Raw genomic sequence first — 139,704 nt, forward strand, 5'->3', positions numbered from 1 at the left:
AACCAATAACATAAACAGTCAATTGACACATATTTTGGGTGTTCTGTGTATTATATACCGCATTTCTACGATAAAGTGAGCTAGAGAAAAGAAAGTATTATATTACAAAAATCATAAAGAAGAGAAAATACATTTACAGTGCTGTCCTGGAAAAGATCTGTGGGCAAGTGGACCCATGCAGTTCAAAGCCGTGCTATTCAAGGGTCAGCTGTAGACCATTTTTGTTAAGCATTTTGATCACGAGAGTGTGAGGAATCCCAGCTTGGGAATCATTAACCATGAGTGATTTTCCTGCATTTTCCAAGGTGTTGGATACATCAAACCTTTTATTTTTATGGCACATATGTTTTAAACATGATACCATGAGTGCATGTTTGTTGTATAACATAGGGAAAATATAGGCAAACAAAAGGAAGAAAATTTTGCTTAACCTTACCACTCAGAGAAACATTGTGAACATTTTCGTATATTTCTGAGTATGTGTTTAGATTTATTCTATTGGCAGTATGTGTTTTAATGGCCATCGATATTCCATTCTTTTTTTTATACATATAAATATTTTAATGTTTATTTATTTTTGAAAGAGAGAGCCGTCAGCACAGAGCCTGACATGGGGCTCGAACTCATGAACTGTGAGATTGAATGGCAACTAAATAGAGTAAACGGTATGAATCCAGGAATAAAAATGAAAGACAGAAGGATGTCCGAAGTCCATTTCGATGAGTATCCTGGCCTTACTTGGGGTCCCTGGTGGCCCTCCATGTCCCTGCCATGGCCTCACCAATCTCTGTGCCTCTACCCTTGTTGCCCCTTCACTCCAGGGCTCTCTTCTTCTAAGGTACAGTTGGGACCATGGCCTTTTCGCTGGGCGTTCTTCACTCATTGTTGCTCCGCCAAGTCCAGAGCTGGCCTCACCCCTGCTTTACTAGCCTTTGCTCTGCCCCACTTCTCTCTCTTGGATGCTATCCTGCCAGCTGGGTGAGCTTGGAGAGAATTTAACCTTTGGAACTCTAGTTAATATTTGAGATCGAAATAGTAATGCCTGCCTCACAGAATAGTATTATGTAACATTAAAACATTAGGAAAAAGAGTCCAGTGGACTTTCCAGTAATCATTTACTCATTTACTTCAGAAATGCTCATTGAACACCCGCTGTGGGTCAGGCTGAACAGGACAGAAGTGCTCTCTGTGATTGGGGAGATTCTGCTCTGGGGAGGGGTGAGGGTCAGTGGATTGTGCAGGCAGTTCCCTACACAACCACTGAGTTCCAGTTGTGATAAGGCTAGTATGGGACTCTGATAGGCGGCCAATAAATGCCAGCCCTCCCCACCTCTATTCATTCTTTGTGATTCAGTTAGAGACACCACCATAAACTGCCTTTATGTGTCTTTTCATTGTTTAACTTGTCACAACAAACACAGTCTACTTTTATAACTTAAAGAGTCCAGTAAAATTTATAATGCCTAAATCCATGAAACTCTTTTAAAGAATGGGAAAATAGCAGCCCAGATATTACTTTCTTTTTGAAGTCTTTCTTGATAAGAAAGGCATAGGGGCTGTTCCCTCCCTCCTCACACCCCCCACCATGGTCGCTCCCACCTCCCTTACATGTGGACCTCCACTACCCCCACATTGCCCTGGAGGGCCAGGAGCCCCAGCGAGGACTGGTTTGGGGGGGCTGAGTGGCTGGCTATCCCCGGCGTCCAGCATGGTTCTGGCAGTCACAAGGAACTTCTCTTTGGATGATAGCCTGGACAAGGGTGGGGCAGAGCTGAGAAGTGGCTTTCCCAGGGGCACACAAGGTAGAGAGACTGAGGACTGCAGTAGCCTCTAGGTCAGATACAAAGGGGGCTTCAGAGGGGCGAGTGGATGAGGTGTCCTCAGAGGCAGGAGGACAGAGTGGCCAAGGCTCAAGGGAAGGATGAGAGGAAAGAGAAAGCGGCTCTGAGGTCCTATAGCCATGCCTGGGTTTACTCTAAGCCTTGCCACCCTCTGCTGTGTGTTGACCAGAGCCCCTGTGTGCTGCCTCTCTCTCTGATCCTCCTTATACCCATGACTCAAGGATGCCCTCCACCTTGGCAGCCTCCCCAGCTCAGGCCCTCTTCTCCCGTCATGCTGAATTAGGCAAAGTCTAACTTGGAGGCAAGAGCATTGGGCAAAACAAACATATCTATTGTCTTAAAAATAGCCAAGCAATCTTTTCAATCTTTCTCATTAATGTCAAATTCTAAAAGTCTTAGCCATTATTACACCTTTGACCTGAACTCATCCACCAGTGATTTGGTAGTGCTCTTCCCGAGATGATGGTCTGCAAAACCAAGGATCCAGAACTGTTGATGTGAATGACCCAACCTGACTAATTGTCCACTCCCCACTTACCCTGGATTCCAGTCCTTGTTCAGTTCCTGGACCCTCCCTATAATAGGGAGTGAAAATGGGGTATCTGGAATGGCAGAGGGTGGCCCTGCCCTGAAGGTTTCCATGGTCATTTCTGCCAGTGGCAAAGGTCCATCCTCACGAGAGGTGAGAAAGGCACAGTTCCAAGGCATCTTTGGGGAGGGAGGAGGAACTGACAGGAGGGACAAGAGGCTGCTTCTCCTGCCCTTTTGAGGAAGTCCCCTTATACAATCTTGTCGAATTCCTAAGACTCCCTAGCTTTATGGCATTATTGTCACAAAGATTCCTTCCATATTTGATCCTACTCATTTCATAGGCAGGACAAAGAGGAGACAGGATTATAGTCCCCCTTTATGTAGGAGAATAGAGTCTTACACATGTAATCACATGGTCTAAGTGGCGAAGAGATGTCAGAATGAGACCTCCAGTCCCAGGAGGCATTCCCAGCACTCTTACTATTAGACAACTATAGTTTATTGCATGGGCTGTGGGGCCAGGGAGGAGGAATGGCTCACCTGGGCTACAGGGTGGCCAGGTAAAAGTGATAGAGTGGCTAGCCCTTGAGTAAGTGTGTCTGGAGAGAAAGGACAGGCAGTGGGTGAATTATCCATGGCGATGTGCTTTAGCTCTCCTATTCTTCTTGGGTCTGTGAGAACTGTTAGGATAGAGTAGGGGGAGTCTCACATGTAAGAGATGGGGAAGAGATTTGTCAGACTAAGTATCAGCCAGATGACTTAAGGTGACTATGTGGTTTGCAAATCACAGAATGCGAGGAGCAAAAGAATGCGCATGGGGCATTTGTGTGCGTACAACTGTTCTTTCAAATTGATGCCAGAGTGCCCAACTAAATAAACATGTCCCAGAGTGCTTAGGGGAGAATGTGTAGGCAATTTTGGGCAAAATATACATATTTTTGGGGGGCAAACAGATTTGTCAAAATCCACAACCATACAACTACTAATCCAAGTCATAAATCACAATCAACATCCAGATCCTTATCTAGTGATACCTTTCCCTCTAGACAAACTAGTATATTCCAGAAAAGACAAAAGTTTTAGATAACCTTTGGTAAGGTGTCCAAATATATAGGTTCCCTGATACTTCTTATAAGTTGTCCTTCAGTATCATAGGTGGACCAGCTATCTGGAACAGATTGTCACTAAGATCGATTAGTGACAATTGTGAACAGATTGTCATACTCCTGCTGCCTCAGCACAGACAGATTTAGGCCTCACAGAAGGATCTACTCTGCACACAGGTACCCCTGATTTGTCCAAGAGTGCAGTTATCCCAGACAGAACCGTTACTAAAGAGGAGGGACTTTCTGCTTCCACATCAAAAACCACTGAATCCTTTACTACAAAGGATTATCACCAACAAACAACCACATCCTTTGCTGGGGGGTCCACATTCTACCCCCCCTCAGAGCTGTCCACACCAACATTTTCAACAACTCACACCTCCTACAGCACAGATAATGCAAGTCCTGCCTCCGAATCCAGCATCAGTGAGCTCTCTACCCTCACTGTGGTCACTGAACGAACAGACCCAACTCTCACAGGTGACACAACTGTCCACACCTCTGTGTCAGATTCATCTGAGACCGCAGTATCACCTGAGGTTTCTCATGTCACAGGCGCTGGGAGTTCTGTAGCTCCATGGAGTCCTGGAGAGGCATCCATCAGCCCAGCTGTCTCAGGACCAACCGCCACTGCCGTCACCCAGATATCCACAGACCACAGCACCATCTCTGATTCCTCTAAACCCACGGACTCATCTGTAACCACCTTTACCAGAGAATATGGAAGTCCTGAGCCCACCTCAAATCCCAGTGATGCCTTTTCTACTTCCAGTAGTTTTGGCCAAACCACCATGTTCTTTCCAGTGGCTTCCACAGTCTCCTCGACCCTCTCTGATTCATCAAATCCTACATTTTCACCAGACACCCCCCATACCACTGACAAGGAAAGTCCTTCATCCTCTCTGGGTCCAGGTCCATCACCCACCAGCACTCAGGTCTCTGGACAAACAGCCACGCCTTTCACTAAAGAGACAGCTGCCTACACACACATTTCAGATTTATCAACAACACCGGCTTCTGGTGAAACGTCCTACACCCAGGATGATGAAGGGACCACGTCCCGTTCGACTCCTGGCCTGCTGTCTTCCAACCCTGGGATTTCAGGACAGACAAACACAGGCCTGACCGAGGGGCCTTCTGTCTATACAGACACACCTAATGGGTCCAAACCTACCAGTACCTCGGACAGCACAGTTACCAAGGAGGATGGAAGTTCTGCTTCCACATCTGGGCCTGCTGAATCATTTACCACTTCTGGTGTTGATCCACACACAGGCACAACTTTACCTCCAAGATCCCCTCCTTACACCACCACCTCAGAGGTGTCTGCACCCACAGTTTCGACTCACTCTTCCTACAGCACGGATGAGGCAAGTGCTACTTCTCAGTCAAGCTCTAGTGATTTATTTACCACCAGTGTGCTCTCTGAACAATCAGCCAGGACTCTCACAGAGAAGCCAACTGTCCACACCATTTCTGATTCATCTGAATCAACAGCTTCTTCCTACAGCCTCAGAACCCCAGACCTTGGCAGTTCTGCAGCACCCTCGAGTCCTGGAGAATTCTCTTCCAGCCCAGTTGGCTCACGACTGACTGCATCTACAGTCACCCAGCCACCCACAGAGCACAGCACCGTGTCTGATTCTTCTCAACTTCCGGACTCATCAGCAACCACTTATACCAAGGATGAAGAAAGTCGTGTGTCTACATCAGGTCCCACTGAATCTTTAACCACAGGGTCTTCCTATAGTACAGGTTCTTCAACTCCGTCAGACCATGAAGGATTTCCCACCGCTTCCCTGACCACTGAACACAGCGCTACAACTTTTACTGGATTGCCCTCTGTCTTTACAACTATGCCTGATTTGTCTGAAACGGCCGTTTCATCTGGAACCTTCTATACCAGGGATGATGGAAGTGCAATGTCCCCTTCCAATTCTGGCCATCTGTCTAGCACCCTCTCTGCCTCAGCACACAAAACCACAGGCCTCGTGAAAGGATCCAGCATGGTTACAGGTACCACTCATTCGTCAGAACCTACAGTTATCTCAGAAAGCACTGTTACCAAAGAGGATGGGCTTTCTGCTTCCACATCAAAACCCACTGAATCCTTTACTACAAAGGATTATCACCAACAAACAACCACATCCTTTGCTGGGGGATCCACTTTCTACCCTCCCTCAGAGCTGTCCACACCAACATTTTCAACAACTCACACCTCCTACAGCACAGATAATGCAAGTCCTGCCTCCGAATCCAGCATCAGTGAGCTCTCTACCCTCACTGTGGTCACTGAACGAACAGACCCAACTCTCACAGGTGACACAACCGTCCACACCTCTGTGTCAGATTCATCTGAGACCGCAGTATCACCTGAGGTTTCTCATGTCACAGGCGCTGGGAGTTCTGTAGCTCCATGGAGTCCTGGAGAGGCATCCATCAGCCCAGCTGTCTCAGGACCAACCGCCACTGCCGTCACCCAGATATCCACAGACCACAGCACCATCTCTGATTCCTCTAAACCCACGGACTCATCTGTAACCACCTTTACCAGAGAATATGGAAGTCCTGAGCCCACCTCAAATCCCAGTGATGCCTTTTCTACTTCCAGTAGTTTTGGCCAAACCACCATGTTCTTTCCAGTGGCTTCCACAGTCTCCTCGACCCTCTCTGATTCATCAAATCCTACATTTTCACCAGACACCCCCCATACCACTGACAAGGAAAGTCCTTCATCCTCTCTGGGTCCAGGTCCATCACCCACCAGCACTCAGGTCTCTGGACAAACAGCCACGCCTTTCACTAAAGAGACAGCTGCCTACACACACATTTCAGATTTATCAACAACACCGGCTTCTGGTGAAACGTCCTACACCCAGGATGATGAAGGGACCACGTCCCGTTCGACTCCTGGCCTGCTGTCTTCCAACCCTGGGATTTCAGGACAGACAAACACAGGCCTGACCGAGGGGCCTTCTGTCTATACAGACACACCTAATGGGTCCAAACCTACCAGTACCTCGGACAGCACAGTTACCAAGGAGGATGGAAGTTCTGCTTCCACATCTGGGCCTGCTGAATCATTTACCACTTCTGGTGTTGATCCACACACAGGCACAACTTTACCTCCAAGATCCCCTCCTTACACCACCACCTCAGAGGTGTCTGCACCCACAGTTTCGACTCACTCTTCCTACAGCACGGATGAGGCAAGTGCTACTTCTCAGTCAAGTCCTAGTGATTTATTTACCACCAGTGTGCTCTCTGAACAATCAGCCAGGACTCTCACAGAGAAGCCAACTGTCCACACCATTTCTGATTCATCTGAATCAACAGCTTCTTCCTACAGCCTCAGAACCCCAGGCCTTGGCAGTTCTGCAGCACCCTCGAGTCCTGGAGAATTCTCTTCCAGCCCAGTTGGCTCACGACTGACTGCATCTACAGTCACCCAGCCACCCACAGAGCACAGCACCGTGTCTGATTCTTCTCAACTTCTGGACTCATCAGCAACCACTTATACCAAGGATGATGAAAGTCGTGTGTCTACAGCAGGTCCCACTGAATCTTTAACCACATCTCCTGGTTCTGGACCATCAGCCTCACCCACAGCTATGGAGTCTACTTTCTCCACAAGCATCTCAGAGTCGTCAAAATACACAGTGTCTTCCTATAGTACAGATTCTTCAACTCCATCAGACCATGAAGGATTTCCCACCGCTTCCCTGACCACTGGACACAGCGCTACAACTTTTACTGGATTGCCCTCTGTCTTTACAACTATGCCTGATTTGTCCAAAATGACCATTTCTTCTGAAACATCTTATACCAGTGGTGATGGAAGTGCTGTGTTCCCTTCCAGTCCTGCCCAGCCTTCTAGCATACTCTCTGCTTCAGCACAGACAACCACAGGCCTCATGGAGGGATCCAGCATGTATACAGGCACCCCTCATTCATCAAAATCTACAGTTATCTCGGACAGCACTGTTAGCAAGGAGGATGGACTTTCTGCTTCCACATCAAGAACTGCTGAATCCTTTACTACAAATGCTGATCACGGACAAATAACAACATCCTTTGTTATGGGGTCTGCTTTCTCCACCTCCCCCTCAGAGCTATCCACAACAATAGTTTCCACCCACTCTTCCTATCTCACAGATTCCGTTATACCCACAGATCCATTAACAACCATATTTACCAAGGATGATGGAAGTACTAGATCAACACTGAGTTCTAGTGAATTGTTTACCAGTTCTCAAAGTGATGTACAAACAACAGTGTCTTTTACTATGGAATCTGCCGTCTCCACAACTGTCTCCAATATGTCACATCCTACCGTTTCCCTCAGTACCTTCTTGACTACTGGCAAGGGAAGTTCTTCATCTCCTTTTGGTCCTAGTGCATCCTCTACATCCAGTCAGTCATCTGGACCAACAGCCACAACAGTCTCCTTTACAGAAGAGAGAACTCTCTACACAAACATTTCTGATATGTCCACACCAACCATTTCCTCCGAGACTACCTCTGTCCACGATGAAGGAAGTTCTACATCCTCCTCAAGTTCTAACATATCGTCTACCACCCCCACTGTCTCAGCAGAGACAACCACAGGCATCACAGTGAAATCCACTCTCTCTACAGGCACCCCCAATTTATCCAAATCTACAGATACTTTGGAGACTGTTGTTACCAAAGACAATGGTATTTCTTTTTCCTCATTAAATGTCATTGAATCCTCTACGACTTCTGGTGGTGATGCACACTCAAGCACATATTTTCCTCAAGGATCCACCTTCTATACAATCACCTCAGAGCTGCCCACACCATTATTTTCTACCCATCATTCTTACAGCACAGACAATGCAAGTCCTGCTTCTCCATCAATCCCCAGTGAACTCTCTACTCCCACTTGGATCTCTGAACAAAGTACTACAACTCTCACAGAGGAGCCAACAATCCATGCCACCATTTCAGAATCATCTGAATCAACAGTTTCTTTCTACAGCCCCCATCCCACAGGCACTAGGAGTTCTGCTACCCCATGGAGCCTTGGAGAGGCATCTACTAATCCAGCTGTCTCAGGAACAACTGCCAGTACGGTCCCCTTGAAATCCACAGGGCATAGCACAATCTTTGATTTTTCTCAACCCACAGACTCATCTGCAACCACTTTCAGCAAAGAGGATAGAAGTTCTATGTCCACATCTATCCCCGGCAAATCTTTTACCACCTCTGGTGGTGATGGACAAACAACTTTTCCTCCAGGATCCACATTCTATACAATAACCTCAAAGGTGTTGACACCAACATTTTCTTCCTACTCTTCCTATAGCACAGACAAAGCAAGTTCTGCTTCCCCATCAAGCCCCAGTGACCTCTCTAACCAGACTGTACTCTCTGAACAAACCACCATGACTCTTACAGAGGAGTCAACTGTCTACACCAGTGCTTCTGATTTGTCCCAATCTACTGTTTCCTCTGAAACCTCTTTTACCAGATTTGAAGGAAGTTCCTCTTCAGGTCCTGGCCAGCTCTCTACCACCTCTGGTGTCTCACAAGAGACATCCTCAAGCCTAAGTGATGGGTCTACTGTCTATACAGACACCCCTGATTTGTCCAAAACTACAGTAACCTCAGACACCACCCTTTCTAAAGAGAACATAAGTTCTGCTGCTACTTCAAATTCAGGCGAAACTTTTCTCACTACAGGTGGATATCAAGAAACACCCACATCCTTTACTATGGAATCAACTGTCTCCACAATCCTCTCAGATTTATCAAATCCAACAGTTCCACATGGTACCATCTATACTACTGAGAATGCAAGTTCTTCTTCCCCATCTGGTCCTGGTGAATTAATTTCCAGTCCTCTAGTCTCTGGGCAAACACCCACATCCCTTCCTGAAGCATCCACTGTCCACACAACCATGACTGATTTGTCTTACTCCACTGGTTCAGTGGTTACCTCCTCCACCAATGTCAATGGAAGTTTTACTTCCACATCAAGCCCCGGTGAATTATCCACTACCACCTTGGTCTCTGGACAAACAACCACACTTTTCACAGAAAAGCCAACCATCTACACCATTTCTGATTTGTTCAGTTCTACAGTTTCTGTTGACACCTCCTCTACCACTCCTAGTGGGGGTCCTGCACCCTCATCAGGTTCTGGCTTGTTGTCCTCCACTACCATCACAACCATCACTGAGGAATCGAGTGTCTTCACCACTACCACTTATTCCTCTAATACAATGGATTCATCTGATGCCCCCAATACCACTGAAGACCTTAGTGCATTATCTTCATCAAGGCCCATCCATTCCTTTTCACCCCCAGTCTCTGGACAAATGCTCACCACTTTGGGTGAGAATTTCACTCTTTTCATCACCAGCAGTGATTCTGCCAAACCAACGATTTCTACTTCAATCCCCTCTTCCACAGACAGCCCTAGTCCTGCATCCCCATCAGCTCTCACTTTCTCTTCTACAACTAGAGACATCTCCAGACCAACAGCCACCACCCTCAGAGGAGGATCTACTATTTTCCAAAGCAGCACAGGGTCACCAAACACAACAATATCATCTGACAGCTCCCAAACCACTACCTCTCATGCTTCTTCTTTAGCCTCAGCTCTTCCTAGCTTGTCCTCAAGGCCAGTCTCTGACTCTTCCTCAGCCGTTACAGCTTCCTCTGGTTTTTCTCCTCCTCTGTCCTCCACTTCACATGGCTCTACCTATGCTCCAGTCCTTGGGTTCAGTACGTCTTCAACTCTCCATCCCCTGTTCACTAGCAACCATACAACTGTGATGACGACCCAGTCTTCAGCTATGACACCAAGTAAGTCTTTTTGTACGTCACTCTGTGAACCTCTCCTGTCCATCTTCTCTCATCAACTAATCAGTTTTGACCTCGTTGTGGTCTTGTTTCATCCTTCCTGGGCCTTCTTGTTGTCAAAGCATGTCATCCACATGGGTGGATGTTGTCTTTTCTTTTTTCTTTTCTTTTCTTTTCTTTCCTTTTTCTTTTCTTTTCTTTTCTTTCCCTTTTCTTTTCTTTTCTTTTCTTTTCCTTGTAGGGCTCTTGCTTTCTTTGCTCATCTTCTTTCATTTCTTGTTTCCATCTTCCCCATTGTCCCTCCTCATTTCCCTCCCCCCCACCTCCCCTGGAGCTTAAGATGGTGGCAGTGGTTCTCATCCTCCTCTTTCAGTACAATGTCTAAATGATGGGACCTGGAATGGGAGATAGTATTTTTTGTCCCTTGGGCTTCCATGGTGACCGCTGTGAATTCTACCCCTTCACAGGCCAGTGCCAGAATGGGACCATCTGGAATGGAAAAGAGTGTGTCTGTGCCCAAGGCTTCTTCGGTTACCAATGCAAGTCCCTTGTGGACTCCTTCTTCCTAGGTAATAAACTTTTCTGAGACCTTCAGATTGTCCCCACATTCCTTAACCACTTAAATAGGAGGGTAACATTGAAAGGACTATCTCCTACCACTGCCTCATTGTGCAGGTAGAGGAGAAAATATGACCTTTGCCTGGGTCTAAATGCAGGTAGAGCATGGGCCTTCTGACTCCTCCTCCCGGGCTCTTTTCACTGGCCCATCTGCCCCTCTCATCGGGATGTTTCTATTCCAACCCTTTCTGGAGACTTCCACTTAGCTCTGTCTCTCTGGGTCATGATCCTGGCCACTAGTTCCTTGTAGTGTTCAGAGATAAGGGGCAAAAGTTTCAGTGACTCCTACTTGTCTCTTGAATTTCCATCCACCTGCCTACCCACTTTCTTTGCCTCCATGAGAACAGCAGGAGGAAATTAATCCCAGAAGACATTACTGAGAGGTTGCTGTCTCATGTATAATCTGATCTGTTCCCACAGAAATCCCAGAAATAATCAATGCCACTTTAGGTGTGACAGTGAAAGTGACTAACAAGAATTTCACAAAAGATCTGAATAACATATCCTCCCCAGAATACTGGAATTTCACTCAACTATTCAAGAGTCAGGTAAGAGTAGGGAAATCTCAGATCCTCCAAAGTGGATGTCCAATGTTATTGGGGATACAGGGGCTCATTCTGACTGACTTTGGAGTTTTTCAGCTCATAGATCCCTTCAGTCTTCCCAAGTCCTGAGAGGGGGGCCTCTGAGAGCCCCTTCCTTGAACACCACCTCACCCACATTCCTTTCCTTCTTTCCTATGGGTTAATCCATGGGTTCCCTGTGGGAAGGGGGCCCTGGGGATGCCTCTGAGACAGGGAACAGGGGCTGCTGCATCCCCCATTCGTGTATGAACTTGGCTGCCTCATTTCTTTCAGATGGATAAAGCTTACATGGGCAAAGACTTTCCCCAGTACAGAGGCGTGATCATTAGGAGACTGTTGTGAGTATGTGAGGGGTGCAGGAAGCCCCTTCTCTCTGCTCTCTTGTCTTCTCCTGTCTTGAATGAGTATCAGTACCTGGCTGGACCAGATAGGCCCCCAGCCCACGGGCAACACCAGAAGGCTCTGAGCCATTCATTTATACATTCATTCATCCTTCATCAATTCTGCAAACTTGTATTGAAAGCCTACGCTGTGTTAGGTGCAGGGAATACAGTGGTCCTGGTCTTCATGGAGTAAAGAGTGGCAGAACACAGCAAAATGGCTGTGCAATCTGGTTAGAGTTAATGGTAAGAGACACACAGGGTGCAATGGGAGAGGTCTCAAATACAAGCTGGGTGAGGTGGAGGGAAATCTTTCTGGAAGAAGTGACAGCTTTAAGCTGAGGCTTAAAGCATGAAGAGGAATGAGCCAGGTAAAGGGAATTGATGAAGGATGGCTCAGTCTCACCCAGAAGTGAGAAAGAGGAGGGCAGATTCCAGGAACATAAAGAATAGTTACTACTTGAGGGCAAAAGGGTCATGGTGGGAGAGGAGGTGGAAAGATGACCCATACCAAGTTACTTAGTCTTTAAGTATCAGCAGTTTTGGCCCACGTGGGAAAATATCTGATTGGCACTGCAGACAGCTCAGTCTGACTGCAGGACTGAGAATGGGTGGACAGGGGATGGAGATTAGAGTGGCCTGGATCAGAGAGGTGACAGTGCAGAAGAAAAATTGTCTAGTGTGAAAGATCTTTAAGAAGCAGGACCAGCAGATCATGAGGATTTGATGGGTGTTTGGAGAGGAGGAATAACACCAGATTTCTGGGCTGCTGGCAATGTAGAGTGCCCTTTGATGAGATAAGGAAGGTAAGGAGGAGGAGGATGGGGAAGAAGATGAAGAGTGGGCTATGTGGAGTCTCAAGTGCCTGGGACCCAGCCACATTGAGTGGTTGAGTAATGGAACAGTGTGTGGTGGATAGAAAGTGTCTGCAGCGGAGACACTGGTGTTGGTTTTCCTGGATAGAAGTTGCTGGAAGCCCTGGGACTGGATAGAAGTTGCTGGAAGCCCTGGGAGTAGACCAGATGGCCTGGGAATCATTATAGCATAGGAGTGAACATTTCCCAGGAAAGAATCATGAGAAGCACCAGCATCTAAGGGATAGACAGGAGAAGCAGAGCCCCCAAAGGAAAGTGGAAAGAAGGAGACAGAAGGGAAGGTGGGAAGGGAGCCTGGAAGGGGTCTTCTCCCAGCAAGGAAAGAGGGAGATCTATACTGTCAAATGCCCATGGGGTTCCATGCCTCAGCATCCTCTACTCCATCTTGACCTCCTGCCCAGTACCAGTGCTTGTTTCAGTCTCCATTTTGGCACAAGTTTTTGTTGTTTTAAGTACTCCTGGCTCCTGGTCCTGACTTCTCTGTCACAATGTCTGTGACTGGTGACAGACCTTGTCTCAAGATCTCTCAGTGCCCCATTGGCCTTCTAACAAGGAGCTTCTGGGTTGGAATCTTATATTTCTAAAGTGACCTCATGTTTCTTCATTTCTAAAAGCATGCTTGTTTGGTTTTCAAAATAAAATCCAACAGCCTCCATTTAAAAATTTTTTAATTTTAAGTATTTTTTACTGTGGTGAAATGCACATAACAAAAGGTGGCCATTAATCATTAAATTAATCATTTTAAGTGTATGGTTTAGTGTCATTAAGTACATTCACATTGTTGTGCAACCAGCATCATGGTCCATCTCCAGAACTTTTCCGTCTTCCCAAACTGAAACTCTGTACCCTTTATTTTATTTTTTTAAGTTTGTTTGTTTGTTTTGAAGGGGGGTAGAGAGAGAGAGAGAGAGAGAGAAAGAGAGAGAATCCCAAGCTGGCTCCACGCTATCAGCGCAGAGCCTGACTTGGGGCTGCATCCCACAAACCAAACCATGAGATCATGACCTGAGCCAAAATCAAGAGCCAGATGTCCAACTGACTGAGCCACACAGACATCCAACTCTGTACCTTTTAAACAATAACTCTCAATTCTCCCTCATCCCACCTCGGGCAACCTCCTTTCTACTTTCTGTCTCTATGAATTGGATTACTCTAGGGACTTCATATTAGTACTCATGTAAATACTCATACACTATTTGTCCTTTTGTGACTGGCTATTTCACTTAGCACAATGTCCTCAAGGTTCATCCATGTTGCAGCAGATGTCAAAAATTTCTTCTTTTGTAAGATTGAAAAACATTTCATAGTACTGTGTACCACATCTTGTTTATCCATTCATCCATCAATGGACAGTTCTTAGTTTGCTTCTTTTTAGCTATTGTGAATAATGCTGCTACAAACATGGGTGTATGAATATATCTTCAAATCCCTGCTTTCAATTTTTTGGGATAAATACCCAGAAGTGGAATTGCTGGGTCATATGGTAATTCCATTTTTAATTTTTTGAGGAGCTGCCATACTATTTTCCACAATGGCTGCACCATTTGATCCTCCCTCCAACAGTCACAATGGTTCAATTCCACCATGTCTTCACCCAAGAGCTTCCAGTTTTAAGAATGGATTTCACCCAATGGCATTTATTGTGATCACTGATATTTTGGAATCTTAGGTCATTTTACTCTGCAGCTTCCCTCTAGGATGCTAACTGTTGGAGGGAACAGTCTCTAGTCTGTCCTGCCTCTGGGTCACATAGTTAATTGTGTTTCATCACCCCTCTGGCTTTGTGGGCCCCACTTTCTGGGAGGGTGGGCGACATAGGGTGACTGATGAATCACCAACTCCTGGTTTTAGCAATGGCAGTGTCGTGGTGGAACATGACGTCATCATGGAGGCAAACTACACTTCAGAGTTTGACAAACTATTTGCAAACCTCTCTAAACTCATAAAGGTCAAGATTATGAATGAGACCAAAAGGCTATCTGGTGATTCTGAAGAGTGCAGAGGTAGGCTCTCCTAAAACCCCTTGACGTTGGTGGGGAAAGGGTAGGAATGCCTCAGCCTCCCCTCACCCCATGTCTCTCCTCCTTTCTGGAACTCCAGAGACCTCCCTATAGGGATCCAGAAGCCAGGCCCCATTTCCCCAGACTCCAAAGTGCCCCCAACATCTCCCTGTCGTGGGCTCAGATTGTCATCAGCCCTAATGATCCCATCTGAGCCTGCTTACTGGCCCAGCTGCATCTAGGGATGGGCCATGACCCTAGTAGGGCAGAGGGAAGTGTTTTTGTTTTGTTCTTTCCCACCATGCTTGGCAGCCTCCTCACATCTGTGCTTCAGTGAGGAAGCCACCATCGTGAGCGAGAACGTGATGCTGGGGTTTGACTTGAAGGGTAAGCATCTCTGCAGAGTGGTAGGTGTTGGGGGGACAGGGTGTGGGCAGTAAACATGAGGGCTGGTGGCGCTTTAACCAGGCTGTCTACCCTTCCCCACCCCCCACCCCCCAGAGCAATGCACTCAGAAGGCTGCGAAGGACTATGCCCAGTTCTACTTTGTGGATGAGCTGGATGGGAAGCTGGCCTGTGTGACCAAATGCACCTCGGGGACGAAGCTGCAACTGAACTGTAATGAGGGAGAATGCCAGCTGCAACGCAGTGGCCCCCGCTGCCTGTGAGTGTCCAGCCCCTCTAAGGCCAGTGCCCACTCTCTCTAGTGGTAGGACCACACCCTCCACCATAGTTATGGGGCAGGGGTCAGGGTAGGGGGGGACGCAGAAGGAGTTGGGCACAGCTTACAAGACACATCCTTCCCCACCCATCCCTCTTTCTTCTATCCAGGTGTCCCTTCACCCCCCCACCCCCACCAGAGGTGGGGGAGGTGCAGGTTATAGATGTGGGCATTCTAGGAGTGAGCAAGCCCCCTCCTGAGAAAGTTCGAGTCACCAATTCCCAAATCTATATCTATAGATCTCTATCTTTCACTTTCCTTTCAATATCCCAGCTACAGTGCCATTATATCACTCCTAGCTATATATAGCTGGGGCATTAAGCTCAGGAGAGCATACATTAAAGCATAAAATATAAAAATGGTAACAGGTCAGTCAAGGTGCCAGCTAGAGATTAGATGAGTGGGCACGATGTGTCTAGGACAAGGCATCTGACACTCAGATTCTGAATCCTGTTCTGCAATACTGAATCCCCATCTCCTCTCTGCCCCTTAGTCTTGGGGAGCTTCCTAACCTGGGTCCCTCCTAACCAGTGCCTGCCCTTCCTTGGAGGGAGAGCCGGCTTCCTGTGCTTTGGCATTGATTTTTTTCTTTTGCAAGATTGGGTGTGAGGGATGTTGGTGGACTGGCCTGAGCTTGCGTGTGTCTTCAGATGCCCAACCTCGGACACACACTGGTACTGGGGAGAGACGTGTGCATTGAGCACCAGCAAGAGCCTGGTGTACGGGAGTGTGGGGGCCGTGGGAGCACTGCTGGTGGTCATGGTGGTGATCCTGACTGTCTTCCTTGGTCGATCCCAGAGAAAACTGCACAGGTGAGCTTATGGATTCGGGCCCAGGGAAAGGGGGCCACAAGACCCCAAGGCTCTCCTCCTTCCCCTCAGCGTTTGGAAGTCTGCTGGGGACCCAGCCCCACTCAGTTCTGGTTAACAGCACAGGGCAGCCCGCGGATCTGATCTGTTTGGCAGAGAGATGCGACCAAACACTTGTGTCCTGAAATTGGATTATGTGATGACATTACCTGGTGTTATCACTTTGGCTGCCACAGGGCACCCCTGGGGATGAGCTCTCCGGCATTGCTTTCCCAGCAGTAAAATGGGGGAGGGGGAATCTACCCTGAGATGGTTGAGAAGCACAGGGCAGAGCACCTCCGGCAGCCAGAGGGGGGTTCCTCTGATTCTGGTCCATTGGTCCCATCTCACCGATAATGGAACTCCCGTGGAAGGGAGGAGGGGGAAGGGCAGGCCTTGGAGATGTTTTGTTTTCTGCCACCACCCTGGGGGCAGGCCCCTCCCTGACCCAGGGCTTGGCAGTGACAGCCCTTTCCAGAAGCCAAAGGTCAGGGCCCTCTAAGCTCCCTCCACCCCCCTGCCACCAGCTGCTCAGGGTGTTTCTGTTGGCAGGCAAGAATACAATTTGTGGCAAGGAGAAGATCTTCCTGGCGGCTTCCAGAACACAGGCATCTGGGAAGGTACTTCTCACCAGAGGCGAGGGTGGGGGCAAAGCTGGTGGGTGGAGATAGGCCGAGAAGGCATCACAGCCAGACACGATGTGGCTGTGGGGGCTGCGTGGGTCCTGCCAGCTGGTTTTACAGGTGCTGCGCCCCTGGGCTAGGCCAGTTTCTCTGCAGCCTCCTGACCCCTGAGCCCCCATGTGGTCCTTGCCGACCCTCGTCTTTTCTCTGCTCCTCCTCGTGCCCACCCTTTCCCTCCCCCATGCCTTTGCAAGTACTGCACCTCTGTCTGGAAGGTTCCTCGGGCTCTGCAAGTCACAATCCCACTCTGTCTCCCACTCTGGTTCAAACACTGCCTCTCCATGGAGCATCCTGTGTGTTCGGGCTCTTCTGATTCCCAGCTGCCGTGGAAAGCCACCATGTCCCGCAAGCCACCATGTCCCGTGGTGCAGGGAGATGAAGAATCTCTAGCCACCACCATCCCTGCCCCTGGGCAAGTCCTGCCCTCCCAGTTCCTCCAGACAAACAATGGGGAGGGGCTACAGGTGGTGGAGAGCAGCCGGATCCTGCCCCCAGAGACCACCCCCTGTGAGAGTCTCAGATGTACTCACAGTTGGTGGGAGGACAGGGCCATGCCGTGGGCTCCAGGGGCACAGAAATCTGCCCGGTCCAGCCAGGGCAGGGCAGGATCAGAAGACTGCAGAAGCGCCCTCACCTGAGCCAGTCTGCAGGCTGGGCAGTGCTGCGGGCTGGTTCATAAGCTGTGTGCTTCCTGCTTCCAGGAACACAGATACCAGTGAGGTCGTGGAGATCTCTGTGGGCCGTGATGGAGGGACCCACTGGAGGGGCTTTAAGGTCAGGGAGCCAGACATACATTTCGAGCAGCTCACTCAGGGTGAATTGAGGGGGGCAGCCCTAAAGTGGGGAGACCAAGGGGATGGCTCTGCTGTAATGTAGGTGAAGAATGATGAGGCTGGGTGGGGACAGGGGGATGGGAGGAGTGGATAGCAGAAGTAATTTAGATGTCAGTGAGCTGGGCCAGGCTTGTTGCTCACAGGCTGGGGAAGGGAGAAGGCCTGGATTGGGGGAGGGACACTGCCTGGTCGGGGGAGAGGCAGCAGGTGGGGGCGCATTGAGTACGGGGGCTGGTGAATAGGGGTACAGAGGCATCACCAGCTCTGGCCTATCTGAAGCCTGGGGAGAAGTCTTGGCCAGTGGGCGGCTGGGAGGCGGCAGGAAGAATACAGGTGCGGAAAAGAGCAGAGTGAAGGGCAGGGTCCCCGGGATGACCTTGAAGGAGGCAGAAAGAAGAAATGGTCGTGGAAGTGCCTGGAGAGCCTGGAGCCTGCGGCTTGGAGGCCCAGGAGTGGGGGATGTGCAGGACTGGGAAAATGGTGGCTGAAAGCACGCCCACTCCAAGAGAAGATTCTGGGCACTGCTGGTTTCTGCTTGCTGTGGTTCCCATGGCTGTGAGGCAGTGTGTGCCGGTCACCCTCGAGCAGGGCCTTCCTCCTGTTCCACCCTCGCCCAGGTCACCCCTGAGCCTGCCCGTGGCCATGACTTTTGACCCTAGGCGTGTCAGGGGGCTGTGTTTCTCTCTTGTCTTGCTGTCACATGGGGCCAGCCCCCCAGTCTCACTCTCAGCCCGGCCCCTTTTTCTGCAGATGAGAATCTGAAGGAAGACAGATTCGCCCTTGAAAACATCTACAGCCATTTCCAGCCCTCTCTGGAGAACGTTGACCCTACTACAGAGGTGACTCAGGGGTCTGTCCCCAGCTAGTAGCTGTTCCCTTCCCCCCAGCCCTGCCATCCACCACCCTGGGCTGCCTGGGGGGTGGTGGGCACCCTTGGTCTAGAGGCAGGTAACTTCTATTGGAGCCTCCTGGGCCTCACCTCCTCTCTCCCGCCCCCAGCTCCACATCCAGAGGCCCAGGGTCCTGACAACTGCTCAGTGAGTGAGACAAGAGGCTCCCACCGCTCATCCAGATTTGGACAACACAGCCGATAAGAGCCCACGACAGCGCTACTCCCCACCTCCCCTGTTGGTCCAAAGGAAACTGACATCAGGGCCTGAGGTGGCCCGGTTCAGAGCTGGTGGGCTTGGTCTGGGCCCTGCTGTGAACCCCCCTCTGCTTTCTCACACTCCGTCCAGGAGCCCAAGGGCTGCCCAGACACCCTGACATCATTGTTTGCTCCAGAGACGCCCCACTCTGGAATTCCCCCTCCCCCCAATAAAAGAGCTAGGCTTAAAGTAGAGAGCTGTGAGTGGTTTCTTTCCCTCCCCTGCAGGGGCCTGGAGCTCAGGAAGCCCTTCTTGGGGACAGCACTCTTCCCAAGATTAGATGCCAAATCTGGACATGGGACACCCAGCACTCTCAGCCCCTTCTTGTGACCATATGTAGAACATGGAGCACGGAGCTCCTCGCCTGTCTAGGCCAGGGCAGAATCGGGCCCACCTCTGCCTGAGGTCACTGTGGCAGACGAGCCTGGGGTCAGAACTTGGGGGCCTCAGGCCCAGGGAGTGATGGGTGGGAGCAAGGAAAGGAGTGAGGACTTGGCTCTGTTGATCTTGGGGTGGGGCAAGGTCACTCTGCACGGCCGTGGAAACTTGTGCTCACCTGGGAGCTCACAGATAGATCTCAGGGCCCACAGATCCAAGAATGCAGCCATCCCGGAGCTGGGCACTGGCCTAGGTGTGGCCATGACTTGCACCCCATGTCCTGGTGGGGTCATCAGGGTCAGTAATGAGAGCTCGAGAAGAAGAGAGGGGGAGTCACCTTACCAGGGGGCTGGAGCGGAATGACGGGCACCCTTCTCCTCTCAGGTTCAGGCCCAGCCTCTTCTCCAAGGGTGGGAACCTCCCTCCAAGGGTCTTCTCAGTTCTCCCAGGCTGCTTCAGGGCCTTGTGCCTGCCCCTCTACCTGGGTGACAAACCTGGTGGCCTGTGTGCCTGCGTGCTGCCTGGCAAGGGAGGGGCTCCCCTCCCTCTGCCCTTTGGCCTGAAATAAAATCCGCACCCCCAGTCAGGATAGAAGCTCACACACTGACTCAGGTGGGCTGGCCCCAGCTTTCCAGTGTCTCAGGGATCAAAGGGCTCTGGGGCCCATTTATTACTGGGGTTCTTTGGCTGACACTCATTTTGCGCATTCCTGAGAGGGTGAATGGCAGGTGCGCTGCCCTCCGAGCTCCAATGTCAAGACTGGTGACCATGATGCTCTGCCTGCTGCCCCTTGTCTTTCAGCTCCTGTCTTGCCATGCTGCTGCTGGGCAGGGTGAGTGAACCCCCACCTCGCCTCTTCTCCCCGGTCTGCCCAGGCTCGAGGGAGGGCTGCTTCCAGGGGCGGGCACAGGTTGGGGTATCATCTGCCTGGAGCTCAGCTCATGTCCCTCACCCTCTCTTCTCCCCAGCTACATTCGGGAGAAGAGCCAGGGCTTTGGGGTGGGTCCAAGTTAGCCTTTCTGAGCTTGCTTCCTCTCCAGAAAGAGAATAAGAACTCAGACTTGTCAGGGCTGGAGGGTTAGACTGAAACCGCTCCCCCCTGCCCTGCGGTCCCTGGCATATAGCAGATGCTCAGCCAATATTAGGGTCTGTCCTTACCCTGTGGATGTGCCCCTCCACCCCCCTGGCCACCTCCCCCCAAACATCCAGGCCTTCCTTTCATAAGAGACGAAAGCCTGAAGTCTCTGCTCTGACTCTTGTTCTGGCCATTTCTGTATCACCCCACCCCTGCCTTGTGCCCCGAGCATGTCCCAGGGCTGTCGGGCATCCCAGAACCAGGAAAGGGGCCACTGCTCTAGCCAAATGGGCACAAGCTGGGGTTTTGGGAGCCCCAGATTCTAAAAATGCAGTGAAACAGCTGTGTGCTGTGGGGCAGCTCAGTTCATCTCTGGCTTCAGTGTCTTCCCCTAAAGGACAAGGGTTGGGCCCACTAAGGGTTCCATGGCCATGGGGACTGGGCTCAGGTTGGCAGAGAATGACAGGGGTTCCTGGTCAGACCTTTCAGGGGTTCCCTCTGCCACTCGCCTGTCCCCAGAGAAAGAGGGAGGGGAAAAGGCAGAAACGAAACTGCAGGCCTCAGATTTGCACTCCCTTGAGACGTGCTCCAGGAATGGCCTGGGTGGGGTGGGAAGGGGTCTTAGAGGCAAAAGTGGGGGCTCATGCTGGACCCTGTGGATGTCATTCAGACTGCCATGTCCTGGACTGTGTTTTGCCCTGAGCTCAAAACACCAGGAGCAGCGGGGGCTCCTGGTTCCCTGGACCCAGATCTTGGGCAACTCTTCTCCAAAGAGGAAATGGAGTGGGGGCTGGGAAGAAAGTACCTGTAAATGTAATCCTGGGGCTGGGGCCTCCTTGGCCCAAACCCACCCAAAGGAGACAGGGCCTTCTCTGGAGGCCTACCTGAGGGCTGACTGGCAAATGAAGAGAATGGAGGGAGGTGGGGGGCCGAAGTCTGGGACAGGGTGGGGCAGTGGCTTGGCATGGTCTAAAGGGCTGGTTCACTGACCTGAACCCTGCCATCACTTGGCATGGACTCCCAATGTGACGACACCCAGAGCTGCCACCTTATTAGTACTGAGAATGACACCCTCTTCCCAGGCACTGTGTGTGCTATCCATATTCTTAGTGACTTATCTCTAATAGTGGCATTTTAGGCACTAAAATGGGCCTTAGGTGGGGAAGATGTTTCCAGCTCCTTCTCATTCCTCCACTCCCCTGCTCTCCCCTTTCTGCTCTCTGTTCCTTCTTTCTGGCCCCTCCCTCCACTCCCTCTCCCTCTCTCCCCCTTCTTCTTTTTCTCCTCCTCCCACCCCTTGGTCTCTCCCACATTCTGCACCCTGTGGCTCATCGCATCTCCACTCCCAGTCTCCCCCCTCAGTGAAATGGAGCCTTGAAGACTCTCTGGGATTCTGTGGTCCCCTCTCTGGGCCTGGCATCAGCTGGTCTGTAGAGCCCTGGCCAGCCTTGAATGGCACCTGACTCTCCCATGTGTCCTTTTGGGGACCCAGAGCCACATCCCTTCTCAGGCTACTGGGCTGGGGATGCCTGAGTGGGACGTGGGCCTTGAGGAAGAATCTGGTGGCCTTCACCTGGCTCTTCCCGGCAGGCACACCCTCTTCTGGCCATCTGGCCCCTCCTTCCAGCACACCCTGGTTATATTGCTTGTCAACGAAACACAACATTCTGGGCCCAGTCGAGCCCTGTCCAGCCCTGGTAAGTGCCTCTTACCTCCCATATCCAGCACAGATGTGTCCAAGGCCTGGGTGCTCAGTCATCTCCTTCTGCTCACTTCCCCCCCTTCCCTTCCCCAACCTGAGTGCTTTTGCCCACCCATGTCCTCACCACCCTGCTACTGTCATCCTCCTCCTGAGGGAGTCACTCCAGTGGCTATCCCCCCAACCTCGCCTCCATCAACAAGGTCCTTCTCCTCTGAGGAGCCTTCCTAGGGGTCACCACTGACCTCTCTCTCCTTGAATCCACTGCTGCAACCACAGGTGACCAGAAAGAATTTCCCTTCCAGGGCCACCATAACAAATTAGCACAACCTGAGCGGCTTAGAACAATGGAATTTCTTGTCTCACAATTCTGGAGGTCAGAAGTCCAAGACTAAAGTGTCAGCAGGACATGCTCCCTCTGAAGGCAGTAGGGAAGGAAAGAACTATGCCAGGCCTCTCCCCTGGCATCTGGTAGCTGCTGGCAATAGACATTCCTTGGCTTGCAGGCACGTCACCCCGATCTTTGCCTTCATCTTTCCCTGAGGGGTTCTTCCTGTGCGCACGTCTCTGTGTCCAAACTTCTCTTCTTTTTTTTTAGTTAAGTTTATTTTTTTATTTTGAGAGAGAGAGAGAGCGAGCAGGGGACAGGTAGAGAGAGAGGGAGAGAGAGATTCCTAAACAGGCTCTGCGCGGTCAGTGTAAAGCCTGATGTGGGACTCGAACCTATGAACTGTGAGATCATGACCTGAAACCAAGAGTGTGACATTTAACCAACTGAGCCACCCAGGGGCCCCCAAACTTCCCTTCTTCTGTTTTTGATTTTGGCTATTCTGACAGTATGAGGTGATACCTCATTGTAGTTTTGATTTGCATTTCCCTTTTGATGAGTGATGTTGAGCATCTTTTCATATGTCTGTTGACCATCTGGATGTATTCTTTGGAGAAATGTCTGTTCACATCTGTCCATTTTTAAATTGGATTATTTGATTTTTGAGTGTTGAGTTGTATAAGTTCTTTTTTAAGAATGTTTATTTATTTATTTGGAGAGATAGAGCTCGCAGGGGAGGGGCAGAGAGAGAGAGGGAGAAAGAGAATCCCAATCCTAGTCTGACAGTGCAGAGCCCAACACAGGGCTTGATCTCATGAACCATGAGATCATGACCTGAGCCAAAATCAAGACGTTTAACCCACCTAGACACCCAGGGGCCCCTGTATAAGTTCTTTATATATTTAAGATACTAACCCCTTATAGGATATGTTGTTGCAAATATCTTCTCCCATTTAGTAGGTTGTCTTTTAGTTTTGTTGATTTTTTCCTTTGCTGTGCAGAAGTTTTTATTTTGATATACTCTCTGAATTTCCCTTCTTTTAAAAAATGTATTTAAATTCGTGTCAGAATTTCCCCTTTTTATAAGGACACCAGTCATAATGGTCATAAGCCCACCCTAATGGCCTCATTTTCACTTGATTTCCTCTGTAAAGACCTATATCCCAATAAAGACATGTTCTGAGGTCCTGAGGGTTAGGAATTCAGTATAATTTTTTGAGGGATGGATAAATTCAACCCATGACAATTGCCAAGAATCAAAAAAGCTAGATAGCATACTGGTTGTTGAGAATGTGGGAAAGAGACACTGCCAGCCACAGAAAGGGAGTGTGATTGGTACAGTTCTATAGAAGGTTTTTTTTTTTTTTTTTTTAGACGGTCTTTGAGAAAAAAGGAACACAATATCCAGGGCACATGCTCTTTTGCCTGGCAATTTCTATGTGTAGGAATTTGCCCAATGGATACACTCATATACCAATGCAAAGTCGCAAATACAGGGATATCCATATTCACCTTAGCAAATGACGTGGCGTCTCTCTGTTGCTCTTCTCTGAGTTCTCTTCTGTTCCTTTCCCTGCTTTTAAGGGCTCATGTGATAACATCGGTCCTGCCTTGAAAATCCAGGATAATCTACCTATTTGACCTGATCAGTCAATTAATTAGCAATGTCATACTTGCCAAGTTCCTTCTGCCACGTAACATAACATACTCTTGGAATTAACACCAGGGGGCAGAGACCATGAAGACCAAAATTCTTCCTACCACACAGCCCAAACACCCATCTCCAAGAGGTAAATTAAATAAATCTATACATCTATATCATGGAGCACTATGTAGTCATTACAAAGAAGGAGGTAGCTTAATATGCTTGAGACAAAGAAAAAAAGCAAGACACAGAACCACGTATACAGTATGCAACCATACCTCTTTTAAGCGCTTGTTGATGTATATAATATCTGAAATGTCTCACAAGAAACCAGTAATAGAAGATGAGTATGAAAAGGACAATTTGGATATAAGGTGGGAGAAAGGCTTATTTTTTAAGTTTTGTATCATATGTATATGTTAATTATTCCAAAATCAAACCCTGTTTCCTTTTTCTTCCTCCTTTTCTTCTTCTGCCTCCTCTTGCTTTTTTTTTTTTCTTTTACAGCACAGGAAGATAATCTTTACTATATTTTAAATAAAAACAGAGCAGATATCAAGTCCCCAGGTATTTTGATCATTATTCTTTTAAAATAAGGCTTCAGTAACAATAATCAGGAGCAAGACTTAACTGCACAGATATTTTGGTCACTATTATAATCATCCAGGACACAAAAGCCAGCAACACGAAGTAAAATAAAGGTCATGGCTGTGAGAATTTTTGACGTGCCAAAAATATAGACCACTACATGAAACTCTATCTTTGTATTATCTCAATATTCTTCTTTTTCTAAAAAAAATTTTTAAACATTTATTCATTTTTTAAGAGACAGAAAAAGACAGTGCCAGTAGGGGAGGGACAGAGAGAGGGAGACACAGAATCCAAAGCAGGCTCCAGGCTCTGAGCTGTCAGCGCAGAGCCTGACGTGGGGCTCGAACTCACAAACTGTGAGATCATGACCTGACCTGAGCCAAAGTCCAGTGCTTAACCAACTGAGCCAGCCAGGCACCCCTTTTTAAATTTTTTAAATGCTTATTTATTTATTTTTGAGAGAGAGAGAAAGAGAGCGGGGAAGGGGCAGACAGAGAGGGAGACAGAGAATCCCAAGCAGGCTCCAGGCTATCAGCACAGAGCCTGATGCGGGGCTCTAACTCACAAACTCTGAGATCATGACCTGAGCCGAAACCAAGAGTTGGACACTTAACCAACTGAGCCACCAGGTGCCCCTAAAATCTTTTCCTACATAAATGATGCTGCACACAATAAGAGATAATCTGCCAATTTACCATGAGATAGTTGATAGCTTTGAAGAGTCTTGCACATCTGTCATACAGCACATTAATAAGTAACAATTACTCTTTTAAGGAAAGACACACTGGAAGGGTGCCTGGGTGGCTCAGTCGGCTGAGCATCCGACTTCGGCTCAGATCGTGATCTCGTGGTTCGTGGGTTCAAGCCCTGCGTCCAGCTCTGTGCCGACAGCTCAGAGCCTGGAGCCTGCTGAGGATTCTGTGTCTCCCTCTCTCCATGCTCCTCCCCTGCTCATGCCCTGTCTCTCTCTCAAGAACAAATAAAGATAAAAACAATTTTTTTTTAATAAAAAGAAAGGACACACTGGCAAATTGTTAAGTTAACAGCTTTGGCTGAACACTTTTAGTCTGTCACAGGTCAATAGCAATGGTAGAAACATTGACTACACAGTTCATGGTTCGGTCCTCCCATCTTACACTACAAGTTCCATCAGAGGTGGCAACCCCCCAAAACAGCAACTGGCTGTGTGAAAGCCATATGCGCTCCTGTGGACCACTGCATAGGTCACAACATATTTATAAGCATTTCCCAACATAACCAAATGTGTTAAGGTTTGCTCTACTATGCTTGCAGTCTGTTGGTTGATGTTCTTCCGGTTATAATCTTCACCACTGAAGGTCCTATTCATATGCTCTTTAAGGATATTGTTGGCTTCATCAGCATTGAAGCCAGCTTTGTGGCAGTGGCAGTGGTACTCCTCCATGGTGGCACTAACCCCCACAGGATGGAGTCTTCTCTTGTTTCTTGTTTTTTGTTTTAAGTATAATTCCTTACATGAATCCTGAGAATCTCAGTGTAGGGCTGTATTTCCTAGGACTGACGCAAGATCTTCCTGAGTTCTCTCTCTGCCCAATGCCCTGTGAATTATAGGCTTTCCCAGTTCGGCTGGTGGAAAGAGCATTGTTCCCATGCCTACGTGAGAGCCAGGTCTCTTTCCTTCTAATCTTTTCCAGTGGCATTTCCTGGATCTTGGGTAGTTTCTTGAGAAGCAAGAAGGCAACTCTAGCTGCCTCATTCTTTCAAGACACTGGTCTACATCTCCTCAACCCAAGAGATCTTGCTGGAAACCCTCTCAAGTCAGTCAGCTAGGGTGATCACAGGCACATCCAGTGTATTGAAAATCATTGCTTCCTGTCTTTGCTATGGTTATCAGGTTATTTGGGGGTGGGTGTTGTTTCCAGTAGGAGGTTGAATCCAGTCTCTGATGCTCCATCTTGGCCAGAAGCAGAGCATAATGTTTTTATAAGGGCCTTTGATGAGTGTTTAATCTATTTTACATACTTGGCCAATTAAATTACTTTAAACATTTTAAGTTACATTTATAAAATTAATACATTACATTTCCTATTTAAAGAGTTCAATTGTTTGATTCATAAACAAAATCTTTTCAAGTACTCAAGAAACTCCATAAACCTAATACATTAAAATGTTTATTTTTAAAACTTCCTTCAAACCTTCAAGCCTAATACATTATATATATGGTGGATCTTAAGTACTCTTAAATGTTCTAATACTGTTTATAATCTTGGCAAGATTTTCATGTAAAATGACAAGTCTAAATTGATCACTCAATTATATATTTTATTTTTTAATGTTTATTTATTTATTTTTAGAGAGAGAGGGAGAGAGCGAGGGAGGAGCAGAGAGAGAGGGAGACAGAGAATCCCAAGCAGGCTCCACACTGTCAGTGCAGAACCCAACACGGGGCTCGAACTCACAAACTGTGAGATCATGACCTAAGCAGAAACCAAGAGTTGGACACTTAACCAACAGAGACACCCAGGCACCCCTCAGTTACATATTTTAAATTGAAACTACAAGGTTGCCACATTAAGCCAAATTCTCTTGAATATTACAAATATATTAAATCTCAAGTGTGAAAAGGTTATTTGATACAAAAGGTTTGAGTTTCTTGAAGATGATTAGAGTAAGTGTATCTGTTCCTAGGGTTAAATGAAGCTCTTTACTATATTAGGATATTTTTGTATATGCTATAACAAATATGCCCCAAATGTGTCATCGCTCAACCGCGGTAGAAGGTTTTTTCCCTGCTCATGTAACGATAGGAGAGCAGATGTTCCCGGTCGGCAGGTAGGTTTTCTTCATGTCGTGATCCAGGGACCTGGCCTCCTTCTTCCTAGGCTTCACTATCTTCTTGGGCCTCCGTGCTATCTGACTCCAACTGGCAGAGAGATCAGGACCACCGATCAGGACCACCGGGGAAGTTTCTGGGCTGGCCTGGAAATGGCATGCTCAGTTGTGCTCACATTCCATTGGAAAGGACTTAGTTGCATGTAAATACTTCCTCGAAATCTGAATCCCGAACTGAGCAAGAGCTCCCTTTCCCACAGCTGCAAAACCTGAAGTTTGCCCCAACCTCTCAAGATCTTCAAGACCTTATCCCTCAAACCCTGGTCTTCTCGCTTCACCTCACCTCTGTGTGAACGAGGTCCTGATGCTTGATTTCTAGACCGTGAAACAAACACTGTGGCCCTTTCCAGGGGAGGCAGGGGTGGGGGTGGGGAGATGAGGTTGGGCAATCACAGAGACTTGGGGAGAATAAAGGACTCACAAATGAGAAGAAATGTTATAGCTCCAGGAGACTAACCTCCCTTTCTCTTTTTCAGACATCCCAGAGGACAGGGCTGTATGGGATGGAGGAGGGTGTGTGTCTCAGGGGAACCCCCGGGACCCTCAGTGCAAGGAGATGAAAGAGATCCATGATACAGGTGAGGCCCAGCAGCCCTAGAGATGCTGGGAAGGGCACCTCTGAGCAAAAGGACTGGAAAACTCAAAAACCCCATCCCCCCCAACATTTTACAGTCCATGACTACATGGTTTTTTGGGCCTTAAAGATTATTAAAAGTAGATGGGAACCAGCCAGGATATATGGAAAGGGGTTCAGGCTCTGGGGTTCAGAGCCGAGAGGAGGGCAAGAGAGACATGGATATACCTGCAACAAATATTCCTGTTCATTTAGACAATGGATTTTGACACCGGATTTTTTTCTAAAAAAGCTACAATAAACACCGCACTTAGTACCCATTACTCACACAGACCTCTGTGGACTCTAGAGGGCTTAAAATATTTTCAAAAGCACTGACAAAAGTGACACAATCTGACACCTTTTACAGGAACTGCAAAGGAAGAATCATATCTGACTGACAGTAACAAAATGCTGATAACTTTTAAAAGGAGTAGAAAATCTGGAAGCAATCCCACCATAACCAATCCCATGTTGTCTGAAGAGGGAACTGTGGTCCTAGATACCACAAACAATGCCAGCAAATTGTCTACTTCTAAAGAGGCCACTTCCTCTCCAACATCCACAGAAGTTGCTACCACAACGTCTTCTTCTGCAGAGGCCAGTACGTCTCCACCTGCTGCTAACAGCACCACCACAGTGAATTCTTCTACCGCAGCCACTTCCTCTGCAACCCCCATTCAGAGTGCCACCACAGTGCCTACATCTACAGATCTCAGTTCCTCTCCTACTCCCACTGACAATGTCACAACAGTGTCTTCTTCTACGGAGGCCACTTCCTCTCCAACATCCCCAGATGGTGCCAACACAACGTCTTCAGCTTCAGAGGCCAGTACGTCTCCACCTTCTGCTAACAGCACGACCACAGTGAATTCTTCTACAGCAGCCACCTCCCCTCCAACCCCCACTGAGAGTGCCACCACAGTGCCTGCATCTACAGATCTCAGTTCCTCTCCTACTCCCACTGACAATGCCACCACAGTGCCTTCTTCTACAGAGGCCACTTCCTCTCCAACATCCACTGACGGTGCCACCACAATGTCTTCTACAGAGGCCAGTACGTCTCCACCTTCTGCTAACAGCACGACCACAGTGAATTCTTCTACAGCAGCCACCTCCCCTCCAACCCCCACTGAGAGTGCCACCACAGTGCCTACATCTACAGATCTCAGTTCCTCTCCTACTCCCACTGACAATGTCACAACAGTGCCTTCTTCTACGGAGGCCACTTCCTCTCCAACATCCCCAGATGGTGCCAACACAACGTCTTCAGCTTCAGAGGCCAGTACGTCTCCACCTTCTGCTAACAGCACGACCACAGTGAATTCTTCTACAGCAGCCACCTCCCCTCCAACCCCCACTGAGAGTGCCACCACAGTGCCTACATCTACAGATCTCAGTTCCTCTCCTACTCCCACTGACAATGCCACAACAGTGCCTTCTTCTACAGAGGCCACTTCCTCTACAACATCCACTGAAGGTGCCACCACAATGTCTTCTACAGAGGCCAGTACGTCTCCACCTTCTGCTAACAGCACGACCACAGTGAATTCTTCTACAGCAGCCACCTCCCCTCCAACCCCCACTGAGAGTGCCACCACAGTGCCTACATCTACAGATCTCAGTTCCTCTCCTACTCCCACTGACAATGCCACAACAGTGCCTTCTTCTACAGAGGCCACTTCCTCTACAACATCCACTGAAGGTGCCACCACAATGTCTTCTACAGAGGCCAGTACGTCTCCACCTTCTGCTAACAGCACGACCACAGTGAATTCTTCTACAGCAGCCACCTCCCCTCCAACCCCCACTGAGAGTGCCACCACAGTGCCTACATCTACAGATCTCAGTTCCTCTCCTACTCCCACTGACAATGCCACAACAGTGCCTTCTTCTACGGAGGCCACTTCCTCTCCAACATCCCCAGATGGTGCCAACACAACGTCTTCAGCTTCAGAGGCCAGTACGTCTCCACCTTCTGCTAACAGCACGACCACAGTGAATTCTTCTACAGCAGCCACCTCCCCTCCAACCCCCACTGAGAGTGCCACCACAGTGCCTACATCTACAGATCTCAGTTCCTCTCCTACTCCCACTGACAATGTCACAACAGTGCCTTCTTCTACGGAGGCCACTTCCTCTCCAACATCCCCAGATGGTGCCAACACAACGTCTTCAGCTTCAGAGGCCAGTACGTCTCCACCTTCTGCTAACAGCACGACCACAGTGAATTCTTCTACAGCAGCCACCTCCCCTCCAACCCCCACTGAGAGTGCCACCACAGTGCCTACATCTACAGATCTCAGTTCCTCTCCTACTCCCACTGACAATGCCACAACAGTGCCTTCTTCTACAGAGGCCACTTCCTCTACAACATCCACTGAAGGTGCCACCACAATGTCTTCTACAGAGGCCAGTACGTCTCCACCTTCTGCTAACAGCACGACCACAGTGAATTCTTCTACAGCAGCCACCTCCCCTCCAACCCCCACTGAGAGTGCCACCACAGTGCCTACATCTACAGATCTCAGTTCCTCTCCTACTCCCACTGACAATGCCACAACAGTGCCTTCTTCTACAGAGGCCACTTCCTCTACAACATCCACTGAAGGTGCCACCACAATGTCTTCTACAGAGGCCAGTACGTCTCCACCTTCTGCTAACAGCACGACCACAGTGAATTCTTCTACAGCAGCCACCTCCCCTCCAACCCCCACTGAGAGTGCCACCACAGTGCCTACATCTACAGATCTCAGTTCCTCTCCTACTCCCACTGACAATGCCACAACAGTGCCTTCTTCTACGGAGGCCACTTCCTCTCCAACATCCCCAGATGGTGCCAACACAACGTCTTCAGCTTCAGAGGCCAGTTCGTCTCCACCTTCCACTGACAGCACGACCACAGTGAATTCTTCTACAGTAGCCACCTCCCCTCCAACCCCCACTGAGAGTGCCACCACAGTGCCTACATCTACAGATCTCAGTTCCTCTCCTACTCCCACTGACAATGCCACAACAGTGCCTTCTTCTACAGAGGCCACTTCCTCTTCGACATCCACAGAAGGTGCCACCACAACGTCTTCTTCAGAGGCCAGTTCGTCTCTACCTTCCACTGACAGCACGACCACAGTTATTTTTTCTACAGGAGCCACTTCCTCTCAAACCCACACTGACAGTGCCACCACAGTGGCCACAACAGTGCCTTCTTCTACAGAGGCCACTTCTTCTCCAACATCCACTGAAGGTGCCACCACAACGTCTTCTTCAGAGGCCAGTACGTCTCCACCTTCCACTGACAGCACGACCCCAGTGATTTCTTCTACAGCAGCCACTTCCTCTCCAACCCCCACTGAGAGTGCCACCACAGTGCCTACATCTACAGATCTCAGTTCCTCTCCTACTCCCACTGACAATGCCACAACAGTGCCTTCTTCTACAGAGGCCACTTCCTCTTCGACATCCACAGAAGGTGCCACCACAACGTCTTCTTCAGAGGCCAGTACGTCTCCACTTTCCACTCACAGCACGACCACAGTGATTTCTTCTACAGGAGCCACTTCCTCTCAAACCCACACTGACAGTGCCACCACAGTGGCCACAACAGTGCCTTCTTCTACAGAGGCCACTTCCTCTACAACATCCACTGAAGGTGCCACCACAATGTCTTCTTCTTCAGAGGCCAGTAAGTCTCCACCTTCCACTGACAGCACGACCACAGTGATTTCTTCTACAGCAGCCACTTCCTCTCCAACCCCCACTGAGAGTGCCACCACAGTGCCTACATCTACAGATCTCAGTTCCTCTCCTACTCCCACTGACAATGCCACAACAGTGCCTTCTTCTACAGAGGCCACTTCCTCTTCGACATCCACAGAAGGTGCCACCACAACGTCTTCTTCAGAGGCCAGTACGTCTCCACTTTCCACTCACAGCACGACCACAGTGATTTCTTCTACAGGAGCCACTTCCTCTCAAACCCACACTGACAGTGCCACCACAGTGGCCACAACAGTGCCTTCTTCTACAGAGGCCACTTCCTCTACAACATCCACTGAAGGTGCCACCACAATGTCTTCTTCTTCAGAGGCCAGTAAGTCTCCACCTTCCACTGACAGCACGACCACAGTGATTTCTTCTACAGCAGCCACTTCCTCTCCAACCCCCACTGAGAGTGCCACCACAGTGCCTACATCTACAGATCTCAGTTCCTCTCCTACTCCCACTGACAATGCCACAACAGTGCCTTCTTCTACAGAGGCCACTTCCTCTTCGACATCCACAGAAGGTGCCACCACAACGTCTTCTTCAGAGGCCAGTTCGTCTCTACCTTCCACTGACAGCACGACCACAGTTATTTTTTCTACAGGAGCCACTTCCTCTCAAACCCACACTGACAGTGCCACCACAGTGGCCACAACAGTGCCTTCTTCTACAGAGGCCACTTCTTCTCCAACATCCACTGAAGGTGCCACCACAACGTCTTCTTCAGAGGCCAGTACGTCTCCACCTTCCACTGACAGCACGACCCCAGTGATTTCTTCTACAGCAGCCACTTCCTCTCCAACCCCCACTGAGAGTGCCACCACAGTGCCTACATCTACAGATCTCAGTTCCTCTCCTACTCCCACTGACAATGCCACAACAGTGCCTTCTTCTACAGAGGCCACTTCCTCTTCGACATCCACAGAAGGTGCCACCACAACGTCTTCTTCAGAGGCCAGTACGTCTCCACTTTCCACTCACAGCACGACCACAGTGATTTCTTCTACAGGAGCCACTTCCTCTCAAACCCACACTGACAGTGCCACCACAGTGGCCACAACAGTGCCTTCTTCTACAGAGGCCACTTCCTCTACAACATCCACTGAAGGTGCCACCACAATGTCTTCTTCTTCAGAGGCCAGTAAGTCTCCACCTTCCACTGACAGCACGACCACAGTGATTTCTTCTACAGCAGCCACTTCCTCTCCAACCCCCACTGAGAGTGCCACCACAGTGCCTACATCTACAGATCTCAGTTCCTCTCCTACTCCCACTGACAATGCCACAACAGTGCCTTCTTCTACAGAGGCCACTTCCTTTCCAACATCCACCGATGGTGCCTCCACAACGTCTTCATCGTCAGAGGCCAGTTCATCTCTACCTTCCACTGACAGTGCTACCACGGTGCCTTCCTCTACAGAAGTCAGTTCATCTCCATCATCCACTGAGAGTGCCACCACAGTGGTTTCTTCTACAAAGACCAGTTCCTCTCCAACTCCCACTGACAGTGCCAGCACAGTGACTTCTTCAACAGAGTCCAGTTCCTCTCCAACCCCCACTGAGACTGCCACCACTGTGCCGACATCTACAGAGCCCAGTTCCTCTCCAGCTTCGACTGATAGTGCCACCACAGTGCCTTCTTCTACACAGTCCAGTTTTTCTCCAACCTCCACTGGGAGTGCCACCACAGTGCTGACTTCTACAGAGGCCAGTTCCTCTCCAACTTCGACTGATAGTGCCACAACAGTGCCTTCTTCTACAGAGGCCACTTCCTCTCCAACATCCACTGAAGGTGCCACCACAATGACTTCTACAGAGGCCAGTACATCTCCACCTTCTGCTAACAGCACGACCACAGTGAATTCTTCTACAGCAGCCACCTCCCCTCCAACCCCCACTGAGAGTGCCACCACAGTGCCTACATCTACAGATCTCAGTTCCTCTCCTACTCCCACTGACAATGCCACAACAGTGCCTTCTTCTACAGAGGCCACTTCCTCTCCAACATCCACTGACGGTGCCACCACAACGTCTTCTTCTTCAGAGGCCAGTTCATCTACATCTTCCACTGACAGCGCTACCACAGTGCCTTCCTCTACAGAAGCTAGTTCGTCTCCCACATCCACTGAGAGTACCACCACAGTGATTTCTTCTACAGAAGATACTTCCTCTCCAATCCCCACTGGCAGTGCCACCACAGTGACTTCTTTGACAGAGTCCAGTTCTTCTCCCACTTCCACTGAGAGTGCCACCATGGTGCCTACATCTACAGAGCCCAGTTCCTCTCCTACTCCCACTGACATTGCCACAACAGTGCCTTCTTCTACAGAGGCCACTTCCTCTCCAACATCCACAGAACGTGCCACCACAACGTCTTCTTCTTCAGAGGCCAGTTCGTCTCCACCTTCCACTGACAGCACGACCACAGTGATTTCTTCTACAGCAGCCACTTCCTCTCCAACCCCCACTGAGAGTGCCACCACAGTGCCTACATCTACAGATCTCAGTTCCTCTCCTACTCCCACTGACAATGCCACCACAATGCCGTCTTCTACAGAGGCCACTTCCTCTCCAACATCCACAGAACGTGCCACCACAACGTCTTCTTCTTCAGAGGCCAGTTCGTCTCCACCTTCCACCGACAGCACTACCACAGTGTCTTCCTCTACAGAAGCCAGTTCATCTCCGACACCCAATGAGAGTGCCACCACAGTGATTTCTTCTACAGCAGCCACTTCCTCTCCAACCCCCACTGAGAGTGCCACCACAGTGCCTACATCTACAGATCTCAGTTCCTCTCCAACTTCGACTGATAGTGCCACAACAGTGCCTTCTTCTACAGAGGCCACTTCCTCTCCAACATCCACTGAAGGTGCCCGCACAACGTCTTCTTCTTCAGAGGACAGTTCGTCTCCACCTTCCACTGACAGCACTACCACAGTGATTTCTTCTACAGCAGCCACTTCCTCTCCAACCCCCATTCAGAGTGCCACCACAGTGCCTACATCTACAGATCTCAGTTCCTCTCCTACTCCCACCGACAATGCCACAAAAGTGTCTTCTTCTACAGAGGCCACTTCCTCTCCAACATCCACAGAAGTTGCCACCACAACGTCTTCTTCTGCAGAGGCCAGTTCATCTCCACCTTCGACTGACAGCACGACCACAGTGATTTCTTCTACAGCAGCCACTTCCTCTCCAACCCCCACTGAGAGTGCCACCACAGTGCCTACATCTACAGATCTCAGTTCCTCTCCTACTCCCACTGAGAATGCCACAACAGTGCCTTCTTCTACAGAGGCCACTATCTCTCCAACATCCCCAGAAGGTGCCACCACAACGGCTTCTCCTTCAGAGGCCAGTTCGTCTCCACCTTCCACTGACAGCACGACCACAGTGAATTCTTCTACAGTAGCCACTTCCTCTCCAACCCCCACTGAGAGTGCCACCACAGTGCCTACATCTACAGATCTCAGTTCCTCTCCTACTCCCACTGACAATGCCACCACAGTGCCTTCTTCTACAGAGGCCACTTCCTCTCCAACATCCACTGAAGGTGCCACCACAATGTCTTCTTCAGAGGCCAGTACGTCTCCACCTTCTGCTGACAGCTCGACAACAGTGATTTCTTCTACAGCAGCCACCTCCCCTCCAACCCCCACTGAGAGTGCCACCACAGTGCCTACATCTACAGATCTCAGTTCCTCTCCTACTCCCACTGACAATGTCACAACAGTGCCTTCTTCTACAGAGGCCACTTCCTCTACAACATCCACTGAAGGTGCCACCACAACGTCTTCTGCTTCAGAGGCCAGTTCGTCTCCACCTTCCACCGACAACACTACCACAGTGTCTTCCTCTACAGAAGCCAGTTCTTCTCCAACACCCACTGAGATTGCCACCACATTGATTTCTTCCACAGCAGCCACTTCCTCTCCAACCCACACTGAGAGTGCCACCACAGTGACTACATCTACAGATCTCAGTTCCTCTCCTACTCCCACTGACAATGCCACAACAGTGCCTTCTTCCACAGCAGCCACTTCCTCTCCAACATCCACTGACAGTGCCACTACAGTGATTTCTTCCACAGAAGACACTTCCTCTCCCACCCCCACTGAGAGTGTCACGACAGTTCCTATATCTACACAGGCCAGTTCCTCTCCAACTACCACTGCCAGTGCCACCACAGTAACTTCTTCGACAGGAACCAGTTCCTCTCCATCTTCTTCTGACACTGCCACAGCAGTGCCTTCTTCTACAGATGCCAGTTCGTCTCCAACATTCACTGAGAGTGCCACCACAGTGATTTCTTCTACAGCAGACACTTCCTCTCCAACCCCCACTGAGAGTGCCACAACTGTGCCTATATCTACAGAGCCCAGTTCCTCTCCTACTCTCACTGGCAGTGCCACCACTGTCCCGATATTTACAGAGGCCAGTTCCTCTCCAACTTCCACTGAAGGTGCTGCCACAACGTCTTCTTCTTCAGAGGCCAGTTCGTCTCCACCTTCCACTGACCGCACTACCACAGTGCCTTCCTCTACAGAAGCCAGTTCGCCTCCAACACCCAATGAGAGTGCCACCACAGTGCCTACATCTATAGAGCCCAGTTCCTCTCCAACTACCACTGGCAGTGCCACCACAGTGACTTCTTCTACAGAGTCCAATTCTTCTCCAACCCTCACTGAGAGTGCCACCACAGTGCCTATATCTACAGGTCCCAGTTCCTCTCCTACTTCTACTGACATTGCCACAACAGTGCCTTCTTCTACAGAGGCCACTTCCTCTCCAACATCCACCGATGGTGCCACCACAACATCTTCATCATCAGAGGCCAGTTCATCTCTACCTTCCACTGACAGTGCTACCACGGTGCCTTCCTCTACAGAAGTCAGTTCATCTCCATCATCCACTGAGAGTGCCACCACAGTGGTTTCTTCTACAAAGACCAGTTCCTCTCCAACTCCCACTGACAGTGCCAGCACAGTGACTTCTTCAACAGAGTCCAGTTCTTCTTCTCCAGAAGCCAGCATGTCACCAACTTCTGTTGACAGTGCTATCACATTCCCTTCTTCTACAGAAGCCAGTGTGTCACCAACTTTTGCTGAAAGTGCCACCACTCTGCCCTCTTCCACATTGGCTACACCGTCTCCAACTCCTCCTGACAGTGCTTCCACAGTGCCAGCTTCCACAGGGGCTCATACATCCCCAACACCCTCCCCTAGCAATATCACTATATCAGCAACTTCCATCGGGGGCCACACTTCCCCAACATCTTCTGTAGGCAGTACACTTTCAACAAGTGCTTCTCACACCACCTTACCTGTATCCATTCCTGGTCACTCCAGTTCTGCAACAACTTCTGCCTCCTTTACGTCTGTGACTCCTGAGGTTGTTACTACCACTACTCTGTCCACCTCGATCTCTGGGACAACACCCAGCACACAGAGGAGTACCTACACCACAGTCCCGGTTGTCTCCACTAGCTCGACCACTGTTACAAGCAGCACCCCTACCCCAACATCTACTGCTCCAGCAACCACACCAAGTAAGCAATTTCTTGAGTTTGCCTTTTGAAGTTTACATTTCTTTTCAATCTGCCCCCATGGGTGGTTTTCTTCTTAAAGTTTTACCCCTTATACTCTTCTTTTGCTCTTACTGGTTTCCCATGAGATCAAACATCCTCAGTGTTGTCACCCTGTCTCTGACCTCTCTGTCCTGCCCGCTGTTTCTTGAACTCGGTCTGCTCTTTCGTACAACACACTTTACCTCTCTGCCTGGACACCTTCAATCCCCAACAAAGTGTCTGTACACCCCATTCCTTCCTTTTGTACTCTGCAAGTCTCTGTCCCCCTGCGTTTTATATTCTATAATCTCGTGAACTTCATATTTTTCATTTGGATTTCACATCTTTTTAGTGTTTTTTTTTTCCTCATTGATTTTGCTTATGCTTAAGTGCAAAGGTTTTTTGTTTCTGTGTTGGAGGAAAGTGTTGCCAAAAGTATTCACATAAGCCTTTGGCAACTATCTCTCTGCTACCATTCACTTATTCGGTTTTCTCTCATTCTCTGAGCATCCACCATAGAAGCCAAAGAGGGTTCGCTTTTATCAGCTCTGAACTCTGCCTCTATCCCCTCAAATGTTTTCATATCCTTATGCCTCCCTGTCTGTTCTCTGTCTCTAGCTTCCACTCAATTCTCTTCATTCTGGGTAGTATGAGACCTGCCCCACTCCACACCTACTGTTATAATAAGCTGTCATTATATGATATGTAACATATAATATATATTATACAATATACTGTTATACTTGTGAGATTTATTATCACAGTGAGAGAGGATATTTGACATACGTTAAGAAAAATATACAAGTTAAAATACTTGAAGACATTTCATGGTTTAGATGAACTATAGATAAGCCCAGAGACATATGGTCTGTGTCTGCCTGGAGCACTGCCCAATCCTGTCCTGAATTCAGGAAAATGAAGGGCAGCTGTTCAGCATTTGGCTACTGCATTTTCTCAGTGCTTTGTGAATTCTTCCTCTGGTGAGTTCTTTGCCTGGCTTTGATTTTATGTGGCTTTGTTCTTTGGTTTCTCTCCAATGTGGCATTGTCTTGTTGAGCTCTCTGGTTCTCCAAGAGAGGTGCTGAGCATCTTCAGAGAGAAGGTCTGGACCTTGCATCTCCAGGAAGTCCCACAGGTGTCTCATGGTGAATGCACAACCAACAGGCCCATAGCTGGTGCTGATCACCTTTCTGAAGGCAGATGGTCTCCCTTCATCTTCCTCCTATTCCCTGGAGGTTGGCTTCCCTGTTGACTCTTGGGCAACAGGTGACAGACCCCAGTAACTGTTTTTGCTGCTACGCACAAGCTTGTGCTCAGCACTTGGATTAGGTCTAGACATCTTCAGTAACACACAAGAGAGACAGACAGACAGACAGACAGACAGACAGACTTAGGATTTATGGATCTTTATTGTGCCCAGGACACCACTCTTGACTCAACTCTTCCATTCTTCCTGAATGTCTTGGACCAAACACCTGTAACCAGAAGCTGTGTGCTATCATGGCCATGGTGTGGCCCATGCACCCTGAGTCTGGTGGGGGAGGTGAGGAGTAGACCAGAAGGTAGAGGTGGGGCAGGTCTTCATAAAGTATGTGCATACCTTATGTGCCTTCCTTCACATAACACACCTGGAATACTAGTCTATGCAGGTACAGCTTTTTTCAAGAAAAGCCAAAGAGAACAGAGCTGTCACTTTTCCAGTTGGTAGATATTGAGAGTTGTCTGTAACCACCTCTTTTCTATTTAAATGAAGTCTACACTCCTCCCTCAAACTACACATCCCAGAAAAATAAAAAGGAACCATGAATAGTCATAATGGTCACAATTTCCAGTATGAGCTCTTTCGAAACAGGTATTGAAGAGACAATGACATACTCGTTCCCAGGCTTGCTGGAATCCTAGATGGGTCAAGTTCCTCTGGGTTCTCTCAGTTTCTAGTTCCTCTTTTCTTTTCCTCAGCCTTGACTGTGTTGTCCCTCACTCCATGACAACACCAGGTTTCCTGTTCCTTGCTTTTTGGTGCTAAAGTAATTCATACTGAAATACTCCAAGACCAGGTCAAGTCTGGCCTCCACATGGACCCTTGAGCAGGTGTCTTAGTCTCTCTCCAGCTCACTTGCCCCATCTGTAAAGTGGGCATGACACTAACTGTCTTGCCCACCTCAGGGTCTCATAAGAATATCAAATTAGATGGTGTCTGTGAAAATGTGTTGCAAGCTGTAAAATGTTCTGCAAGTATGTGTGGGTAAACAGGGTCTTGTCCCTTTCAGTGATCTGCTTAAATGGAGGGACGTGGGATGGGAAGACCTGTATTTGCCCCACCGGTTTCCAAGGAGACCAGTGCCAGCAAGAGATCATGCTCTGCCAGAATGGAGGCTACTGGGATGGAATCAAGTGCGTGTGCTCTGGCCTCTTCCAGGGGCCAAAGTGCGAGGACGTAGTCCCGAGCATTGAGATAGGTGAGTAAGACAGCAGGGCCCTGCTGTCCCCAACCCTGGGCCCAGCCTCCACACTGGGCCCCCATTCCTGCCCCTCTGCATGCCCAGGAATGTGGTCTCTTTGGGGGCAACCATTTTACTCAGTAGTAAGAAAGTTGAAACATTAAAAAATGAATAAAGCAAGAAGGTACAGTTTGGAACAAAACACAAATCTGGTGCAGAATTTTACCCTAAAGTACACTTCAAATAAGTGAGTGTATGATTAAGCAGAATAGAAAAAAAAAATGTGTGCAATTCTCTAAAAGAATCTAAGACTTGAGAGCCCCTCAGCTCCATCCCAAAGCCATGAGAAGTGCAGTGTACTCCCCACCCTACAGGGGCACTCTAATGAGACCTGAGTGGCCGTCAGGGTGATGGTCCAGGGAGGAATTGCTGGAGGTGTGGGTCTCTTTGGGAAGGAGACCCTCAGGGGGGCTCTGTCCTCAGTAAATGGTGCTACTGTCTGACTCCTTCAGAGCCTCCGCCGGAGACCGTCTCTGCCCAGGTAGACATGACCGTGACAGTGACCAGTATGGAGTTTACCAAAGAACTAGAAGACCGGACTTCTGTAGCATTCAAAAAATTCAGTGACATATTCGAAGAAGAGGTGAGTCTGGGAGAGCAAGTCCCTGTGCGCCACTCAGCTCTCCCCAGGGAGGAGTCTTTAGAGATGAAGAAAGCAGTTGAGGGCTTTTCTCATGTTAGGGGTCTGTGTTTCTCTGCTCACCCTTTTCCTCAGGGCTTGCCAGAGAGAGGGGAAAGAGAAAGCAAGTTTCCATGTAAGGGCTACCAGGGGCCCCAGGGGTGGGGATGGTGTCTGAGAAAGGACTGCTCCATCTGGACAGTGTGCCACTGCCAGCTTCTGGTGGGGGATGCGGGATGTGGGATGCAGCCAGTCCATCCTCTGCCCTCCTGAGATTCTATGGAAAGGCCTGGCAGGCTCCAAGTTGGGGCCTCTGGGATGACATAGTGACCTCCTTGCCTTTCAGATGGAAACTGTTTATAAAGGAATCCCTGAGTATGATGGAGTCAACATCACAAAGCTGTCGTGAGTATCTGTGACTCCTGGCAAAAAAGTCTTGGGGTGGAAGCAATAGTCATAATTATTACAAAGATGATTGTAACTGTGCCTCCTGTATTAGTTTGCTAGGGCTGTCATAACAAAATACCCTGGAAATTTATTTCTCACAGTTCTGGAGGCTGGAAGTCCAAGATCAAGTGTCCAGTAGGTTTGGTTTCTTCTGAGTCTCTCTTTGGCTCGCAGACAACCATCTTTTTGCTGGGCCCTCACACAGTTTTCCTCTGTTCATGCACATCCCTGGTATGTCTTTGTGTGACCAAATTTCCTCTTCTTTTTGTTTTCTTTTTAAGTTTTTATTTACTTATTTATTTAGCAATCTCTACACTCAACATGAGGCTCAAACTCATGACCCCGAGAACAAGAGTCATATCCTCTTTCCAACTGAACCAGCCAGGCACCCCCCAAATTTCCTCTTCTTTTTTTTTAAATGTATTTTTATTTTATTTTATTTTTTATGTTTTTATTTTATTTTTGAGACAGAGAGAGACAGAGCATGAGCAGGGGAGGGGCAGAGAGAGAGGGAGACACAGAATCCAAAGCAGGCTCCAGGCTCTGAGCTGTCAGCACAGAGCCTGATGCGGGGCTTGAACTCACAGACTGTGAGATCATGACCTGAGCTGAAGTCAGATGCTCAACTGACTGAGCCACACAGGCACCCCTTTAAAATATATTTTTAATGTTTATTTATTTATTTTGAGAGAGAGAGAGGGAGAGAGAGAGAGAACAAGCAGGGGAGGTGCAGAGAGAGAGGGAGAGTAAGAATTCCAAGCAGGCTCCGCACTGTCAGTGTAAAGTCTGATGTGGGGCTCAAACTCATGAACTGCGAGATCATGACCTGAGCCGAAGTCAAGAGTTGACCTCATTTTAACTTAATCATATCTGTAAAGGCCCTGTTCTCAAATACAGATATGTTCTGAGGTGCTGGGGGTTAGGGCTTCAACACATGAATTTGGGGGGAACACAATTCAGCCCATAACACCTCCAACAGTTATAGTTTCACACATATTTTCCAATTTGGAAGCTCATAACCATCCTGTGAGTGAAGCCAGCAGGACTCTTCCCATTGCACAGATAAAGAAACTGAGGCCTAGAGAGAGGCAGTGAGTTGCCTGAGGGATCGTTTTTGGAGTGGTAGAGCCAAGACTCAAACAGAAGTCCTCTTATGCTGGAGACACTGACACACAAGAACACCTGGAGGTTACTCGTGGGATGGACACCCCATTTGCCTTCAGGGATGAGGCCAAATAACTCAGCTTGAGAGGGAACCACAGGGACATGGTATCCATGTCCACAGTTGTCCAGTATTCACTTCCACTCACCTTGCACAGGATTCCAGCCCTGTTATTGACCTCAACTTCTTGAAACCCTGCAGGTATCTTGGGTTTTCTACTCTACTTCCTTGGGCCAGATATGAGGAGACAGCTGGGCTCTGAAGGCTCCAGAGAGGTCTGGGAGTGGGTGTTATAAGTGAGAAAAATTCACCTCAGAATCTTGGAAAGAAGAATCTCTCTTTCCATCTCTGGTGTGGGAACCATCTCTCTGGTGTGACCCTCATGTTACAGATGAGGGAACAAAGGTCCCATGGTGCCAACTAGCTGGTCAAAGATTACCCTGATACTCAGGGCCAGTGCCAGGATTTCATCCTGCACCTCCTCACTCCACTACACCTGCAAGGCCTTGATAAAGCCATGTTTCTCCATGGGAACTTCCAGAACAGGGACTGAGGACAGTGATGGAGCCTGGGAGATGCCTGAGGCCATCACCACATCATGTCCTTATTGAGAAAGATGCCATTGAGCTAGAAGATCCCCTGCTCCCCTCTAACTTGCTATTCTATGGGTTATTCTAATTCTACTATTCTATATATTATAAGTTTAATTATTATATCATATAACTCTATTATTCTATATTATATTATTCTTTATGTTGTTCAGGAGTATCACCACTCCTCATCTTTTTTTCTGTGTTTGAGTCTCTGAATATAGCGGTAAGGAAAAAACAATGGAAAAAGAGTGCTTTTGGCTTCTAGTATTTAAGAATCCTGAATTGTGAGCATGGGAAGGCTGGACTTGTTGCTATATTTTTAAACCCAGAAAGCACTCAGTCCTGGAGTGCAAATAATCCCTAATCTATGTGAGACAGAAGTAATGCATGTTCTGGAATAAGAGCTTGTTGACCTCCAAGCATTTCTGATTCTGTTTTGCACACACACAAGATGGAAAGCTTTGGGGATTCAGAGTTAGGGAAGAGGAATGGACTCAAATGGAAGCTGTGAGTGTGTCTGAAACCAGTCTCTTGGTGGCTTTGCCCCTGGTTTCTCCTAGCTCCTAAGCAAAGAGTAGGGAGAGATTTTGGGCTAGAATTTTAACCTTTTAGGTGTCAGAGATTCACTTTAGAATTGACAGAAGTGTATATGAGTAGAAAATATGTACATATGCACTTTCAAATCTTTGCATTCTCTTAAGAGACTCACAGACCTGCAGCCTGCCACCCAGCAACTCATGAATCCCTTAAGAGTCCCTGTGTGACCTCTTACCTCTTAAGGACACCTTGCCAGCAGCTGCCCGGTCTCTTGCTGGAATGTATCTAATGATACCTTGATCTTCCACAGTCCCATCTCTCTATCCATCTTTGCCCTCAAGCTTTCCCACAGGGTTGCCCAGAACCTAACCTTTGAGACAGTCCTCTTAGGTACAGGTTGTGGTATGAGCCCTATGGGGAGGTGCTTAGCACAATGCCTGGAATGAGCCTTCACCCAGTGAACACTGTGTCATCATTTCAACCATCCTCCCCCAGCTCTGCCTTCCCATGGGGGCAAAGAGGGCATGGGAAAAGGGGTGGAAAAGTAAGCACCTATTATGACCTAGGAGGATGCTCATAGACATCTTTTTCTCTCCTCAGTGCTGGCAGTGTGGTGGTGGAACATGAAATCCGCCTGAAGGCCAAGTTCACCCCAGAATACAAGGAAGTTTTGGATAAGGTCACCCAGCAGGTGACAGAAAAGATCCAGAATGTAACCAAAGAACAAATAAGCATAAATAATACCTGCAAAAGTAAATTCCTAGGCTTCTGGGAGGGGCATGAGGGGGTCCTCAAGGAATCCTTAAGCTTTGTCATCCCTGGGGTGGTGGAGGGGGAAAAGGCAGGTGTACATGCAGGCTAAATTCTGTGGGCACCAGCTTGTGGGAAAATGAGAACAAGCATGGCTTGTTATGTACAGCAGATTTTTCTGAATGTAATGAGTCCTGTGGGAATCTTAGCAAAGGTGTGTGTGGGAGAAGAAGGACATGGGGAAGGCACGGGGCACTTGGAGGGCCATTGTTCTGGAGAGCTGGGAGTGAGGCTGGCATTCCCAATCGTCAGGGATGGGTTTCCCACCGCTCCCTATTGCAGCCCCACTCCCCCACCCCCTACTAAGCAAGTTTGTTGTAAGGGGCTCTATGTGTCTCCTTTCACAGGCAAACTGTGTTTCAACACGACTGCCACTAAGGTGCAAAACATCACAGTTACCCAATACGACCCTGAAAGTAAGCGACTGGGGGGGCTCCAGGGAGGGCGGGGGAGGTGGGCAGTGTGCCTGGCTTCCTGGTCACGGCAACTCCTCCGTGCCCCACAGAGGAATGCCAGAAGAAGGCTGGGGCAGAATATGCTGCCTACTTCTTCGTGGAGTACAAGAATCTGAAACCAAACTGCATCAACCGCTGCATGCCAGGCTTCAACCAGTCCATGGACTGCCACTTTGGGAAGTGCCAGCTAGAGACGAATGGTCCTCGGTGTTAGTGAGTGTCCCACCACCCCACTCTAGCTTGGTTTTCCTCCTTCCCCCCTGGGGACCCCACCTAAAGGCCAAGGTCATGTAGTGGGTCCTGGCCTCTCTTGAATGCAGCCGGCCACAAAGGACATGCATAGGCAGAGCCCCAAGGCCAGGTCTCAGTAATCTCAGTAGCTCCCCTCCCCTCGGGTTTATGCAAGGATTGTGTCAAGCTCTGAAGAAGCAGAAGGAAAGCTTCAGCCTTGGGAAATCCCCAGTCAGTTGGGGAAGACAGGGTCTGGCTTCCAGGGGGAGACCAGCATACTCTGCTGATGAAATAAGGGGACGCACCCACATGGGGAAGGCGGAAAGCCCGTAAACGCTGAGTCACAGGAGTATGCGAGCAAAGAAAGGCATTGCCTACTGAAACTAAAGCAAAAAGAGACCAGGGGGAAGGAGTCACAAATATGCAAAGGCCTGAGAATATGTCCTGGGAAAGTTTCCTGAAAGAAGATTTTGCAAGCTGGTGTGGGGAGGAGAGGAAAAAGTGTATCTCCAGGGAAGAGAGGGAGCTTCAGAGGCAGAGTGCCTGCTGGGGATCCAGGAGGGGGAGTTGCTTTTCCTGATGGAAAGGGTGGCTGATAACATGATGGTTAGTGTGTGGATAAAAGGGTTGATGTTGGGGTCTCAAGTTCCTGGGTACAGCCCAGGGCAGTGCCAGAGTCAGGCCAACTGTTCTAGATCCTGGGCTGCAAAACCTGAAAGTATTGGACTGAGTATCGGGCTTCCATGGTGTGGGAAGCTGGACTTTGCTTCTGTCCATCCCCTCAGGGCTCCTTGTTCACCCGTGGGGTCGGCCAGCTCTGAGGCAGGGAGGCTGCAGGTGTCAGCTGGCCCTGACTCAGGATGCTCCCTCTCCCTACTTTCCCCCTCTGTCCATCTCAGCTGCCTCAACACAGACACTCACTGGTACAGTGGAGAAACCTGTGAGTTCAGCACCAAGAAGAACCTGGTGTTTGGGTTGGTGGGGGCAGGCTTCGCCGTGGTGCTAGTCGCCCTTGCTGTTCTCTTGCTGTTCATGTTCCGTTCCAAGAAAGAGGTGAACAGGTGAGTCACTGCTGCCACCTTTTCCACTTGCCTCCAACTTTTCCTTTTTTAGTCCCACTGCCTTCAATCGTTCATCCTCAGGGTGGACAGTGGGGGAGCTGAAAGCAGGGACATAGCCAGTCCCCAAATCTGCATGCTTGTCCTCTGCTCATAATGGAATCTCTCTGGGGCTATTTCTATCAATAGGCAAAAGTATAAAGTGACTCAGTTGTACAAGTGGCATGAAGAAGATGGAGGACCGGAACCTGGGACTTTCCAAAACATTGGCTTTGACATCTATGAAGGTATCGGAGATCCTCAGTGGACTCAAAATGTCTCCACGTGTGGACACACACATGAGAGGCACGTGGGAGGACTTAAAAGAGCAAAGGGAACAGTATTTCCATCTCTAAAACATTTGGTTACACATCTGTACCCCTATTTCCACCACTGGCTTCTGCAAGGCCCTGAATGAGGTGTAAGCATTTGCACAGCATAACTAGACCACTGGGGGAAGCACAGGTTACTTGATGATTATAGATTTCTCCAGAACCTAAAACTGCCTATATGGACACCAATAGACACCTAGGAATAGGTGAGCTCACCGATAGGTGAGTTCTAGCTCAGCCACGTGAATAATTGTGGATTTTGTCAGGTTAAATGTACTTGTTCAAATTTTGAGAAATCAAGTCTTTACATTCTAGAGAAGGGAAAAATAGAGTGGGGAAAGCATTTTTGCCAAGCCACAAATAGACAAGAAAAGAGGAACAGATGATAAGGAAAGGGATGACAAACAGGAACACAAAACAAAATGGCAGGAAATAATCTACCATATCAACAACAACAAATATAAGTGGATTAAACACTCCAGCTAAAAGAGGGATTTTTTTTTAAATCTAGCTATTTCCAGTGAATGAAAGGCAAAGAAAGGACAAAGGCAAAAGTATGGAAAAGGACAAAAAGGAGAAATACTAATACTATACTAATACTAATACTATAGCTATATTTGGTGCAGGCAAATAAACTCTAAAACAAAAAGAATTATTAGGGATCAAAATGATCAATATCTACTAGGAAATAGTCTTACTCTGCTAAGAAGATATAACAAGTCCAACTCATGTGCCCTATAAAGGGCAAAAATTGACAAAACTATAAGGAAAAGTTGATGAATCTAACAACATAATGGGAGGGTTTTTATTTTATTTTTTTAATGTTTATTTATTTTTGAGAGAAAGAGGGAGAAAGAGGATGAATGGGGGAGGGGCAGAGAGAGAGATAGAGGAGACACAGAATCTGAAGCAGGCTCCAGGCTCTGAGCTGTCAGCACAGAGCCCAGTGAGAGGTTCAAACTCTCGAACCATGACAGCACAACCTGCCAAAGTCGGAAGCTTAACCATCTGAGCCACCCAGCTGCCCCACATGATGGAGGATTTTTAAAACATCTCTGCTTGTAGTTAATTAATCAAACAGATGAAAAATCATCACGGATATAGGACTTTCATACAAAATAATGAATAGCCTTAACATAATTACCATAGATTGAATTCAATGACTGGAGCGTATGTATTCATTACAAGAGCATACAGAAAATTTGTAAGACTCACCGCACACAAAGCCATAAAAAGTCTCAAGAAATTTCAAAAAAAAGCTATTTAAATCAGACTATATTATCCAACCAGAATGCATATAATTAGAAATTAATAACAAAAATATTTCTGGAAAACAAAACTAAAAATCCTATACCTTTGGAAATTAAATTATTTTTTCATTTTATTTATTTTAGCGAGAGAGAGCACAATCAGGGCAAAGGGACGGTGGGGAGAAAGAGAGAGAGAGAGGAGAGGGGGTGAAAGAGAGACAGAATCTTTAAAAACATTTTTTAAACATTTATTCAGTTTTTGAGAGACAGAAAGAGAGCATGAATGGGGAAGGGGCAGAGAGAGAGGGAGACACAGAATCAGAAGCAGGCTCCAGGCTCTGAGCTGTCAGCGCAGAGCCCGACGTGGGGCTTGAACTCGTGAACCATGAGATCATGACCTGAGCTGAAGTCGGATGCTTAACCAACTGAGCCACCCAAGTGCCCCAAGATAGAGAGAGAATCTTCAGCAGGCTCCACAATCAGTGCAGAGCCTGACACAGGGCTCGATCTTATGACCCTAGGATCATGACCCGAGCCAAAATAAAGAGTCTGGATGTTCAACCAACTGAGCCTCTGCTCATCATAAAACAATTTTCATTTCCTGGTGAAGGTATCCAGGCAAACACACGGAAATCATTTTCAATGATAAAACATTAGAAGTCATTCCATTTGGGGAACCTGGCTGGCTCAGTGGGTGTAACATGTGACTCTTGATTCCAGGGTAGTAAGTTCGAGCCCCACGTTGGGTGTAGAGATTACTTAAAAAAGTAAAATCTTTAAAAATAAATAAATAAATAAATAAATAAATATCATTCCATTTAACCAGGGGTTCGTAAACTTTTTCTACAAAGGGCCAGATAGCATATTTTGGGCTTTGTGGACAATATGATCTCCATTACAACAACAACAACAATTTGTTGTATACAGCAACAAATATATATAATACCTAGGAATATATCCAACAAAAGATATTGAAGACTTTCTAGTGGAAACTGATAAAACTTTATTTTAAAACATTGTAGAAATCCTAAACAAAGGATGTCCATGAACTGGGGTATCAATATTCTAAAGTCATCAAATGGTGCCCCCAATCCAAGGCCAAAACTTAATGGGCTTTTCACAAACTTAAGAAGCTGCTTGCCAAGTGCTTGTGGTTTTTCTTTGTTGAATTTTTAATGTGATTTTCCACATCTTCCGAGAACCAATCAACCCATTTGCTGAGGTCTGGTAATTTAGGTAGGCTTCATGTTTGCAATGGTTTTTGGTTTCCTGGGAAGAGGGGATACACCTCTCACCCTGCAGTGGGTGGGATTAGAGGTAAAGACAGGAGCTTGTCTTCCTAACTATCTGCTTCTGTGGGGCTTTCCTCCTGTCCAGATCAAGAGGACTCCATCCACTTGGACACCATTTATAATAACTTCCAACCCTCCTTGGACCACATAGACTCTGAAACAAAGGTAAGAAAGGCATGGGTGAAGTGCTAACCTCCCCTACCCTGAGTCCCTAGATCCTCTCCTACCATGGGGAGATCTTTAGGAAAGCAAAGTCATGTTTATGACTTGTTAGCCCAGGTGACCATCTAGGTCTACATTGCTGGAAATAAACATAACTCAGAGTGCCAACAGGTGGGAGAAGGAGCTAAGCAGCAGGGTGGAATCTAGCTTCTCTAGATCCCTGAGGCTCCAGGCTCAGAGATTTCTTTTCACTTTAAGTATGTCCTTGATGGCCAGCTTATTTAGTTTATTTAGTTGTTTTAATTTTGAAACCCACCTAAAAGTAAAAATAGTAATGCACTAAATACCTCACCTAGACCAACAATGTTTGACATGTGGCCACATTTTCATTGCATGGCATTGTGTGTGTGTGTGTGTGTGTGTGTGTGTGTGTGTGTGTATAACATACATTATCACCAAGTTTTGCTGAACCATTTGAAAGTCAGTTGCAAACATGAAGACATTTGATCCCTAAAAACTTCAGTACACACCCCCAAATACCATTAGCATTCCCAGTAAGTTGATGATAATTTCACATATAATCCAATATCCATTTTCCCAATGAACCCAAGAACATCTCATATTACTAGTTTTTTGAATGTGAAAAAATTTCACTCCCTGACTTTTGTTGAGTCTCCTTGGTCTCTTAAAACCAGAATTGGGGCGCCTGGGTGGCTCAATCAGTTGAGCATCTGACCTCGGCTCAGGTCATGATCTCACGGTCCGTGAGTTCGAGCCCCGCATCGGGCTCTGTGCTGACAGCTCAGAGCCTGGAGCCTGTTTCAGATTCTGTGTCTCCCTCTCTCTCTCTGACTCTCCCCCATTCATGCTCTGTCTCTCTCTGTCTCAAAAATAAATAAACACTAAAAAAAAAAAACCAGAATTGATTCCTACCTTTAAAATATATTGACTTTTTTTTAACAGTCTAGGATGATTGTCTTAAGGAGTGTCCCACATTTTGGATGTATCTAATTATTTCCTTGTGGTGCCATTTAACTTGCCCCTCAATCCTCTCTATTTCCTATAAACTGACAATTAAGCCTAGAGGCTTGATTAGACCCAGCTTAGACATTTTTGTTAAGCAGATATGGATAATGCTACTGCATCACCTCATGAGGTAGCTAATGTCAGGATGTCCTACTATGGTTGAGGCCAAGATTGGTCACTTGGCAAGGGGTGACCACTCATTGATTGCCATCTTAATTTTATTTCAACTGGATGGATGTTCAAGGGCAGACAAAATGCCCTCTAAGTATTCATACTTCAGAAGAAGTGTGATTAGCTTCAGGCACTGTACTCCTTAAAGAAAGCCTTGGGGCGAAGATAAACTTCCTAGCCAGGATACCTTTAAAACTACATAAGTCGGGGGTGAGTGGGGGAGACAACTGGTTTGTACTAGAATCTAGGTTATAGGGTAAGTTCTAAGCTGAGCACTTCCCCAATCCCAAGACTCTTATGTTTCCAAATCTCAGGTTCCTTATAAACCTAGCCTTCACCCGGTTCTATCTCTCTTTCCAGATCAAAATTCAGAGGCCCCATGTGATGATGACATCGATTTAAGGCAAAGGCAGTTTCACGTGGAGCTGGGAGTGAGGAAATCTCACTTTGGCTAAGCCTGGTGGAACATTTCCCCATTGAGAGCATTCCATGGAACCTGATGAAAACAAAACCCGCACCAAGGAGGAACAGGAGAGAGACCACAATGCTGGCAAACTCTCAAAACACCATGGAGAAACTCCTGTGGGCTTGTCATGATCTCAGGCGAGGCCCTCCTGTTCACACAGGGAAGTTCTTCCTCCCTCCTGCCTTGCTTCAGCACCAAGGACAGCACCCAAAACCAACAGCTTGTAGTGGTGCTCACTTAAACACGGAACTGAACTTTACATTATACAAAACACTCTTGCAAGATTTATTGCCCTTCATCTTCATGAAAAACATGCTTTAAAACATTGAGAATTTTCTTTGAATATGTAGGATTATTAGTATTTCTAAAGTTCTAATATTTATCTATAGGTTCTGATTTTTTGTTAGTATAATAATATATATTTCTAATAACTAAAAATAACAAATGAAGCAAATTTGTTACATTTTTCATGGTTCCCAGTTCTTTATCCAGCTGATACCCTATACTAGTTCCTGTTTCTCACCTGCCAGGCTCTCTCTCCTCCCTTCCTCCAGGATGTGGGGTCTGATGAGTTTGGCCTTAAGCTGAAAAGAAGAAAATCTGCAGCCAGGAAGAGTGCCATTCTTGACCTTACCCAGCATCATTTGCTGGCCACTGAGGATGCCATGAGGCAGGACTCATACACATTCACATGATACAGGGACTTCCATCTGGGAGAGAACTGAGTTCCCCTTCTGGAGACAGGCTTATGTTTCTTTCCATAGATCTGCAGAGATAGTCTTGGGTTTTTTTTTTTTTTTTCCTGATTTCTATTCAACTCCCTATTTTAAATTTGGGAAAAGTCATATTTGACAATTTGGACTCAGTCTTGCCTTCTGGTGAGGACTAGGTTGTTTCTTTCTTTTCTTTTTAAAATATATATTTATTTATTTTGAGGGAGAGTGTGAGCAGGGGGGAGCAGAGAGAGAGAGAGAGAGAAAGAGAGAGAGAGAGAGAGAGAGAGAATCCCAAGCAGACTCTGTGCTGTCAGTGCAGAGCCCAACACAGCTCGATCTTACAACCTTGAGATCATGACCTGAGCTGAAATCGGGAGTCTGATGCCCAACTGACGGAGCCACTCAGGTGCCCCAAATAGGTTGTTTCTTTTTTTCTTTTTTCTTTTTTTAAAATTTTTAATGTTCATTTATTTTTTGAGAGACAGAGAGAGAGACAGAGTGTGAGCCAGGGAGGGGCAGAGAGGGAGACAGAATCCAAAGTAGGCTCCAGGCTCCTAGTTGGAGAGCTCCAAGCGCTCCAGCAAAGAGTCTGACGCAGAGCTCGAACTCACAAACGGTAGTATCGTGGCCTGAACCAAACTCAGAGGCTTAACCAACTGAGCCACCCAGGCACCCCTTAAAAAGTTTTTTCAATGTTTATTTTTGAGCCAACTAGGTTGTTTCTAAAGTCCCCCTTATTGCTGTCATTCAAAAAAAATTTTTTTTAATGTTTTTATTTATTTTTGAGACAGAGAGAAGACAGAGCATGAACATGGGATGGGCAGAAAGAGAGGGAGACACAGAATCTGAAGCAGGCTCCAGGCTCTGAGCTGTCAGCACAGAGCCCCACGCGGGGCTTGAACTCACAGACTGTGAGATCCTGACCTGAGCCGAAGTCGGACGCTCAACCGACTGAGCCACCCAGACGCCCCTATTGCTGTCATTTTAAACATTTTTAAGATGCTTTATTACTATTCCTGCCATGCAGCTCAGGATTCATTTTGTTCTGGAAGATGTCTCCTCCCACAGGCTACCCCATTTAAACCTTAACCTAAAACAGAGCCTAGGCTCTCTGCTGCCCCCTCATGATCACTTGGAGCATCTCCAGGCACTGGTCAGGTCACCGCCATCCCCTCCTGGCTTCCATCATGGGAAAGCCATCAAAATCCCCAGCTCTTAAAACTGAACTTAGCCCATTCAGGCTGCTGTAACAGAATATCATAGGCTAGGTGGCTTATAAACAACACACACTTATTTCTTACAGTTGTGGAGGCCAGGAAGACCAATACAAGATGCTGACAGATTTGGTGTTTGATAAGGTCTCACTTTCTGATTCACAGACAGCCATCTCTTTGTGTCCTCACATGGCAGAAAGGGTGAGGGAGCTCTCTGGGTTCTCTTTTATAAGGACACTAATCCCATTCAGGAGGGCTCCACCCTCATGACCTACTCGCCTCCTAAGAGGCCCTACCCACTAACACCATCAATTGGAGATTAAGTTTCAACATATGAACTTGGGGGTGGGGAGAGACCAACATTGAGTTTATAGCCCATGCTGAATCCAAATGTCTGCCTTTTCAAAGCTGGCTCCTACTTCACACAGGCCCAGACATCAGTGGTCATGGGAGGGGCCATTCAAAAGAACTGCAGACCCCACGTCCAGTTTAGAACTACATCATCCACCTCAACTTCTTCCTGCTCTCTCTTCATATCTGTTCAGTGGAAAGGCAGGATTCACTAACTAGACATATAGTTGGTTTGGGTCCAAAACTTGGCCATCCATTTACTACCTGGATGAACTTGGGAAAGTAAATTCTCTGTGGACTTCAGTTCTCTTATATTAAAATACTGACTGACCACTCCCTTTGTGCCAATCACCATTGTATATTTTAATTCATTTATTCCTTACAAGCCTATGAAGTGGGAACCATCACCATCCTCATCATATAGATGAAGGAGTCAAGGCAAAGACACATTCAGTCACTTGCCCAAGATCATGCAGCCAGTGGATGTGAAGCTGGAGTTACAAACCAGGGAGTCTGGCAGTCAAGCCTGTGTTCTTGACCATCAGTTATGTGCCCTCCCTGTGGGGCCACTGTTGGGATTAACTGGGTTAATTCATGTAAAGTGCTTGGAACAAAGCCTGGCACATAGAAATTTCTCAGAAGGAAGGAAAAAAGGAAGGGAGGGAGGAAAGAAGGAAACATTAGTTATTAGTGCATCAGCTTCTTCCCTCACAATTCTCTCCCTGGTGTCCCTTCTCTCTTAAGGCCCTTTTTCCTCTCCTCCTCCAACCATAGAAGAGCCATGGGCTGGACTGGGGGCAAGATGAAAGGAAAGCCCTGTTATTTTGCAGAAACATGGAAATCCAAAGATGCAGAGATGCGCAAAAGAAGATTGGAAGCAGAAACACAAAGCATGAAGAGGAGGGTCTGGTGGGGGCTCAAAGAAAGGCAAAGAGGAATTTGGGAACCACCCCTCCAGTCTCACCTTTGGCCACCTGCATCATCCCCACAGTTAGGTGGTTCCACGTACTACCCTTGGGTGCTGCTCTTGCCCTGACCTATAGGACCTTATGGGCATCGCCTCTGGCCCCGCCCATTGCCTTGTCAGCCTCATGGCTTCTCTCCTTGTAGCCTGCCGTCCTGCCAATCACTGCTTCCCATGCAGCCACTGGCTCCTTTCCAATAGTGCTGTTCACCTGTTCAAAAACACTGATGCCCCTACCCTGTTATTAAAGCAAGATCCATGCTCCTTAGTGTCTTCAAGGTTCCTAGACTTGGGGCCTGCCTTCCCTCTTAGCTCCATCTCTCCCTTACCTCTCCACCTCAGGCTCTAAGAGCTCTATGACCCCACTGCATAGACTGCTGCAATACCACCCTCTGCCTTTGGCTGCTTCTTCAGCCTGCAATGCCCTTTTCACACCTTCCTCTTTAGAACCTGACTCATCCCGCAAGCCCAATTTCATCTCCTCCAGGAAGCCCTCCATGATAGAACCCTTTACAGTCTCTCTCATCTATGTTTCCATGTCTTAGTCAGCTTAGGCTGCCACAACAAAATACCAACACTGGGTGGCTTAAACAACAGACGTTTACTTTCTCACAGTTCTAGAGACTGGAAGTCCAAGGCCAGGGTGCCAGCAAGATCACATTCCTGCGAGGGCTCTCTTCTTGGCTTGTAGACCAGCCTATTTCTTGCTGTGTGCTCACGACTGCTTTTGTATGCACACACACACAGGGCACAGGGAAGAGGGGGGGGGGTCACAAAAAAGCTCTCTGTTGTCTCTTCTTATAAGGGCACACATCTCATCAGATCAGGGCCCCATCATTATGACTCCTGCCTCCAAATGCCATCACACTGGGGGGGGGGTAGGTCTTCAACATATGAATTTTAGGGGGACACAGACACAGTCCATAGCACTCCTTAACACTGTGGTGTATACTTCTTATGCCACATCACAATTTTCCCTACATATCTGTCCCTACAATTTGAGGATGTGGCTTTGTTTTCCACCCCCCCCCCCATACTCCCACAGTGCCTAACACAGTGCCTTGTGCATCAAAGATGCTATTAATGTTTGTTTAATTTAATTGAATCAAGACTCATTTTCACAAAGCCATCCTTCTCTGGTCTCTTTGTGGGCTTGTGTCAACATGACATAATTGAATTCTTACTTGTTCTCTGATTGCTTCACGTATGCTTATGTCTGATAAAAAAAAAAAAAAAAAAGAAAGAAAGAAAGAAACCACAGGCCCCAAATGGAGTCACTCATGCTAACCCCATGTCAGCAAATAACACTTAACCTCCTTGTAGTGTTAGCCTCTCCCAAGACTGTGACCTTTAACCAGCCATTCTGGAATTACCTGGTCAGCACTAGTGACATGATCTATTGGATAGACCCCTGCTCTTCTCTCAAGTGGGGTTGACCTTGTCTGAAACAATCCACTCATTGTTAGAAACTTCCTTTTTCTGCCCCTTTCTACCTATAAAAGCTTCCATTTTATAGGAGCACCTTTCTATTTGCTAGATGGAATGCCACCCCATTTATGAATCATTGAATAAAATCAATTGGATCTTCAAATTTACTCAATTGATTTTTTTTTTTTAATTTCTGGTCCTATGGAAAGTACCGTCATCATCTTCTTCTTCTTCTTCTTCCTTCTCCTTCTTCTTTTTGAAGAGAATTTGATTTTTTTAAATTCTATTCCCAACATGGGGCTCAAACTCACAACCCCGAGATCAAGAGTTGCATACCCTATGGACTGAACCAGACAGGCGAACCAGAAAAGCACCATGTTTTGGAGCCAAAGAAATTAGCTCAGATCGTGCATTCCAGGGCCTCTCATACATCCTGGATTTCTCCTTTCCTCCCATAGCTAAGCCTTTCCTTCTCTGGAAGAGATCAAGACAGAAGGAATGGCACAAACTTCTTTGTTCATCTTGGGAGCCCTGGGTTTGGGAATAAACACAGCATCCCAGTCTCCCTCCTTGTCCTTCTCTGGGTCTTTCCAGTTCACTTCCAGTCACTCAAAGACACTGGAGGTTGGGCAAGTGTGAAATGAGGCTGGAAGTTGGACGCCCATTCCCTGATGATAAATTAAGACTAATGCTACTATCTTGCCCTCAAAATGTGTGGCAATAATTTTCCAAGGCACCCTCTAAAACTCAGCTCTCTTACAGGCAGATTATAGTATAGCTTTTGGAAAAGAGTAAGGGTCTTGGCGTTTAGAACCCCAGCGATTTTACTGGATTGGGAGGACGTGACAGTTGTGTTTTGTTGCTCAGGGTGGTATGACTCTGTAGATAGAGTTTAGATTACACCCCCAGGTCGGGCAGGCCTGATTCATCTGTGATGATACAGCAGGTGGGGGAGCTGGCGTTTTCCTAAGTCAGGCTGCCTGACAAGAGGCAGGGCTCACAAGGGAGCCAGGCAGCTAAGGAAATTTACTGCGTGTTGTAGCCAGGGAAAGTGGAATTGGACCTGGGTGATAATCAGCCTGATTAGCTTGGTTGCCTCCTGGAGAGAGCCAAGGGCAGGAGGTGGTACAGGGCGGGGGAGGGTGGGACAGGTCAGCCAGCTTTAAGGTGGAAGCCCAGATGCTGGGGTTTGTTCAGGTCAAGAACAATAATCGGGGCCCAGAGAAGTCTATAGAGCAGCAAACCCAGAGAAAATGAGCCCAATCATCAGTATTAAATGAAAAAGGCGACAACAGACCCAAAATGGAGTCACTTGTGCTAATTTCACATCAGCAAACTGAGACTTAATATCTAACCTAATTGCAGTTTCAGCTTCTTCCAGGAATACAACCTTTAACCAGTCAATCTGGAAGAGCCTGGTCGGCACCAGTGAGGTCATCTGCCTGATAGACCCCAGCCCTTCCCCCAACAGAGGGTGACCTTGCTGAAACAATACACTCTTTGTTAGAAACTTCCTTTTTTCTGGCCCCTTCTGCCTAGAATAGCCTTCCATTTTGTACAGCTCCTCAGAGCTTCTTTCTGCTTGCTAGATGGGACGATGCCTGGTTCATGAGTTGTTGGATAAAGCCAGTTAGATCTTTAAATCTATTCAGTTGAATTTTGTTATTTATCAGATTTAGTGGGAGAAATGGGATCTGCAGTGAACTTCTGATGGTTCGGGCACGATGAGAAACACAGGCATGGTACCCATGAACCCTCTGAGTTCTCTGTTTTGGTCATCATTTCTGAGGGCTGGCCTAAATTCCTCTCAGCTCTGAGCCCCACTCTCTTTGCATTGGGCTCCTGAACTGATCTGCTCTCCAGTAAGCTCCTTGTTGGGAGCTGCTGGTAATTTAGTTGCAATTCCCTACTTTGAGTGGAAAACAGCCCTTTGTTCTGTCCCCAGTTTCCACACTAGCAGCTGCAGTATTGCCTATTTGTTTGGAATCAGTCCTTAGTCCCCATTCTTTGGGGTCTCTTGGTTCAGTCCTTTCCCCAGCTCCAAGTTCCACACTGGGAATTGCTGGGGGTATACACAGGACCTTCTCCTGGCCAGGATGCAGTAGCATGTCTTGGTTACTGGACATATTAAGGTGTACATGTTTGATTATCTTGTTTTGTATAGATAAAGTATTGATAATGGGAATCTTAGAAGCAGCAGCAAAATTGGTGGGCACTGGGCGGCACCTGGGTGGCTTGGTCGGTTGAGCAACTGACTGGCTCTTGACCTCGGCTAGGGTCATGATCTCACGTGGGTTCGGGCCACGTGTCAGGATCTGTGCTGGCAGTGTGAAGCCTGCTTGGGATTCTCCCTCTCTCTCTGGCCCTCCTCCGCTCTTAGGCTCTGTCTCTCTCTCCAAATAAATAAATAAATAAATACAATAAAAATTAAAAACCTAAAAAAAAATTGGTGGGCACTGGTAGAGCATTTAACAGCTGTTTGCGTGCTCACCACCTAACCCAAAGACTCTGTTAGGATAAGTTGGTCATGGAACAGGTCATAGAACTCAACCAACCTCAAAAAAATTTCTGTGTAATGAGGTACACTGTAAAACACCACACAATCTCCAACCCAGTGACACATCCCTTTTAGGTATTAGTTTGGCTCCAAGAGACCCAAAGGCTTAGCCTAAATAAGTAAATAGGGGCACCCGGGTGGCTCAGTCGGTTAAGCATCTGACTTTGGCTCAGGTCATGATCTCACAGCTCATGAGTTTGAGCCCTGCGATGGGCTCTGTGCTGACAGCTCAGAGCCTGGAGCCTGCTTCCGATTCTGTGTCTCCCTCTCTCCCCTACTTGTACTCTGTCTCTCAAAAATAAATACATTAAAAAAAATTATAAGTAAATAATTAAGTAAGTAAACAATCCCAAAATTCCAAAGATGAGCACACTACCTTTGGCACATCTGCTTATTTTTTTTGTCTAAGAACTGTGTTCTGGAAGCTATAAATATCTACATAACTGTCAAAATCTAACAAAAGTTAACCTAGAATTATAACGGCCATTATGGGGAATGTTCCAGTTGGACAAGATCATTCATTTAAGAAGTGCACTTGAAAGCAAGGATTCCCAAGTTCAACAAACAGAATGGGATACCTGTTATTATTTTTTATTTTATTACTTAAAAAAATTTTTAATGTTTATTTATTTTTGAGAGAGACACAGAGCACGAGTAGGAGAGGGGCAGACAGAGAGGGAGACACAGAATCTGAATCAGGCTTCAGGCTCTGAGCTGTCAGCAGAGCCGAACGCAAGGCTCAAACCCATCATCCTTGATATCATGACCTGAGCCAAAGTCTGATGCTTAACCAACTGAGCCACCCAGGTGCCCCAAGATACCTATTTTAATTGGCACACAGAAACTTCCGAAAGCTTTCAAGATTCCAAAAATGCTTTATTTAAACAATCCATTGCAAAGGCTAATGAAAAATTAAAGACACAAGGATACCTAAAACAATAGATGATAAAACTAATGTGACTCCTTTATCCTTATTTACCCGGGTACTCACAAATATACTAATCCTCTATTTTGAACCACCTTCCCACTCTGAAAAGACTATTCACCAGTTACCTTATAAAATAGAACCACTGAAGTTGCAGAAGGCCCTCCTTAGATATCTTTCTCTTCCTGGTCAAAGACCAAATTAATGGCCACAGTTAAAGAATTTCCTAAACCCAGAGAAGATGCCCAAAAGTGTTCTGAAAAATTTAGTCTTTATCGGGGCCTATGACCCTGGGCTGCCAGGTCTTTACCAGCTTGTGCACCTGCTGGTGGGACCTAGCGAGGAATGCAAGGAAGCAGCATGGTATAACCCTGAGGATGGTATCCAAGATCATCAACCTTCACACAGTCAACCCATGAATCAAAACCTGCCTGCATTGATTGGTGTATTATTCAAACATGCAAACAAAAGAAAGATGAATCTGTGGCAAAAGTGAGAGCCCATGTGGAAACTCTCTTCCTATGGCATCCCAGGTTCCGTGCAATAAATGAGGTCACCCAACCTGCTTTAGTTGCTCTTTTTGTACACTGATTATCTTCTGAGATTAGTGGATTGATAAAAAGGCAGAAAATAGAACAGAAAATCACCAGTATGACTAAACCTGTGACCCTAGAGGAGCAATTTGAAAGGACTTTGGAACAAGATTGCAAGCAAATATCTGCCAAGCCATTGGCCTTAGAGCTACAACAGCTCCAAGTCCAAGCACCTAAAATACCTCCTGAGTGCTCCATATCACATCCTCCTCAGGGTCCACCATCAAAACAGTGGCCCAGGGGTCAATATTTCATTTGTAACCAACTGGGACACTGGGGAAAAAAATGTGTCCTCAGAGACCCTATGCAAATTTTTCAGCTGATGACTTGACTCTCCTATCTCTGTGGTCAGAAGCTGATAATGAGAACCTGATAGGAAGTTATTTTTAGAGCTTCTCACCTAAGCTAAAATAAAACTGTGTACCCAGAAGGAAAGAAAAACCTTCTGAAGACCTTGTAAAAAGATTTATGGGTGGATCAACCCAATTTCTTGAAGAATTAAAATCGATTGTCCTTAACTTACAAATCTTTATAAAACCAAAAGTGGCTCCAGAAAGAATTCAAAGTCCACTTACTCTTTCTCCAATTCCCAAACCTCCTCTATTTACCTCAAAAGTATTTTTGTATTTTGTATTGTGAAAATTTTGCCCTTAGGAAACAAAAAAGTTCTTCTCAGGGAAACTAGCATTCATTCTTTGTGTCTTTGAAATGTAAATGTCCTCCTTGATCCCCACAGGAACACTAACTTTGGCCATTTCTTTAAGATACCAACGCCTTAGGGCTCCTGAGTGGCTCAGTCGGTTTGACTTTGGCTCAGGTCATGATCTCACAGTTTTTGAGTTCAAGCCCCACGTCGGGTGCTTCTTTCTCTGTCTCTCAAAAAAAAAAAAAAAAAAAAAAAGAAAGAAAGAAAGAAAGAAAGAAAGAAAGAAAAAAGAAAAAGAAAAAGAAAAGAAAAGCTTCCTGGTGGAAATTCTTATTTGAAAAGGTGGGGGGAGGGGTACTTTAAAATTTAGGCAAATGAAAAATCTTATGTCTTCTCCATAAACATCAATAAAAAGCTTTAGCCATTTGAGAAGCTAACCTTAACTTATTCCATCAGCCAGGAACATAATTTAGATCCAACCCCTTTTATGACTACCCTCATTCGTGGCTACAATTTTAAAATAAAAGCTGTAAGTCCTCTGTATCTGCCTGCGTGTTTATGTGTGACTATATACGTACTGTCTATGTGTGGCATTTGTTACCTCTGGATAGTATTACTAAAATTAACTTATAAAAGAGCTTTATTTAATTGTCCTGAAGAGAACTGATCACTTGTATAGATTAAGAATTCCTGTATCTCTCAGAAATATAATAGAAATTAATCCAAATGCTCAAGTTTATGTGATCTGAAATAATCTTTGGTAAATAAAAGGTAGTTCAAGTTTGTTGGATTAATTAAAATAGGTATGTCTCAGAATTACCAACATTAAACATAATGCAGATGTACAACTTTATTCTTCTTGGGTTTTTCAGTCAAGTAAGTTCACATTATCTCATTTACAAAATTTGTCAGGTAGAAAAATAGCTTGGGATGATGACTGGCTTTGTCTCATGTCTTGTGAACTTTTTGTGGGTAATCTAAATGTAATTATTGAGAACAAGTGAATTAAATAGATGTAAGTGAGATAAAAGGTTTTAGGCAAACATTTTTTTTTAATTAAAAAATTTTTCTTTAATTTTTAGAGAGAGAGTGCCAGCGGGGTAGAGGGGGAGAGAGAGAGAGAGACGGAGAGAGGGAATCTCAAGCAGCCTCCACACTCGGTGCAGAGCCTGACTCGAGGCTACATCTCATGATCTGAACAGATATCAAGAGGTTGGATGCTCAACCGACTGAGACACCCAGGCTCCTCTAGGTGAATTTTGTTTTTTAATTAATTAATGTGTTTTTTGAGAAAGAGAGCAAGCAAGCTGGGGAGGGGCAGAGAGAGAAGGAGAGAGAGAGAGAATGCCAAACAGGCTCTGTGATGTCAGCACATGTGGGACTCAATCTCACCAACTGTGAGATCATGACCTGAGCTGAAATCAAGAGCTGGTCACTTAACTGACTGAGCCACCCAGGTGCCTCCCCCCCACCCAACCCAGATGAATTTTTTAAATAGTTTCCCCAAATCTTTTCAGTAACCTAAAACTTTAAAGTTTTGCTAAGTTAAATTAAATGATAGATAGTCATTAAATATCTAGATCATTTCTAAATAAGATAAAATACTGAAACATTAATTATTGGTTTATCCACTTTGGGCTTCTTTTTATAGAAAACTAAAGGTTATTTGTGTTTATTAGCAAACATGTTTTGTGACACACTGGAAACTTTTACTACTGAGAAAGCATTGCACTTTTGGAAATTATAAAAAGTATTTATAAGTCTACCAATCCACAGAATGCTAGTGTAAGAGACAGTCCACATTTGTTTACTTCTTAATTTTTACTAGAAATTAAGGTTTTTAAGTGTTAAGAATTCTCATATATGCAATTGTAGCAACTAGAAATAATAAGGGAAAAAAATCTCCACATGCAAGGAAAGTAGGCTGTGTGTTTTCAGTAAGAAAAGATATGAGGGGGGGCGCCTGGGTGGCTCATTCGGTTAAGCGGCCGACTTCGGCTCAGGTCATGATCTCACGGTTCGTGAGTTTGAGCCCCGAGTCGGGCTCTGTGCTGACAGCTCAGAGCCTGGAGCCTGTTTCAGATTCTGTGTCTCCCTCTCTCTCTGATCCTCCCCCGTTCATGCTCTGTCTCTCTCTCTCTCAAAAATAAATAAACATTAAACAACAGAAATTTGTTTAAAAAAAAAAAAGAAAGAAAAGATAGTGAGGGATGGAGGTGGATTTTTGTTGAGGGAAAAGGAAGTAATCTTGTCCTACAGTGAGGCTCATTGTTTCAGAAGGAGAAAGAGGAAAAACAGGACAAAATCTGAATGTGAAAGAAAACAATCATAGAAACTTTCTGGAAAACAATCTTGGAAAAGGAATTTTATGCATGGTCAAGATGACTAAGATTGGGATAAATATATTTCAGTAAAAAAATGATGAGTTTTAATATCAAAAGTACACTGGTACAAAATAAGAATTGGTTTCTTGTTGTTAAAAAAAAAACAAAGTTTTCTTGGACTTTTGGTCTGCTTTTGGCAACAGGTTATGAAGTTTCTTTACCTTTTAAGTAATCTGCACAGAAAGCAAAAATTTTGTGTCTTGCCAAAACAATTTACTGTGCTTCATGGCATCCTTTATCATGGCATCTTTGATTACTTAAGAAAACAGTCTTCTCTATTAAAAGAGCTAAGTTTTTTTTTTTTTTTTAAACAACTATTTAACTGTATTTGACTATAAGGTCTTCAACTGCCACTATGGTTAAAATAGGTAAGTACTGGTTCACAGTGACCTGTGAACCTATTTGACCAGGTGTTTTTTTTGTTTGTTTGTTTTGGTTTTTTTTTGTTTTTTTTTTTATTTATTTTTGGGACAGAGAGAGACAGAGCATGAACGGGGGAGGGGCAGAGAGAGAGGGAGACACAGAATCGGAAACAGGCTCCAGGCTCCGAGCTATCAGCCCAGAGCCTGACGCGGGGCTCGAACTCACGGACCGCGAGATCGTGACCTGGCTGAAGTCGGACGCCTAACCGACTGCGCCACCCAGGCGCCCCTGACCAGGTGTTTTTAAGTATTTTTGACAAACTTCTCAAAATCAAATTCTAAATGAAGTATTTTTGACCTTGTGAAATTTGAGATTTTTTTATTTGAGAGAGAGAGAGCAAGAGTGCAAGTGGGTGAGGGGGCAGAAGGGAGAGAGAAAGGGAGAGAGAGGGAGGGAGAGAGAGAATCTCAAGCAGGCTCCACATTCAGCATGGAGCCAAACACTCAGGGCTTGATCCCATGATCCTGGGATCATGACCTGAGCAGAAGTCAAGAGTCAGATACTCAAATAACTGAGCCACCCAGGCACCCCAACTTTGGGATTTTTAAGAGGCGTCCTGGAACATCTCTAAATATTTGTTTTCTCTCCTTATAGAAAGAGATGTTAAACTAGTAAGATATATGTGGTATGCTAAATTATATGGGAAGCATTGTCAAATAAGAAGTAAAACTAAGCCTTCCTTATGTTGAAGATATGTACATGAAATTCCTAAAGTCTGATATGTCCTGGTATAATGTTATCACCATAATTCCAGTTATCATCTAAAAATGTTGGGTGCCACAAAAATGACCAAGTTTCCTTGTCAATTCCACTATAAAGAACTCTTAACAGATCTTTCATAGCGGGCATTTTTTGTCTGTTGTCATTTACACATAGTTATTGCTTTACTCAGGTGCTTTTGCAATAATGTTCCTCCCAAAGTGCGTCATGAATCAAGGAGATTCGTAGAGAGGACTTTGGCAAGTACAGGTTTTGATAACTTTAAGATCATAAAAATGAACTGGATAAGAATTTCTTTAACTACTAGAAAAACTGGACTCAAGCAGAACAGGGATTAATCGCATGGAAGTGGATGAACCAAGGAGGATGATTGTAATTCTTTATGACTTTTTGTTTGAAACATTGCTGGTTCTTTAATGTTTTATTTTCCAAGATTTAAGAAACCTTTTCTTAAGCTATGTATGATCTACAGCAATCTGGTAAAGTATACCTTTATGACAAAAATGAAACATTTACTTTCTCTCCCTGCCCAACTCCTTCAGAATTTAGAAACTTTTGCATATTCTTTTCACAGCAATATAACTGGTTATTTGCAGAAGTTCAATAAGAATCTGCTCTTCTTGAAACTGGACACAACTGGAAACAATGGCTATATTACCTAGGCTTTGATTGGAATGTGTTATTGGAGAGAGATGACCAGACAGCTTTCAGGAACTGCTTGAAAAGTTAGCCTAGTACCTTGCTTATAGCGTTCCCAGCAGCCTTACCAGGTGGATAAGGAAGGTCACTCCCTGGCAGGCCCACAAATATCTCAGGATATTTAGGGGGACCTCAAGAAGGGAGGAATTCACCCAAATCAAAGTACTGCAGGTAAAATCTAATGGTCCTTGGCTTAGCCTCCTGACCTCAGGGCTTTTAAGAGTTCAATCTGAGATTTCTTATGAAAATTTCCTGTGAAGCAGACTTAAAAAGGGGTTTATATGGTCAATCACTATTCTTACTACACTTATGTAAATAAATAATCAGGCCAAGTTTAATGTGAACAAACTAGCTTTAATGTGATTATCTGTGGTTAAAAATAAGAGTGGGGCTAACTGTAGAAAGAAAAATTATGCTTGCAGCTTTATAGAGTTTAGATTTTAATATTGTTAATTGTCTTTGAAGTTTTGTGATATACCTGTAAAGCAGACTTGATCCTGAATTCTTCTAGTTCTCAAACATCTATCTAGCTATGACTCTCTAAACTAATGTTTACAATTTTCTGCCACCTTTCTGATTTGAGATCAGTTAAAACAAAGACTTTCTTTGAATCTTCTTGCAAGAGCCTATACCAGGTCCTCCCCACTGCCCAGATGGCAGCCAGACTTCAGGGACTCAAATGCTGGGTACACATCTTACAGCCGAAGAAGGTTCCACCTGAGTCCTGGTCCTATGCGGACGCTGGCGACTCTCTGCATCAAATGATTAGGAAGAGAAGCAGCTGACATTGATTGGATTCTTTCCATCAAAGATGCCAGATCAAGACTTCTTACTTTAAACATAAAACCCTTTCTTCTTTTCTTTCTTTCCTTTACCCTTCATTGGCCTAGAAAGATAACACTACTATGCAGTAATTATGAAATTATATCTCAGACAAATAAGATTTGTTTGTTAGCCTTTTGCTGTTGATTTTAAAGTTATTCACTATAATCAGAAACCACAGTTTCTAGGGTGCAGAATTGTTGGAATTTATCACGTTTCCTTTGTAATTTAGTGCATGGCCAATGTCTGTGAATGCCTCTCAAAGTATGCTTTGAGTGCTCTCAAAGTATGGCTAGTTTCTGTTTCTTGGGCATAAAGATACTCTCAAATACATTAATATACATAATGAATTGTTATTAGATCATATTTAGCAATGTTTATTCAAATATTCCGTTTCAGAATTAGGCTGAAGATAGATATTTCCTTAGGAGAAAGATATGAAAGGGGGTTGAGATCTTGAAAGCCAAAAAGACTTTAAGGCAGGAAACATTATAATATAAAGGCTTGGTTGATGTTAGCATATGATATTAGCATAATGGTAAAAATGGTCAGTTAACTGCAAAAATATAACAATTCTAAATGTGTATAGATTTAATATACCTTAATATACATAAGTCACAAACTGGCAGAATTATGAAAAGGAATGGACAAATTCCTAGCCTTGTGAGATATTTACAAAAGCATGTGTTGGTGATTAAGATCTCAGACAGAAAAAAAATTACATTAAAAATATAGAGGAGTTGAATAAGACAGTTATAAGCTTGCTGTGGTGGACATAAAAGAAAATTTTGGTCCCAGAAATTTAAAGAACATACATACATACATTTTTCTCAAACACACATGAGGCATTTATAAAAACCTATGACACACTAATCCATAAAGCACATCTCTGTAAATATCAAAGGGAGGCAAGAATGAAAGCCAGAGGCCAGTAAGGAGGTATTTCAGTCATTCAGGAAAAAAGTAAGGAGAAGAGGTTGGATTCAGGTTACATTTTGAAGGTAAAGCTGACAGAGTTTGCTGATGGACCGGATACACAATGCAACAGAAAGAGAAGAACCAAGATGGTGACTATAGTTAACGATACTGTGCTATATATTTGAAAGTGGCTAAGGGAGTATATCTGAAAAGTTCTCATCACAGGAAAAAAATTATAGCTATGTAAGTTGATGGACATTAACTAAACTTATTGTGATAATCATTTCATAACATATGCATGTATCAAATCATTATCTTGTGCATTGTCAGAAATAAGACATGGGCCCAAAATGGAGTCACTTATGCTTAGCCCCATGGCACCAAACCAAGACTTAATTATGGTTTTGGCTCTCCCAGAAATAGGATCTTAAACCAGTCAATCAGGAATCACCTGATCAACACCTGTGAGGTCACCTGCATGAAGGACCCCAACCATTCCCTAAAGGAAAGTAACCTTGAAATAGCCAACCTACTTTCTTGCCCTAGCATAACTTCCTTGTTCCTCTCTATAAAAATCCTTCAATTTGTACAATTCCTAGGCGCTCCCTTCTAGATTGGATGCTGCCAAATTCATAAATCATTGAACAAAGCCCATAAGATTTTTGAAAGTTATTCACTTGAATTTTGTTTTTTAACAACACCTAAAACCAATACAATGTTATATGTCAATTGTATCTCAATTCAAAAGAAAAGGAAAGGAAAGAAAAGAAAAGAAAGGAATAGGAATCAAGGATGATTGCAAGGTGTGTGTGGCCTCAGCAACTGTAAGATGGAGTTCTATTACAGAGATGGAGATGCCTGGGGTGGAGGGGGCAGGCTAGGATCGGGGGCTCATGTCAGGAGTGGAAGTCTGGGGGCACCTGGGTGGCTCAGGTCATGATCTCACAGTCTGTGAGTTCAAGCCCCAGGTTGGGCTCTGTGCTGTCAATGAAGAGCCTGCTTCAGATCCTCTGTCTCCCTCTCTCTGCCCTTCCCCTGCTTGCACTCTCCCTCTCTCTCAAAATTAAATAAACATTAAAAAAAAAAAAAAAAAGAATGGACATCTGTTTGACTTACACGTGGAAATGTCCAGTGGGGCAGTCAGGCACGAGTCTGGAAGTGAGGGGAAAATTCTGGTCTGGGGATGAGGTTTGGAAATAGCCTTCCTACCACGGATATAACATCAGTTGGCGCTGTAAAACTGGGAGAGATCACCTCTGGAAGGAGTGTGGACAGATAGGAGGTCTCAATGCGCTCGCTCTGATGTTTAGGGTCAGAAAGATAGAGAATCCAGAGAAGGTGGGGACAGAAAGCAGGAAGAGAAACAGGAGGGCTGGGAGACTAAGTCTCCAACAGGAAAGAGATCCGGGGAGTGGGGGATCTCCTTTGTCAAATGCTCAGCCAAGAGGAGCACCAATAAGGTGCAGGCCATTGGTGACCTTGGCCAGAACAGCCTGGGGTGGGGAGGGAGGGGGTTGAGAACAAAAGCCTGATTGTAGTGGGTTCAAGAGGAAAAGAAAAACAAAGCAGAGAATGAAGGGCATGTGAAGTCAAGCAGGGGACTGTTTTTCTTTTGTTTTAAGACAGGAAATATATTAAAGAAGAATCCAGGGGAGAGTGGAACAGGTGATGTTGCAGGACAGAGGCAAATACAGAAGAGAAGTCCTTGAGTAGGTGGTAAGGGGTGAATCCTAGCCGTGCAGGGCTGAACCATATTGAAGTTAGAAGCCAAACGAAAAATCAGTAATACTGATTCAGCCCTTACTTAAAATTTTGATATCTTGCTCACTGTGGATTTTTTGCACTGATTTTGCTTTTAAAATATTGCATTAAAATATTATTTACGTTGATTAATGTTTTGGTTTTTATTTTGGTACTCTTTCATATTTTGCACCTGAAGCCCTGTGGAGGGGAATCTTTGCAGGAGATTTCCTATTATAAGAGGGCGGTGGAATGGAGGCGAGTGTATCAGAATAGAGGGTACAGGGCTTCTTAAGATTGGCAGGACCCGCCACGCGGGCGGACAGGCATCCCCCAAAGCCCAGAAACCAGGATAGGTAGTTTGTGTGGGCTCCTCCGTAACGCACCAAGACCAGGACCAGAGAGTCAGCTTCAGCGGAGAGAGAGCTCCCTCTGGTGGGTCTGGGTGGCAAAGACAGCTCAGAGCCAAATGTGCTGCGGAGTGTGGGGTGTGCAGGGGCGCGGGTGACCAGGGTGCCGGCAGAGGAAGAGAAACCCTGGAACTCCCCCTAGTGATCAGGGAAGGAGGAGGTCAGGCAGCCGATAGAGGAGAGCATTTTGAGAAGGGAGTGATCAATGGTTTCAAATGTCCGAGAGTCCTCATTTAATTTTGGCCTGATTATTTGTACAGGTGCAGCAAAGGGTGTACATCAACACATGTAAACCTCTTCAAGTATACAATATTTTTCAAACTAAGATGAAAAACTTATCTTCCGGGGCGCCTGGGTGGCTCAGTTGGTTAAGCACCCGACTTCTGCTCAGGTCATCAATTTGCACAACTGGCGGTTTGTGGGTTAGAGCCCTGTGTTGGGTTCTGTGCTAATGGGTCAGAGCCTGGAGCCTGCTGCGGATTCTGTGTCTCCCTCTCTCTCTGCCCCTCCCCCGCTCGTGTTCTGTCTCTGACTCTCTCAAAAATAAATAAACATTAAAAAAATTTTTTTTCATTATCTTCCATGTGGAAATTTTCTAAAGGAATTAAAGCTTGGAATTTTAAAAGCCTCTAGTATTTGTTTTTCTATGCTTGACCAGGCCAAGAAATTCCCTTCATGAAATTTCACCTGCAGTGCCTATAAGTCCAATGAAATCTTATCTCAGGGCTATTCCTAACATTTTTAAGGTTCTGATTCTCAAGAAGTGACCTTCCTTACCACTGTGAGGCTGGAAACTTAGAAAAATAATGAACAAAGTGTTAGAGAGGTTGGGGGATGTAAAAGGTAAAAAGAAGCTACTGTCAACCTGGGCTATTGGTGTAGATTTTCCTCTCACTTGGTGTCGGATCATGGGGTCTTTGGCACTGGGCCACGTGAGCTGGCTGGCCAGTGACAGGATGGATTTTTGAGTGATTCAGAGCAACTTTGGTTCCAATAAGACCGACTGAATTCCAGCTCCACACCAACCAAAATATCAGGATTGAGTTCACTAGCTCTGGTATCCAGAAGGTGAGCAGGAAGTTGGGCACCACCACCCATCTCACCTGGATAGCTGGAGGTAGAAACATTCTTTGGAGCAGGAGGTATGTATCCAGTCATGCTTCTCAGCGGAAACTAACACACCAGTCTGATGGGTTTAGGGTGCACATCAAACCCACATTGTCTGCTCTGCTGGATACCAGAAGCATGATAACCAGGACTGCAGGCTGGGTTTAGCACTATAATTTTGCCTTTAAGTGAATGCTACACAATAATTTCATTTTAAACTATTTTGCCACATAGCTACCTTCAGAATCTAATGGTTCTTTTTAATGATAAAGGTCTGGGATGTAAATATTGCTAAGGATCCCATGATGCCTGCATGTTGGTTTCCTCCTGGAAACTGAGGCAGCCCAGCAGAAAATAAAACCTAAGGGAGACTTAAGTACAGCTGAATTCCAGGTGTGCTCCCCAGCCTACACTCTGGTGATCTGGCAGAAGGTGGAAGCCTGAAGGGGCCCAGGAACTTGAGCACATGCAGATGACAGGAGATCCTAAAGTCAGACTAAAATAAATAAGAACAGAAGAACCAAACAGAGATATCAATGACCACACACAACTGGAGAAACAAGTCCAGTTTAGGTCTAGTTAAGTTGCTAAGCAACAGCAGCATCAGCAACAACCCTCAGCATCGAATGCTCCAAGATGCACAAAGAAATAGGAAAGTGTGGCCCATACTCAGGAGAAAAGAGTAGTCAACAGAATCTGATTTTGAGTGGGCCAGATAAGGTATTTAGCAGACAGATACTTCAAAACAGCTATTATGAATATTTGCAAAGAATTAAAGGGATTGCACTGATGAGAGTGACTCAAAAAATAGAAAATCTCAGCAGGGAAACAGAATCTATTTTTTTTTTTTAAAGAACTAGATGGAAACTCTATGTCTGTAAAGTAAAATAACTGGAATGAAAATTTCATTAGAAGGGTTCAACAGTAGGGGCACCTGGGTGGCTCAGTTGGTTAAGCATCCAATTCTTGATCTCAGCTCAGGTCTTGGTTTCAGGATTGTGAGTTCAAGACCCATGTTTGGCTCCATGCTGAGCATGAAGCCTACTTAAAAAAAAAGGGGGGGGGTACAACTGGTGTATTCGTATAGTGACCAGGAAGTATTTACTAACACAGAAACTTGCCCAAATTCTGTTTCCACAGGCCAAGAACACGTTCTCAACTAAAAATCTGCAATTAGGCTACACTACATCTTGAATGTTTCCCTATTCCTTCATTTGCTCCTTCTCCATTCCTTTATTGTGTATGAAGTGACTGGGGTATATGCACAAGCATCTTGCTTTTTTTTCTTTAAATAAATGGCAATGATGAATATTCATCAACATTACACAGAGATGAATTAGGGAAAAATATTGTTTCTGTGAGAATACCCCCTTTTTCCATTAGGAACATGCTCTTTTAACTCCCATTTTTATATTCCAGTAAGTTATTAGCTCTTACTGTCTAACAAAAACAATAACGAAAATATTCCTGCATTTTTGGGGGCACCTGGCTCAGTCAGGAGAGCATGTGACTCTTGATCTTGGGGTTGTGAGTTCAAGCCCAGCATTGGGTGTAGAGATTACTTAAAAATAAGATATTAAAAAATATTCCTGCATATCTTGTTAGGAGAATTTCAATGGTCTTCATTTGTCATTGTAAAAACAAAGACAAATTTATAACTTTTTTCTATGTATGGCAATGTCTTTAAGTAGTGATAAATTGTTTTTCTTTAAATTTTTTCAGTAAATATATATATATATATATATATATATATATATATATATATGTTTACTTTTGTATTTTTAAAATTCCAGTATAATTAACATATAGTGTTACATTAGTTTCAGGTGTACAATATAGTGATTCATCAATTCTATAGATTACTCAGTACTCATCAGGATAAATGTATTCTTAATCTCCTTCTCCTATTTCCCTCATCCCCCAACCCACCCCACCTCTGGTAACCACCAGTTTTGTCTCTCTAGTTAAGAGTCTGGTTTTTTGTTTATCTCTTTGTTCATTTGTTTTGTTTCTTAAATTCCACATATGACTGAAATCCTATGGTATTTCTCTATGGTAAATCCTATGGTAATCTCTGACTGACTTATTTCACTAAGAATTATACCCTCTAGATCCATTTATGTTGTTGCAAATGGCAAGGTTTCATTCCTTCTTTATAGTTGAGTAATATTCCTGTGTGTGTGTGTGTGTGTGTGTGTGTGTGTGCACACGTGTGTGCGCATGTGCGTGTTTGTACACCACAGTGATAAATTACTTTTAAAGGATTCGAGGTAGTTTTCTCTTCAAGTCAAGCATATTGTTTTTTAAATCAATTTCTTATTGAAATTTTTTAATTAAAGCAAAAATAAAGACAGAAAACATTTCATAATGGGAAGAAGATATAAAAATTCTAAATATATAGGCATCTAATAACAGAGCCCCAAAATTCATAAAGCAAAACTGGCAAAACTGAATAAAGAACTAGACAATTTAACCACTAAAGGTGGAGATTTCAATATTCTGTCAGTAAGTAATAAAACAACCAGGCAGAAAATAAATAAGAATATAGAACACTAGGGGTGCCTGGGTTCAGTGGGTTAAGCGTCCACTTTGGCTCAAGTCACAATCTCACAGTTTGTGGGCCCCTTGTCAGGCTCTGTGCTGATAGCTCAGAGTCTGGAGCCTGCTTTGGATTCTGTGTGTGTGTGTCTCTCTCTCTGCTCCTCCCCTGCTCATGCTCTGTCTCTCTCTATCTCAAAAGTAAATAAACATTAAAAAAATTTTTAAAAAGGAGCGCCTGGGTGGCTTGGTCAGTTAAGCATCTGAATTCAGCTCAGGTCATGATCTCACAGTTCATGAGTTCGAGCCCTATGTCAGGCTCTGTGCTGACAACTTGGAGCCTGGACCCTGCTTCAGATTCTGTGTGTGTGTCTCTCTCTCTGCCCCTTCCCCACTTGAGCTCTGTCTCTCTGTCTGTCTCTCAAAACTAAATAAACATTAAAAAAATTTTTTTAATTAAAAAAAAGAACATAGAACACTTGAACTATATTATCAACTAATTTGATCTAACATATATACACAACACTCCACCCAACAATGGCAGAGCATCCATTCTTTTCAAGCACACATGAAACAATTGTCCAAAATAAGCCATATACCAGGCCATAAATCAAGTCAGTAATTTTAAAAGGATTAGAATCATACAAAGCATTTTCTCCAACAACAGAATTAAATTAGTAATCCACAAAAGGAAGAAATCCGGGAATCCCCAAATATTTGGAAATTAAATAATGCATTTCTAAATAACCCACAGGTCAAAGAAGATATCATAAGGGAACTGGAAAATATCTAGAACTGAATGAAAAGGCAAACACAAGTAGCAAAATTGGTAAGAAACAGCAAGTGGTATAATAGAGCGAGTTGATACTGGCTCATGAGACCCAATTGTGCATGTCCCTCCCCAACTTTGTGTTCAGTGGCCTCACACTGATAGCTTTAAATCAATCATGGTGGGAGTATTTACACCACACAAATTGGCAAATGTTGTAAAGTCCCCAGACCTAGTCATTAAACATTTACTAGAACACCACTTAACAGCAGCTAAAGCAATGCTTAGAAGAAAACGTATAGCTTTAAATGCTGATGTTAAAAAAGAAGACAGATATAAGAGCAATAATGTAAGTTTCCATCTCAAGAAGCTAAAAAAAGAAGAGCATATCAAACCCAAACTAAGTAGAAGCAAATAAATAATAAAAATCAGAGTGGAATAAATGGAATAGAAAATAGAAAAGCAATAGAATTGGTTCTTTGAAAAGATCAACAAAATTGATAAATCTTTAGCAAGACTGACCAAGAAAAAAAGACAGAAGACACAGAGTACCAAAATTAGTAATGTCAGATGAGAAATTACTACAGATCCTAAATAATCAAAAGGAGTATAGGGATTATTATAAAGAGTTTTATGTCAACAAATTAAGCAACTTAGATGAAATGGACAAATTCCTATTAACACCACCTAACTGACTCTATTAAGAAAATCTGGGCGGGGGGGTGCCTGAGTGGCTCAGTTGGATAAGCGTCCAACTCTTTATTTCGGCTCAGGTCATGATCTCACGGTTCACAGGATCAAGCCCTGAGTCTGACTCTGTGCTGACAGCACAGATCCTGCTTGGGATTCTCTCTCTCCCTCTCTCTCTGCCCCTCCCCTGCTCATACTCTCTCACAAAATAAATAAATAAACTTTAAAAAAAAGGGGGGGGGAATAAAATCTGAATTGACCAATACTGTAAAAAAAATGAATGAATAATTTAAAAACTTTTCCACAGAGAAAAGTTCAGGCCTAGATGGCTTCACCAATGAATTTATCAAACTTTTAGGGAAGAAATAATGTAATTCTTTAAAAAAAAATTTTTAATGTTTATTTATTTTTGAAAGAAAGAGAGGAAGACAGAGCATGAGTGGGGGAGGGGCAGAGAGACAGGGAAACACAGAATCCAAAGCAGGCTCCAGGATCTGAGCTGTCAGCACAGAGCCCAACATGGGGCTTGAACTCACGAACCATGAGTTCATGACCTGAGCAGAAGTCGGATGCCCAACTGACAGCCACCCAGGTGCTCCAATATTAATTCTATAGAAACTCTTTCAGGAAACAGAGGAGAAGGGAACACTTGCCAACTTATTTTATAAGTTTCATATTATCCCAATATCAAAGCCAAACAAAGACATGACAAGACAATAAAATAACAGGCCAATATGACCCATGAACATAGACATAATTTTTTTTTAGTTTTTATTTATTTGTTTTTAGTAATCCCGACACCCAGTGTGGGACTTGAACTCACAACCCCGAGATCAGGAGTCCCATGCTCTTCCGACTGAGCCAGCCAGGTGCCCCTAGACACAAAAATTTTAAACAAAACATTTTCAAACTGTATCCAGTAACATAGAAACAGGATTATACACTATGACTAAATGGAGTTCATTCTAGGAACGTAACATTGCTTTAAGTCTAAAAATAAAATAATGTAATGTATCACACTAATAGAACAAAGGAAAAATGCATGATTATCTCAACTGATGCAAAAAAAGAATTTGAAAAATCCAATTCTCATTTATGATTTAAAAAAAACCTTCAAAAATTCTCAATAAACTAGGAACAAAAAATACACAGCTAATGTCACACCTAATGATGAAAGACTGACTGCTCACCCACATAGCCAAGAGCAAGACAAGAATGTCTGCTTTTACCAATCTTATTCAACATTTTCTGTAGATTCTATCTAGTTCAAAAAGGAAAGAAAAAAATTAAAGGCATACATACCACGCTCAGCACAGAGACTGCTTGGTACACTCTCCCTCTCGCCTCTCTGCCCTTCCCCCATTCACATATGCTTTCTCTCTCTCTCAGAATAAATAAATAAACTTAAAAAAAGTAATCTGGGGGCAACTGAGCAGCTCAGTCAGTTGAGCATTTGTCTTGGGCTCAGGTCATGGTCTCACAGTTCATGAGTTTGAGCCCCGTGTGGGGCTTTGTGCTGACAGCTCAGAGCCTGGAGCCTGCTTCAGATTCTGTGTCTCTCTCTCTCTCTCTCTGCCCTTCCCCTGCTTGTGCTCTGTTTCTCTCTGTCTCTCTAAAATAAATAAATAAATGCTTAAACAATTTTTTTAAAGTAATCTGTATGCCTTAATTTTTTTTTTTTTAAGAGAGAGAGAGGGGCAGTGGGAGAGAGAATCTCAAGCAGGCTCCATGCCCGAAGTATACATATTACTTTTGAAGAAATGGATCCAGGGGTGCCTGTATGGTTCAGTCAGTTAAGTGTCTGACTCTTGGTTTTGGCTCAGGTCATGATCTCATGATTCATGGGTTCAAGCCCCACACTGCTATCACTGTGGAGCCTGCTTGGGATTCTTTCTCTCCCTCTCTCTTTGTCCCTCCCCTGTTTGCACTCTCTCTCTAAAAAAAAAAAAGAAAGAAAGAAAAAGAGAGAGAGAAAGAAAGAAAGAAAAGAAAAGAAAAAATAAAGAACAGAAATGGATCTAAGGAAGAAATAAAATTGTCTTTAGTCATAAATGACATGGCCTTTTATGTAGAAAATCCTAAGAAACTTATAAAAAGAAAAAACTATCATAACTAATAAGTGAGTTTAGCAAGATCATATGATCCTAGATCAAAATATAAAAGCCAGTAATATTTCCATAAAGTAGCAATAAACAATCAAAAATAAGATTTAAAAAAACAATTCCACTCCCAAAAGCATCAGAAAGAATAAAATACTTAAGAACAAATTTAGCAAGAGAAGTGCAAGACCTGCACAGTGAAAACTGGAAAAGCTACTGAGCAATTTAAAGGACAAACAAATGGAGAGATATATACCATGTTCATGGATTAGGAGACTCAAAAGTATTAAGATGGTAATTATTTCCAAATTTATCTATAGACTCAATGGAATCCCTATCAAAATCCCAGAAAGCTTTTTTTTTTTTTTTTTTTTTTTTTTTTTTTTTTTTTTTAGTAATTGGCAAGCTGATCCTAAAATTTATATGGAAATGCAAAAGACCCAGAATTGCCAAAATAGTTCTGGAAAAGCAGAACAAAGTTTGGGAACTCACTCTACCTGATTTCATAGCCTCCTATGAAGCTGTGGTAATCAGGATAGCATGGCATTGACATAAGGATAAACATGTGGAACATGGAATAGAATGGAAAGTCCAGAATAAATACTTATATTTATAGTCAATTGATTTTTGACAAAAGCTCCAAGAAAATTAAAAGGGGAAAGAATGGCTTTTCAACAAAGAGTGGTGGAACAGTGAGAAAACCATGCAAATAAACAAGGAATGCTTATCTCATAACATATACAAAAATTAATTAGGGGCACCTGGGTGGCTCGGTTAGTTAAGTGTCTGATTCTAGGTTTCAGCTCAGGTCATAATCTCACGGTTCCCTGCATCAGGCTCTGTGCTGATGGTGCAGAGTCTGCTTGGGATTCTCTCTCTCTCTCTCTCTCTCTCTCTCATTCTGCCCCTCCCCTGCTTGCTCTCTCTCTCTCTCTCTCTCAAAATAAACTTTTAAAAAATAAAAAATAATTAAAAACAGATTAAAGACTGAAATGTAAAATGTTTTAGCTCTAAAACTTCGAGAAGAAAACATAAGAGAAAATCATGCCAAAGCATGACCCATTGGTAAAGTGGACTCATCAAAATTAAATACTTTCTCCTGCAAAAATATTGTGAATAGGATGAAAATATAAGCTACTACAGACCGGGCAAATATGTTTGTAAATCACAAATCTGACTGATGACTTGTGCCTAGAGTATGTAAAGAACCCTTGAAACTCAACAATAAGTTAAAAAATTCACTTAAAAAACTGGCAAAAGAACAGACATTTCACCACAGAAGATATACAGATGGTATATCAGCATGAGAAAAGATGGTCAACATCATTAGCCATGAGGGAACTGTAAGCAAAAACGATGATGATGATGACGGTGATGATGATGCTATCACACCTACTAGAAATAAAATAAAGAAATCGGACAATACTAAATGCTGGCGATGATGTGGAGAAACTGAATCTTGTGTACTTTCCTGATGGGAAGGTAAAATGGTACAACCACTCTTGTAAAATAGTTTGGCACTTCTTGTAAAATTAAACATACACCTATCATAAAACTGAGAAATCATACTTCTTTTTTTTTAATGTTTATTTATTTTTAAGTCGGGGTGGGGGGAGAGGCTGAGAGAGGGACAGAGAGAATCCCAAGCAGGCTCCATGCTGTCAATACAGAGCCTGACATGGGGCTTGATCTCACAAACCGTGAGATTATGACCTAAGCTGAAATCAAGAGTCAGATGCTTAACGGACTGAGCCACCCAGGTGCCCCTGAGAAATCATACTTCTAAGCATTTATCCCAGAAACATGAAAACTTAGATTCACACCAAAACCAGTATAGAAATGGTTTTAGTAGCTGTATTTGTAATAACCCAAACTGGAAACCATCTGAATGTCTTCCAACATCAGAATGGATAAACTGTGGAACACCCAAACAATGAACCATTACCCTGCAATAAAAGGAATGAACTACCAACATGTACATAATAACTTGGGTGGATTGTCCCAATCCAGAGGTTTCATACTTTGTGATTTCATTTATGTAACGTTCTTGAAATGGCAAAATTACAGAGAAGGGGGACAATAGCTCACCAGCTGCGGGAGTTAGGGATGGGGGGAGTTTCTTTGTGTTGATGGGACAGTTCTGCATGTTGATTCTGCACAGAATTATATACAACACACACATGGTGAGAAGTGAATAAGGTCTATAGTTAATAGTATTGTCCCCGATGTCAACTTCCTTATTGTTATATTGTACTATATGATTGCATTGGTAATTATTAATGATATACATTTGTCGAAACTCACCGAACCATACACTTAAATAGGTGATTTTTACTGTGTGTAAATTATACCTCAGAGTGCTAACTTTAAAATATAAAATAATAAGTAGTACAGTCACTGAAAAAAAGAGGAAGGAAGGGAGGGAGGGAGAGGTGGCACAGGGAGAGGGAGGAAGGGAAGGTGTGGGAGGAAAGGAAAGAAGAAACAATAACTTGGGGGGGGGGTAAACAGAAACCACGCAAAGTAAGAACACACACACACACACACACACACACACACGCACACCCCAACACATTCCTGTCCTCAGAAAGATAGGAGAAGATACCAGATGGATCTGTGCAGAAAAAACAGGATACAGAAAAATTAGGATGTTCACAAATTAAAACAGTGACAGCAGATTTGAAAAACACAACAGTTAGAAGGCTTAAGTTGAAGAAATTTCCCCAAAAGAGAGAGAAATGGAAAATGGGAGAAAAGATACAATTGGAGGACCCATCCGGGAGATCCAGCATCTGAATGATGGAAATTCCAGAGGGGGAAATCTTAGGGGAGAGAATCACCAACAACACAGGAGAATTTCCCAGACCTGAAGGAAAACGTGCCTTGAGACTTAAAGAGCCCACTAAATGCTCAGCACGAAACACTCACTGTGAAATTCAGAACACTAGGGACAAAGAGAAGATTCTAAAAGCTTCCCAGGAGGACTGGCTCCTGAAAGCTCATTGTTAAATTTTAGGAATTTTGCAGCCAGTTGTTAAATTATTGGTAGCATGAAATCAGCCATGATGGGAATATTTACACTATTATTTACATCACGGAAACTGGTAAGGGGGGAAGCTGGCTTATCAGCATATTACTAAATAGTTAAGTAAATTACGGCATACAACTTATGCAGCCATTAACAATCATAGCTATGAAGAATGTGTAGAAACACACAGAATGGCACCTGGGTAGCTCAGTCAGTTGACCATCTAACTTCAGCTCAGGTCATGATCTCACATTCATGGGTTCGAGCCCTGCGTGGGGCTTTGTGCTGACAGCTCAGAGCCTGGAGCCTGCTTCAGATTCTGTGTCTCCCTCTCTCTCTGACCCTCCCCCGCTTGTACTCTGTCTCTGTCTCTCTCTCAAAAATAAATAAACATTAAAAAAAAAGAAACACATAAAATACCTAGGAATAAATCTAACCAAAGATGTAAAAGATCAATATGCTGAAAACTATAGAAAGTTTATGAAGGAAATTGAAGAAGTTACAAAGAAATGAAAAAATAGTCCATGCTCATGGACTGGAAGAACAAATATTGTTAAAATGTCAATACTACCCAAAGCAATCTACACATTCAATGCAATCCCAATCAAAATTGCACCAGCATTCTTCTTGAAGCTAGAACAAGCAATCCTAAAATTTGTATGGAACCGCAAAAGACCCCAAATAGCCAACGTAATATTGAAGAAGAAAACCACAGCAGGAGGTATCACGATCCCAGACTTTAGCCTCTACTACAAAGCTGTAATCATCAAGACAGCATGGTATTGGCACAAAAACACATAGACCAATGGAATAGAATAGAGACTCCAGAATTGGACCCACAAAAGTATGGCCAACTAATCTTTGACAAAGCAGGAAAGAATATCCAATGGAAAAAAGACAGTCTCTTTAACAAATAGTGCTGGGAGAACTGGACAGCAACATGCAGAAGGATGAATCTAGACCACTTTCTTACACCATTGACAAAATAAACTCAAAATGGATGAAGGACCAGAATGTGAGACAGGAAACCATTAAAACCCTAGAGGAGAAAGTAGGAAAAAACCTCTCTGACCTCAGCCTCAGCAATTTCTTACTTGACACATCTCCAAAGGCAAGGGAATTAAAAGCAAAAATGAACTATTGGGACTTCATCAAGATAAAAAGCTTCTGCACTGCAAAGGAAACAATCAACAAAACTAAAAGGCAACCAATAGAATGGGAAAAGATATTTGCAAATGACATATTGGACAAAGGGCTAGTATCCAAAATATATAAAGAACTCACCAAACTCCACACCCGAAAAACAAATAATCCAGTGAAGAAATGGGCAGAAGACATGAATAGACACTTTTCTAAAGAAGACACCCAGATGGCCAACAGGCACATGAAAAGATGTTCAACGTCACTGCTCATCAGGGAATACAAATCAAAACCACACTGAGATACCACCTCACACCAGTCAGAGTGGCTAAAATGAACAAATCAGGAGACTACAGATGCTGGAGAGGATGTGGAGAAACGAGAACCCTCTTGCACTGTTGGTGGGAATGCAAACTGGTGCAACCGCTCTGGAAAACAGTGTGGAGGTTCCTCAAAAAATTAAAAATAGACCTACCCTATGACCCAGTTGTAGCACTGCTAGGAATTTACCCAAGGGATACAGGAGTGCTGATGCACAGGGGCACTTGTACCCCAATGTTTATAGCAGCACTTTCAACAATAGCCAAATTATGGAAAGAGCCTAAATGTCCATCAATTGATGAATGGATAAAGAAGTTGTGGTTTATATATACAATGGAATACTACTTGGCAATGAGAAAGAATGAAATATGGCCTTTTGTAGCAACGTGGATGGAACTGGAGAGTGTTATGCTAAGTGAAGTAAGTCATACAGAGAAAGACAGATACCATATGTTTTCACTCTTATGTGGATCCTGAGAAACTTAACAGAAGACCATGGGGGAGGTGAAGGAAAAAAAAAGTTAGAGAGGGAGAGAGCGAAACCATAAGAGACTCTTAAAAACTGGGAATAAACTGAGGGTTGATGGGGGGTGGGAGGGAGGGGAAAGTGGGTGATGGGCATTGAGGAGGGCACCTGTTGGGATGAGCACTGGGTGTTGTATGGAAACCGATGTGACAATAAATTTCATATTAAAAAAATAAATAAATAAAAATTTAAAAAAAGAAAAAAAGAAACACAGAAAATGCTAATACAATATTAAGTTAGGTAAGTAAACAAAAATATAAGCACACTATAAATACAACTATGTAACATATATTCCTAAAACAGAGACCAAAAGAAATAAACACAGGAAAAGGTTATTTTGTTACAATGATAGGAATGTTTTATTTTGTTACAATGATGATAGGAATGTTTTAAACTTTATTTTTTAAAAAATTTTCATGTTAATTTATTTTGAGACAAAGCAAAAAGGGGAGGGGTTGAGAGAGAAGGGGAGACAGAGAATCTCAAGCAGGCTCTGTGCTATCAGTACAGAGCCCAAAGTGGGGTTCGATCTTACTGTAAGATCATGACCTGAGCCAAAATCAAGAGTTGGACGCTTAACCCACCGAGCCACCCAGGTGCCCCTAAACTTTACTTTAAATGATTGGGGTGCCTAGGTGGCTCAGTCGGTTAAGTGTCCAACTACAGCTCAAGTTATGATTTCACAGTTGGTGGGTTCAAGCCCTGGATCAGGTTCTGTGCTAACAGCTCAGTTCTGTCTCCCTCTCTCTCTCTGCCCCCTCCCCCACCCACTTGCACTCTGTCTCTCCCTCTCTCTCTCAAAAATAAATAAACATTAAAAATAAATAATCCTTATTATTTGTATAAATTAAGATTAAAACCTGTGCTCAGCTCACACTCCCCAAATACCTACAGAACAAAGTTCAAACCTGCTTAATGAAAATCCCATAAATGGCTCCCCATTACTTTGAGGCCCGACAGGTAATTTTTAAGTTTGTTCTGCCTGCCCACCCCCATCTCCTGCTACTTCCCTCCAGCCACCTGTGCTTCAGTCCTATAAGACCAACCACCCGTGAGAGGCCTTCCTTGCCTAGGGTTATCTTAAGGGACCCCCAGCATCTGGTAAGAATCCACATGCCCCGCCCCCATATGTGTCTTTGTGGTAACCCTTATCACTTGGCTGTAGGTGAGTTATCCCTTAGCTTAGGAGTCTTCTCGGGGAAAGAAACCGTCTTCCTGGACCCCATAGGTGTTTTAAGTAATTGTTGAATGTTTGGGAAGACAGGGTAGGACAGCCACTGAAGGCCGCCTCCTGCATGAAGCCTTCCTGATTCCCACACCACCTCCACCATTCCGGGAGAAATCAAACTCTCCCTCTCTTGTGTTGGCACAGCACTTTATGTGACCTTGGGTGACAGAGTTATTCTCTCTTAACTCAGAGTCCTCATCTGTAAAATGGAGCAGTAACAGTGCCTATGTCACCAGGTTATAGTGAGCATTAAACCAGGTTATGTTTTCGATGCCCCATGCCACGCTCAGGGTAAATACCCAATAAGAGAAGCCACTGTGATGATTATTTTGACATTTGCCTTACTGTCTCATATTGCAGCATGTACACTCTCACCTCCCCTGTTAAATCGAAAACTCATCTGGGGCAGGAATATATCCTGTCTATCTCTGTGTCTTCCATAGTGCGTGGCAGGCTCTCTTGCCGCAGTAGACATTGACCAATCATTCCTGAATGTGCACAAAGAAGCACACACGAAGGCCAGACACATGTGCAGGTGTGTGCCTATACATTTGTGGACACACATGCATCAGTCTGTCCTTCTGTCCTCACTTGGCTGGACTGTCTGGTCTGCAGCATTCAACAGCACTGATTACCCCCACCTTCTGGAAGTGAAGCATTCCCTAGCCTGGCTCCTAGGATCTTTCCTCCCTTGGATTTCCACTCTTGGCTCTCTGGCGACTACTTCTCACCTCCTGCACGCCCAGCCTCTCCCCAACTTGCCCTGAAATGTCTGGTCCCCGTAGTGCCATCACAGCCTTCTTCTTAAAGTAATTTTTTTAATTAAACTTTTTTAACTTTTTTAATGTTTATTTATTTTTGAGAGAGAGAAAGAGACAGAGCATAAGCGGGGGAGAGGCAGAGAGAGAGGGAGACACAGAATCCAAAGCGGGCTCCAGGCTCTGAGCTGTCAGCACAGAGCCCGAAGCGGGGCTTGAACTCAAAAACCGTGAGATCATGACCTGAGCTGAAGTCGGACACTCAACCGACTGAGCCACCCAGGAGCCCCTCAGCCCTGCTCTTCTTGCTTTGGACACTGTTGAGTGACTTCACCAAAAGCACAGATACACTGGAAGAGTGTGGAACGGTCACAAGCCTGGATGTCGCCAGCCTCGCTCTCCCTTCTCACCTCCAGACCCGCAAAGCCTGCCCTCCTTCCTTCACCTCCCTCCCCAGGGTGAGTCATCAGTGCTGTGGTGTCAACAGTAGCTCCTTGAAGGATTCCATCCTCCTCCACCCTCCGCTAGTGGTCCTACGGCCACGGCCACGGGGTCTGCTCCAACCTCTCCACTTTTTACCTGGACCCTGCAGCCAGACTGAGCACTCCTTGGTTCAGCATCCTGCTGAAAGCCCATCACTGTGGACCAAGGGATGCATACAGGAATAGATACGCAAGAAATCAACTTTCATATCTCAACTGTAGAATCTAAGTGGCAGGTATAGGAGTATTTGTGGCAATTCCTTCAACTTTTTTTGTGCTTCAAATTTTTCATAAGATATTGGGGGAAAATATCCTTCAATGATTTCTTTTGACTTCTTGGATAAAACTCAGACTCCTTCATGTACACCATAAGGCCCTCTATGATATGGCCTCTGCGTCACTCTGTAACATCATCTGCCGCCACTCACACGTCCCTTCCCATAAACCATCCTGAAATACTTGGAGCTACTGGGGAGAGTTGGGGTATTTCATTCCTCTGTGCCCACCGATTTGCTGTTCCCAATTCCCAAAATGTTCTTCCCTGCGTTCTTCCTCCCAACCTCCTCTGTGCCCTTCAAACTCATCTCAAGTGATGCCTCCTCCAGGAAGCCTTCACGGACTCATCTGGTTCCTCTGCCTCCCCCCTGGCTCGGCAAAGGTTTAAGGCGTGCAGGGCCCCACCTAGGACTAGATTGGCAGCTGTGCCGCCTCACTGGAGGCCTGGCCCGAGGGCTGGGCTCTAGTTACATGGCTCTGAACCGAGGAGGAGCTCTCATTTCTCCCCTCAGAGGACGCGTCCTCGGGCAGGTCCTCTGCGTGTGCCACAAACACACTTAGCTGGCTGAGCGGATCCTGATGCTGGATCTCACAAGGCGACCTGGGGAGCCCCGCCGCCGAGCCCCGCGGCCTGCAGCAGGGGCCGCGCCGGCCAAGGGTGGAGGCCCCCCCTCCCGAGGAAGAGGTCCGGCCTGGGGTAGGGAAGAAGGCGGGGCCTGAGGCCGTGCGAGTCGGTGTCCCGGGCTGGGGACGGAAGTTGCAGAAGTACCATTACTTTCAGTTTTGTTTCTCTTTCAGGCACCCAGCCCCAGCGGCTTCCAGGCCCCGGGCCCCCCACGCCCCGTCCCGGAGCCCAAGGTCAGCTCAGACCTGGTAAGGAGGGTGGATGACGGAAGAGCTGGAAGGCGTGGGGGGAAGGGAGCGGGAGGAAGGGGGAGGGGAGGGACCCGGAAGGCGGGAGGAGAGGAGAGGGTGGGAGGGAGCACCCCGCCTCGCCCCACTCCGGGGCCAGAGGCCTGAGGCTTACCTGGGAAAGGCCTCCTCCCACTCTCTGGCCTGTCCTCCCCGACCCCACGCTCCAGAAGTTTGGGGGAACACCCCCCTCCCGCAGTCTCTTCCTGGAGGATTTCGTCCACTGTGCTGGGATCTGGGGGAGAGTCACAGACGGGTCCACACAACTCCCCTTCAGAGGCTTCTAGGAAAGCTGAGGCCCCTTTCAGCAGGACAGGTAGAAAGAAAAGCCTCTAGGAGATGAGGCACAGGTTGCGGTGACCCCAAGGTCTAAGAGCTAGAAGGAGCGCAAGGCCGCCACCGCCCCACAGCCTTACTTCCACCTGCTCCAGAACCCTCCCAGGGGAAATTGGGCAGAAAGTGGGGCCCCTTGACCCCTGATGTGGTTCCCAGGGTCTAGAAAACAGGTGTGAGGGGCTACAGGAGTTGGGGCCCCTTACCCTGCCCCAGTTGCCACAAGTAGAGGTGACTGCGCAGCCAGACCCTCTCCTATGTCCTCTCTGCCTGCACCCCACCCCTGCACCTGTCCCCAGCAGGGCCTCAGGACTACTCACACAGGGCTAGCGCCACACTTGCCAACAGGCCTGTCAACCCTGGGGTGCTGATCATCACACAGCTCCCTAAGGCTGGGCTTCTTGGTCTGGTTCTTTCTCAGGGCACTAGGCACAAGGTACAAGGCAGGAAGCATTTACTTTTTTGCATTTGCTGAATGTATGCCCGGAGAGGGGCGGCTCCCTAGCTCAAGAGCAAGCAGCCACAGGCCCTGGAAGACCAGAAGGACGTTCCTGGCCATTCAGGTGAGACCTCAGCCCTGGTGGGGCTTGGGGATGGGGGGAGAGCCAGGCTGGCAGGCTGGAGGCAACGTGGAGGTACCCTCTGCCCTCTGACCCCGACCTCTCCCTTGCAGCATGGTTTCCCAGGGATCCTCACCCTCCCTACTGGAAGCCCTGAGCAGCGACTTCCTGGCCTGTAAAATATGCCTGGAGCAGCTTCGGGCACCCAAAACGTTGCCCTGCCTGCACACCTACTGCCAGGACTGCCTGGCCCAGCTGGCCGAGGGAGGCCACCTCCGATGCCCTGAGTGCCGAGAGACCGTGCCCGTGCCATCGGCGGGCGTGGCCGCCTTCAAGACCAACTTCTTTGTCAACGGGCTCCTGGATTTGGTGAGGGCCCGGGCTGGCGGAGACCTGCGCGCGGGGAAGCCAGCCTGCGCGCTGTGTCCCCTGATGGGGGGGGCCGGCACGGGGGGGCCGGCCACTGCCCGGTGCCTGGACTGCGCGGACGACCTGTGCCAGGCCTGCGCTGACGGGCACCGCTGCACTCGGCAGACCCACACCCACCGGGTGGTGGACCTGGTGGGCTACCGGGCAGGCTGGTACGACGAGGAGGCCCGGGAGCGCCAGGCGGCCCAGTGCCCTCAGCACCCGGGAGAGGCCCTGCGCTTCCTGTGCCAGCCCTGCTCCCAGCTGCTGTGCCGCGAGTGCCGCCTGGACCCCCACCTGGACCATCCCTGCCTGCCCCTGGCCGAGGCTGTGCGCGCCCGCAGGCCAGGCCTGGAGGAGCTGTTGGCAGGCGTGGACAGCAACCTGGCGGAGCTTGAGGCCGCCCGGATGACGGAAAAGGAAGCTTTGGCCCGGCTGCGGGAACAGGCAGCTAGGGTGGGAATGCAGGTGGAGGAAGTGGCCGAGGGGGTCCTCCGGGCCCTACTAGCCCAGAAGCAGGAGGTGCTGGGGCAGCTACGGGCCCACGTAGAGGCTGCTGAGGAGGCTGCTCGGGAGAGACTGGAGGAGCTGGAGGGCCGGGAGCAGGTGGCCAGGGCGGCGGCCGCCTTTGCCCGTCGGGTGCTCAGCTTGGGTCGCGAGGCCGAGATACTTTCTCTGGAAGGGGCGATTGCCCAGAGGCTCCGGCAGCTGCAGGGCTGTCCCTGGATGCCAGGGCCAGCCCCCTGCCTGCTGCCCCAGCTGGAGTTCCATCCTGGACTCCTGGACAAGAACTGCCGCCTGCTAGGGCTCTCCTTTGAGGAACAGCCCCAGAAGGACGGTGGGCAAGAAGGAGCTGGAAGCCAGGGAGGTGATGAAACTTCGAGCCAGAGAGAGGACGGAGCCAAGTCAGAGAGACACGGTGGAATCCAGCCCCAGAGTAGGGCTGGAGCTTGCACCCCAAAGGAGAACAGAGCCCAGACACCCCAGGAGGACGGAGCCCAGACCCCAAAGGAGGACAGAGCCAAGACACCCCAGGAAGACGGAGCCCAGACTCCAAAAGAGGGCAGAGCCCAGACACCCCTAGAAGATGAAGGAGCCCAGACCCCGAGGGGTGGCAGATCCAACAAGAAGAGGAAGTTCAAAGGCAGGCTCAAGTCAGTTTCCCGGGAGCCCAGCCCAGTGCCTGGGCTGAACCTGGAGGGCTCTGGCCTCCTCCCCAGGCCCATTTTCTCCTGCAGCTTCCCCACGCGGATGCCAGGAGACAAGCGGTCTCCCCGCATCACAGGGCTCTGTCCCTTTGGCCCCCGGGAGATCCTGGTGGCGGATGAGCAGAATAGGGCGTTGAAGCGCTTCTCCCTCAATGGCGACTACAAGGGCGCAGTGCCGGTCCCCGAGGGCTGCTCCCCATGTAGCGTGGCTGCCCTGCAGGGAGCAGTGGCCTTCTCGGCCGGCGCGAGGCTCTACCTCATCAGCCCTGATGGTGAGGTGCAGTGGCGCCGGGCCCTGAGCCTCTCCCAGGCCAGCCACGCTGTGGCTGCCATGCCGAGTGGGGACCGTGTGGCCGTCAGTGTGTCAGGCCACGTGGAAGTGTACAACATGGAAGGCAGCCTGGCCACCCGGTTCATCCCCGGGGGCAAGGCCAACAGGGGCCTGCGGGCGCTGGTGTTCCTGACCACCAGCCCCCAGGGCAATTTTGTGGGGTCCGACTGGCAGCAGAACAGCGTGGTGGTCTGTGATGGTCTGGGTCAGGTGATTGGTGAGTACCGGGGGCCAGGCCTGCATGGCTGCCAGCCAGGCTCTGTGTCCGTGGATAAGAAAGGCTACATCTTCCTGACCCTTCGCGAGGTCAACAAGGTGGTGATCCTGGATCCAAAGGGGTCACTGCTCGGCGACTTCCTGACGGCCTATCATGGCCTGGAAAAGCCTAGGGTGACCACCATGGTGGACGGCAGGCACCTGGTTGTGTCTCTCAGTAACGGGACCATTCATGTCTTTCGGGTCCGCTCTCTTGATAGTTAAAGGGCTAGGACAGGAGAGGGGCTGGGGAGGGACGGGGAGGGGTGCTGGGGCTATAGGGGGGACGAGGGAGGCAAGGCCGCCATGGGATGTGGTGGCTGAGGGTGTTTTCTGGAAGGCAGGGGCTGGCAACCTTTCAATGTGAAGTGCCAAACTGCTAACCCCTCTTCAGGGTGTTGTGGGGATGGGACCAAGGGCAGCAGTGTGACCACAGCTCTCAGAAGCAGGGGAGGAAGGGAGGAGTGTGCCGAGAGCTAACTGTGTCTCCTGCTTTTGGGGGGTGACTGCTGCTTCCGTCGCCACCCTTGTAGGTCAAGTTTCTGAAATTCGTAAGCTTGTGCTGATTGGCGTTCTTCAAAACTACTCCCGATGGGATGGCCCAGGGAGAGTCTTGGCGAGGCTGGCAGAAGGAATCCTCCGAGTCGAGAAGGGCTTGGGGTATGTCAGGCATATGCCTTCTAGAAGAGAGCTGAGAACCCAGCTCCCCTCAGACTGGAAGCAGGGACACACCAGGTCAGAAGAGGTCTGGGATTTTGAACCAGCCACAGTCCTGACGTAGAGATCCCTCTGAGGGTGGGCTTTGTGGGGGACCAAGTACAGACACCAGCTGAGGCCAAGAGGTGTGTACCTCAAAGTCCGTGAGGTGAATGTGCCAACAGAAGGGTTGGAGTCTAAAACACAGGGTTCTGAGTATGAGAGGGGAGACCCCAGGGTCTCCCCTCCCACCACCAGGCTAATCCAAGGCAAGACCTACATAGGATGTATAATCTCTGCTTTGATGTCTTTACACTTCCTAGAGTCTTATTTTTAGTTCCCCTTAGTTTTCCGGTGTGATTCCTTTCGAGAAAATTTGGGTTTGGCAGAACTAAAGGGTGAAGGAGTTTGCCTTCAGGTGGGCCATTACTGTGGGAAAAACAGCCTAGCCTAACCCTGGAGGCCAGGTGCTGGACTGTGGGGCCAAACCAGCTGGAAAACTTGAGAAGTCAGTTGTGGGGCTGGGCTGGGTGGAGGGATGAAACCCACAGGGAGTTCTGCCAGAGGTGAGCCGCGACCACTGCACTCTTGCATGGGCCGTGGCAGCACCAGAACCGAGGTGGACGTGTTGAGCCTGGGGCTGTCGTGAGATGACCAAAGGGAATCTTAATCTAGGGATCATGGACAATGGAATATTCATAGGGACCAGAGGGATTTTGGACAAGTCCAGAGGGAAAGTGCATGGGAAAAGAAAACCCTTTTCTGGAGAGGTCGTTGCTTATTCTGTTGAAGTAATGGGGGAAATCATCAAGGTCAAGTGTACAAATTCAGTTATATAAAAACTGGAGATGTATACATAGCAAAAAAAAAAAAAAAAAAAAAAGGAAAAGGAAAGGAAAGCCAGTAAGATGAGGAAATTATGTAGAATTGGTCCAAGTAAGGGCTGAGCCTCCAGTACAAGCAGTGACCAAGAGATCTACTTGGTTAAAAGACCAATCAGGCGATGTACGCAGGAGGAAATGCACACAGGCCAGGACTAGGAAACTATAAAGTAAAGTCAACCACTTGGCATTCACCAAAAATATATTAAAAATACGTCATGGGGAGGTAGACTGCTGGCATTATAAAGTGTGATGCTTTCTGGAGAACAATTGGCAATAGTTGACAAAGGTAAAAAGAAATGACCATAGGACTAAGTTATCTCACTTTGGGGAATACGTTCTGGAAAAATAATTCAAGAGGAAGAAAGTAGTTGCACAGAGATATTTGTGGCCGTCTTATATGTCACAGTCATCGACTGGAAACTGCTTGGCTGTGAGGGACAGCCAAGCAGCTTGTGGTCTGTTCGGACCATGAGCTATTGCCTTCACATATGACAACTATGAAAACTATTTAGAAGAATATGTTATGTGATGCAATCATAGCAAAAAGAGAGAGAGAGAGAGAGAAAGAATTTGGGATTATGACCACTTAATGATAGCAACAAGGTAAAAGTATGTCTGAATAGTTACCGAGTGGAAATATGTTCAACATTTGTAAATAGTGATTTGGGAGACTGAGTTCTGAGTTCTTTCGTGTACATATATATGCACATTCATATATGCACATTCCTACTTCAGTTCTTATTGACCATTAGGTAACATATATGCTTAATATTTACTTCAAAAACATACACCTCTAGAAATGATGTGTGAGCATAGCTATTGGGTTTGCAAATGAATGTGTCAGTTGGTATAAACGAGACTGTCCAGTTGAAGGAGAGGCAGGAGTCTGGAGGAGAATCCCAGCTGGCCAGGGCCTGGCAGGGAGGAAGGGCAGAGCAGAGGAGCAGAGGCTTGTCTGCAGAGGTCGGAGAGTCCTCTCGGGTGATCAGATCATTGTGGAGTGTCCACAAAGCAGGGGAAGGTCATATTGAGTTCACCAACTAATTCAGAACAACTGGAAACCAAGTGGTATTTCTACAGAACCAACTAGTATAGAGTAAGTTGTATGGGGGTGAGGGTGGGGCAGTGTCTCGTCTGCTTTGCAAGCTCTATTTCCAGAGTGAGCACAGGGGTGGCTCGTGGTAGGTGCTTAATAAATGTCTGTGAAATGAACAGACAGTGGTAAGACTCTTGTAGAGGTTTCCCACCTCAGATGTCTAAGCCCCAGCCAACCAAGCTGTCCAAAAGCTTGGCTTGTGAGAAATTTCTGGTAGGGGGCACTATGGACACAGTCCACCATATGCCTCCTGGGGGGTGGCCCTCCTCTGAGTCACAAAAGAGGTGAGATTGGGGTGACTTGATTGTGTGTGAAGGGGGACCTGGGAGGTCATAGGCTCTAGGGGGTCATACACCTTCAGGTTAGCAGAGCCGTTCTGAGGGTTGCATTGGAACCACAGGAACGCCATCTGGCTGCAAGAAGAGAATCCCACAGATGCTTCAGAGCTGCGGGAACCACTTGGCTCTCCAGAAAGCTGTAGGAATCCTGGGAAGCCAGGCATTGGAAGATTGACGGAAGTACTAACTTTTCCTCGTTGAGGGGTAGGGGTGGGAAGGCACAGAACACTGGCAAAACGTGAAATGCAAGAGAAGTACAGTATTGAGCGTGATATGGAGGTAAAATCTCCATCACCTTACCCGTGACCTAGGAATCCCATTCAGCACCAAAAGAAAATTCTTGGTTAAACTAAAGATGTGAAGAAATCAGGAACATCACGAAAGATGCAACACCCCTCCCCTACATACACACACACACACACACACACACACACACACACCCCACATTGGGCTTGTAACAATTTTCATTCCATTTCGTGTTTGGGACTTTCCAGGTTGTGCATATACTGGTGAAAGGAGCATGCCGTCCCGGTAGGGAGAGGGTGGGTAGAAAACCTCTTCCGTAGTCTTTGTGTCTAAAGGGAAGTGAATGAGGTAGCAGAGACCTAGGTTGAGTGCTGGCTCCTCCACAAGATAGCTGTGTGATCTTGGCTAGCTTCCTAACCTCTCTGAACCTCCATTTCTATGTCAGTAAAATACACAACATACCCACTTCACAGGGTTGTCATGAGTGCTGGGTGAGAAGCACAGAGAAGTGTTTTGCATACCATGAAGTTCAGATCCGAAGTGTGGGTTAGGAAAAAGCTCAGCCAACTTGTACTGACTTCATATGGACTGTTCCGCCAGTGCAAGCCTGAATGGGGATGTTATAGGAACATGTTGATGAGGTCAAAGCTCAAGAAGGTCTGGGTAGAGTTGTTACCTGTTTCTCTTTTGGAGGAGATGTTTTGCCTTGCTGCATTTATTTGAAGAAGCCATATGTAAGACACAACAGTAATTGTAGGAGCAGAAGGGACCAATGGCCAGCTTGCTAAGACTCAGTGTTGTTCCTAAAAGCCAGCTGAGAACCAGACTGTGCTAAATTAAGGACCGATAACCATAGACATTTAGGAAAAATTCAAAATGGCAAGTGTGGCCTGATCTTTTGATAATTTAGAGAAAATATAACTCGGGAGGGACTAACTTCCCCTTCCATTGTAATCTTATAAGTACTATATCTATAAAGCCATGTTACCTAATACATGCTTCCATGTTACCTAATACATGCTTAAGAGGGAGAATTCCAAAGGGGCAGAGGTCTGAGAGAGAAGTCAGAAATCTTCCAAGGAAATCGGTAAAGTCGGTGATCTGAGCTGGGCAGGATTCAATAGGTGGTTGCCAAGGCCAAGGTGTTTGACCATCTCTCCGTGGCAGGTCAGCTGACACTATAGCTATCCTGTAAATTGAGTGGGAGATTGGACACAGGGCATAGAGGTCTGTTTCAGCAGAGGGGAAGGCGATTTTGGACTAGCTGGGGCAGAGAACTGCCAGAGCAGGCGCTCAGGAAGATGTTCCTGGCAGGAGAAAGATCAAGCTCAGATGCAAGCTTAGGAAAATAGGTAGTTTGACTGAAGATCACAGAACCAGCCTACCCAACTGGTTCATGAATATAGCTTAATTAAATGGATCAGGACAGAAGCAAAAACAGGTTTTCTGGGGACCATAGACGCCTTTGACAGGAGAGTGGAGTAGTACAGTGGGATCAGGCAAGACCTCACCTGAAGCCCCAGGTGAGGAATCTTTGGGACCATATAAAGAGGCGATTAGGAAGGAGGTTTGGGAGGACAACTTGACTTGTCTCTGGAGAAACTTTGAACCGGTTAGCTCAGCAGCCAAAAGAGACAGGGTTGGAGACAGAACCGAGACCTCAGTACCCATAGGGTCAGCCCAGCAAAGTTTTAGTTGCCATGGGCTGAAGAATCTGTGTTGTAAACTCTTTCATTCCTTTGTGTGCTCTGTATTTTTCTTCCGTTTCGTAATAAATTCTTCTGAAAAAAAAATGTGAACCTTTTCTTACATGGATTCATGGCTGTGGGGAACTGCCAAAGCCCAGAGAGCAAGGGTATCCTGGCCACCCCTGCTGTAGCTCCAAAGATGCCAACATCTCGTCCTTGGGGACACTGCAGGAGGTCCCACCTAGTCCCGGCCACTGCCACCTATAGACAGAGGGCCCTCTGGGCAGAGGTGTCTTGCACGCTAGGCCTCGGTGGGAGCCAGCCGGTGACCTGGCTCAGCAGGACTGCATGTGGGCACACTCAGGTGAGGAATGGCTGCGTGGGTCTCTGCTCGTTTTCTGGTTTGGAGGAACCAAACAAGCAGCTGTGGGCACCGTCCAGCATGCACAGTGGGCCCTGCAGGGCTGGGCGGAACACGTGCCTGTTCGCCAAACCTACCCGCTCTGACCTAGTCTCCAAAGCCCCTGAGGGAGCTCCTGCCCCCAGCTGTGCTGAACCAGAAGGGGAGAGACCTCAGATGTTCTCTCTCTGTCTCTCTCTTTTTTTTAATGTTTGCTTATTTTTGAGAGAGGGAGAGAGAGACAGCGGGCACGGGGCAGAGGGAGAGGGAGCCAGAGGATCTGTGCTGACAGCAGCAAGCCCGACGCTGGGCTCAAACTCACCAACCGTGAGATCACGACCAGAGCCAAAGTCAGACGCTTAATGGGCTGAGCCACCCGGGCGCCCCAGTTGTTATTTCTAACTCACACAACCTCTGACTTCCCCATCAAATACAGTAGATGGAATAGCAGTTACTGAGTGCCCGCCCACCTGTGCTTCATACCCATCGGCTTCCAGAAGCTTCAACTCCTACAGAGTAGGAATCGTTAGCATTATTTGACAGACAAGGAAACCAAAGGTGGCGAGGCTTGCTCTTGGATCCTGACTCCGAAGCTGCCCTTCCAACCAGCTCTGAATCCTAAGCCTATGTTCCTCTTCTCTCCTTCGTCAATGACGGCCGAATGAAATGAGATCTGAGGTTCCTTCCTGAGCTAACAGACCAGGCCCTTGTCCCTATAATAGGACTGGAATCTAACACAGGAAGGGAAACTCAGAGATACTTCTGAGCATCCCAGCGGCTAGTGCTCACTGCAGGGGGGTGGGGCGGGGGGGGGGGGGGAGCAAGACGGAGAAGAGAAGACAGCGGAGGAGACAATGTTTTGAGTGGCCTGGTGGGGAAGCAGGGGGTGGGAGTCAGGGCCCACCACTGCCGCGGTGACAGCCTGAAAAAGAATTCCGCAATTCATCATCGAATGACTCAGCCTGGCTTTGGACCGGAGCCTCTGTGAACCCCGGGGAGCATGACTCAGCAGCTGAGGGGGCCAGGCGCAGGAGAGGCTGCCGCGGTCCATGTGAGCAGTAACTGTGGGGAGAACGGCCTGTTCCAGGCCCCAAACCCCAAGGCGGAGCGTCTGCCTCTGTGGTCAGACACACACGGCCTGGGGTTCCTAGCCATGTGGCCAAGACTCCTCCCTCAGACCTGGGTCTCCTCTTCTGCAGGCCTGGCTGCCTCCTTTCCCCACAGCCTTGGGGTCTGCTGCAGGATACTGTGGCCACAGACTCTGGGAGCCTCTTTCCCCTTCACTGCTCTGCCAGGGTCAGGCCGGCCTCTCTAGAAGGGCAGCAGGGGCCCCACTGTAGGGGCTGGGGAAGGCGGGCACATGTCACAGGCAGGGCACGAGACTAGACAGATGGTCACAGCATCCCTCCTCCTGCTGAGGGCCAGGGAATGGGGCGCTCTGCTCTTGATTTTGCTCAAGGGTTAACTCAGAAAACGTCTCTTCCCCCTCAGAAATTTTCTCTCCCCTTAACACTCAGGTCAGGACAGTCCATCAACTTACCAGCTGAAAACAGCCAAAGCAACAGGGAGACAGAATGGCCCCCGAGTCCTATGGGGGAGGCCGGGACACAGAGGTTGTAGGTCAGCAGGAGGGCACACAGACCCGCTCCTCCCCGCCAGTGCCTGGGCACTCTTGTCTGGTGACCCCAGTTACTTTCTCACCTCGATTATTCATACAGTTCTTTCCTCCCCTGCCAAACCCTCAGGACAAGAACTTCTGATTCACATGGAGCATTCCATGATCAGGTGTTCTGTAAATATTTGTTGGTTGAAAGAACAAATGAGTGAATCTGTGCTAAAACCCTAGTCACCGTCCCTAAGGTCGGAGGAAGCCCTGGGAGGAGAGGACAGGCCCTGGGGCAAGAGACGATTATCCCTCCTCCTTAGAAGGGAGGCATGAATAGAAGTTATCCAAATTCTGGGGGGGAAAGATAGTAATCCCGTTGTGCTGTCCTTTTTCTTTTTCCCACCACTCCTTTAACCTTCTAAGGTGCTAGTTCACTTAATTGTTTATCCTGTTTATTGATTATTGTTTGTGTTCCCCCCCCTCAGTTGCTATCCTGGAAAGATGCAAGCCCCAGAAGGCATTTTGTCTATTTCATGCACTGATCTAACCTACGTGCCTGGGGTATAGTAGATACTGAATGAATGAATGAATGAATCAATGAATGGTATCTATTGAGCATTTACTCTGAACCAGGCCCCATTTTACATGTATTATCTCATTTTGTGCCCTTAACAGTTCTAGGAAGTAGTATTACTGTCTTCCCTGGTTTAAAGATGAGGAAGGTGAGGGGCGCCTGGGTGGCTCAGTCGACTAAGCTCCCAACTTCAGCTCTGATCATGATCTCATGGCTCATGGGTTTGGGCCCCACGTAGGGCTCTGTGCTGACAGCACAGAGCCCGGAGCCTGCTTCGGATTCTGTGTCTCCCTCTCTCTCTGCCCCTCCCCTGTTCACACTCAGGCGCTCTCAAAAATAAATAAACGTTAAAAAAAAAGAGAGATTAAAAATGAGGAAGGTGAGGTTAGAGATTATGTAACACGAACAAGATCACCAGGAGCTGGGCAAGGGGCTGGGCAGAGGCCAACGCCAGCTGTGGTCTGCCTAGGGACAGCTTTCTATCACTCCCCGGGGAAGCACTGCACACATCAGGCCTTCCAGGAAAGCCACACCCGCTTCATCCCTTCTGGTTGATGTTTTTCTTTATCCTTCTTCCTACCAACTTCCCACATGATCCCGTCCCACCCCCAGAAGATATCTCTGCCCTGAAACACAGCACCCCAGCTTCCAGACTTTTCCTGGCAGAACCGCAGAGGCCTGAGAGCAGAGAAGGGGACTGGGGAACCTAGGCCTGGCCCTGCCCACCCAGGCCCTGCAGAGTTGAGGCAGGAATGTTCCTGTAGCCCACTCCCTAACACCCCCCTTCCTGCTGTCCCTCAGACTGTGTGGGAGGCTCCCCAGCCCCAAGTTCAAGGAAGGCAGAAACCCCCAGATCACTTTTCTGTGCACTTCCTACCGCTGGGAAGTAGGCTAGAACACAAGAAGGCCTCTGCCTACGCCAGGGGGCCAGTGCTCCCAGACACGTCTCCTGGCAAGGACAGCTTTGCAGGCCCCTCACCTCCTACCTCACTCTCCTGGCCCCTTCCCTGCATCCCCTTAAGCTTCTGTGGTTCTCCTGCCAGGAAGAGTCTGGAAGTTGAAGAGATGCTGTGCTTCAGGGCAGAGATATCTTTTGGGGGTGGGATGGGGTCATGTGGGAAATTAGTAGGAAGAGTGATAAAGAAAAATATCACCGGAAGGCATGAAGCGGGTGTGGCTTCCCCAGAAGGCCTCCTGCAGGGCACCTCCCCAGGGAATGATGGAGAGCTGGCCTCGGGCAGGCCGCAGCTGGCATTGGCCTCTGCCCAGCCCCTTGCTCCTAGTGATCTCTGGGGAAAAGAACGGAGACCCAGGAACAGCAGGAGCAGCGAGAAGCCTACAGACACCTGAGGGCACCCATGTCCATGCTCAGGGAGACACAGCACCTCCACCTCCCTCCAAGGGCTCAGGAGGGCAGTGAGAGAGCGAGGGTAAGGAGGCTGGGATGTCTAAGCAACATCTGGAAACGGGCCGTCACGGGAGTCAGAAGCTAGACTGGGGGTTGTCAGGGAGAAACTGAGTCCAGATGTTGGGGAAGCAGTACCACGCCTCACACCTGGGATCCTGCCTGTGGCTGCAGCCAAGCATCCTCGCTGGTGTTGATATGAGAGAGGGGGTGTATCTCTGTGGTCTTATAAACACATGGCGGTAGGCATGCCATTAGGATGTTTCTAGGCAGGCATGCGCCCCATCAAAGAAGCAAGACTGGAATTTCCCTGAGGCTATCATTTCCTACCATTTAATCCTCAGTCGAGGACCACAGGGCCTCCCAAGGGCAGGTGCTGGGGGAGTGGGCAAGGTGCAGAGCTCTCCAGGAATGCCCCCATGCCCCGTCCACCTCTCCACCCACAAGCCCCTCTCCTAACACAGAAGGTGATATGCTCTCCCTCTGGGGTCTTTCCCTCCAAGAAAGGGATTCAGGGTGAGGACAGCCTCATTTTATCCCAGCTCTGTCACTCACTAACAGGGGACACCCGCATGGGTTTCTTAACCTCTCTGGACCTTGGTTCCTTGCCTGTGTAATGGAGGCAGTGAGCTATCCCATGGGGCTCCCAAATGAATAAATGAGATAAAGAATATGAACACACTCAGCCAGCGTCTGGCACATAGGGGATGTCTAGTCAGAGTTCATGGTTCCTTCCTGCCTTCACCTCTTGGGACCACGTGCCTTCTCCCCACACCTTCTGGGCACAAAACACCCGGGCTGAGCTCTTTTCCTTCCACCCCCATGCACCACCACTCAATCAGCCCACCATACAGAAAGCATTTACTGGGCCCTGCCTCTAAGTTACCAACGCAAACAGCAAGAACAAAGATGTGGAGGGAAGACGTGGCCAGCTGGGGTAAGTAGCTGGTCACCCAAATGAAGTGACTTCTCTGTGGAGTTTCATCACATCACAGCCCAGCACTTGATTCTCCAACTAACATGTGCATACCATGGACAAACCGATCTCGGGGCGTACTGACGTCAAGCGTGCGTACAAGACGCACAAAGGGTAGCGTTAGGAACCAAATGCCAGCTCGTTAGTTTACCGACACAGCCACTATCCCCAGGCACCTGGGCACCTCTCTCCTGGAGGCTTCAGAATGGAACTGCTGAGGATGGAATTAGAACGAGGCCAGGCCATTGGATGATTTTAATGGCTGGATGATAACCTGAGGTGTCCACACCACCTCAGGATAAGCCAGTCCCAGGGCCCGGCCCCCTGAGGTTTTAGGCTGTCCTGCACAGCCTAGAGACCCGGCCCCAAGCTGGATCTCCTTGGATCCCCCATTTATAATGAGAAGGAACTCTCTCCTCTGTTGGCATTTTCCCTCAGGCAGAAGACAATGCAGTTAGGTCCCTAAAATCAATTGCAATCTTATCTGCTCTTCTGAGGTTTCACCCAGGTCTCCTTAATTGGATTTGGGATATTTACAGACAGACAGTCTCCTAGGTAATTTCTACAGAGGGCTAATATCCTCTCCTAAACCGGGTTTCTTCCTAATTGGATTCTCCAAAGGCAATGTTAACTTCAAGGTACTTGGCTGTCAGGCCCAAGTCCTGCCCACGTGGGGCAGTATTAAGGGGCAGAGGAGGAAAGCACAGACCCAAACATTTCCTACCTCTAAATGGCACACGACCCAGTAGGGAGAACAAAATGAACATATGTGGTACAGATGAAGAACCCTCCAATGCTGAATGGTGTGTCTGATCATAAGAGTGTTCAAGTTCAAAGGAGAAACAGCTTAGGATGGCCTGCAGGATGCTGGAATGGCTTTGGGGAAAAGGTAGGATCCAAGCCCCCTTGGGAGGCTCCGTGAAGAGCTGATTTGCATATGAACAGCAGGGGGTGTGTGGAACATTCTAGAGGCCAGAGATGGGTGGGAAAACCAGAAATCAGGCAGCGTAGATGGAGGGGATAGATATGGCAGATGGACATCCTGTCCCCGCCGTTATGACTGCCTTCCCACTTTCCCTCTTTCACCCACACTGTTCTTGCTCATCTTCCCCACACACGAACTGGGTTTGTTGAGAAGCCCGGGAGGCGTCAGGAGGCCCGGCAATTAACACAGACCTGGCACATATACCAGGACCCCCACACACATAAACACACACTCCTGTCCAGCTGCTGAGTTAATGGTCCACTGGCAGGAAAGCCCTGTCAGAGCAGAAGGGCGGGGAACCTCGGCCCCAGACCAGGAGTGACAGACCCGCGCCTTCCACCTGCTGCGCTGACGATGTGCCTGATTCAGCCCGGAAACCAGGCCCGTGTGCCAGACACAACAAGACGTCCTTCCCCTTACCTACAGTCCCTTGGGGTTCGCAGAAATGATAACAGGGAGTTCCCGAGTCAGGGGCTTTCCGTCTGGGCTCAGCTCCCACCTTAGCCCCATTTCCCCGGGTAAGCCGCTGCCACAGGCAGACAAGAACAAAACAGAGGGGGACCCGCCATTTCCTGAAAGGATAAGCACTTGAGGACACAGGTCCCCTGAGCCCATCCTGGGGGTTTAGGTCTACTTGATACACTCAGAGCAGAACGGGGTCTGTTGGCGCTCGTCTAAAACAGGAGCCCAGGGGGTGCCTGGGTGGCTCAGTTGGTTTAGCGTCCCACTTCAGCTCAGGTCATGATCTCACGGTTCGTGAGTTTGAGGCCCGCATCGGGCTCTGCGCTGAAAGCGGAGAGCCCACTTCGGATCTTCTGTCTCTCTTTCCTTCAAAAATAAATAAACATTTAAAAAAATAAATAAATTCTCCGCATGGGGCGCCTGAGTGGCTTAGTCAGTTGAGTATCCCACTTCGTGATCTCTCGATCCCACATTGGGCTCTGTGCTGTCAGTGTAGAGCCTGCTTGGGATTCTGTCTCCCCGTCTAGAGAGGGACTGGCTCCCCGCTTGCACTTGCTATTGTGCGCGTGCTCTCTCTCTCTCTCTCTCTCTCAAAAATAAAGAAAATATTTTTTAAAAATTAAAACAGGAGCTCAGAATAAGAAGGTCCCCCCCCCCCAGCTTTCCTGGACCCTAAAGCTCTCCTGTTGGCCCCGCTGTCATTCCACTGGAAGGGTCTAGACCTTGGAAAAGAGAAGACTGCCCTTCTGCTTCCTCAGACCGCCATATCCTTTGACAGAGCTGGCCGGTGCAGGGCTGAGGGCTCAGGAGGAAGGAGGGAGGGGTGTCCACCCGCATGGCCCCGAGCTCCTGACGACCGTGGCAAGACCGACAGAGGCCGTCTGGCCAGCCCTATAGGGAGGTGAGCTGGCAGGCTGGGGCTGCACCCTGGGAAAGAGGGAGGGTGCCTGAGGGAGCCAGCTGTCGGTCTGGGCCGTGAATAACGGGGGCCTCATCACCACCCCAGAGCTGCAGGGGCAGGAGCACCCAGCACGGGGACTGACTAAGAGAGCAGGTCTGGGCGAGTGGGTGACGAGCAAGGAGCAGAGTGCCGGGCTCCTACACACAGGGCAAATCCCGTGGCTGCTCTTTGGGCTCCTTCCTTCTCGGGCCCTTCTCCCCACATGATTCTGCTTCTCCAGCCTGACATGTCCGCATCCTCTCCACCAAGCCTCTCGGCCTTATCCCAAAGGTCGGGTCCCTGCACTCTTCCTGCCTGCCCCCAGGCCTCAGACATCCCTTGGCTGGATGCCTGATCTCCCGTGTTACTCAAGAGGCATTTGGCACACCCCTCCTTGGAACTCCTTGTCTTTACAGCTGTCTGTCTTTCTACCGGAACAGGGCCCTAAGGCCCTCCAGGGCCAGACCCTTATCCTCGGCCCCAGCACCTTTACACGCCCCGCGGACAGAAAAAGCAATAAAAGCAGTTCTCTGCAAATGCTTGCAGATCATTCTTTCAGGTCTAGCTCACAGGCCCGCTCCCACAGGGGCCTCCCGAGCATTTCACGGGTACCTCTCCTGAGGCATTCGAGGCCGGTTCTGGCTTCTCTGGCTCTGAAGGTGAGGACAGTGCCTCCGTGCCCTGACCAGCTTCTCATGTCCTCTCTGCCTTCTCCACCCATCTCAAAGTCGAGCCTGCAGTCCAAGGTCCACAGATAACCAGCCCACAAACGTGAACAGGGCACAGAAACTGCTAACCGAGCCTATGGGTCAAAGGGCAGTGTGCTCCGTCACCAGGCAACCCGGGCTCAGGGCCTCCGGTAGATTCTTTCTGGGGCGATGAGATCCCTGTCTCCAAAAGCCACCTGGGGGGTGGGGGTGGGGGAAAGCACACGGGTCTGAAATTCCCCACCCCTGGCCGGGGTGGTCTAAGGCTGCAATCTCAATCCCAAAGGGGAGCCAGCAAAGGCCAAACCAAGCCAGCATCCTGGGATTCTGATTCGAGACTCGAATCATCAGCGATGGGCCCGGCTCTCACGGCTTTTTGAAAGCTCCTGGGTAAACCTAATGTGAAGCTGGGGACGAGAGCCACTGGACGAAGCACAGAATGTCACATCTCCCAAGCGAGCGTGGCCTTCGAGGGTATGAAACGGTCAATCAACACGGCTTGAGCCAGAATCAGTTCCTTGCTCAGAGGACAGGAAGGTTCTGAAGGAAGGAGTCAGGGATGGGAAGGGGAGCCGTGGGATATAGTGAGGGCGGAGCCGGGCCCTATCCTGGGTCAGGGGGTTAGGGGCACAGGCCTGCAGGGGACACCACGGGGACAGCTGTGGCGCCGAAAAACAGAACGGAGGCAGGGCGTGCTGGAGCCAGCTCATCTCATTAGCTGAGGGGCCTGGAGCAAGAGATCCAACCCATCTCTGTGGTGGTTTCCTCATCTGTAGAATGGGACAGCGCCATCCCCAATCTCTGAGCCAGATGAGAACGAACGCAGGTAATGAGAGGACAGCAGGGCCTGGCAGACAGCAACTTCTCTGCACACTTTAGCCACTGGGACCGCGGCAGTTCGGGGAAAGGGGACTCTTCCCTGCAACTCTGAAGAAAAGGCATGCAGACCCAGCACTTTAGGAATGAAGAGATGTGCAGATCGGCAGCTGCCTAAATAGGGGCACCTGCGGGGCTTTGTTGGTTGAGCGGATGACTTGGGCTCAGGCCGTGACCTCATGGTTTCTGGGTTCTAACCCTGCAGCGGGCTCACTGCTCTCAGTGCAGAGCCTGCTTCGGATCCTCTGTCTCCATCCCTCGCTCTGTCCCTCCCTGACTCGCGCTCTCTTTCCCCCTATCAAAAATAAATAAAACATCTAAAAAAGAAAAGAAACTGCCTAAAGAAATAGACAGGGGCAACCACAAATCCAGACAGCCTGGCACGAGTTTTTGAAGTCTCAGCATCCCCGGCCTTCCCAGTGTGGGAGGCTGGGATGCATCCTGGGGGCACTGCAGCCCCGGTTGGGTGTTTCTTTCTGTCGCTTCCAATGTTTGCTTCTTCTGAGCTCCGAAAGAGGAAGGAACCTCTCACCTCTAGCCCTGCACACAGTGGGGAGCCCTAGGCTGGCCTCCACACTGGACTGGCCTGACCGCCTTCATCCCAAATGGAGTGCTCTGAGGCTCCAACCTCCGCAAATCCTATCCTAGAACCTAGACTTGCCTTTGACTTGGTTTCTGGCAGCCGACTGGCCATTTGGGGCCGGGGTGATCCCAGCCCCAGCATGACTGGCCTTCTTCGCCAGATGCTCCTTCAGTTCTGCCTTTGGCCTCCCTACGATCCTCCTGACCTTGGCAGGAGACCCTGTTTTTCCCTTGTAGGAGCTCATCTGCCTTAGAAGGCCAGAGAAGGTGCAGAGGACCATTTCTCCCAGTTGTCCCGAAGCAGGACCCAGGCCTCCAGCCTTCCATGCCAGCATTCATATCTGGAAGACAGTTCATGACAGGGCTTCCCTAGGCTGAGGGTTGTTTACCTGATTGGGGCCGGAAGGCCCCGTCCCTTTCCTTGCCCCCATGCTCCCCAGAGGGTGACTGTCTTCAGCGCATTGTTTTCTTTCCGGTGGAATTTCTGCTCTTGAGGACTCAGTGTTCTGTGTTACTCCCGCCGCCACCACCATCGCCAGACCTCACATCCTGGTTTCCTCCTGTCCAGACAGTGCTGGCCACTGGCCAGGACCTCGACCATTCATGGAGAGGACAGGGGCCGAAGACAGCAAAGTGGGAAGCAGGAAGTGGGAAGCTGACACTCCTCCTTGGTCAGGGCCTCAGGCCTCTTCTGTGGGGCCTGCAGAGCGTCCGTGGTGGGCGGTGTGTCCACTGTGGGTGGGCAAGCCCTACCCCGCCTGGTGGTGGGCAGTGTGAGCTCAGTGAGCAAGCCTGGGGCGGATACATGAGGAGGTTTCCCACAGATGGGGACAAACCTTACAAGCTGGAACTTCATGATCCCTGATCAGTTTCTCCTTAGATCTGGTGCAGGACCCGCTCTGGCTCTAAGGAAGCCAAGGAGCCCAGATAGGCCAAGACTGAGGCCAGTCTCCACTGTGGTCACGGGGCAGGGGGTGGATAGTGGACATGACAGGCAAGACTGCCCCACTTGTGCCAACCGCCCTGCCCATGGCACTTCCCATGCAGCTGCACAAGGTCGGGAGAAGGGGCAGGTGCGGGTGGGGGTGGCTCATGCTTCCCCTTTCCTGCCCTAGACCCCAGCCCGCATGGCAGCTCCAGGAAAGAGCCTAAGTCTGATTCCTGGGGTGTTAAATATCCCCCAGGTTAGCCTGCCCTGCCCCCCACCCCGGAGCCCTTCTCAGGCCTGAACTGCCTCACGTTGCCATCTGGGCTCCCTCCTCCAGCACCCCCACGCTGCCATGTGAATAAGTTATTTGCTCTGCCTGCATCAGCCTTTACTCACAGTCCTAATACTTCTTGACACATTTGTGGGGGCACAGCAAGGCCCCCCAGGCAAGGGACTCAAGAGAAGGGCATGTTATAATTCTGGGTCCCAGAACAGGATGGACAGCAGGCACCGCTGGCCTGGAGCACCTGCTTCAGATCCAAGTTCTTTTTTTTTTTTTTTTTTGTCTTTTTAAGTGTATTTATGTGGAGAAAGAGAGCGAGCACGGGGAGGGGCAGGAGAGAGGGAGAGAGAGAATCCCAAGCAGGATCTGCACAGGCAGTGCAGAGCCCAATGTGGGGCTCGATCCCCTGAACGGAAATCAAGAGTTCAACGCCCAACCAACTGAACCACCCAGGTGTCCCCAAGTTCTTAACATGGTGACAATACTTTTGTCCGGCATTCACAGGAAGCCTGGTCCTCTCCTGCCAGTGACATATGTGGGCCAGAACCCTTGGTGGCCTTCCTTGTCCTGGTGGAGGCCCTGTCCAGCCCCACCATTGAGCTTCTGGGATCCCTTACCCGAGGACCTGATTAGCTAGCCCCCTCTGGCACAGGAACCCAGTCTACCCTCAGGAAACCAAGGGGCCCTTGAGAGGAAGCACAGGGGGAAAAAAAAGAAAAGAAGAAGAATGCAAGTTTTAAAGTCAACTGAGACAGGGGCACCTGGGTGGCCCAGTCGGTTGAGCATCCGACTTCGGCTCAGGTCATGATCTCACAGTTTGTGAGTTCGAGCCCCACATCGGGCTTGCTGCTGTCAACCTGTCAGCACAGAGTCTGCTTCAGATACTCTGTCCCCCTCCATCTGCCCCTCTCCTGCTTGTGCTCTCCCCCAAAAACTAAATTAAAAAAAATAATAATAAAGTCAACTGAAACCTACAGGTCACTTTCTCTGTAGAGATAGATGCACTCGGTCATTTCATCCATGCTGTCCTTTGAAATCCTAACTACACTATCATGAAAATGGCAACATTTTCTCTCCAGAGAAAACAGGCTCAGGGGAACAAAGGAAGCTGCCCAGAGGTTCCCGCTGGTCCTCGGGCCACATCTGCCTCTTTCTATGCAAAGCATCTTGTTCCAAGCCATGGTGTCAGTCTTAGGGAGGCTCTGGGAAGGAAGAATGATAACCAGACCCGGGACTGCGTGGGCGCACTGATGACCCTCAGAGTCCTGTGTTGAGAGCAGACACGCCATACCCGCCCTCCCCGGCCCTTACAGCTTGGAATCCTGGGAAAGGTTATGGTATATAACCTGGCATATCTGGGCTCTGGCAAATCCAAGAAGCACACTAGCAGCCTGAATGCATTAGCGTTCATCAGGCCAGCTGCTCACCAAGTAGCCCAGGCTGACTCAGATGGAAAGACACACAGTAGAGCCTGCTTCCATATGGCAAGGAAGTGAGGGAGAAGGAATGGTCAGTGACTCGAGGGGCCCCTGACTCTCCAGTGGCAAATTCCATCTGTACTGCATCATTCAGGCTGCTTCATCCCTGGGACCTCCGCCACCCACAGGTCCCCCACTGACCCGGGGTCACTGTCTTTCTGGGCATTTGCTCAGTAAAACAGCGGTGCCCAGGGCCAGGATCCAGACTAGAGCAAGGATATCTGTTTTGAGGAGATGGAAAAGCAGAGGCCTGCAACACAAAAGCCGACAAGAGAACAAGTCAGAGACGAGAAGCCTCAGCCAGAAGAGAAGTTGTTCCCTGGAGATGAAGATGCAGAGAGACGATGGGCACGTTTTCTTCCCTTCCCCCACACGGCTCTGCACCTCCTGGGCCCACCCCACCCCCATTTCTCTGCCAAGGCCACGCTGCCTCTCCCTCATAACCCAGCACCGTCCCTCTGCTTCTGGGAAGCCTTCCTTCCACCCTCAAGCCCAAGTCTCGCAAGTTAACATGCAGGAAGTTTTAAGTTTTAATCTAATTGTCGCATGTTCGTTGATCTTCTGCTTCTGTCCCTGTGTCTGTTCTCTCGGGGAGAGAGAAGTGTATATGTCTCTAGGTCACACCATTGAGCATTCATTGTCAACAAATATTTGGCCATTTTGGGGAAGCCAAGATTCACGCAACAGCCAGGGTAAAAAAAAGACAGGATGTGTTCCAGAGAAAGTTACAAAGGGAGATTCAGGAATTCAGAGAATGAGGAACAAGTTCTGGTAAAGATAAAAAAAGTGAATCAGAGTTGGACAATCCACATTCGTGAGTAAAGAGAAATGGAAGGTGGCCCTGGGGTGTCCCTGGGGCGCCCCACAGGCGCCTCGTTCTGGCTGACACCATCAGACTCTGCGGTCACAGCTACCCGAAAAATTGCACATCCCACCCTTCCCGGCCCGTTAAACTTCCCCTTGTGGCCACAGTGGGTCCCATTTACTCTCTCTGCTTCTTTCCCCCAAGAGAGAAGGCTCATTCTTGCCTAGGGGGTAGGGGGGGTCTTTAATGCTTACTGAACTCTGACATTATGAGAGAGCCTCCAAGGGGCACCCCAGGACATAAAAATAAACGAGGCGTGGCGACAGCACAGTGAGTTTAGTAAGTACACACAGGACCGTTGAGATTGGGAAAGTATGTGCAATGGGTAAAGAGTTATGGAGACTCAACAAGAGATAGTGGACGTGGGTGGCAGAGAGTGGGTCCAGTGGGCCAGGACCAAGAAAACAGGTCAAACTCAGTTTGGTTTTTACCTTTTTCTAAAACAAGCCCCCCTCCTTCCTGGTATGCTCGAGGGATTGGGACACAAGTGTCAGATGTCAGTGAAGTCCACATGCAAACAGAGCCCACAAAGGAAGATCTCCCTAAGATCAAAATCTGCCCATCAGCCAGTGGAGCACACCAGGCAGGGGGTAGAAATGAGAAGATCCGGTCTGAAGTAGACAAGAGGGGCTGGTAGCCATTCTCTCCTGTCACCGGCCACCCGGGGCCCCAGGCATTTGATGTCAACACTCAGTACAGGCCAAGGGAAGTGAAAAGAACACCCACATCAAGGAACTCACATTGTATTGAAATTAACAGCTCAAGCCATCTGGGTTCCTGTTCTGGCTCCTTCCCGACCAAGAGTGGCCACCACTTAGTGAGAGCCTAGAACATGTCAGACACTTGGGGACAATATTTCATGTAACCCCAACAGCCTTGAGGGATGGGGATCATTCTCAACCTACCTATAAATTGTCATCTGCACCTAGCTGCAAAACGGAAAACCAAAGCACCCGAAAGTTAAGTTTTACCTAAAGACACATGACCAGCAAGGTCAGATCTGGGACCAGGCGGGTCCATCCACTGCAGTGACCACTGTTCCCCCTCACCAGATGGCACCGTGTGGACTCAAACACATCATGCGGCCTCTGTGGACCTCAGGGCCCATGCCTGCAAATTCGAAGGGCTGCATTAAATGGTTCTTCAGACCCTCCTGCTCTGAAACGCAGGGATATAATTGCAGAAAAAAAGCAACCGTGGACAAGTGGGGCTGAGACTGGGGGAAGGAGATGGGTTGGGGGCTTTCCTCTGCCTTCCTCAAGCTGTCATGTTACAGGCATTTAAGGAGAGAAGGCTGCCGGTGGTTGGGGAAGGGAGATGGAGGTGGTTATGCAGGCAGAGGAAGGGGAGACACGCTGGGCATGGTACCAGTGTGAGGAGAGACCCTGGACGGGCCAAGGTGGCCCGTGTCTGTCTGGGTTCCAGGGTCAAGATCTTAAGCAAGGATAGGCAGGAAGGGACACAGGGCACTCACCCCAGCTCACTCCTACGAGAGGGGCAGAGCCAGCCCAGCCTAAACACAGGCTATTTTTGGTGTTGTGTTGTTTGGAGAGCAACCAGGCCAGAAATAGTGCTGTGAGTTAGTAGGACCCTGTTCTGCTCCCACCCCCAGCTCTCCCAGTGAAATCACCAAGAATCAGGAGGCCAGCTCCAACATTCCAGGGAGCCTGTGTAACTGATAGGGGACGGTGCTCTCCGCCCTGCAGGAAGACTTGGAGCAGAGCATTTGACTGTAAAAGGGCTTCTTCAAGAGGGGAAGCCAGGGAAGGGGGACTGAGTCAGAGAGAGCGGAAGAGAGAGAGGGAAAGTGGGAGAGACGTCCCCTGGCTGGCTGAGGCTAGTGGAGTAGACCAGTTGACCATGGGTTGAACAGAGAAGTCAAGAAAAGGGAGTCTAGGAGAGAGAAAGGGAAAGTGAAAAAGAAAGTAGGTAGTGGTGCTGGGAGAGCAAAAAGGAAGAGAAGGGAGTAGGCAAAGAGGGCAGCTGAAGGACAGGAGGTGGAGGATTGAAGGGAAGATAGGCCCACAGAGAACCAGGGCTGCCAGGGCCCATGGGCATGGGGTGGGGGGACAGTCACGGAAAGCGTGAGTCTGGTCTAGTCATGAACCACCTGCTAGCGGACAGATGGAAACATCTTTCCCAACTAGCTGGAACTGAAACTTCCCCAGAAATCCACAGTCTTGTAACTCATCCTCTTATCTCTGACTCTCTGGGAATCAGAGATCCAGCAATTTCAAAAGCAGGGACTTTTCTCTTTCTGCTGTTTGTGATTGGGTGAGCAAGGTGATTGGGTCAAGGCTTTGTTTGGGGTTCGGGGGAAGGAGGGAAAGTGATGTGGCCCCTTGAATCAGGCTGGATTCTGAGAAGGGTGTCGCAGGGAAGTCTGTCTGGGGGGTGGCGGGGCGATCCAGCTACACTGTGATGTGTGGAAGGTCTCCAGAGGGCAGACAGGGTGGAAGCAAGGCCTTAACACACAGAGGAGCAACAGGCACCACGGTCACGGTCACGTCTGGGCTTAGATCATCCAGCGGCCCTAGCTCATGAGAAAGTCAAAGGAAGAGTCAGAAACCCCAGCATGGGACCCAGTTACACAGGGCCTTGCCTCAGTTTCTAATCTACACCCACCAGATACCTACACGTTCCCCCCAGTTTTGGAAAAAACCCTGATTAAGTCAGCCCTTTGTGTTTTCAACATAAATCATGTCCCCTTTCTCCCCAACAGGACATAGAGCTGCTCCCTTCCATGCCTGGGAACAGAGCGTCTTTTCTGGAATGGCATCAGGATCAACCATCAGGTCCAGGACAATGGTTCTTGGATGGCCAACGAAAGAAGGGAAGGAGGGTCAGCTGAAGTGGCTGGAGAGGATGGGCAGTGGGGCACCTCAAGGGAGCCCCTTTCAGCCAGGTCTCGACCCACTGCCCTTCTAACTTGGGGCTTGGCACTCCCAACCTGGATGCCCATGTCCCCATCCCCCTTGAGCCCCAGAGGTAGAGGGCAGGGCACTGGGGGCATTTCTGGGGGGTAGGAGATGGGTTGGGGGCTTCACTTCTGTCTTCTCCACTTGAAAGAGATCAGAAGTAACCGCCTTCTCATGCTTAACCACTGTCTCAGAGAGTCCAAACGAGACCAAGAAAAGAAAAGGACATAAACAAGAAGCAGTTACACGGGAACAGTCCTGTACTTGAAAAGAGTGGGTGATCCTAACTTTCCGACCGAGGTTTCCCCTTTTTTCCCTGCCACCCCCTCCCCACCTGACTCCTAGGGGCAACAGAGAAAACACAGGCAGAGGCAGAGTAAAAAGTGGGAAAGCCGTCCAGCTGTGGTTGCCCTTGGTATCTGCTTACTGAAAAAATCCAAAACAAATATCCCGATGCTTCCACCCACTTAAACTTCCTGTGATTCTGCTATCCGCTGTCTCCATGGATACTCTCACTTGAACCCCACCACCTACACAAAGCGAGACAGCGTGTGGAGCCCAGGGTCAAGTGCATCATCTCCCCACCCAGCCACCCCTCTGTCCACAACATCCTGGGCACGTGACCTGACCCTGCCAAGCCCCCAGGTGCAGTCCCACGCACCAGTCTCTGGCCGATTCCCACCCTCTGCAGAATTGTTTGGTTAGTCTTCCATCCCCAAGCCCGGTGTCCTGGAAGCACACCCCACAAACCCGCCACGAACTGACTCTCCATGGCCGCCCCAGCACCACCCCCCAGGTGTCTGTGTCTCGAGAAAAGGATAAGGTATAATTCTCCCCAGGCACAGAAGGCAGCTTAAAGAAATGAAACTTACACATTGGGCTCCTACTGCCTTGCCAAGTCTTTACCCTGTCAACCCCTGGTTTCTTTCAGCCTCCATCACCATCACCCCATCCAGCACACCCAAACCCCCTCCAGACACGGCTGTTGGCACAAAAGAGAGCCTCGAGGGCATCTTAAGAGTCTGGACACGTGGGAGAGTCAGCTGTGTATCATCGACCAGCGGGCGGGCGCGCACCTGGCAGGGAAGAGGGAAAAACGGAAGGGAGTCCTCTGCGTGCTCATGTCCTAGACAGTCAAAACCCAGACAATCACATGGCACGCTCCGTGCCCTCTGGCCACTGGAATGAGGCCAAGAGGAGGGAGGGGTGTTCTCCCCAGGCTGGCCAGCACGTACAGACTGGACAGCACCGGCAGACAAAAGTTCACGGCTTCTTTGGTAACCACGCGGTGACCCGTTTCTCCGAAAGGAGGAAACGTAAACTGTTTTTCCCCAGCTGAGTATCGGGGAAGGTAATCCCAAACACGGGGTAGTTTGGGGCCGCCTGGCACTGCCAGGGGTCGAGCTGGAAGATCATCCAAAAAGAGGGAGACACAGGCAGAGGGTAGCAAGTCCAGGGAGGCCCTCGGGCCAAGGTGACCGGGGTTTGCTCAATTGTTCCTGACCCCTCTGACACACGTACACACAGAACAGCACGAGCACACGCCTCTGCAAGTTGGGCAGAGGGAGGTGCCGAGGGGGCCTGGCCAGCTGTTCAGAGGGACTTGCAGAGCGAGAAAGTGGGTGGGGCTGAACCATGAGTTCATCTATTTCCTGCCCACATCTGGTATAAAGGGAGGCGGCAGCCTCTGGAGGAACACAGCTGCGTCTGGCTGCGGGGCCAAGAGCACTGTCAGGAGAGCCACACGCCCTCTCCGGCTGCAGAATCACCACGATTCAGCAACAGCAGGACAGACCACCAATCACAAGGGGCCTTTGAGAACTTCAGGTAAGAGAAAAAAAACTCCACCTCCTCCTGAGGTTAAAGCGAAGAACACCCCTCCTATAAAGTGTTCTCTGTCCACGATCCTCACTTTTCCTCTTTTTCCCCCCTGGAGAACTGCAGACCTGAGTTGACGGAAGGTGGCCGGGCCACACCGCCAACCCCACCACACAGAAACAGGGGCTTCAACTCTCCATCCCTCTCCATCAGGACGCCCAGCCCACTTCTGGAAAGGGGCTTTTCATGCTGGCTCGCTCGAAAAAATTCACGGTTGAGAAAGCTTTAGAAGAGAATTAAGAACATTATGCAAATCAAAGGCGTTATTACAATTTAGTCTTTTGGCCTCCTGAAGGGAAGGGAGATACGCTACAGGGTGCTGCCAGGGGTTCCCCAAAGTCCCACTGGTGGAAATGCACTTAAGGCTCCCTGGGGCTGATCATGATCTCACGGTTCGTGGGTTCTGGCCCCACGTCGGGCTCTGTGCTGACAGCTCAGAGCCTGGAGCCTGCTTCGGATTCTGTGTCTCCCTCTCTCTCTCTGCCCCTCCCCAGCACGGGCTCCATGTCTCTCTTTCTCAAAAATAAATAAACTTTAAAAAAAATTAAAAAAAAAAAAAAAAAGACTGCCTGGGGCTGAGACGAGGGGAAAGTCTCAGAATCGGAGCCGATCAGGGTTTCTTAAGGACTCCTGCCCTTGTGTTTAGGTATCACCTGCCAGCGGTGAACCCGGGGAGCCCGGCCCGTGGTTGGGGTGCCGCTTTCCAGAACTCTCCTCTCACCAGATCCTTTTCCGCTTGCTCTAGGATGCGGATGTCTCCAGTCTTTGCTTGCCTAGCCCTGGGCCTGGCCCTCGTCTTTGGTGAAGGGTCGGCCTCCTACCACCGCCAGACTCAGGCGGCCCGACTGACCACAGACTTTGGAGTGAAGGTGTTTCAGCAGGTGGCATGGGCCTCCAAGGACCGCAACATGGTTTTCTCACCTTACGGGGTGGCTTCGGTCCTGGCCATGTTGCAGCTGACGACAGGAGGAGAGACTCGGCAGCAGATCGAAGCAGCCATGCAGTTCCAGATTGATGGTGAGAGACAGGGCAGAGCAGGGGGCGGGCACTCACACTGTCTTCACGGGACAGGGGTGTAAGCAACCAGAAGCAGAGGCAGGCCGATGCCAGCTGAGCCGAGCCGGCTCCTATGCGGCCATGTCACAGGGCATCTTTACCGGGCTCTGGGTCCGTCACAAGGGGCACAGGCCAGGGGATGTGGTGTAAAACAGGTGTGCCTCACCGCTTACTACCTTAACACCTCTGGACCTTGGCTTCCACATCTGCAAAATGGGGACGATAAAACTATCTACCACATAGAGCTGCTGTGAGGCTTAAATAGGATTATACGTGTGAATGCTTAGCACAGTTAGTCTTACGATAAGAAAAAACTTAGGGTTCGTTAAAAGCAGAGAAAAGTATTCTAACCCAAAAAGGGGTTAGGGCCTGAGATTTTTGAGGAGAAGAGAGAGATGCCGAAGAGATTAAGGTTTGGAAGGGAATCTCCCTCCAGAGACCCCGGGGGAACAGAAGAGCCCCATCCACACGCACAAGGTTGGGCCTCTCCTGGGGGAAGTTGGCCCGGCTGGGGGCCCTTGGCTCAACGTAAGCTAATGTGTCCTCTCGGCCCTGCCTCGGCACAGAGAAGGGCATGGCCCCTGCCCTCCGCCAGCTGTACAAGGAGCTCATGGGGCCGTGGAACAAGGATGAGATCAGCACGGCCGATGCCATCTTCGTCCAGCGGGATCTGAAGCTGGTCGAGGGCTTCATGCCTCACTTCTTCAGGCTCTTCCGGACCACGGTCAAGCAAGTGGACTTCTCAGAGGTGGATAGAGCCAGGTTCATCGTCAACGACTGGGTGAAGACACACACGAAAGGTGAGCGGGCAGGGAGAGGAGGCCAGTCCCAAGGGCCTGCAGAGGAAGGGGATCTAGAAACAAGTCCCCAGAATCCCAACCTCTCCCCATCAGCATGCTGTTCTCTGTAGACAGGGCAGGTGCTGGAAGAATCAGAGCATCTTGGTTTTCAAAGTAGGCCCTCTCATGAACCAACCCTAAGGGCCTCCCTAAAGTGCTGTGAGATGTCATGACAACAGTAATAACCACAAGAAACACACACTGCTGCTTGGGGAGCAAAGTAAGGCAAGACAAGCGTCCGGGTCTGATCCTGGACAGGATCCCAGGGCCAGAGCATGCGATGAGCGGGAAGTTTCCTGAGACTCTTGGGAAGATGAACAGGTTGAACACAGCTAGACTGGCTCACTTACACCCCCGTCTGCCTCCTGACCGGATCCCCTCAAAGGACTGAAGGGAACCATCTAAAAGGGTTAAAACATATTTAGCCTCCTGCCCACCTGGCTTTCCCGTAGGCATGATTGGCGACTTACTGGGCGAAGGGGCCGTGAACCAGCTGACGCGCCTGATGCTGGTGAACGCCCTCTACTTCAATGGCCAGTGGAAGACGCCCTTCCCAGAGTCAGGCACCCACCACCGCCTCTTCCACAAATCTGATGGCAGCACCGTTTCTGTGCCCATGATGGCTCAGACCAATAAGTTCAACTACAGTGAGTACAAAACCCTTTCCCCAAGTCCCACAGCTACCGCATCTCTTCCCCGGGGTGCTCCCCTCTCAGGGAGGAGAACCCCTCGAATATAGCCCATCTTTGACAAAGAATCCCCAGGTAGGAGCTACTGGGATAACTGGAGCAGCAGAAAGTAGCTTTATATCACGCAAGATGAAAGTGCAGGGCGCCTGGGTGGCTCAGTCAGTTAAGTGTCCAACTTTGGCTCAGGTCATGATCTCCCAGTTGGCGAGTTCGAGCTCTGCATCAGGCTCTTTGCTGTCAGCTCGGAGCCTGGAGTCTGCTTCGGATTCTGTCTCCTCTCTCTCCCCCTCCCCCGCTTGCGCTCTGTCTTTGTCTCTCAAAATTAAATAAAGATATATATATATAAAAAAAGAAGTCCAGAAAGTCCCTCCAGCCCAAATATGACCACATGACCCACGTGTTTCTAGGTGATCACCAGGGGCTCACAGATCCTGCTGGGGAAGGCCTATGTGGAAGTTGAGATGAAGGAGATGCTGAGATAAATCAGTGGCTGGGTGTGGGGGAGAGGGGGGTAAAGGCAAAGAAGGCCAAAAGGAGACAGTATCAGAAGATGCTGCATTGGCAGAAGAGGAGGGAAATGGGGATAAAAAACACCGACTGGGGAGCCTCAAAAGCCAGGGTGGAGAGGTGGCTTCCAGAAAGAATGGATGAGACAGAACTAGTTGAAAAGCCAGTGCCGGGTCAGAAGCGAGAGCTGAAGCCATTTTCAGTGCGCCATCTTGGTGCCTTCACAGCTGAGTTTTCCACCCCCGACGGCCATTACTATGACATCCTGGAATTGCCCTACCACGGGGACACTCTCAGCATGTTCATTGCTGCTCCCTATGAAAAAGAGGTGCCTCTCTCTGCCCTCACCAACATCCTGGATGCCCAGCTCATCAGCCAGTGGAAAGGGAATATGACCAGACAGCTCCGCCTCCTGGTTCTGCCCAAGTAAGTCACCCCTTGCTCGCACCACACTTGCCAATGCTCTAATCCTCTCTATCTACCCCTCCCCTCTCCCAAGGCTCCCTGAAGGGACCACCCCCATGTTTCCCAAGTATGACATTTGCAGGGTAGGGACATGTGTGGGAAGCTGATGGGAAACACTCTGGCCTGGGTTTGATTAAGATTCCTCTGCTCATCTCTGCTCCTGTTTCTGCTGGAGGGCAGAGGGCAGCGGGGAATTTTCCTAGACCTTGCCCCCACACTCCCCACCCTCAGAATATCCAGCAAAAGCCAACCAAAAGAAGAGCCAGAGAAATGAGGGGGGAGGGGAGGGGGATGGATCAGCCTTTGAGATGACCCTCTCCCACCCCCATCTGCTCAAATCAACATCCAAACAAGAGACAAAAGGAGACAAAGCAGCCAGAACTACAGCTTCTAGCTGGCTTCCAACAAAGCAGATTAAAAAAATCCTTCTGCAGGAGTACAGAGGGTGGAGAAGGCCGAGGCTGGGTAATTCCAGAATTGCAAGGAAGCCTCCCACCACACCTACCCCAAATTTCCAGCTGTTATAATGCCATGCTTGGGGAAAGAGGAAGATTCAGTTGTTTAGGGTGCCCTTGTGTTCTCTACCCCCACCCACCCCCACGTCTAGAAAACGAGAACCGAGGTGACTCGGGCCCTGATGGGAAGCAGAAGTGCCCCAAAACCTCTCTGCTGGAGTCCTCTTCAGAATTCGCTCCCAGAAACACAATCTACAGACCAGATTTTTGTTCAAATATCTTGCAGGAGGATGTGCCCTTTGCCACCGCCCCCCTCAAGATTCCAGGGTGTGAGGGTAGGGGTTGTTCATTTACATTACACCTGACGCACAGATGTGAAAAAACCAAGCCTCCCTCCTCCACTTTCACACCTATCCCCATCCCGTCAGCTGAGGGGGATATGTGGACGGGGCCTGGCAGAGGCAACAAGGGGCGGCCTGAGCTTGAGCTATTTCCCCCTCCTGTTTACAGGTTCTCCCTGGAAAGTGAAGTCAACCTCCGGAGACCCCTGGAGAACTTGGGGATGACTGACATGTTTAAGCCAAACCAGGCGGACTTCTCGAGTCTCTCAGGTGAGAGATTTTCCTCCCACCTCCTCCTTATGCTGGTGGACTGGGGGGCCCCTGAGAGGACAAAGGAGTGTATCTCTGAGAACCCCAGCTGATCTACACTCGGATCCGCTTGTTTCAGATGAAGAGGCACTGTACGTGTCACAGGCGCTGCAAAAAGTCAAGATCGAGGTGAATGAGAGCGGCACGGTGGCGTCCTCCTCCACAGGTGAGTCAGACTCAGGTGAGGCCTGGTGAGTGTCCCCCCAGGACTTCCAAGGAGGGGCCCACGTCTGGGAGGAACCCCACGGCCCTGCTTCACCAGCCTCTCCTCGAAGAGGGGCACCCCCCACACCAGGTGCTCAGGGCATCACCCTTATCCCCCCAGAGTTTCTTAGCCTGCTGTAGGCCCACTTTTCCTGGGATCCCGGTCCCCCACCCAATGGCTCCTGAGGCCCCCCCGTGAAGGTGAAAAGGCCCCTCAAAGGAAGCCTTGGCTTTGTGCTCATAGTGGCCAGTCGGCTTAAGGAACTTGCTTATCAACATTCTAAAAAGGGTTACACAAATAGCTGTTGGTGAGTAGCTGGTAAATCTCTCTGGAATGCCTGGAGGCAGCCAGTCCTCAGAGAACTTCCCTAAACTGTTAAAGTTTGTGATGGGAAGAACAACTAAGCCTCCGAGTCGCCCTCCAATGCTGCTATCAGAAGGCTGGTGTCAATGGATCACTTATGATCAATCCAGGCACCAGTGCCCAGTCCTTCTGTTCTAACATTGTTCCCTCTCTCTCAGCCATTATTGTATCAGCCCGAATGGCCCCCGAGGAGATCATCATGGACAGACCCTTCCTCTTCGTGGTTCGGCACAACCCCACAGGTGAGCCGGGGCGGGGAGGCTCCACTGCCCCCTGCCCCCGCGTCTCTTCGCCTCAGACACCAGTCCAGACAGGTGTAGACGCTCCCTCCTGCCCCAGTCCATAACTCTGCCCCTCCCCCTCCCTTCAGGGATGACGCTCTGTCACAAAGTGAGCACCGCGCCAGGACCCCAGCCCTAGCTTAGTCACCCCAAAAGCTGGGACTCCAGACAGCTCACTTGCCTTCTCACATCTCAGCTCATCCATAAACATGGGGCTGGGCGAGCCATGCCATTTCTCCCTGTTCTCATCTCCTATGATTCTTCCATTCTCAGGAACAGTCCTCTTCATAGGCCAAGTGATGGAACCCTGACCACGAGGGTGAAGCAGTCCTCATCTGTGACAGAACTGGAGATGTAGCCAAGAAGAAAGAACTCCAAAGGAAGAAAACTTTTATTTTAATTAATTTTTCTGGAGAAAGAGAAGGCCTTTGCCTTCAAAAAAAAAAAAAAATGGTAAATCTTTCAAATCTGCCTCTTAGACCTCAGCCTCTCCCAGGAATGGAGAAGAGGACCTTTCAGGAAAACGCCCTCGTGGAGCCCCCCGGGGAGACCGCCAACGCTCAGCTGAGTCTCCAAAGCAGACTGTAAAACATGCACAGGCACACGCGCAGCTGCTTCTGCCCATCGCTCTGCCCATCCGGGTCTTCAGACCTGGACCCCACCGAGACCCTGGCAGGATGGCACCAGAAGGCTTTACGGGGGCTTTTGTGCGCTTGGTAGACACTATTTGCGTTCCAGTCACGTTGCTGTCACTCTTGCACTGTCTGCCACTGCTGAGGAGGCTGGCGGCGGGCCAAAGAAGGCCAGTGGAATAGACACCCTTTCATCTCGAGGCCTGTGCTCCCTGGCTCGGTGGTCCTGCACACGGACAGAGCACCTGCCCGCCTCCCTGCGGAGACCCACTCCGACCTGGCCGGCTCCCTCCCAGAAACAGTGTGCATGTATTATTTTGGAGTGTAGGTGACTTGTTTACTCATAGAAGCAGGTTTCTGCTTCCCACAAACTTTATTTTGCAGGAATGGGCGGGGGGGTTGGGGGAGAGTGGGATGTGTGCCTGGCTCTCGGCCCTCATCTGGTGGGGAGGGTGGGATGCCGGGGTGTGCCTAGTATTTATCACAGCCTTGTCCACATGTGCTTGTTAAAGAAAAAGAGGACTCTCAAGAGAAACGTATAATCTGAACTAGCTAGTAGTGTTCCTTGGTGGTCTTGGTCATTGCATCTCAGGAGTCTGGCCACTTGACCGGCCACCCTGCTGGGTGGCCAGGATGGTGGGGCCCACACTGCCACCTTGTGGCTGCCCGAGCCTTCTTTTCCTCGCCCTTCTCCACTGGAGGGCTGAGACCCCCCCCTCCCCCGCAAGATCATCTAACTTCAGCCCACTTTAGGGACCAAAAGGATGTGGCGGGTAAGAGAGATCGGAGTGAGAACAGAGTGGTTTCAAAATTTTCCAATATATTTAGGAACACGAGAGCAAGGGGCTGCACGACCTAGAAGGACAGAACTTTCCCCAATTACAGGGTGATTCATAGCCGCATTGGTGACTCACTTCAACGTGTCATTTCCGGCTGCTGTGTGTGAGCAGTGGACACGTGAGAGAGGGAGAGAGAGAGAGACTGAGAGAGAGGAGGAAGAGGAGAGAGAATGAGAGAGACCATGAGCCTGGACTCAACTACCCCCGCTAGGTAATCTTTCTGAAAACCAAGGAGCTAGGGGGCATGACATCAAGACCGATTCATCGAAGAATTGCACATAGATGTCGAACGAATGAATGTGAGCCAGTAGGACCCTAATCATCCCACCGTGCTCCTCAGTGAAAAATCTTTGTTCTTTGTGTGTCTGTTTGTTTGTTTCTCATCATGCACTGGAGAGTGACAGCCGCACACAGTACCCGTAAGGATACCCCAATGCGGGGTCCGACATTCTTGAAACTGTTGAATTATATGCTTTTTCACTTTTGATATATAAACAAGTAAAATATTTTTAAAAATAATAAATAAGTAAAAATAGTCCGAAAGAGTCCCTGCCTTTATTTCCAACATTTCGCACAGTACAAAGTCAAAAGCTCATCAGTTCATAGCCCTTCTCCAGTAAAGGGGAGCTTTACGAAACACACACCCACAAGCCCAAGGCACGAAGACCTGCCACAGGGAAGTCCACAGGGTGGACCACCGGGGCTGCACAAGACCCAAGGGACATGGTGTGCAGGGCAGAATTCCACACCCCCCCACACTGGGTGCCACCGTCAAAAGGGAAAGAGGGGTCCCCCGAAGACCTGTCACCTCATACCTTCCCTGACAGGCCTGCTCATGCCCACTGTCCCTGGGAGTTCCCATCTCTGTTCATGCCATCTCCTTCCCCGCCAAATGCCCCACCCCTGCACCTGCCCCACTCCCCACTTCTCAAAACCCAGACCGAGTCTGTTTCCTTCGCCTGGCACTCCCCATGGGTCGGGTAATACGAACATCTTCAAATGGCACAAAAACAGCCAAAAGTGATCATTCTGCCTGGTTAGAATCTTACCTGTTCTCAAGCTTAAATAAGCCCACTGCCATGGATAAAGATAGATTTCAGGCCTTGAACTAAAGGAACCTTCACGTTACAACTTTCTCTAAATTGTGTTAGACTTCCTTGGAGCAGTTTTAGATCATGACATAAATTCAGGAGGGGCATCTGTTCACTGCTCACCCTCACTCACTCGACCTGTGCGAAAGGCCTTCCCACTGCCCCCGCCATTCCTGTGTCCCTCTCGAGGGACAGTCAGGGACCTTCTTGGAAGCCTCCAACATGGTGCACTAATGTGTTCCAGGTGGGTGCCGATGTCTGGCATCTTCTCTTTATGGATTCATCTCTTTGGATTCATCTTTTTTCAGGCCTTCTCTTCCCTCATGAGGGTCTATATAGTAAGAGGGGTCCTAAAGCCCAATCCAACCTGGAAGGAAAGTCTTCCTCTCTCCTTAGAAAGCCAAAGGATTAACTTTACTGGAATTAAAATTTTAAACTTAATGGAAAGAAGGAAGGAAGGAAGGAAGGAAGGAAGGAAGGAAGGAAGGAAGGAAGGAAATGGGAACCAGAGCAAGACCCAGAAGAAAGGAGTAGAACGCATAGCCCACTAAAGCCCACTCTCAGCTTTAGAGAGATGCTCTCAATCTCAGTGAGTGCTTCCTCTTCCCTTTCCAAATCTCTGGCAACCCCTGTAGGACCAAGATATGGTCACAGAACTAGAGAAAAGGGGCCATAGAGGCAACTTTGGCCTGCTTCTAGCTGGCTCAGACCAGAGCTACCCAAACTAGACATGGCCTAATCCAGTTCACGAGATCACTGAGATTTGTAGCCAAAACTTCAGCTGGCACTAAAGTATTCCTCTTCCTGCAAGAATACTCCCTTCCGCTCACACCGGTCTCCCTTTCAGCTTGTAGTAGGTAGCTGGGGTCATGAAGGCAACGGTCCAAGAATTCAGGGATACAGGGACTCAGATAGGTCTTGTGTCCTCCTTACACCCAGAAAATATGACCAGTTCCAGGCACTGGGCTAGTTGTTGAGGATTTACCTATCTGTAACAGATTTGCTTAGAAACCACAAGAGCCTCAAAAACCAGAACAAGTTAGCCTGGTTTGACAGTGGACAGTTCAGAAACCATCCATACATGCTGAGAGGTCTCAGAAGAAAAGGGTTCATCAGAAGGCCTCACCCCCGCAGAGAGAGTTTGCTCCAGGAAGTGCCCCATTTAGCGGTGCCCTCTGCTTTTCTTGGATATTTTGAGCACAGAGATGACGATGTAGCCTCACAGTGGAAAGCCTGCCTGGTCCCGCTTGGCTCCGCCCGGGCCCCCTCCTTACCCTTCCAAATCTCTCTTCCTCTATTTCTTTAGAAATGAAAAACCAACCAGATCTGCTTCCAGCCATCATTACATTTCTCATAAGCCTCACGCAGTGGGATTATTTATCTGCCCACGTGTGGGCAAAGGGTATGACTCATTCTGTAAAATCCCTCAATGGTAAAAAAATATTCCATCAGAATGAAACTTTCAAGGAGACACCATCTGTTCTCCAAGCCGCTTTCCTTGAGGTGGCTCCTCAAGTAAGTTTTGGGGTGAGAGTAGCAAAACTACTTAGGCTGTGGCATTTGTGAACACGGGTCTCACGTGCCAGTCACCAGAGGGTCCTGCGCTCACACCTCTGCCTTTCAGCCAGCACACCGGCGTCCTACCACCACATGGCCTTTTATCACCTAGCCACCAGGTGTCGCTTTGACTCCAGTGGAAAGCTCTTTTTGAAGCAAAGCAGCTGTGGCTTCTGCCAAAATCCTCCTGAGTTTGAACCCCATTCAATCAAACAAGTATTTATTTAAAAGCTTAACTCGATAGGGGTGCTGTGAAGCACGTTTTGCAAAGTGTAAGTGGTCTTTCTAACTATCCAGTACCTAAGGAGAATAGACACTAAAAAGCTGAGATGCTATGTGAGTCACTTCAAAAAGGGCTGAAGGGAACACTGTAGAAATGATCACTAGGGTCTACACCAGACTGTGAGGCTTACTTGCAGGGGGGCGTTTGCCGGCAACTTACAAGATGGAGAGACGGATTTGGGTCTGTGGGGCAGAACCGCAGGGCATTTGAGAAAACACGGTGAACAAAATGACAAAGGAAAAATAATAGCAAGGCACGTTCAAGGGACACACCTGCGGAGGAAGTCCCAAGTCACCTTGAGACTGCTGCCTCCCTCCTCTGATAACCCAGCCAGTCAAGTCTCCCCCTCTCCTGATCTAGTCAGGCAAGCCTGGACTATGTCCCTTGAATCAGCCATGCTTTCTTGTTATCCTTCACGTCCCGGGCTCATAGTCTGCAAGTCTAGGAAAAGGCAGTGACGTTGACCATGGTGGGAAGCCAAAAGATGGGATGGTTTCAGGGGAAGGCGAGGGTTTTACCAAGTGAATTTTGAGACGACATTGGGATTTCCAAATGGGGGATCCAGGATACGCTTATTCTACTAATGTTGGGTATCTGCTGCCGTATGTCAGGCATCGTGCCAGGCACAGTAGAAACACCAAAAGACGGTTCATCCTCTAGCAGAAATAATACGTGTTGAATATGCTACCCACTGTACACAAAATTAGAGTTTAGAATAGTTTGGATTAGAAGATTTAAATATCTAGATTTGATAACCATGAATACCAATCATAACTGAAGCCGGTCAACAAGCACTATGTTTGATGCTGTGAAGAAACAGAAGATGAATAAGATGCCGTCCCTGAAGGGAGCGCCTGGGTAGCTCAGTCAGTTAAGCATCTGACTCTCAATTCTGCCTCAGGTCACGATCTCACAGTTGTGGGTCTGAACCCTGGATCGGGCTCTGTGCTGACAGCATGGAACCTGCTTAGGATTCTCTGTCTCTCCCTCTCTCTCTCTCTCTCTCTCCCTCCCTCTCTCTCTCTCTCTCTGCCCCTCCTAGGCTCATGCTCTCTCTCTCTAAGTAAATAAATAAACATAAAAAAAAGATACCATCTCTGAAGGAGACAATCCAGCTGAAGAGACAAGGCCAACTCACACGTGCAGCCAAGGGACAATACGGCATGCTTACCGAGAGTACCAGGCAAGGTTCTTAGTTACCAGGGACAGAAACCAACTCTAGCTAAGGGAAGCACCAGAGGAAACTGGGGAGCTCAGGGAATTTCCAGGAGGGCCAGAGAACCAGAGGAAGGTCTCACACTAGAGGTAGCGCCCCAAATCACACTGGTGACTCTGCCCTATAACCTTCACTGGGCCCCGGACACTGCCATTGGTGCCGCTGTACTGGCACCCTAGGTTTTGACCCTCTGCCCTTCTACCAGAGTCTTATATCCCCTCCATCACCTCATTCCTTCCTGGACCAAAGTCCGGACAGATGCACAGATCGGTCGAGTCCAGCAGACATGCCAATGCTGTGGGCACGAAGAAGGCTGCAAAAGTGAATGTCAGGAAACTTCTCTCTTTTTTAAAATGTTTATTTATTTATTTTGAGAGACAGAGTGCAAGCAGGGGAGGGGCAGAGAGAGGCAGGGAGATACAGAATCTGAAACAGGCTCCAGGCTCTGAGTTGTCCGCATAGAACCCAACTTGGGGCTCGAACTCACAAACCACGAGATCATGACCTGAGCTGAAGTTGGACACTTGACTGACTGAACCACCCAGACACCCCAGGAAACTTCTAGTGTTTCACTGGGAGGTTGTTCTGTCTCACCCTAGACTCATAAGGTGGGATTCCCAAACCCTACAACATGGGGTTGGAGCCTGGGAAGTGAAAAGAAGGGCAAACATCCACCACAGAAGATATTCTAATTGTCCAAACTGTTAGGAACAGCATATAGTAAGGTCCCGAATGCTCAGTTAAAAAGAAGAAGAAGAAAGAAGAAAGAAGAAAGAAGAAAGAAGAAAGAAGGAAGAAGGAAGAAGGAAGAAGGAAGAAGGAAGAAGGAAGAAGAAGAAGAAGAAGAAGAAGAAGAAGAAGAAGAAGAAGAAGAAGAAGTTGTTGTTGTTGAAAAAACAATGATGACTACAAATAACATCATCTGGGAACTATGGACTACTTAAAGAGTGTGCAAAAAGTGGGTGCACAGGTTATCACAAGAGGGAGAAACACAGAGCATAAACTCATAGAGATGAAAAGGCTTCAGGCCACCCCCCTGCCAACCACCGCAGGAACCACCGCTACAACCAGGTGAGGGAAGGCTCAGGGAGGTGTCAGCATGGGTTGTAGGGTGACGATACAAATTAGTCATCAACGTGAGTTGACTGGCCCATTTCAGGCACCTCTCCAATTTGTAGCTCTCCATTTCATCTTTGTGCCTGGATTCCCAAAGATGATCTTCCGGCCTTCCATTTATCCTTTCGTATTGTCCCCCAGATTACCGTAAGATTAACCTTCTTAAAAGTGTTCTCGCCAAGTTATTCATCAGCTCAGGCAACCATAGTGACTCCCAACTGCCCCCGGCCTCGAATCCGAACTCCTCTGCAGACACAACCCACACTGAATCCACTAACACAGATTCGCTACATCCACCGTTTGCTAACAGTGAAGAAATCCAGCCCACTGTCTTCAAAATGATGTAAACCACTTGAAGTCTAGGACTCTACATGAGCAAAACCCATATTTCTAACAATTCCCTCACAAATCTTCTCTTTTCTGCAGCGAGGCAATGCCACATTGAGTCAAGGAATTCTAGAAAGTATCAGCTTTCCAAGGAGTGTAGGAGTTCACATCTCTAGAGCTTCCAAATTTCCACAGGCTGTTGCTCAGCTCTCTGCTTTACGTCTTTGCCTCACGGCTCATTACTTCCTTATCTACAACCTTCTCCTCTTCCTACCAGGAGCACATTTCTTTCATTCCTTTTGCCTTCTGCCCTTCTTACACATTTCCTTTCCTTTTTTTCACTCCCTAATGATTTACCCTTCCTACCTCCAACAGCTTGCTTTATTGATCTTATACTTGACCTAAAAAAAAAAAAAAAAAAACAAAAAAACAACTATCAAGATACTTCCGCCAACATGTATGCCATTGGCAAGCTGAAGGCAGAGGAGAAAGGGGAATGAAAAAGAGGAAGAAGGCAAAGGAGTAGACCAAAAAAAGTTGAGAATGGGAGAAAATGATCAGCACCACCGTTAACAGGCGTTGACAGTATGCCGGATACTCTGCACATCCTCAAAACCATCTTGCAAGGCAGGTACGGCCATGCTCAGTTTTCAAATGAGGAAACTCGGCTGAAATGACTCACCTGAGGCCGCACATCCGGTAAGGGTCAGAGACCACACTATATGTCAGATGCATTAGGCCCCCTGTCTTGCCACAATAGCATATTACTTCCATATCCAAGAGGAAGAAAAACAGAACATAAAATGGAGACAGGCGAGGCCTTCCCAACAATTGTTTCAAGTGGTACCCGAAAATTAAAAACGTCATTTTCCACATGACAAAATGTAAGGTTTTCTCTTAGGTGCGAACCGCTTTACTTGACCGCAAGGAAAGATACACGCACGTGGACAGCCAAAGAGCCCGTATCCCAATCCACAGCCTCCTCATTTTTAAACTTGTGTCTAGGCTACCTGTGTCCCTTTTCAGTTTCGACCCATGCTCACCTTGTAAGATGCTCTATATTCCTCTGGCCTTCGTTCATGCCCCTCTCCCTTTTCTTCACATCGCTTAAATATCAGCCCCTCCTTTTCTCTCTTGTTTCCCGTCTCCCTCATTACCTGTACATTTCTTACTTGAGGAGAGTGCTGCATCTAGCAGGTTCTCAGTACATGTCTATTTTGGGCTCCATCCTTATCTTATGTCAGCCCCACCACCGCGCTTTGTCTAGCCTTCCCCAAGTCATCGCCCCTACCCCAAATCCAGTTCCCACCCTGCTCCGTCTCCATCGCCCCAGGCCCTCCACTAGTCCTCCCCGCTTCCTCACAAACTCCAAGGGTCGTCCCTTCCGCCTCTCACCCCTTTTCCCGCCTTTTTCCCCCTCAAGGTGCAGAGGCGCGAGGACCGCATTGTCCACCCCCCCATCCCCCAACCAGCCTACCAGAAAGCCTTGTTACCATGACGATAGAGCTACTCAAAGCCGAAGTCGAGGACCTGGTTGCCATGGCTTCCGCTTCTCCGCCTCCAGCCCCGCCCGCGCGCCCCGCGGCGCTGGCGCCTGCGCAGTACGCCACTCGAAGGGCCTCCGAGCCGGGGCGGGACGGGGCGGGGCTTCAGGCTAGAGGGAGGGAAGGAGGAGAAAGGATAAGAAAGGGAGTGGAGCTGGCGCGTACGGTGGCCGAAGAGGGACGCGCCGAGCCGGAGGCTGCAGGATGGTAGGCTGTGCGGAGAGGGAGGGGAGGGGGAACCGAGGGGCGTGGGTTGCACCTGCGGGGGTCCTTGGGGGCCGCCCTCTGTGCGGGCCGCCCTCTCTTCCTCCGGTCCTCACAGGCCGCACTTACCTGAGCGGGTGGGCGAGCCGGCCTCGGAAGGAAGAGCAGCTGGAAATGGCTTTAGGGAGAAGGGGCGGGGAGGGGCGCATTTGTGGGGCAAGAGGGGGGTGACTAGGGGCGGCGGGACCGTCCCGAGTCATGGGGACGTCGCGGGTGGCGGTCCAAGGGGACCTCCCGACCACTGCCGCAGGGAAGTCGCAGGAGGAAGAGGGGCGCGGGGGCCTGCCGGCGGAGGGAGGCGGCGGGGTTGGCGGGTCACCAAGACCCTCTGTTCCCGAGCAGCCCAGAGGAGCGGCGGCCCGCGGGGAGAGCCGTGTGTGGGAGGGGACAGTTTCCGGGTCCGAGGAGTGGACGTCCTGCCTCGCTTTATCTCCCAGCTCGCCTACAGGCTGGGGTGAGGTGGGAAAGCCAAGTGGGCTCGAGGTCTTGCTCTCCCGGACCCAGGCTTCGGATCCCCGGCTCCCGTGTTCTTGGCTCTCCGCCCCCCATCCCATTCTCTTTCCGGAGCCCAGGCCTTCCGTCTTCCTGCTGGCTTCCCGCTTCCCCGCCCCCCAATCTCAGACGCGCAGGGCTCCCTTGCGCCCCTCTGCTGCCCTCCCACCACGCTAGCAGTGTTTTCCCTTCCCCACCGCCCAAAACCCTAAACTAGTATTGTTTCAAACACCCACGGATTCCAGCCCTGGTAATGCCCAGGGAGAGGAGCACTGGAGGGACAAGGCGATAACTCCAGGATATATAGACTGGACCCCCTGGAACTGGGAAACTGAAGGTGCACAGGGTAGTGAGGGCTCTGCCCTCCTCCCGGCTCAACTCAGCCTGCACTGTGTTGCACAAAGCTTCAGGAACCACCCTGAATGGCAGGGTCCTAACTGAGGAACTGAAAGGGAAATTGTCACCTGGTGTCTGGAGAGGTGTCGGTGCCTAACAGGAGTCACCCTAAAAGGAAAAAAAAGAGAGGACTGTCAGTGGCCAGATGCCTGGATGGCTGAGGAGAGAGGAGGGTGGAATTTGGGGGTCCCAATGCCTCTGGGCATATGACTGGCAATTGAAGGCAGTGCACTGGGGACATCAGCAAGAATGTATGTCCAGGATGAGGTGGAGAATTGAGGTAGCTTTTCTAGAGACAAAATACCCCATTTCAGCGTGGTGGTGGACAGAAGGACCATGGAAGAAAGCAGACCTCTCTTTGACTTCAGCTATGGGCTGTTTGTCACTCTATTAGGCATTTTAATGACCTGTGGAAGACAAAAGTATGAAACAGAAGGTGAAGGAATAATAATACTGACTCTTAATGTGTTACAGTGCTTACCACGTGACAGGCACAGTTGCATATATCAACTCATTTAATCCCTCCAAACAGGAAGATACTTTTATTACATCCATCTTACAGACCAGGAAACTGAGGGCCAGAGACATGAAATAATTGCCCAAGGCAAATGACTCAACTACTAGAGCCAGGGTTTGAGCCCAAATGACAGACTCAGAAACTCTGACATGTTCCAGAAGGAAGGGCACCTGCTGGCGGGAATACCCAGAGTTGATGGCAAGGGCTGATTTTCGAAGCAACCGGGGCCATGAATAGAGAAGAGTTAGATGTGTGTGGATGTGATGGATGCATTTGTGGCTGTGTTTCTGGAGTAAACAGACTCAGAGAACCAAATCTCTGACCCTCAGCTCTGCCCCCTCTCCCTAGATGCGATTCATGCTGCTGTTCAGCCGGCAGGGGAAGCTGCGGCTGCAAAAATGGTACCTGGCCACATCGGACAAGGAGCGAAAGAAAATGGTTCGGGAGCTTATGCAGGTGGTTCTGGCTCGCAAGCCCAAGATGTGCAGCTTCCTGGAGTGGAGGGATCTCAAAGTCGTCTATAAGAGGTGACTCACCACCGGCTTTCAGACCGGTCTGGACCCTGCTTGATTGGGGCCTGGCAGTGGGTTCGGATGGCCGAGAAATAAGGCATCCCTTCGGGTCAGGGAGGATTGGAAACTAAGGGCATCCGGAGGGCAGTGATGAATTCCAGCTTCTTCCTTTACTCTCTGAACTTCCCTTGAAGACCTTCTTGTTCCCCACTTGTACTGCTCAACCTGACACCTACTTCACCTCTGTCGCAAAGGCCCTATTCTTGTCCATTGCACACGTCCCTCGCAGCCTCATTCAACAGTCCTAGGTCCTGCACCACCTTTCGCAACACACACACCCACACCCTGTCCAGTTCCTTCTTTGAGCAGGTGGATTAGTTCACTCAGGATTTTGCTGAGTCAAACTGAACAGGTCAGAGGGTGAGAGGGAAAGAGTTGCGTGCCTGTCTTTGCCTGTGCTTGTGAGAGCCACCTCGAGGCAGAGTGAGTTACTATTTGCATACCCTGGGGTCACCCTGCCTGTGTCCAGTAGGGACATAGACCCTGAGCTGGAAATGAGGTCAAATGGGAGGTTTGAGTGCAGAAAGCCTGGATCCGGAAGCAGGCCCAGCAGCCCCTCCAGCTACCCCGCATGTGCCCCTGTCCACAGATATGCCAGCCTCTACTTCTGCTGCGCCATCGAGGGCCAAGACAATGAGCTCATCACGCTGGAGCTGATCCACCGATATGTGGAGCTCCTGGACAAATACTTCGGCAGCGTAAGTGTCCCCACCCACCTTTTCGTACCCAGCAGTCCCCTCTTCTACCAAACCCTGGGACCCTTCCAGGCTCTGCCTAGAAGATTTGGGCGAGGTGAAATTGGAGCAGTGAGAACAGTAATTAATTTCCCATTTTAAGCCTTAAGCCTATTAGCCATATCCCTTAATCGGCCCCTGGGCCCAGGGGGGGCAGATCAGAATCTGCCACTTAATCAAGTGGAGCTCAGCTCGGACCTCTCCCATAAGGACAGAAACCAAGTTCAGATTTTATCAGGGGCTCCTGACCTTGACTTTGCATTGGAATTTCCTGGAGAGGTTTGTTGTTGTTGTTGTTGTTGTTGTTGTTGTTGTTGTTGTTGATTAGTGATGCCTGGGTCCCACCCCCAGCAGTTCTGAATTAACTGATCTGGGATATAGCCTGGACATTGACAGCTCAGATCTTAGATGGAGAATAGTAATGACTCCATAATTTGTATTCCACTTAATGGTTTACAAAGGGCTTTCAGGCTCTCGTGTCTGCTCCTTATTCTATCCTGCGAGTAGGTGTTGTTATCTGCATTTTCAGATGAGAAAATTGAGGCTCAGAGAAATGAAGTGACATGTGCATCTAGCTGCCTAGGGGCAGAGCCTTGCTTAGAACTCAAGTCTTTCTACCTGTGATTCAGAGTCTCCTCCTCTGCTCCATAGTGTCTAGGAAGGGAGACTAGCCAGCCTCTGGTGGGAACAATGTCACAGATTTGGAGGGGAAGGCAGCAGGAACTACAGTCAAGAAGGAAAAGTCAAACTGAACGCTAAGGCCTATGGGTTGGGGAGGTCATCGACCTGCGTGGCAAGAGCCCGGGGTGGGAGAAGTGGTCCCAAAGAGAAGACCGTGGAGCCATGATGAGAAAAGAAGTGGGCAGGATGCCTGTGTGGCTCAGTGGGTTAAGCTCCTGACTGTTGATTTCAGCTCAGGTCATGATCTCTTGGTTGTGAGATCAAGCCCCACGTGGGGGTCCACACCGAGTGTGGAGCCTGCTTGAGATTCTCTCCCTCTCTCTCTGCCTCTCCCCCCCTCAAATAAACATTTAAAAAAGAAAAGGAAAAAAAAGAAAAGAAGTGGGCGGCTGGGGTGCAGGTGGGGTGGGAATGCACCTTGACACTCAACCCTGCCTTCTCCCTCCCCCTCCTCCCAGGTGTGCGAGCTGGACATCATCTTCAACTTTGAGAAGGCCTACTTCATCTTGGACGAGTTTCTGATGGGGGGAGACGTCCAGGACACCTCCAAGAAGAGTGTGCTGAAGGCCATCGAGCAGGCAGACCTGCTGCAGGAGGTACGGGCCTGGGACAGTGAGGAGGAAGATAAGTACCGTGGTGGAGGGTGCCCTCCCTGCCCTGGACACCTTGCCTGCCAGCCACGGCTGCCCCCTTCCCGCCACCAAGGGGGCCCCCCTCCCTGTGGCGTCTGGCCCCCACAGCACCCAGTTGGCCAGCTTGCCCTCAAGCTCTGACTGCCCGGGGTGGGAGGTATGGGTGGCAGGCAGCCCGCTGGGCCCGCTCCCCCTCTTTCTCCCAAGACCCAAGGTGTCCCATCCTAGCTGAATCTCCCGTGTCCCATCCTTCTCTAGGCATTTAGGGTTGCTCAGGGAATTGGAGAAGGGGCACATGATTCTTCACTCCCCTGGTGTCTTCTCCTTCCCCATTTTTTCTTAACACACACACACACACTCACACACTCAAAAGCCTCTGCTCCTCAGAAGCGAAGGGTGGCGGGGACTCGGGGGTTGGGGTAGAGGGTGCCTGGCTGGGGGTTCTCCTGCTCTCTGACGCCCCCGCCCTCACCCCATTACTGCCTGCCCCCTCTCTGCTGTGCCACCGCTGAGACTTGGTGCAGGGAGATGAGTCACCGGAATCTGCAATGACAAGCAAGCTGGCCCGAGCTGGCTCTGAGGAGGGGGAAAGATGGGGGCTCATCTCTGCAGTAAGAGAAGGAGCAGAATTGAACCTGCCACCTCACTGGTCTGACTTCCCCTTTACACACACACACACACACACACACACACACACACACACACACGTACACGTGCCCTGGCACACACCCACCCCTGTTACTAGTGCTCTGCTCAGACCCTAATGACTCATTTCTCTGCAGTCTGGTTCACCTTCCCTCAGGGACCTGATGCCAACTGATTACTCCCTGCCCCCACTCTGAATAAAAGAACCCAGCCAGCTGGCACCCCCAGCCTTCAGAAAGCAGGTTCCCTCCCCTGCCCGCCCCCGTCCCAGCTTCACACCCTTCCCCCTCAGATACTGAGACTGCGCCCCTGCTCACCAAGCTCCTGGTTTGGGATTTTCTGGGTGGTGGTGGACTCAACCTGGACCTCCTTCCTCGCCACAGTTGGCCTCTGGGGGGTGGTCCCTGGAGACTGGGGAGCTCCCCGGAAGGGTCCCCAGCTGTTCCAGCCTTGAGCTCATGTTGGCTTCTCTCTCCCCTCCCCGTGTCTCTCTGTGCTTCCCCGACTCGTGATGTTGTTGTCTTGCCCACCCTCCTCTGCCTCATTCCCTGTCCGCCTCTCCTGGTGTCTCTGCGTCACCCTCTGTCTGTCTCTGCCTCAGGAGGATGAGTCGCCTCGCAGTGTGCTGGAGGAGATGGGTCTGGCGTAGCCCCCGCCTGGGCCGTGTGGAGATGTGGGGAGCTGGTGGAGAGGCAGGGCATGAGTGCCCCCTTTTCTCGATGGGACCCAGCTGTCCCTCCTCTGCTGCCTCACCTTCTTTCAGAGTGAGCTGTGGGCTCAGGACCCTCAAACATTCCCTCCCTCCACCTCTATCTCCTGTTTCCCCTTTCCCCAATGAAGGTTTTAGGAGGTAGGCAAATGTGACCAAAATGGGGGTGCTATTTGGCTTTCATTCCCTGCCTTTGAAGAACTAATGTTACCCCAGACTCACTCCCCTCCCTTATAACTGTAAATATATAAATATGTCAGGTTAAAGGGAAAAGGTTTTCAGGGTTTTTCTCTGCTCCCTGCCCCAAAACCTACCTCCACCCTGCCCCATAGTCAGCCAGGGCATCTTCTCTGCCTGGGGCAGGGGCGGGGAGGGGGGTCCTGTGTATTTGAGAGGGAAGTCCTTTCCCCTCATCTGCCCTCCTCCTCCCTCCTCCTTGGCTGCAGTGGGGACTCTGTCCAGTGCCAGGGGAGGGACAGCGTGGTTAATTTTTTTCTAACCTTGCCACTTTGAGGGAAGTGAGCTTTGGGGGAAGGGCAGGCTTTATGAGAGACTGTCCCTCCCTCACTCCATGTTCTGGGTGAGGCAGGAGCTAAGAGGTGGGGTGTGGGAAGTGGCTGACTTTATTTCCTTTCCTCTGAAATAAAAGGAAAAGCATTTCTGGACTTTGCCTGCTTAGGCTCTGTGAAGGAAGGAAAAGCTTCTGGGATCAGTCAGGAGGGGATGGGAACACTGCCTCTTGACCTCCCTGGAACTAGGTTTGCCAGAGTTAGAGAGAGAGAGGAAGAAAAAAATAGAGGACACCAGTTCAATTCGAGTGATAATATTTTTAGTTTGTGTCCTATGCAAACACATCCGCTGTTTATTCAAAATGAAATTTTAACCGGGTGTCCTGTACTTTATCTGGTACCCCTATTCCAAATGGGTTTGTGAGTTCAGTGCCTTTCTGAACACGGTGTCTCCGGCTCTGGAGCTGCCCTTGGCCAGGTAGGAGCCATTCCTGGGGACGTAGTTTCACACCTCTGAGGTTTCTTTGTGGAACATTTCATTCGGCTGTTTTTTGTTTTTGTTTTTATTTCTTTTGAGAGAATGCTGGAGCGAGGGGTAGAGAGAGGGGGGTCAGAGAGAATCCCAAACAGGCTAAGTGCTGTCAGCGCAGAGCTCGATTCGGGGCTCCATCTCACCGTCCATGAGATCGTGACCTGAGCCAAAGTCCAGAGTTGGACACTTAACTGACTGAGCTACCCAGGCGCCCCTCAGCTGGTTTAGTTCTATTTGGAGAGAGGAGTCAGGAGTTCAACAGTGTATCCAACCCTGTGTGCTTTGCAAAGGGTTGAGAAATGTCTAAAAGCAAGGTGTTTCTGTAGCTGGAGGCCCTTCCTCCCTGTTTGTTGCCAAGTATGTAGGACCAGGGAATTTAGGGGGCAGTTAAGGGAGGCGAGTAGGTGGAACAGGGACTGTGGGGAGCCACCAGTACTGCCTAAGAGGCCAGAGGACCATGGGCAGAAGAGCCTTCAAAGTGGTCTGGAGCTGCCCCACCCTGGGGACCAATGACTTTACCCCCCGCCACCACCCCTCAGCTGGAAGTGGAATTTAGGCTTTCTTACTAGATGTGGGCCATATTCTACTCTTGAATATGGTTGAAAGTGGTTCCACTACCCTCACTTTTGAACAGGGTCTTGTGGCTGGCGCTTCCCTCACCGCCCCTTGGGGAGGACCACGGAGGCCCAAGGGGACGGGTGAATAAGGGAGAACAAAGTCCTAATAAAATAGTCACTTTTATTTCTTAGCAAAACTATTTCCTCCGTGAGGGGTATTTACAACAGAGAAGGGAAAGAATAGGTAAATTCACAGCGAACTGGAGAGGGTGGAGAGGCTCCTGGGAGGCCCAAAGGGCAGGAGACAGACACTTCTTCACACAATTAACTGGAATAGCTTTTTCCGGTTTTGGACGGGGACGTCCCGAGAGGGACTAGTGGGGACCAGAGGCCGTGGTGGGAGAGGGAATTCGCACAAACCACCCGCCCGCCTGGGATGGCCCCGGGAGCCCTCTTGAATGAATTTGGGGAGTTCGGGCTTCGAATCCAGGAAGCTGTCTGACAGGTCCCGGCGCAGCCCGGGGGCGGGGCGACCCGGGGGTAGGGGCGGGGCCAGGCGGCGGCCAGGGATGGGGCTGGGGTGCATGCAAACACCTAGAAGGGGAGAGGAGCAACACGGAGGGGGGTGGCAGCGCGCGCGGCTCCGGCGCGCGGGGGCGGGACCGGGGCAGGTCACGGGCGCCGGAGCAGCACGTGCTCGATGTAATTCTCCAGCTCCTCCTGCTCCTGCATCCGGCGCTCCTCCGCCTCCGCCTCCTCCTGCGCGCGCCGCGCCTGGGCCTCCCGGCCGGGATAGTGATGCGAAGGCGGCAGGGCGTGGTGGTAGTGGCGGCGGCGCGAGGCAGCCGGTGGCTGCAGTGTCCGCGGCCGGATGTAGTTGGGAAAAGGGTGGTAGGGCCCCGGGGGAAACAACTCGTCCTCCTCGCGATCCCAAGGCGGGAGCACCTCGTTCCAGTCGGGCAGCTCCTCTCGGGCGGGGGCGGGGGCGGGAGGCGGGGGCTGCGGGGAACGGACGTGGGTGGGGGCGGGGGCGGCACGGGGGTGCGGCACGGGCTCGGGAGGGGCGTTCTTCTTCCGCTTCCGCTTCTCCTCCACCTCTTCGATGATGCTGACCACGTCGTCCGCTGGCAGATGGAGTTTGGTGGACAGCTCAATAAGGCTGTCGATCGTCTGAGGGTCCATCTCTTCGTCGTCGTCCTCCTCCTCCCCGCCCTCCTCTGCCCCCTCAGCCTCCTTCCGACGGTGGCCGGGCATCTCCTCCTGGGAGCGCTTGTCCTCGGCTCCGGCTTCTCCGTCCTCCTCCTCCTCTGCGAACAGCAGCGCGTTCTGCCGCGCCCTCTCCGCCTCCTCCGCCTCTGCCTCCGCCTCCGCCGCCTCCTCATCCTCTTCCCCCACCCTCTCCGCCCCGCCGCGTCTCTCCTGCTCCGCCTCCGCATCCTCCCTCACGCTCTCTCGCTCCTCCTCCTTCTCCTGCAGCCCCCGACCCCCAAGGCCGCGCTGCCGGGCCCCGCCCTGCAGCAAATATTGGAGCAGCAGGTCCGAGGCGAGGTCTGCCAGCCGCTCTTCCTGCGCCGCGGCCTGCCGTGTGGCCTCTGCCTGTCGCCGCCCGGCTTCTACCTGCGCCAGCCCTTGCTGTAGAAGGCGCTCCCCAGCCTCAGAGCCGCCCAGGAGTGAGCTCTCCGGACGGCGCGCCTTGGGGAAAGGGGCGCCCAGGCTTTGGTACGCCTTGGATAGGGGTGCCAATGCCTCACCTAGATGTGTTTTGGGGGAGGATACCCCTTCCCCGAACTGGTGGGCTTCAGGAAGGGACCCGCTCTCGGGCATACGCGCCTGGAATTGCGGGGGAGCGGGGGGTGGCAGGGGCGCGCGCTCCGGAACGCGCGCCTGGAACTCTCCCCAGGAAGCGCGCCACACGCGCTCCGGCCCGGGGCTCTCCAGGTTGACTCGGGTCAGAGTGTGCGTGCGAGTTTCCGTTTCTGCTGCCGCTGTCTCTTGCTGGCGCTTGGCGCTGCTCGGACTGAAATCTCGCAGTTCCTGGAGCAGAGAAGCTAGCGCCTCGAGCTCCTCGGAGGGGTCTCCAGCCTCGGGACCATTCTCCTGAGTCTGAGGGCGAGGCGGGGCCGCAGGTGCCTGGGTCTCCGGCGCCGGCAGGCTGTGGGTCTGGCTGCGCACGGTCTCGGTCAGCAGAGCTTCTGCTGCTTCTTCCTTTGGCCCCTGCTGGGAGCCGCCGGGAGCCGGGGGCGAGGCCGGGCGGTCAAGTGCCTGAAGCAGCACCGCGGCCAGCGCCCGGGGATCCACGCCCTGGAAAAGCTCTCCCTCGTCCTGCGGCTCAGAATTTCGAGCGGCTCGGACCTCTGGGGCGCTAACATCGTTCGGCCCGGGTGCTGCGTCCCCAGCTACCGGCTCTTTATGTTCAGAGCTGAGGGGAGGTGGCTGCGCCTCAGGGTGCCCCGGGGGCGCTGCTCCCAACCCCTTGATCAGTAGAAGGAAGCAGACGAGGGTGGAAGCCTGCAACCTGAGCGATTTCATGACCAAAGGACTGCCGGAGACTGTGAAAAATAGAAGGGACCAAAGAAAGAGAGGGTTTCTGTAAGAATTTTCCGCTCTCTGATTCTATATCCCCTTCCCCCACCTTTAATCAGGAAAGCCAGGGCTTCCCTCATCCCCCTAACCTTACCCAGAGGAGGGACGTTTAGAAGCAAAGGAGGAAGATGTTGTGCCGATCTCTGGAGTCGTGTAAATGGGAAAACGCCCGCAACCCTCGCTCCCCCAATGCCTCTTCGCCCCCTTGCCTAAGCCATCTCACTGCCAGCGCCCACGTACTAAGCAGCTAAGATAAGGTGGAAAAAAATCTCTGCTCCCTCCCCACAGGACTCCCCGGATGGTGCGTGGGCGACTTCAGCAGCAAGAGAAAAGCGGCGACTCCCCCACTTATCAGCGACCCTTACCGGGGTCTCCCCGCTGTGTTTTTAACACCCCCATCCGGGAGGAGAGAGAAACCCTCCCTCACGCCCACGGCTGCTGAGGGTTTGAGGGATGGACAGCGGAGTATTTACCAGCTGGTGTCACGATGCGGGAGGTGGAGAGGAGGGTCGGGGCGGGGTGGGGACAGGGAAAGATCGGGACGCGTCCGCCTCGGCTCCGAGCAGTGGCTGGGATAGGAGCGACGGTCGAGTTCTGGCGTCCAGTGGGTTGGGCTCAGCTGGGTCCGCGCGGCTCTGGGCGACTCGCTCGCTCCGGCTTCAGCACGCTGGACAGCGCCCGCGCCGCTGCCGCCTTATAAAGGGGAGAGCGCAGGGTCACGTGGGCTGGCCCCGCCCCATTGACGTCAATGTTCATTCATGGGGAAGCGGGCGGGTGCCTCGAAGCGGGGGGCTGCCCAGTGATTGGAGGATGTGGTCTTCTCCCGGCCTGCGCCTGCGCACTGGGAGCCTCGGCTAGAGGGGCGTGCGTTAGCCTAGCACCAGGGAAATGAATGAATGAATGAATGAATGAAATCGCCGAGGCGGGCGGGGCAGGGGGCTATGAATGAATGAAGGAGGGACGAGGAGAAAAGGATGAATGAATGAATGGGAGAATGAATGGAAGGGTGGATGCGGAGACGCTGCAAAGCGGGAGGGTGGGTTACAGAGCAACTTGCAGCTGCGGCAGCCCGCGTCGCTGAGCCGAATAGGATGGGGGCACTCCCGGAGTCTGACTGGGTATCAGTAGGAGATCCATACTGGGGAGGGGGAGGATAAAGATTCCAAAGCCGAGGAAGGGGCTGGACTCCCCATCCCCCGACCGCACGCACGGTCCGGTCCATAGGGAACACACCCAAGGACGGCGTGAACCCGAGAGAGGAGGGACGGATCTGCGCGCCTGCGGGCGCTGTTCGCGGATCTACGGTGCGGGGTGCCAGTCCTGGGCCGGGGCAGATGGGTGGATCTTGCGGTTTTGGTAATCCCGTTGGAAAGGGTCCGAGTCAGAAGAAAGGGGAAAGATTGAGGATGTGTGTGCCTCTGTCTTGTCTGTTCACAGTCGGTGCGTGTTTGGAGAAAAAGGTGTGTCTGTCCTTCTGTCCATCTCACTCTGTAGCGTATGTTGGCGCCCCCGCTTGCCCCTTGTCAGCCCACTTCTCCCCACCCTCCTCCTGCTTCTTTCCCTCCCTCTGCCTCCCCCCCAAAGGACGTTTGGAGGGCGAGAGCAGACCAGGTGGGGAGGGGGTTGCGCAGGTTGGGGGGGGGGTGACTCAACTCCAGCTCTCTCCACCGCTTAAAGGGAAGGTTTGAACGCGGTGGGGTGGGGGTGGGTGTGCAACGTCAGAGACAGCCCCTCTCTACCACCAGACCCCTCGTCCGTATCTCCTGCCAGAAGGGTTGGGGTTGGGGGCTTGGACAACTAGAGGTTGTGGGTGGGGGGGGCGATGACGCACGGATTGCGCAAAGAGAATCCATCAGCGAGCCGGGTCCAGTGAAGGGAGACCAGCCGTGGGCGGGGGTGGGGGTGGGGGAGGACGGAAATGGGGAGGGGGTAGGGGAGAAGAGAGGAAGGCAAGGGGAGCAGCCACTGCAGGAATGAAGGGGAGGAGGGAGGTTGAAGGGGGTTGCGGTGCAGGCAGAAAGCTGTGCGGGGGCGTGGGCAGGGAAAGGGGGGAGTGACAATGACACATGCCAGACACACAAGAACTGCGGACACAGGGGTGCCTGTGGGCACACGCAGGACACCCGCGCCCTAAGACTCTGGAAACCGAGATCAGGGCAGTCTGTCAGGGCTCAGAGACTCTTTCTGAGCCAGTCCTCAACCCCCTCCTCATCTCTTCCTAGCACTGACCCTCCTTCTCCCTCTCTGTCTCTCTCTCTCTCTCTTTCTCTCTCTCTCTCTTACACACACACACACACACACACACACACACACACACACACTCACGTGCTTTCCCTCTATAGCCAGCAGTGGCTTCTCGGTTCCATCAGTGGCTCGACTTTCCCAGAAGAAAGCCCATCAGCTCTGCAGGGAAAGAGGTGGGGAGGAGCAGAGAGAGAGGCAAGAGAGAGAAGATGGGAGCAGGAGAGGGAGGGAGGGAGGAAGGAATCTGGAACAGGTAGAAGGAACAGGCTAAAGGAGAGGGGGAAAAAAAAAGCCCTGAGAACCAAGGTGACTGTAGAGATGCCAAAGAAAGCAGAGAGAGGAGGGGGCAGCAGACCCCAAGGCTGTGATTAACCCCCATCCCCCAACACACACAACTATCTAGGACCACTCCCTAACCCTGTGAGCTCCCCTCTTTCCTTTCTCCTCCTCTTCTCCCCTTTATCTTCCCAGCCTGGTTACTGAGAGCAGTGGAATGGGGAGGGGGTCACGTTACCTTCCCGAGGAGGATGAATCAGTGAAATGGCTCTGACATCTGGAGGGGGGAGGGGAAACCATCCAAGAGAGAAGGGGGGAGGGAAGGAGCCAAGGGGGGGCAGACTGAGAGCTGATGGGGCTAACAACTAAGTGTGAGATGAAGGGAGACAGGCACCTAGAGAAACAGTTTGTGTTCCTGGGGGCTTGTGTACGTCCCCATGCACCTGTGTGTGCATGTACATATATGTGCATGTGTGTTTGTGTGTGTGTAGAGATTGATGAAACATAAAGGGGTGGGGAGAAAGGGAATTGGAAGACCAGTTGTGTATTTAATCAGATAGAGTGGATGGGCATGGTAGTGTTCCAATTTAAATATGAAATCTCTTCCAATCTGTGTGGCCGTGTGTTTTGCCTGTTTCCAGATGTCTTTGTAGAAGTATGAGTGTGCAGGGGTTCTGATCCTTCTGAGTGTCCATATACTTGTGTGGTTGGGAGACTTTGAGTGCATCCAGTCTGGGCATCTGCTGGTGTCTGAAAAGTGAGCCTGGCTTGATGTGTCAATAGTGTGTGTGTGTGTGTGTGTGTGTGTGTGTGTGTGTGTGTACGCATGTGTCTTTATGCATCTCCCTGGGTCCTTCCATACCTTCTGATACATGTTGGAAGTTATGTGGATGTTTCTGTCTTTGATCTTGCTCGCCCCTCCCCCACATCCACCATCTCTAGATTTCTGTAAAGTAAAGCCACTCATCTGCAGCCCCCAAGTTTGGGTCCTTGCCCCCCATTTTCAGATCATTCCTCCATTCTTCCCCAACTCTTCACCCCTTCCTTCCTTCACTCAGCCCAGAAGCTCAGGAGAGCTTCTCAGACACTGACATCCCAAGAATTTCAGTCAGCATGGGGTGGAGTAGGGGACAGCAAGGTGGAAGCCAGGCACCCAGGGTGATAGGCTTGGTCATTCCACAACCTGAATCATGCCTGCACGGACTCTGAATCCCTGGGTCTGTTTCCACCTCTCTTTGTCTCAGTTCCCTACCTGGGTCTGCGCATTCACACACACCCCACCTCTCAGAGATGTGATGCGCCCTTCATATCCTGCTGCCTCTAGGGGTTTCTGGAAAAAAGCTGGACTGGGGACAGAATCCTGGAATCGGTAGAGGAGGGAGGTGGCAGGAAAGAAAGAAAATGGAGAGACAGAGCTGGAAAAGGCATTGCTGAGATGGGAACCTGGAGGGTATGCCTGGTGCTTGCTCTGAGTTATTTGTATAAATCCATCTCTGTCTTTGTTTCTGAATCTCTCATACTCTCCAAGAGGGTAGCAGGAGAAGCTGGGGTCCGGTGGAGTAGTGATCCAAGCTGAAGATTTGGAAAGCCAGGAGAGGGGGGACAGAGCACTGTGTCTTTTCCCTGAGAAGCTTTGGAAGAGAAAAACAGGCCAGGGGCTTGGGGACCCTGCAGCTCACCGTCCCCCCATCTTTCCCTTCCCCCCAACTGGTGACTCACCTCTGCAGCCTTTCATTGCGTCAGCGATGGGGGGACAGGCAGGGAGGGGGCACTTTATGAGAGGGGAAGGGGTCTCCACTTAGAATTGAAAGAAGGCACAGAAAGTCCCCCTGAAAATGGCCCCATTAGAAAACATCATTGCCCTATCCCCTGCCCACCCCAGTTCAGTAGGATGTAGGGTGGGGAGTCCTGGGGAGGGGACTGAGAGGGGGCTGAGGGCCACTGGTGGGACTGGGGATGATGAGTGATAGGAAGGGGGTGCTCACCCTGATTTTCAGTTCCGGGGTCCCATTCCCTCATACCCCCACCCACTCCTGAGTGGGGGATGGGAGACCCAGCAAGCCGGGGGAGGGCAAAGCCGCAGAGATGAGTCACCAAGAGAATGAGAGAGAGAGAGAGAGAAAGAGACAGAGATCAGGGGAGACACAAAGAGAGACAGCTTCTGGAGAGACTGAGAAGGGAAAACACACACACCATGAAGATGATATCCACAAACTAATCAGAGAAAGCACATTACTTTCATAATCCTGAACCAGCCTCCTCCAACACCCACCGGTCACATACAAACATACTATTATTCAGAGTTACACTGATATTCTGAGACACACCCACTTACACAAACACAGTATCACACCTAGCCTCGGCAGTGTCACTCAGACACATGCTAAGATGTGACCAGGGTAATGGAGATTTGCGTTGAGAGCCCTCGTTTCTTTTACATGGGATGGTGGGAGGGGGCAAAAACCCTGAGGGAATGTGACTTCACAAATCCAAGAGGCGGCTTCAGGGACTCGCAGGCTATGCCTTGCACACACCACGATACACAGTTGCCTACCTCCCCATCCACACATACATAGTAACATATCAAGCATCCTCCTCATCAAAAAGCCACTTGGAGTACCTGATTCTGGGGTACACCAGGCACGTTGTCCCGAATACATCCCACCCGGACACCCTCTGACCTGTACACACATGTACAGAAACGCAGACACACAAAGACTCCCATGGACACACTCACACGGACGGAAACCACCTTGCGCTGCCTCGCCTGCGTCCACACGTCCTGGCGCCCCCTCGCGTTACTTTTCGGAGTCGCAGTCTCCGGCGCTCTGGAGCTCGGCTCCCGGGGGGGCGGCGCCCAAGCTCCCTCCACCTCCTCCCCCTTCCGCGCGTTGCCCACCCAGGAATCCGGAAAGCCAGCGCGCTGGCCAAGAGAGCTGGGAGTTAGACGCCTGGATGGTGGGGCTGAGGGAGGCCGGTCCTGGATGCCAAGGGGAACTTGGGAGAAAAGCCCATAGAATTTGGATAGCAGCGGACTCCCAGGCCCAGGGGAAAGCGAGACCCAGGCTTGTCAGGGCGCCGCGCAGCTGCCCGCCTCGCTTCTGAGCAACCGCTTCTTTCTGCCGCTGGGCTGGGGTGGGGGTGGGGGCGCGCAACGGCCAGCAGCCCTCTCCAGCTCCAGGAAGTCATTAGCCCCATTGCCACAGGGCTTAGAGATCCTCTCTAATACAGGCTGCTGGGGAAGGGGGAAGGATAATGCGCCTCATCCCTCCCTG

General features: G+C 49.1%; 8 protein-coding genes across 9 annotated transcripts; 6 read left to right on the forward strand and 2 right to left on the reverse strand.

The window, feature by feature from the left end:
- The first annotated feature begins 1,708 nt into the window (after nucleotides 1-1,708).
- Nucleotides 1,709-10,895, forward strand: LOC122210284 (serine-rich adhesin for platelets-like). Its single transcript, XM_042922908.1, has 3 exons — nucleotides 1,709-1,760; nucleotides 3,587-10,447; nucleotides 10,777-10,895. The coding sequence occupies exons 1-3, from the start codon at nucleotides 1,709-1,711 to the stop codon at nucleotides 10,893-10,895; spliced, it is 7,032 nt and encodes a 2,343-aa protein (XP_042778842.1).
- A 224-nt stretch (nucleotides 10,896-11,119) lies between these two features.
- Nucleotides 11,120-17,242, forward strand: MUC12 (mucin 12, cell surface associated). Its single transcript, XM_042922278.1, has 7 exons — nucleotides 11,120-11,475; nucleotides 11,785-11,849; nucleotides 14,618-14,769; nucleotides 15,079-15,153; nucleotides 15,268-15,430; nucleotides 16,138-16,299; nucleotides 16,888-17,242. The coding sequence occupies exons 2-7, from the start codon at nucleotides 11,785-11,787 to the stop codon at nucleotides 17,096-17,098; spliced, it is 828 nt and encodes a 275-aa protein (XP_042778212.1). The 5' UTR covers nucleotides 11,120-11,475; the 3' UTR covers nucleotides 17,099-17,242.
- An 8,543-nt stretch (nucleotides 17,243-25,785) lies between these two features.
- Nucleotides 25,786-26,138, reverse strand: LOC122209347 (dynein light chain Tctex-type 3-like). Its single transcript, XM_042921095.1, is given in 2 exon segments — nucleotides 25,786-25,875; nucleotides 25,878-26,138. Coding segments are annotated over 2 exon segments (351 nt in total).
- A 3,099-nt stretch (nucleotides 26,139-29,237) lies between these two features.
- Nucleotides 29,238-50,617, forward strand: MUC17 (mucin 17, cell surface associated). The gene is made up of 14 exons (XM_042922909.1): nucleotides 29,238-36,854; nucleotides 37,190-37,339; nucleotides 37,451-37,512; nucleotides 38,605-38,675; nucleotides 39,801-39,989; nucleotides 40,484-40,614; nucleotides 40,997-41,055; nucleotides 43,990-44,141; nucleotides 44,547-44,615; nucleotides 44,705-44,867; nucleotides 45,785-45,946; nucleotides 46,133-46,230; nucleotides 48,942-49,021; nucleotides 50,576-50,617. Exons 1-14 carry the CDS (start codon nucleotides 29,238-29,240, stop codon nucleotides 50,615-50,617), a joined length of 9,045 nt encoding a protein of 3,014 aa, XP_042778843.1.
- Nucleotides 50,618-83,944: 33,327 nt separating this feature from the next.
- Nucleotides 83,945-90,518, forward strand: TRIM56 (tripartite motif containing 56). Of its 2 annotated transcripts, none has more exons than XM_042921901.1 (3): nucleotides 83,945-84,026; nucleotides 84,820-84,961; nucleotides 85,072-90,518. In XM_042921901.1, exon 3 carries the CDS (start codon nucleotides 85,073-85,075, stop codon nucleotides 87,383-87,385), a length of 2,313 nt encoding a protein of 770 aa, XP_042777835.1. In that variant the 5' UTR covers nucleotides 83,945-84,026; nucleotides 84,820-84,961; nucleotide 85,072; the 3' UTR covers nucleotides 87,386-90,518. The 2 variants fall into 2 exon arrangements, with proteins under 2 accessions (XP_042777835.1, XP_042777837.1); XM_042921903.1 differs by having other exon boundaries at nucleotides 83,956-84,011.
- Nucleotides 90,519-109,767: 19,249 nt separating this feature from the next.
- On the forward strand, nucleotides 109,768-117,490 carry SERPINE1 (serpin family E member 1). The gene is made up of 9 exons (XM_042922309.1): nucleotides 109,768-109,920; nucleotides 110,717-110,988; nucleotides 111,594-111,827; nucleotides 112,319-112,513; nucleotides 113,290-113,488; nucleotides 114,493-114,593; nucleotides 114,712-114,798; nucleotides 115,359-115,442; nucleotides 115,755-117,490. Exons 2-9 carry the CDS (start codon nucleotides 110,718-110,720, stop codon nucleotides 115,790-115,792), a joined length of 1,209 nt encoding a protein of 402 aa, XP_042778243.1. The 5' UTR covers nucleotides 109,768-109,920; nucleotide 110,717; the 3' UTR covers nucleotides 115,793-117,490.
- Nucleotides 117,491-124,178: 6,688 nt separating this feature from the next.
- Nucleotides 124,179-130,576, forward strand: AP1S1 (adaptor related protein complex 1 subunit sigma 1). The gene is made up of 5 exons (XM_042921607.1): nucleotides 124,179-124,293; nucleotides 126,104-126,282; nucleotides 126,917-127,025; nucleotides 128,201-128,338; nucleotides 129,621-130,576. Exons 1-5 carry the CDS (start codon nucleotides 124,291-124,293, stop codon nucleotides 129,666-129,668), a joined length of 477 nt encoding a protein of 158 aa, XP_042777541.1. The 5' UTR covers nucleotides 124,179-124,290; the 3' UTR covers nucleotides 129,669-130,576.
- Nucleotides 130,577-131,210: 634 nt separating this feature from the next.
- On the reverse strand, nucleotides 131,211-133,855 carry VGF (VGF nerve growth factor inducible). Its single transcript, XM_042922299.1, has one exon. It carries the CDS (start codon nucleotides 133,853-133,855, stop codon nucleotides 131,999-132,001), a length of 1,857 nt encoding a protein of 618 aa, XP_042778233.1. The 3' UTR covers nucleotides 131,211-131,998.
- Nucleotides 133,856-139,704: the final 5,849 nt, after the last annotated feature.

Source organism: Panthera leo, chromosome E3, assembly GCF_018350215.1.
Source record: "Panthera leo isolate Ple1 chromosome E3, P.leo_Ple1_pat1.1, whole genome shotgun sequence".
NCBI lineage: Eukaryota > Metazoa > Chordata > Mammalia > Carnivora > Felidae > Panthera > Panthera leo.

Excerpts from the sequence above, each read along its gene's own strand:
- LOC122210284 (XM_042922908.1), top strand. The coding sequence starts at position 1,709 with ATGGTTCTGGCAGTCACAAGGAACTTCTCTTTGGATGATAGCCTGGAC. Across the intron at positions 1,761-3,586 it reads GGATGATAGCCTGGACAAGG|ATTGTCATACTCCTGCTGCC; the intron begins GTGGGGCAGAGC and ends AATTGTGAACAG. Across the intron at positions 10,448-10,776 it reads AAAGCATGTCATCCACATGG|GCCAGTGCCAGAATGGGACC; the intron begins GTGGATGTTGTC and ends ACCCCTTCACAG.
- MUC12 (XM_042922278.1), top strand. The coding sequence starts at position 11,785 with ATGGATAAAGCTTACATGGGCAAAGACTTTCCCCAGTACAGAGGCGTG. Across the intron at positions 14,770-15,078 it reads TGATTCTGAAGAGTGCAGAG|CCTCCTCACATCTGTGCTTC; the intron begins GTAGGCTCTCCT and ends CATGCTTGGCAG. Across the intron at positions 16,300-16,887 it reads TCCCAGAGAAAACTGCACAG|GCAAGAATACAATTTGTGGC; the intron begins GTGAGCTTATGG and ends TTCTGTTGGCAG.
- MUC17 (XM_042922909.1), top strand. The coding sequence starts at position 29,238 with ATGTCTTCTACAGAGGCCAGTACGTCTCCACCTTCTGCTAACAGCACG. Across the intron at positions 40,615-40,996 it reads GTGACATATTCGAAGAAGAG|ATGGAAACTGTTTATAAAGG; the intron begins GTGAGTCTGGGA and ends CTTGCCTTTCAG. Across the intron at positions 46,231-48,941 it reads TGGCTTTGACATCTATGAAG|ATCAAGAGGACTCCATCCAC; the intron begins GTATCGGAGATC and ends CCTCCTGTCCAG.
- TRIM56 (XM_042921901.1), top strand. The coding sequence starts at position 85,073 with ATGGTTTCCCAGGGATCCTCACCCTCCCTACTGGAAGCCCTGAGCAGC.
- SERPINE1 (XM_042922309.1), top strand. The coding sequence starts at position 110,718 with ATGCGGATGTCTCCAGTCTTTGCTTGCCTAGCCCTGGGCCTGGCCCTC. Across the intron at positions 111,828-112,318 it reads GGTGAAGACACACACGAAAG|GCATGATTGGCGACTTACTG; the intron begins GTGAGCGGGCAG and ends GCTTTCCCGTAG. Across the intron at positions 114,799-115,358 it reads GGTGGCGTCCTCCTCCACAG|CCATTATTGTATCAGCCCGA; the intron begins GTGAGTCAGACT and ends CCTCTCTCTCAG.
- AP1S1 (XM_042921607.1), top strand. Across the intron at positions 127,026-128,200 it reads TGGACAAATACTTCGGCAGC|GTGTGCGAGCTGGACATCAT; the intron begins GTAAGTGTCCCC and ends CCCTCCTCCCAG. Across the intron at positions 128,339-129,620 it reads AGGCAGACCTGCTGCAGGAG|GAGGATGAGTCGCCTCGCAG; the intron begins GTACGGGCCTGG and ends TCTCTGCCTCAG.
- VGF (XM_042922299.1), bottom strand. The coding sequence starts at position 133,855 with ATGAAATCGCTCAGGTTGCAGGCTTCCACCCTCGTCTGCTTCCTTCTA.